Below are 144,179 nucleotides of genomic sequence, written 5' to 3'. Positions count from 1 at the left end.
GAGTCACCAGTTAACCTAACCTGCATGTCTTTGGACTGTGGGGGAAACCGGAGCACCCGGAGGAAACCCACGCGGACACGGGGAGAACATGCAAACTCCACACAGAAAGGCCCTCGCTGGTCCCGGGGCTCGAACCCAGGACCTTCTTGCTGTGAGGCGACAGCGCTAACCACTACACCACCGTGCCGCCGGCCTGGTTTTTTTTTTAGATATTACAGAAATAAACATATATCACAATGAACAAATTTCAGAGGGAACTAAATTTTATGAAATCAAAAGGCCGTCTAGCTTTAATTGCCCCTAGGTGTGAATGCCTGTGAAGATGGGTGTACGCGAGTCCTGGACTGTGTCCCAGGCTGCAGATCCACCACATCCCTGATACATAATAAAGCTGAGGGTGAATGGGTGATGAGTTTGAAATTCTTCAGTTCTAATGAATTAGACTAACAGATGTACATTATTATCCCATTTAATTCTAATAAAGATTTAATCAAAATGAAGTAATTCTTATTAACCGTGGCATCACACAATTCCTGTTACAACAGTCCTCCTCAATCTATTCAATCAAGAGTGTGTGTAAAGTCAACATACTAAATATATCCTGTCAGCTCCTCATGTTTAATCCTCTGAAAAGCATGCATGTTCGAGGTACTTGGCAGCTGCTGGGCTGCGGTGTTGACAGTTGGCCTGTATGAATGAATCCGGGGGGTCTGACACGACACGCCTGAGGCCTGCTTTTCTCCTTATATTAGCACTGATATAATTACTCGGCCAGGGCGCTGCTATTCTCATTAGGAGAAATGTGAAGATTTAGAGCTGACAGAGGAAGGCTTCCTGTCTGGATTTCTACAGACTCTCAGGAGCAGAGCAAACACTCCATACAGTATTAGTTACGAGTCGAGGGGTTCGTATGATTTCTATTAAAACGGTGTTATAGCAACAAAGAGCTGAAAAGAGAACAAATCCTTCATTCTATGACATGGCTCAGGTATATGAGGTCAGGACAAAGTTTGGAAGACAAAATATCAATAACCTGATACAGATTTATCACACTGGTCATATCCGAGTAAATATATCCTGTCTGAACATCGTGTCTACTGTATAACTGCCCGAGGTCACAATAATTACAATCGAGACCACATTCAAATATTAGCTGATAGCTGATAACTGAAAAAGGATTATTTGTAGCATTGGATTTTGTATAAATACCGGAGTTGATTACAGAAAATCACACGTACTGACTGGTCGAGAGACTCGGACTATTTCTCGATAATCATCTCAAGCGACTCGGCAAAATGGCGGCCAATTGCTTCGTCACCGTAAGTGAAGAAGAATTAGAAATTATGAAAGAAAATGCTGTTCCTAAAAGCACTAAAGTTGCTACGAAGTTTGGTCTAAAACTATTCAAAGGGAAAGTAGAATAGTGATTTATTTTATCCATTTCAAAACAAAGTATTTTATGTGAGTCGGCATAGATAAGTGATAAGTCTGTGCTGTGCTGTTATTACGCTTGCATGCTGCTTTTGAAGCTTGAAATAATTGAAATATTATTTTTTTGAAATAATCACCTGTGTATTTATACTAAAACAATTATCTGTCTCAGGCTCAGTGAATAATCACTGAGACGAAGTTGAAGTGAATAATTGTTAAATAACCAGTAAATACTGCAATTATTTAGATTAGATTAGATTCACTTTATTCATCCCACATCAGGGAAATTCACATGTTACAGTAGCAAGAAAATGTCATACAGATACACTACCGTTCAAAAGTTTGGGGCCACTTTGAAATTTCCTTATTTTTGAAAGAAAAGCACTGTTCTTTTCAATGAAGATCACTTTAAACTAATCAGAAATCCACTCTATACATTGCTAATGTGGTAAATGACTATTCTAGCTGCAAATGTCTGGTTTTTGGTGCAATATCTCCATAGGTGTATAGAGGCCCATTTCCAGCAACTCTCACTCCAGTGTTCTAATGGTACAATGTGTTTGCTCATTGCCTCAGAAGGCTAATGGATGATTAGAAAACCCTTGTACAATCATGTTAGCACAGCTGAAAACAGTTGAGCTCTTTAGAGAAGCTATAAAACTGACCTCCCTTTGAGCAGATTGAGTTTCTGGAGCATCACGTTTGTGGGGTCGATTAAATGCTCAAAATGGCCAGAAAAATGTCTTGACTATATTTTCTATTCATTTTACAACTTATGGTGAGAAATAAAAGTGTGACTTTTCATGGAAAACACAAAATTGTCTGGGTGACCCCAAACTTTTGAACGGTAGTGTAACAAATAAAACTGAAATAAAAATTAGACAAACGAAAGATTAAATACAGAGGGCTATTTGCATTATCTACCATGAAAAAGTATAGAAAAATTGCCTTATTGAGAGGCTCAGAAAAATTGCACATTACAGGTAGACTCTGTATATATACACACATATATACATAAATTATATATATATATATATATATATATATATATATATATATATATATATAAGTATGCATAAAAATAGTTCAAGGCCTATATTATTGCACATAATAATTGCATCGATGAGAGACGGCAGAGGTAGTAGTGGTGAAGTAGTGCAAATATAACGACAAACAGGTTATTGGTGCTACATTACAAGTTATGGGTGTTATACAGTCTGACAGCAGCAGGTAAGAATGACCTGCGGTACCTCTCCTTCTTACACCGTGGGTGTAGCAGTCTACTACTAAAAGAGCTGCTTAAAGCCCCCACAGCCTCATGTAGGGGGTGAGAGGGGTTATCCATGATTGAGGTCAGCTTGGCTAACATCCTCCTCTCACCCACCACCTCAGTGGAGTCCAGAGGACAGTCCAAGACTGAGCCAGCCCTTCTGACCAGTTTATTAAGTTTCTTCCTGTCCTTCTCTGAACTTCCACAGCCCCAGCAGACCACAGCGTAGAAAATCGCTGATGCTACCACAGAGTCATAAAAAGTCCTAAGCAGTGTCCTGCACACACCAAAAGACCTCAGTCTTCTCAACAGGTGGAGACGACTTTGGCCCTTCTTGTACAGGACATCTGTGTTGTTAGTCCAGTCCAGTTTGTTGTTGAGGTGAACACCCAGGTATTTGTACTCCTCCACGATCTCAATGTCCAAACCCTGGATGTTCACTGGTGCAATTTGAGGAACCACCTCCTTTGTCTTGCTGGCGTTGATGTGCAGGTGGTTCAGTTCGCACCAGGCGACAAAGTTGGTGATGACCTCTCTGTACTTCAGATCGTCCCCCTCTGACACACGTCCAACGATGGCTGTATCATCTGAGAACTTCTGGAGGTGGCAGCTGTCCGTGTTGTAGCTGAAGTCAGATGTGTAAAGTGTAAAGAGGAAAGGAGAGAGCACTGTACCCTGTGGAGCCCCTGTGCTGCAGACTACCACATCAGACACACAGTCGCGGAGCCTCACATACTGCGGCCTGTTAATGAGGTAGTCGATGATCCATGCAGCCAGGTGGCAGTCGACACCAGCTCCCTCCAGCTTCCCCCTAAGCAGTGATGGCTGGATTGTGTTGAAAGCACTGGAGAAGTCAAAGAACATGATTCTCACATTGCTCCCAGTGCCCCCCAGGTGCAAAAGTGACCGGTGTAGCAGGTAAATAACAGCGTCATCCACACCAATGCCCGGTCGATATGCGAACTGCAGGGGGTCCATCTCGCTGTTCACCAGGTGTCGGAGGTGGGAGAGAACAATCCTCTCCATGATCTTCATTAGGTGAGACGTTAAAGCTACTGGCCGAAAGTGGTTGAGCTCCCTGGGGTGCGCAGTCTTGGGAACTGGAACCACACATGATGTTTTCCACAGAAGTGGAACTTTCTCCAAACTGAGGCTCAGGTTGAAAATGTACAGAAGAATCCCACAGAGCTGATCTGCACAGTCCTTAAGCAGTCTGGAGTTGATACCATCAGGGCCAGCAGCTTTCCTCGTCTTGATCCTCCTCAGCTCCTTCAACACCTGATCAGCTGTTATGGAGAGGCGAGGGGTGTAGCCGAGGTGTGACTCCTGTAGAGTGAGGTCGGGGGTGGAGTGTGTGGATTGGTCTGGCAGGGAGCGGAGGGGGGTGATGTGGTGTGAGGAGGGAGCTGTTGGTGTCAGAGGTATTATGGGGGGGTGGAGTGATATCACAGACAGGTCAGGACTATGGTGAGTGGGGGAGGGTGGGGTGGCACAGTCAAATCTGTTGAAAAAGAGATTCAACTCATTTGCCCAGTCCTGGCCCCCAGATACAGGGCCCCTCCCACTGTCCTTTGTGTGGCCAGAGATGGTTTTCAGGCCTCTCCATATCTCTCAGGTGTTGCTTCCCTTGAGGCGCTCCTCCAGCTTCCTCCTGTAGCTGTCCTTGCCTCTCCTTATCCCCCTCTTCAGCTCCCTCTGCACTCTCCTCATCTCCTCCTTGTTGCCAGATTTAAAAACCCTCTTCTTCTCATTTAATAGGGCTTTTAGTTCAGAGGTCACCCAGGGTTTATTGTTGGGAAAACACGAAAAAAGTACAAAAACATACCAAAACACATAAACACGCTCGGAGATACTGCAACTAGCTGCCACTCTTGCGGCGCCATCTTGATATTTACTGCACCTTATAGTGGTTTTCTATTATTCGCTTTGCATTTTTGTATCTTAATGTATTTTTTTTTTTCGCGGTGCGGTTTCCATCAAATCCCGCGCTCTGATTGGCTGGCAAGCAGGTTTTACTACTCTGAGGAAGAATAAATAAAAGAAAACATTTCAGGAGAAAGCTAAAAACCTGTAACTTGCTAACGCCAAGCAAAAACATGGCTGAATCCTGAATGACTCAATATTGTATAAATAGGGGACTACATAGGCGGCAAAATGTAATTTTTTTCCTCCCATGGAAGTGCACTTGTATACTGAGGAGGAAGCCATTTGCATTACAGCCATGAATAAGGATTCAAAATGGCAGCTCGCCTCAGCTCGGTTTTCCCTTTTGGCCGTTCTCGTTTTCTGTTAGAATTGGGTAAAGAAAAAAATAAATATATTATTTACCAGCTTAAGGTCGGTCCGTATGGAGAAATACCGTGACCTCGGCCTTGAATACTGACCTCGGCCCAGAGGGCCTCAGTCAGTACTTTCAAGACCTTGGTCACGGTATTTCACGATACGGACCTCCCAGCTGGTAAATAACATATTTATTGCACTTTATAATGTCTCGTTACTATTTATTTCGTTTCTTTCTTTATTTTTTCTTTTTACTGCTGACTAAGAGGTTTGCAGAAAAAATTCCTATGCACCCGTACTGTCCATGCGTGTACAAATGGCAAATACATTTCTGGATCTGAATCTTATATTGTTAAAAAATTAATCTGACTGTTTATCATACATTTATACATAAATGTATAATAATACATTTGAGCTGATTTTTAAAAAAATTTCTCTCTGGCTTAGTGTGAAGGGGTAACAAGTTTGCTTGCTGTGCTGTAAACACCGTTAAACAGAACCTGTTGTCATTAAAAGCAGCTTTTTTTTTTGCTTATACACCACTATGTCAATGGGTCATCAGTTTCATCGATAGCAGGCTCCTGTTACGTGTTTATTTCAGCAGGAGCACACTGACACACTGCTCTTTGCTGGCACAGACTTGCTTTGGGGTCTGTCCAGTGTTATTTTCCGTTAGTCAAGGCTCTTCTGTTTCCTGTTTCCTCACAGCCACACGCCTCTGGAACCATGATGATTGGCCTTTCAGCTATCTATCTACAGATGTAGAGTTTCTGTTACTCTACCGCTCAGGGACAAACTAAAAATCTATGTTACAGACCGCACACAAAAATACATACTTCATACTATTAATACGGAAAAACCAGTATGTAGGGTCTCTGAATACTCAGTAGACATTTAACAGTAGTTGAACGGTACCCAGGTGATCTACAACGACAAGTAAAGGTACCACACTACACTATACTACGCTTTCCCATAATTCAGCTGGAACCTGTGAATAACTAAAGAAGAAGAATTCCCCATGTGGGAAAAAAGAAAGAAAGAAATGAAGATGTGATGTACAAATGTATCAGGAATTATTTAAACATTTCTGCTGTTGCATAAATATATCCATCCGTTATCTATAACCGCTTATCCTATGCAGGGTCATGGGGAAGCTGGAGCTTATCCTAGCTGACTATGGGCGAGAGGCACCCTGGACAAGTCGCCAGATCATCGCAGGGCTGACACATAGAGACAAACAACAATTCACACTCACATTCACGGTCAATTTAGAGTCACCAGTTAACCTAACCTGCATGTCTTTGGACTGTGGGGGAAACCGGAGCACCCGGAGGAAACCCACGCAGACACGGGGAGAACATGTAAACTCCGCACAGAAAGGCCCTCGCCGGCCGCTAAGCTCGAACCCAGAACCTTCTTGCTGTGAGGCAACAGTGCTAACCACTACACCACCGTGCCACCTGCATAAATATATATATTTTTAAATTTCATGGCATGCATGGGTATACGTAATCTGAACATCTGGGTCAGAGGACGGAGTACGTCCGAATTGTGTCCTTACTTCACACTCGCATACTCATCGAACGTACTCAAGTTAAGGTCGGGCAGAAGGCACTTAACCGTCGTTAGTCCATACTGAGAATTAGGATGCAGCCATAGTCTTTGAAGTGCTGTTCAAATGTATGTGTATGTCGTGAATTAGTTTGTAATATTCTATATACCAGGTTAGAACAATATTCACATTTATAATTAAACAGTTATTAGCAGGCAGCACGGTGGTGTAGTGGTTAGCGCTGTCGCCTCACAGCAAGAAGGTCCTGGGTTCGAGCCCCGGGGCCGGCGAGGGCCTTTCTGTGTGGAGTTTGCATGTTCTCCCCGTGTCCGTGTGGGTTTCCTCCGGGTGCTCCGGTTTCCCCCACAGTCCAAAGACATGCAGGTTAGGTTAACTGGTGACTCTAAATTGACCGTAGGTGTGAATGTGAGTGTGAATGGTTGTCTGTGTCTATGTGTCAGCCCTGTGATGACCTGGCGACTTGTCCAGGGTGTACCCTGCCTTTCGCCCGTAGTCAGCTGGGATAGGCTCCAGCTTGCCTGCGACCCTGTAGAAGGATAAAGCGGCTAGAGATAATGAGATGAGACTTATTAGCAAGCATACGGTATCTTTCTTATTACCTAATAATGTGAACCAACCAGAGGTGAGAATAAATATAGGGGGCTGAAAAAGTAAGTATACAGTAAGGATTATTCCAGTATTATACTAGTGGTGCTAGGTTTCATTTAATACTAACGTTTTGTGCGAACGGTTTGTTTTTCATTACTGTATACCTACTTTTGCAGCCCCCTGTATAGTGAATGGTTAAATAAAGTAGACAGTAGCCCTTTGTAGGAATCGTGCTTTGATGACAGTATGGATATGTGAAACGACAGACACATTTTTTTTATTTTTTGGCAAAATAATTGACATAGTCTCGTCAATACTAGCAATGTAGCTCCAAAAAATAAACAAAGAATTACAAATATTGGCACAGAAGCTGGAACAGTTAATATTTCTGTTTAAAATTAAATTATTTTAAGATTTATTTTAGGCCATTTTTTCCCTGATGTCATTTTCCTGTCAGATATCTTTAATTTCAGTTGAGCAGCTCACTGAGAACTTTTTGATTCGAAAATATTATTGAAAATATACCTTCCTTAAAATATAACCAGTGTTTAATGGGAATTACAGTACCAGTCAAAAGTTTGGATACACCTTCTAATTCAGTGTATTTTCATTATTTTTATTAATTAAAAGACTCTTAATTTCTTAAAGTAATCATGGATGTAATTTCTCATACTTGCTTCAGTGGTTCTTGACATAACATGGATTACTACAGTTGTGGAACAGGGCTATTTACTGTATTTTTATTATTTACTTTTTTTTTTTAAAGACATTTTTTGGGCTTTTTTCCCCTTTATTGGATAGGACAGTGTAGAGACAGGAAATGAGTGGGAGAGAGGGGGATCGGGAAATGACCTCAGGTCGGAATCGAACCCAGGTCCCCGGATTTATGGTATGGCGCCTTATCCACCTGAGCCACGACACCCCCATTATTTACTATTTGATCTCAAATGCATTACAAAAGCAAGGAACTCGCCCACTAATTAACTTTTGACGAGGCACCTGTTAATTGAAAAGCATTCCAGGTGACGACCTCATGAAGCTGGTTAAGATAATGCCAATAGTGTACAAAGTGTCGCTGGCTACTTTGAAGAATCTCATCTCATCTCATTATCTCTAGCCGCTTTATCCTGTTCTCCAGGGTCGCAGGCAAGCTGGAGCCTATCCCAGCTGACTACGGGCGAAAGGCGGGGTACACCCTGGACAAGTCGCCAGGTCATCACAGGGCTGACACATAGACACAGACAACCATTCACACTCACATTCACACCTACGGTCAATTTAGAGTCACCAGTTAACCTAACCTGCATGTCTTTGGACTGTGGGGGAAACCGGAGCACCCGGAGGAAACCCACGCGGACACGGGGAGAACATGCAAACTCCACACAGAAAGGCCCTCGCCGGCCACGGGGCTCGAACCCGGACCTTCTTGCTGTGAGGCGACAGCGCTAACCACTACACCACCGTGCCGCCCTTTGAAGAATCTAAAATATGAAACATATTTTGTTTTTTTAACACTTTTTTGTCTGCCACATAATTCCATATATAATCCATATGTTATTCCGTAGTTTTGATGTGTTCTGTATTGTTCTACAATGTAGAAATTAGTCAAAATACAGAAAAACCTATGAATGAGAAAGTGTCCAAACACTTGCCCGGTACTGTATTCCCAGCACTCAATTCCGAGGCATTTCCATACTAATCCAAAATCTCAAGGAAGATTAGCAGAGTCATGAGATCTATTCTGTAGCCCACAAATCACAAAGTTTTAAAAATAAAACAATGGTATGACTGCACACACATTTAACTGTGTGTAAGACTGGATTACTCGTAACCTTAAGCAAAAACCAACATTCCTAACACAAATAAGATTAATCAGTACCATGAGTCTTTATATCCTTTCATTATGTACCGCAGTAAAACCATATCATGAAACTGTAACCGTGTTCATCCTTTTGAATGAGAGTTTTAATACCTGAAAATGGGGATTATAACAACCGTCTATACACTGATCTGCACCACGAGTTGGCCTAGTGGTTAGCATGTCCGCCTCTCGATCGGGAAATCGCGAGTTCTACTCACAGTTGGGTCATACCAAAGACCATCATAAAAAATGGTACCTACTGCCGTCTGGCAAGGCATGTGAGTGGGGAGTCAAACGCTTGCGATTACCAGAGGGCTAGACCCCCCACTGTAACCCTAGCTATGTGAGAGGCCGAGGGCTACAGAGATCGGCGCCGCCCTATGTGCCACATGGCGTGGGAAGGACTTTGATACACTGATCAGGACAAGCTGCAACCATACTGCCAATGTGATACAAGTTTGTCCCAAACTGTCACTCATCATATCAAAATATACCTCGAAATCGCACCTGTCGTTCATTAACCTTATGCCAATTAACACACACAGACAGACGCCAACATACAGTAGGCCCGACTTCTGTTACTGTCAAAACCAGTCAGTCCCTGAAGCATGGAGACCCTTTAACCCCATAACACTGGCCTTGACAACATACACAATGAGGCGTCTCCTTGGGGAGAGCCAATCAGTGACAGCCAGAAGGGAAAAAAAAAAACACTCAGGAACATTAAATTAGATGAATATTACAGCATTGGACTTTTTTTTTTAAATCAGAGTGTTCATTATCCATGCTGAATAATAAATGCACTGGGTCTTTTGGCTAGACTGAAGTTTTCCTTGTTAGGAACGCTGTCCAGTGTTTACACAGCTTGGTATTGTGTCTAGTTTGTGAAGTTTACACAGTCTAGCTGTTCACGAGTTTAATTTTTAAAGTTTTAAATTTACTCACCTAATGTGGGAAGCAGCTTGTCAGTGAATCCTCCAAATGAGTTTCCTTTACTAATTAATCTGAAAAAACATTACAAGCAGAGTATAAAAACCTAAACAAGACACACTGTAATAACAATTTCAGTGAAAAACAACCGGTATGAAGCATCAGTGTAGACACTATAGCAAAGAAGGAAAAGAAAACAAATTCCCTGACAATAAAATTAGTTTTGGCAACCAGTTTTTCCTCACGGCTGGAACAACTACACTGCCATTAAATCCCTTCACTGTTGTGCTGAATTCAGTATTAAATGATTAATGAACTCGGCTCAACAGAAGATTCACAAAAAAGAGGTGCGACTGGTCTGTTATTCCAGATTCAACACAAACTGACTGATGGAGGTAAGAACCGCCTGCCCTTTAAAAGACACATCTTATTCCAAGATGATCAAGAATATTAAACACCATCACAGACATTTCCAAGTTTGCATGATGTGGGCTGACGGTTTTGTAAATGGTTTGTAAGAGCTGGCAGTGGAACATAACCACAGGCACGATAACCGTCAGGGAGTTCGACTAACTGTCCAAAATGTGGAAATTTTAATTCTTTCAAGTCTTTTCTCTGGCTTGGAAGTGCACATCAATCAAGACTGCATTTAAAATATTCAGTCTACCAAACCCCACCACCACCATCATCAAATGTCAAATGTTCCCACTCAAAAAGCTGGGAAATGTTAAGACCCTAAGCATCGGCATGGTAACCTCTTTCATATAACTAATAAATGCACATTAATATAAGGAAGCATAGTCCCTTGTGTGTATGTGTTTCAAAGAACTGAATTAATCACTTTTTGACTATCCATACCTCTCAGATGATGTGGTTGACCATAGGTTATTAACCTTCGGGGTAACGCAGATGGGGTTTGAAGAGATATTTTTTACCAACTATTAATGCACACTATATGACCAAAAGTATGTGTACACCTAACCATCCATTACCCATAATAGTTTATCCTGTGCAGGGTCGCAGGCAAGCTGGAGCCTATCCCAGCTGACTAAAGCCTAGGCCACAACCAGACGTATGATTTTTTGGCCATGCGATTTTTGGCGTTTCCCAAATCGCTGCGTTTTTTTTGTTTGTGGAGAAAGACGCACGTTGGCCGTAAGTTTGTCTTGCAACCTGAAAAAAATGTAAGCGCCCGTAGAGTTTGTTTGACATGACAAAGAACCTCTGCGGCCGGTCTGCGGCCAGTCTACGGCTCGAAAATCAGCACGTCACACGCGTGCGTTTCTTGCATTTTTTGCACGTAGACCGGCCGTAGGAGCACGTACGGCTGGTTGTGACCGAGGCTTATGGGCGAGAGGTGGGGTACACCCTGGACAAGTCGCCAGATCATCACAGGGTTGACACATACAACCATTCACATTCACGGTCATTTTAGAGCCATCAATTAGTCTAACCTGCATGTCTTTGGACTGTGGAGGAAACGCACGCAGACAACATGCAAACTCCACACAGAAAGGCCCCCGTCAGCTACTGGGCTCGAACCCAGAACCTTCTTGCTGTGAGGCGACAGTGCTAACCACTACACCACCACACCTAACCAACACGACCATATATACTTTTTGAAAATCCCATTCCAGATTTAGTCCCCCTTGGCCCTTACAATAACCTCCATTTTTCTAGGAAGGCTTTCCACTAGATTCTGGACTGTGACCATGTGGATTTGTACTCATTCAGCCACATGAGCATTAATGTGGTCAGGCACTAATGTTGGGCAAGGAATCTTGGGATTCAGATTCAATGTTCCAGTTCATCCCATGAGTGAGGGTGATGGTCAGGGCTCGAGTGTGCAGGCCCAAGTTCTTCCAATCCAATCTTGGTAAACCATGTCTTCATGGAGTTTCCTTTATGCAAAGGGGCATCGTCATGCTGGAAGAGGTTGGGACTAGGCCTCCTAATGCTACGGCATACAAAGACATTCTACACAATTGTATACATCTTTGTGCCAACAGTTTGGGGCAGGAACCATATTTGGCTGCGATGGTCAGGTCTCCACAAACTTTTACCTGTATAAGATATCTTATAGTTCTATGCATGTAAATTTGATTTATGTTTCAAAATAATTAAAACAGATCGAGAAGTACCATTTAAAATTTCATGAACCTTCCTTCAATTTGGAGCTCCCCTTCAGCCTACTGTATACCAGACTCCATCCAAAATGTTCAACACTGGAGGAAATATTCGCCTTTATTTGCAACACTCTCTCCAGTACACTCGTGTTAATCAAAGTGGCCTTTTACACCAGACAATGGCAGCACACAGTGTTTTTTTTTTTGTTTGTTTTATCCTCAAAAAACAGCAATGAGTTTTATTTAAGATCAAGTTCAATCTTTAAAAAAAAAAAGAAATCTAACAAAAACAATAAGGTTCCAGTGACTGTGGTGCTCGGAGCCCTAATTACAGTAGAAAGATATCTTACATTCTGTGGATTGTCACTTCTTACGATTTTTGAAATAACAGATTGCATTGAGCAATAGTGAGTCATGTCTTCCCTCCTGCATGCAGACACACTCACAGACAAACATGGTTTCCAGGTGAAAAATCTGAACTGGTAATTATCTAAGTAGAGGAGACAAGAACATGGGGTAGCGTTTTTATAACCCACAGGGTACTGACAAGTGTAATAACAGGGTGTATTCCTTCGCAAATATTTTTACTTCCTACACTCATCAAACCAATGTTCTCACCAGGACATGACTGACACCATCCATGCTAATCCACCGAGACATGAAGTCTCAACTCAATTAGAGGTGAGAGCAAACAGAAGGGATTTAAATAAGAGATGCTTCACAGTTCACTGGCAAAGAAATGAAAGGTACACCTTCAAATAGAAAGTATGCACTCACCATAATCATTCATTATAGTCTAAAACTTGTGAAGGTCCAGCTACAAAAAAAAAGTCCTTGCTTACAAACATATGAATGGTTACAAAAGTCATCTTTAAAGGTTTAATCATTAGTGATTAGTTCATGGCTATAAATCAGACACATCAGGTTGAAGTGGTCACGTTTTGCTTCGCACCAGACTCAAAACAGTTGAGACAAACTAATGGCTGAGAACACACCAGAGGTGGACAGTAACGGAGTACATTTACTTGAGTACTTAGAGATGAAAGTGGAGCAAAGAAAAAAATACTGAACTTTTAAAAGTCAAACTAAGATGGGGGGGGGCAACGTCCCCCGAAAAAAATTTAATAACATAACACGCAAAACCCTGCATTCTAGTGCATTTTTAGTACTTATTTTCCACTAAAACAAGTTATAACTTTTAAGCCTTTTTCTTTCATGTACATTAATGATTAACTTGTCAAAAATATCAAATTTAATTCCCCTAGTTAATGTGTAATTTTCAGGAGCGCATTTAGAAAACGCAGTGATTTTCCTGCTACACAGTTCATTACTTTGAAAAAAAATCAGACAGTTGAAAATAAACTCAGCAAAATCCCAAAACAGTCCTGTTAAAAAGTAAAGGTCTGTTAGAGTTTCTAAAGCTTTCAGGTTTCAATGTTGGGGACGTTGAGCCTCGTTTATCAATCTTTTAGTAGAGTTGTGCGTTTGCAGAAGCTAAAGTGAACTAAAAATTTCCAATTCATATTTATATGAGTTGAAGCCAATTGTTTACATTAGTTCGTATTGTCTGTAAACTTAAACACACCAATGAATACCAAATTTCTCATATAAATCAGGGGCGTAGCTAGGACTTTTCAGGTGTGTGTGTCTCAAACTGACTGGCAGCCTGAGTGCATTATGTAACAAAAAATAATTACCATTGCTAGTTTTAGGCAGCTTAGAAACTGGCTCTTCCATTATTGCTGTTTCTTCCACGTTTTCTTGATGTTGTGTTCTAGAAACGGCACTAAAACTTAGCTTCGAAGCCACAAAATGCAACTTTGATGGAAAAAAAAATATAGAATAAATTGCTTACCTCTCTTCACATCGAAAGGAGGAGGAAAGTTTTGCTTGTTTTGACATGGCGAATTAATAACACAAGAGAAAATACTCGTAATTTGCAACTAAAAAGACTGCAGCTACACTGGCAGCTTGAACATGCTTTCTAGTGCGATTGTGTTGTGCTTGCGCAGAATGGTGTTAGTCCTGCGCGCCTTAGCTTGTGCACCTGAAGGCGCGCCTTGGGCGTGCGCCTAACGAGCTCCGGCACGCGCGCCATTAACAAAAACACCTGTCAATCAATGAACTATGTTTGGGCTATTTAAGGACTGCGCCCATGCAAGGACAATGCGAAGTATTATGCCACGTCTAGGAACGCGAAAAATCTCATCTCATTATCTCTAGCCGCTTTATCCTTCTACAGGGTCGCAGGAGCCTATCCCAGCTGACTACGGGCGAAAGGCGGGGTACACCCTGGACAAGTCGCCAGGTTATCACAGGGCTGACACATAGACACAGACAACCATTCACACTCACATTCACGGTCAATTTAGAGTCACCAGTTAACCTAACCTGCATGTCTTTGGACTGTGGGGGAAACCGGAGCACCCGGAGGAAACCCACGCGGAGAACATGCAAACTCCACACAGAAAGGCCCTCGCCAGCCCCAAGGCTCGAACCCAGGACCTTCTTGCTGTGAGGCAACAGCGCTAACCACTACACCACCGTGCCGCCCACGTGAAAAATCCGAAAAATAAATTTCTCCATTTGGAAAACTGGAGATTTTCAAGAGTTTTGTCAAATATCTGGATTTCCGGGTAAATCCGGAAGATTTTCATCTATAAGTACTGTACTTAAGTACACTTTTTGAGTATCTGTACTTTGAGTATTATTTTCTTTGGCAACTTATGACTTTAACTTCACTACATTTAAAAAGACAAATATCGTACTTTTTACTCCAATACATTTCTATCAAGCTCCTTGTTACTATGAAGCAGCTTTGAAAGTGGATGTTTTTCTTTTCTTTTCTAAAACGTGATTGGTTTTTTCACAGGTGACACTGAGACGGCCGATCAGTAATCACTAGGGTCACGTCATGTCCATAGACTGGATAAAATCAAGATCAATTATTTCTCAGCAGCGTTATTTGAACACGATCAGTTGATGGCAGAATGGAAGGAGGCGGTTCTTCTGGGGAACACACACACTCATGGCCGTACCTAGAACCCATGTTTCAGTTTTCTGAAAAGGTTAAAGATTCGTTTCGTTTTAAATATTTGCTTTGTTTGCCGAAAACGAACCACATCACAGCCTACGAAAACTCGGCGTCCAACCTGCGGAAGCATATTGAGGTCTGTAAACTTTTTATTCCAAGAGAAAGCTTGCAATGAAGTTGTCTGTGCTTTTAGAGCTAGCGATAACGTTGCAGTCTGGTTAGTCAAATGACTTTCTATGGATTTGCCCGCCAAGTTGCCGTAGCCTTGTCCACGGCTAACGTTTACACATAGCTAGTTAACTTGGACACCGTTAGTTAGCATGTAAAAATAGAGTTACGCTAACAGGAATAACATTAACTTATCTGAAGTCCTTTCAGAAATACATTTTAGCATCATCTTGCCAAATAAACAGAATGTAGAAATCTTTCTTTTCTAGTAGCGTTAGCTACCCAATATGATTTTGAGTTTGAAAAGAGTTTGCTAGCATGTCAGGTGGAGCTTCACTGACTAGCTAGCTTAACATTAAACCACCATGATGCACAGCATGCGTTCATTTTGTGAATTCACATTTCTGTCTTTGGTAACGACATTAGGTTTTGTAAACGTTGTGGCAATAATACAACGATGCGTTGACAGAAAACGTACTTTTAATACTTAAGTATTTTTAAAAGCAAGTACTTCAGTACTTTAACTTAAGTAAAAATCTGACTGGAGAACTTTCACTTGTATTGGAGTAACATTTGACCAGTGGGATCTGTACTTTGACTTAAGTCATGGAGTCGGGTACTTTGTCCACCTCTGGAACACACACATACTTCCCTGTCCAATCATCTTTAACCAGTCTGTTTTAGTTATTGGCTTTATTTTTTTACTTTAATCCATGTTGTCGTTTCATTATTCAGACAAATGACGGCAAATGGGGGGAAAAAAACAAAAACTTGTGGGCGACGTGGTGGTTGTGTTACAGCTCCAGGGTATGTGGTTCAATCCCAAGCTTTCCATGTTCTCCCTGTGTCCGCGTTTGTTTTCTCCAGGTTCCCCAGTTGCCTCTAAACCTCCAAAAACATGCTGGTAGATGGGCTTTGAATTGGCCCTCAGTGTGAATGACTGGCACACTGTAAAAAATGATTTGTTGTTTTAACTTAAAAAAATTTAGTACCCGGGCTGCCTTAAAATTTTGAGTTCATTGAAATTCATATAGTAAGTTAACACAATGAGGCGAACAATTTAAACTTACTATATGAATTTCAATGAACTCAAAATTTTAAGGCAGTCAGGGTACTAACTAAGTTTTAAAAATAAATAAATAAAAATAAATAAATAAATAAATTTTACAGTGCATCCCATTCAGGATATGTTCCGCCTCATGTTCAGTGTTCCTTGGATAGGTTCCAGATCCACGACAACCCTGACCAGGATAAAACATTTACTGAAGATGAATGAATGAACAAATAAATGAATGAAAGCTGTGAAAACCCCCGTTCTGAGCTGTCTTCAGCTAAACAATTTATATATATATATATATATATATATATATATATATATATATATATATATATATGCATGTGATTGACAACAAGCTGTATGTAATGATCGTGTACAGAAACCGTGATAGTTTGGGTTTCGAAAGAAATTGGAATCGTGCCACTGTGACCAGTTTTTTCATACACTGCTAAGTTCTGCAACAGTATTTTTCAAGTGTACGGTTCAATCTGCTGAAATACTTTCCTGGATCTACATCCACGCCACGGTCCACCAGATGACGTTCTCTATTAGGTCCGACAAAACCATGACAAATTACTTGCCTGCAATCATAAGTTTCATTATAATGCCATTACTGCCACACTAATACAAATGAAGTCACTAAAGGTGCGAATGTGTGAAATGGAAACATTCCTGTTTGGGAGTCTGCTGTAGAACAGGCACACATCTCCCAACTCACTGCGCATTGACAATACACGACTATCCAGTAGGAATGTGGACAGGTTTTCCACATGGAGTAGCAATTTCCTCTAAGCCAATATGGAGGGGGAGAATGTAAAGAGGTGGGTAAGTCTACAATTATTCATGGAGGGCTGGTGAATATTGAGAATGACAGGCCCTGACTGATCACATTTTGCAGCCTGTTATACATCATACAGCCAAAAGTTGGTGGACACCTGGTCATCACAGAAATATGTGCTTGTTGAACACCCCATTTCAGATTCAGTCCTCCTTTGCTGTTATAATAACCTCCACTCTTCTGAGAAGGCTTTCCACTAGATTCTGGACCATGGTTGTAAGGATTTGCTCATTCAGCCACAATAGCATTAGTGATTTCAAGCACTCATGTTGGGCTAAAAGGCCTGGGGTGCAGTCGGCGTTCCAGTTCATCCCAGTGGGCTTGAGGTCAGGGCTCTGTGTGCAGGACACTTGAGCTCTTCCACTCCAACTTTGGCACACTGTCTTCATGGACCTTGCTTTGTGCATTGTCATGTTTTAACAGGTTTGCACCTCCATCCATTATCTGTAGCCGCTTATCCTGTTCTACAGGGTCGCAGGCAAGCTGGAGCCTATCCCAGCTGACTATGGGCGAGAGGCGGGGTACACCCTGGACAAGTCACCAGGTCATCACAGGGCTGACACAGAGACAAACAACCATTCACACCTACGGTCAATTTAGAGTCACCAGTTAACCTAACCTTCATGTCTTTGGACTGTGGGGGAAACCGGAGCACCCGGAGGAAACCCACGCAGACATGGGGAGAACATGCAAACTCCACACAGAAAGGCCCTTGTCGGCCACGGGGCTCGAACCCGGATCTTCTTGCTGTGAGGCGACAGCGCTAACCACTACACCACCGTGCCGCCCCTCTTAGTTCCAGCTACAGCATACAAAAACATCACATGTGTGCTTCCAACTGTGTGGCCAGAGTTTGGGAAAGAATCACACGAGTGCAATGGTCAGGTGTCCACAAACTACTGGCCAAATAGTGAAGTATGCTGATTTTAGCAAGAGACTGAACTCCTGTCTAAGATAAAATTAACTGCAGAGTGGACCGTGAGATGAGGATATACTAGACTATAAAATACAGGCCAGGAAATTCATCAGTCCATCAGGTCAATCAATGCACTGATGTACGCAATACAAGTGAGAGAACATGTCCTTCATTTAAAAAATATTTAACTTAATCAAAAACTCATTCCTTCACACGGTAAATAAACATTTTAAAAAGTAGAGGAGATGAATGCTAATGATGGAACCTGGAGTGCAATGACGATCATAGTGATTGATGTCAAAATACTGTCTTCTTCTGGGGCGTTGTGGATAAGGCGCCATACCATAAATCCGGGGACCTGGGTTCGATTCCGACCCGAGGTCATTTCCCGATCCCTCCCCATCTCTCTCCCGCTCATTTCCTGTCTCTACACTGTCCTATCCAATAAAGGTGGAAAAAGCCCCCCCAAAAAACTGTCTTCTTCTTCTTCTTTTGGCTGCTCCCATATGTTCGGGGTCACCACAGCGTATCTGTTCCGCATATCTGATTTGGCATAGGTTTTACACCGGATGCCCTTCCTGATGCAACCCTCCCCAATCTATCCAGGCTTGGGACCGGCACTAAGTATGCACTCGATGGATGTCAAAATATACAGGATTTATAAATCAAGTCAAAATCAGTCTATAAGAAAGAGGTTATTTTAGCATACACAGAGTACGTGTGCTTGACTGGCCTGCTGCCAGTCCAGATCTGTCTCCTATTGAGAATGTATGGCACATCATGAAGAGGAGAATCAGACAATGGCGACCACGGATTGTTGAGCAGCTGAGGTCTTGTATCAAGCAAGAATGGACAAAAATTCCAATTGCAGAACTGCAACAATTGGTATCCTCAGATCCCATACGATTAAAAAGTGTTATTAAAAGGAAAGTTGATGTAATACAAGAGTAATAATGCCTCTGTTCCAATTTTTTTTGAGCATGTTACAGACATTAAATTCTAATTTCACTTATATTTAGAATATACTATTAAGTTGGTCAGTAAAACTATTGAAAATCTTTTCTATTTAACTGACAAAAGGTACAAAAACGTTCACATAAATTAACAAATCAGATTTTTGCTTTTACTGCATTTTGGAAAATATCTAAACTTTTCTGAAAGTGGGGTTTGCACAAAGCTTTTGCTTTGGTCGTGAACAAACGGAAACAAAATTCACAGTAAGGTTATAATCTGTAACACAGTTCAACGAGCTTGCACATTCCCATGAAATTAACAGCCGTTTAAACTTCACTATATTTTCACAGAGGTTCAGGTTGGTCATGACTGTATTCTCACCAGCTATGATGTAGTCGCCTGATATAGCATACAAATATATAGCAGCCAGAGAGACCAAGGGTTGTGCACGTCAGGCTGCACTGATTTAGATTGCTCCCAGATGGCTTGGCTGTAAAGTTATATTCAGTATGCGGTTAATTAGCACTGCAGTGCAAAGGTGAAGCAGAACAGCAAGAAAAGAGTAAAATGACCTACAGAGCAAAACCCTGAACAGCTGGAAGTTATACTGAACAGTCAGCAGATTCCATACAACCATTTAAAAAAAAGGAAAAAAACAGGATAGGGCATGCTGTTATAGGAAAATAATCCACAATGGGGTGATGTGATACGGCCATCGTCAAGCATGGTTACTATTACCACCCAAACATGGATTGTTTTTCTTTTAACAGTATGTTTTATTCCACTTAGACCACAGACGTATACGACCAATTATTACAATTTTAATTGATTAATGGATGACATGTCATACTGGAGACTCCTTCCATAAATCTTAAATAATAACGTTATAATAAGCTTTATAACAGATTATATGGGCACGTCCATCATGCAAGTCTGGCAATCATTTTGGGGTTAAAAAAAAACACTGACTACATGACTAAATAACATGCATAATATTACACTCAGGCCTTTCAATGACATGAAACCTGTGACGGATAACGTCATCGGCGCCCAAATGAAGGTCAAGCGCCCAAAATATGCTACCAAAAGTAAAAAAAAAACCAAAATGTTGATTAAATAAACTTGGCTGCATAAAACCAACTGTCTTGACTTTCTTCTTTAAAAACACCGAAATTAGCAAGAATTAGCATGCATTTCTCGTAACTGACGCGAAATCCGCACCGTTGCCATGTTGTTCTGGGTTCATCGAACTAGCCGTAAGCCTCGCGCAGAGCATGAATTCTCCATCAACGGTGAGCAGCACGCCATGATTTCATGGAGGAGCGAGACTCGCGAACCAATGACCAGAGTGGGATTTCCACATTAGGCAAAACTTCTTTCTTCTTCTTTTATATTGTTTTATGGCGATTGGCAAACAGCTTTTAGGTGCATTACCGCCACCTTCCGGACTGGAGTGTGAACCAGAATGTTTTACACCATATTGCGCTAAATTCTCCTAATATTTCCTGTATCATTTAAAAACCTAAAAACAGCCCTATATCCCACATTATCTGACCTCAACGGCAATATCTCTCTGATAGTGTCATATGATTTAAATCAGGTAAAGGACTGAATAAAAGAGAGCTATTCAGGACACAACTGTGTGTATTTAAGATACAGCTTGCATCTTAAATACACACAGTTGTGTAGGTGTGGGTGGAATCAGTGACTTGGAGCTTGGTCTCTTGTTGAGGATAGTCTCCGACACTGGCCTTTCATTTACACCAGGATCTTTGACCTGACTACACACTGAAAAACCTTTTGTGTCGCAGGTCTGCTACAGGTTTGTCTCTTTGATGGCAACAGTGCAGAACTTGCTTTTTCATCCACAGGCTCCTTTCCTCCAGGCTCTCCTCAGGCCCCGACACATCTTCTAAATACTAACTGACTGTATTCTAATTATTTCTGTCACGTACATGTACATCAAGAGGGATTAATACTGTAGACATTTTGCAATAAAGGTAAAAATAACATTCATACATTTCTTTATTTATTCATAACTTTGTAGCTAAAAAAGCAGCAGCAGGTTTAAACACAGAGCGCTGGGAAAACAGAACTTTGTGCGTGCAGAAAAGCCCAAATTACCCTGTATCATGACGGAAAAAGCCCAAACTCAGAAATACAGGGTGTAGCCCAAATTATGTACTTGAAAGGCCTGACACTGGTTCATGCATCCTTTCTACAAACAAACAAGCACTTCTTCCAAAAGTATTTCAATGCAGAAAGTCCTCAAAAACATGTCCGCACAAACTCGGATGCACCCTGAGGGCAAATGTATGGAATGACGCAGCATATGCATTAGCCTTCAGGAAAGCTCATGTCAGTCAGTCAAGATAACAAAGGAATGCTATCCATAGCAGACTTACATGGTTTACAAAATACAGACGAGTCATGGAATACATCTCATCTCATCTCATCTCATTATCTCTAGCCACTTTATCCTGTTCTACAGGGTCGCAGGCAAGCTGGAGCCTATCCCAGCTGACTACGGGTGAAAGGCGGGGTACACCCTGGACAAGTCGCCAGGTCATCACAGGGCTGACACATAGACACAGACAACCATTCACACTCACATTCACACCTACGGTCAATTTAGAGTCACCAGTTAGCCTAACCTGCATGTCTTTGGACTGTGGGGGAAACCAGAGCACCCGGAGGAAACCCACGTGGACACGGGGAGAACATGCAAACTCCGCACAGAAAGGCCCTCGCCGGCGCCGGGGCTCGAACCCGGACGTTCTTGCTGTGAGGCGACAGCGCTAACCACTACACCACCATGCCGCCCCTCACGGAATACAGATTCAAGGAAAATAAAAAAATATAATACAAAGTATGGATCTTTTATTCATGGATATGATATTTTCCATAAAATATCAATAGTAAATTAATAAAGTAATCATATAAATGCAGGTTTTCGATTTCCGCCTTCTTTTCTGTGGCTACGGACTCTTTGTATAATTTATGGGCACTTCGGTCCGTGTTGCTTTTTACCGTCTCCTCCATCTTTTTAATGACGGAAGACTTTGGTCTTACGGACAGTGCCTGAGTTTCCCAAAAGCATCATAGCACAAATGGCCGAACGAGCATCACAATGAACACTCTCTCTCCTAGTTAAGCTGCGCTTTTCGTTAAGAAGCTTTTAGGAAACCCACCCATTTTTGTTTGCTTTATGCAATTTCCGTGTGCCTTCGGTTTATAGATGTAATGTAACACTGCGATGTTCTTAAAGTTTGGCGACGACGGGACGTCAACTTCTTTTCGAAAACGCTTGACTCTTTTCTTCCCGTTTGTTCCGATATGTACATAGTAATAATACTTTTTTAACTCTCCAGAGTTCCCTTTTAACTTATAGGTCCCTTCACAAGAAAAACTGAAAAATAGAACAAAAGCTAGAAATAGAAAGAAATAAAGACAAGAAGAATACAGATAGACGGAAAATTCATACAAAATAGACGATATATCCGAAATGTCATCATTGAAATTAATTTACCTGTGACCAAATCTTTACTTTCTATATCAGTCTTTGGGTGAAATACATAAACTTCACCCCCTTTCTGGCAAACATGGCATTTCAGAGTTGTGTTCTCTGTATATTATTAGATGTTCCACATCTCTTATCGAAAGACTCGTCTGATGATGAGTTAGTATTGGCTTGACTTTATCTGGCGCTTCTACCTCCATCATGCAGCTACCATCAGCAGATAACATCACCGTGGAGACAATCTTTGTGACATCCATGTTATTGTTCCATAGTCTGGTAGCAACATCCGTAAAATTAACCATCCGTGATACATCATCCGTATGAAATCCGTAACCAATCCGTACTATACGGAAACGTCCGTGACCAAGCCGTAAATTACTAGCATCAGTGATGCATCTGTATTAAAATCCGTAACCACTCCATATTCTGTATCCTTTATTATTATATTTCTGTAATCTGTAGTCCGTGACCTATCTGTATTTTGTCACCAACCACAGACTTACAGCACTGAACAGGAGTTACTCAGGCAATGTATCGGTATTTGTACTAAAGTTTACTGACCATCATCCTGATCACTGATCTCTGAGCAATTAACCCTGCAGAAACACCTGTTACTGTCAGTTTCAGTACATCAGTAGCTTTTAAAACACTTTTCAGTGTTTTCAGATTTTAGTGTAGATGTCTTTAGTTCTTTTTTGTGTCAGACCAAAAAACAGGAATTTTACTTATTCAATCCTGCTTTGTATTTCAGCTTCAGCGCTAATGTACCTGTTATTGTACAGATATAAACCCCTTCAGGGTGATTCAATATGGCTCTACTTCACGTCAGGGTCCTGCATCATCCTGTCAGGGTTTATCTCGCATTAATGACCGGCTTACTGTACATTATCCCTTACTTACCTCCTAATCATTCATCTGGTGCAGGTTTCTGGAAGGAGATTTATTTATGATTTATGTTAGGAGTCTCCAGTGGCATTGCTATGTAACAGTCAGGACATTTTCCTCCAAGGGAAACTCTTCAGCACAGAAGATTTGCTGTTTTCTTGGTGCTTTCACAGTAATGTGACAAGCTGCATGTTTTGTCTTAACGTTAAGAGAGAGAGAGAAGAGGCTGGTGAAGGAATGACGTGTTATAGCTGCTATAGCACAACTGATAACACAAACTAACTTGTCTCTCAGACATTCCACAAGTTATAAGGGTACTTCAAAAAGTTCTCGGCCTCACCCAGAAAACGCCACAGGAGAAAGACTGTTCTCGCATTATTTTCCAACATAGTCTCCTTTAACTTCAGTGCACTTGGTCCACCAACGTTCAAGCTTCACTATCCCTTCGTGGAACAAGATCACATCTTGAGCCTCCATATCCTCCTCAACAGCCATGGATGACTTCATCATCACTCTGAAAATGGCGACCACACGAGTGGGATTTCAGTTTGGGAAACGGACAAAAGTCAGATGGTGCCAGGTCAGGAGAGTAAGGTGCATGGGGCAACAGTTCAAAGCCACATTTGGCTGCTTCTGCCCCTGCCACCTGCCCTGTGTGGACGGATGCATTGTCCTGGAGCAACAGCACACAGCACGAAGCTTTCTTTCCTCTCCTTTTTTTTATTGCTTCTTTCATTTGAGCTTTTGTAGACAGTGATTTAAGGCTTTATACTATACAGTTATGTCCCAAAATGGTAACTCCCATGTTTCCAAGTGAGGCCAAGAACTTTTTGAAGTACCCTCGTATGTAATTATAAGTGGTTAAAAGTATGACGTGTCATTCTTTAATAAACTTCCAATTGTAATTGTTGGCAAATTATGCTTCAGGACAAACTGAACAGGATGCAAGTGGACTCCTTCCTGGTCACCTGGATCTCCAGCTACCTCACCGACAGGCTGCAGTACGTCAGGCTGAAGGACATCACGTCTGACACTGTGATTAGCAGCACCGGACCACCCCAGGGCACCGTGCTGGCCCCTATTCTCTTCACCCTGTACACCGCGGACTTCTGCTACAACTCGGAGCTGTGTCACATTCAGAAGTTCGCCGATGACACAGCCATTGTGGGGTGTATCAGGGACAACAGAGAGGAGGAGTATAGGAGCCTGGTGAGGGACTTTGCCATCTGGAGCTCAACATCTCGAAGACCAAGGAGCTGGTCATTGACTTTGGGAGGTCCAGACCAAGGTCACGACCAGTTCTGATCAAGGGAGTCGAGGTGGAGGCTGTGGATTCCTACAAGTACCTCGGGCTGTGGCTGGACAGCAAGCTGGACCGGACTTGCAACACCAACCACTTGTACAGGAAGGTATAGAGCAGGCTGTACTTCCTGAGGAGGCTGCGGTCCTTTAACATCTGCAGGAAACTCCTGTGGATGTTCTATCAGTCCGTGGTCGCCAGTGTCCTGTTTTACACCGTGGTGTGCTGGGGGGGCAGCACATCCAAGAAGGACACATCCAGGCCGGACAAACTGATCAGGCGGGCCGGCTCTGTGGTCGGCATGAAGATGGACTCTATGGTGACGGTGGCAGAGAAGAGAACTATGGACAAACTATTGAACATCATGGATGATGCCAGTCACCCTCTGCACACCGTCATCAGCAACCAGAGGAGCCTGTTCAGTGACAGAATGCTCCTTCCCAAGTGTAGGACGAACAGACTTAAAAACTCCTTTGTCCCTCACGCCATCAGACTGTACAACTCCTCTCTGGGGGGGAGGAGGGGTAACAGGAGGACAGAAGACGGGAAGGAGCAGTAGTCTAGCCTAGCCTGACAAAAAGCAATACTGGACAATGTGCAATACCTCTCCTGCTGGACTTTTTTTTCTCTCTTTTTCTTTCTTCTTTTCCCATATCTTACTCTGTTTTATACTTGTATATGTAAATGCTTAATTTAATTAAATTTATCTAGAAGTTTTCTCTATGTTCTATTCTCTGTTTATCCTGTAATGATGCTGCTGGAATTTTAATTTCCCTGAGGGAACCCGCCCAAAGGGATCAATAAAGTTCTGTCTAATCTAATCTAATCTAATCTAATCTAATCTAATCTAATCTAATCTAATCTAATCTAATCTAAATCACTGTGGTATAAGAAGAATAAAACACTTGCCTGTTAACGGAAATGAATCCACTTCAAGTCAGGCTGCATTACACCACCCAGTCATGGATTATCTTCCTATAACAACACAACACGTGCTTTATTTCTCAAATGACAAAAACATACAGACAACACAATATAATATAATTAATAATTACAAAACACCAGGAAACAGTAAAAGCTTGTAATGCTTTGTAACAGGGGTGCCAGATTTAAGTTACTGAAAAATCATTCTCTATATTATGTATTTTTAAAATCTATAATATGTGTTATATAATCAATAAATAAATAAACAAACAAACAAACACAAATATGAGTCTCAAACAATACAATTTTACTTCTTGCATCACATGATATTTGTATAATTCAGGGCTTTTCAAAGTGTGGGGCGCACCTCCCCTAGGGGGCGCCAGAGTTCTTCAGGGGGAGCGCAACATGAGGAAAAATAAACCAGAATAAGTTACTATTGCGGACATTTAGCGAACTTCAGCTAGCCTTTGCCAGGGACAAAATGGATCGATTTTTAGTACCTAAAGCTACAGTGAGTGAGGAGACAGAGTCTGGGCCAAGCGAAAAAAGAAGGAAGTATGACCACGATTATTTAAAGTTTGGATTTTCATGGACTGGATCTGAAGATGCTCCACTGCCACAGTGTGTTGTCTGCCAAGAGGTGCTAGCTAACGATGCTATGAGATGTTTAAAATGTGTAAAACAAGATGTTTTTAAAAAGCACAGATGTTTAAAATGTGTAAAAAAAGAGGTTTAAAAAAGCACAGACGTTTAAAATGTGTAAAAAAGAGGTTTTAAAAAGCACAGATGTTTAAAATGTGTAAAAAAAGAGGTTTAAAAAGCACAGATGTTTAAAATGTGTAAAAAAAGAGGTTTTAAAAAGCACAGATGTTTAAAATGTGTAAAAAAGTTTTTAAAAAGCACAGATGTTTAAAATGTGTAAAAAAGATGTTTTAAAAAGCACAGATGTTTTAAATGTGTAAAAAAGATGTTTTAATAAAGCTCATATGTTTTAAATGTGTAAAAAAAGATTTTTCAAAAAGCACAGATGTTTAAAATGTGTAAAAAAAAGAGGTTTAAAAAAGCACAGATGTTTAAAATGTGTAAAAAATATGTCTTAAAAAGCACAGATGTTTAAAATGTGTAAAAAAAGATGTTTTAAAAAACAGATGTTTAAAATGTGTAAAAAAGAGGTTTTAAAAAGCACAGATGTTTAAAATGTGTAAAAAAGATGTTTTAAAAAGGCACAGATGTTTAAAATGTGTAAAAAAGATGTTTTAAAAAGGCACAGATGTTTAAAATGTGTAAAAAAAAGATGTTTAAAAAAGCACAGATGTTTAAAATGTGTAAAAAAAAGATGTTTTAAAAAAGCACAGATGTTTAAAATGTGTAAAAAAAGAGGTTTTAAAAAGCACAGATGTTTAAAATGTGTAAAAAAGATGTTTTAAAAAGCACAGATGTTTAAAATGTGTAAAAAAAAAAGATGTTTTAATAAAGCTCATATGTTTTAAATGTGTAAAAAAAGATTTTTTCAAAAAGCACAGATGTTTAAAATGTGTAAAAGGAAAAAAATAAAAATGTGTTTATTTGCTCTCTGGGGGGGCTGACTCTCCCACACTTTGAAAACCCCTGGTATAATTCATTAGTAATAATAATAATTAAAGCCGCAAGTGGCCTCGACGGGCCCTCGCGCCAGCGGCCAAGGGGGGCGGGGACATGCGTCCCTGCGAAATACCTTCCACAGCTTCTTCGGCAAGAGACATTACTCCCACAATGGCGACAAACCACAGAAATGGACACATGGCAACAATAGGGTCTCGCACTGAACGGTGCACGGGGGGCGCTATAGAGGCCCTGAGGCCCGCCTGGGTCTGGGCTTCTGGTTCTCAGTAGCGGTGGCAGTGTAAGAAAAAGGAGCCAAAGTTCGTGCGTTGTCGACCATGGCAAGCGCCCCAATAAGGGTCTTGCAAAGAGTTTGCTTGCCAAGTTTGACAAATCATCTCATCTCATCTCATTATCTCTAGCCGCTTTATCCTTCTACAGGGTCACAGGCAAGCTGGAGCCTATCCCAGCTGACTACGGGCGAAAGGCGGGGTACACCCTGGACAAGTCGCCAGGTCATCACAGGGCTGACACATAGACACAGACAACCATTCACACTCACATTCACACCTACGGTCAATTTAGAGTCACCAGTTAACCTAACCTGCATGTCTTTGGACTGTGGGGGAAACCGGAGCACCCGGAGGAAACCCACGCGGACACGGGGAGAACATGCAAACTCCGCACAGAAAGGCCCTCGCCGGCCCCGGGGCTCGAACCCAGGACCTTCTTGCTGTGAGGCGACAGCGCTAACCACTACACCACCGTGCCGCCGTTTGACAAATCAGAAGCTGCAATATCATTTTAGCCATAACCAGCACCTCCAGGGGCGAAACTGCACAAAATTTGGCGTATATGTCAGGTGAGCTATGAAGAGTTTGTGTATGAAGTTTGATGACAATTGAGTAAATAGAAGATGAGATATAGATTTTTGAAGAATACATTTTTTGGTTTTTCCCATGTCAGTAGGTGGCGCTATGCTGTACATGAGCGATTATGAGTTGGAAAAATAAGTGTCCACAACAGCAACGTACTTTCACAAGGTAGTGGTGTGAAGGAAAAGCATAATGGAATTATTTACCAAAAACCCGTTATGGAGCAATAGCGTCGGCCAAAAACAGCGCCCCCCATGGACTAAAATTCCCAAAATGTGGTATACATGACATGGGAGGTGGGAAGAGGGTGGCCGTGAAGTTTGACCAAATTTGAGGAAAGATTGGATTTGTTGCCCAAAAATTGCGCCCCCAGTGGCGAAAGTGCACAAAATTTGGCGTATATGTCAGGTGAGCTATGAAGAGTTTGCGTATGAAGTTTGATGACAATTGAGTAAATAGAAGATGAGATATAGATTTTTGAAGAATAAATTTTTTGGTTTTTCCCATGTCAGTAGGTGGCGCTATGCTGTACATGAGCGATGATGAGTTGGAAAAATAAATGTCTACAACAGCAACGTACTATCACAAGGTAGTGGTGTGAAGGAAAAGCATTATGGAATTATTTACCAAAAACCCGTTTTGGAGCAATTGCGTCGGCCAAAAACAGCGCCCCCCATGGACAAAAATTTCCAAAACGTGGTATACATGACATGGGAGGTAGTAAGAGGGTGGCCGTGAAGTTTGACCAAATTGGAGGAAAGATTGGAATTTTTGCCCAAAAATAGCGCCCCCAGTGGCGAAATATCACAGAAATTGGGTAACATGTCAGAAGCCCAATGAGTGATTAGCGTGTGAAGTATGAGCAGTTTTGAGCAATCAGAAGAATTGTTATGAATTTTTAAGCATGTAAAATTTTGCATCGAAAATTGATTGACGTATAACTTCTGAACGGTTAATCCTACGTGAAACGTATTTAGTAACTTTTGTCAGCCATGACTGTAGATGATGTGTATCAATTTTGGTGACATTCCTATGAACGGTCTAGGAGGAGTTGCGCCGTCTTCGTGGCCATGCATTTCGCACAAAAGTGAAATTACCTCACTTCCTGTTGGGCGTGGCTAATGCATTGGCATTACATTTTTGTCCGGCTTAGTGAGATACATATGCATACCAAATGGCATGCCACTACTACAAACTACATGGCACCCAGGCACCGTAATGCGGGAGGCCAAAATCACAACGACTTAGGGGGCGCTATAGAGGCCCTGAGCTCCGGCCAAGTTTGGGCTTCTGGTTCTGAGTAGCGGTGGCAATTCTCGGAACTGGTGCCAAATTTCGTGCGTTTTCGCCCATGGCAAGCGCCCCGAAAATGGCCCAACAGCGGAGAAAAATAAAGAAGAAGAAGACGGAAGAAGAAGAAGACGGAAGAATAATAATAGTGAACTCTTACAAGAACAATAGGGCCTTCGCCCATAGGGCTCGGGCCCTAATAAAAAAAATACTACCACAGTTGGGGATTCCACCCAACATGGCAGCAGCTGTATAAGATTGTCGTTGAGGTGTACCTCACAAAAACAGCGCTAACTTCCAATTATCCAGCAGTTACAGATTTTCTTTAAAAAAAAAACACAAAAAAGCCGTAAATGTGTTTGTCCGTGCTAAAATAATTTATTTAAAAGTGTGTTTTAGGTGTTTCTGTTTAAAAACAACACAATTATGTCGAAAAAACGGGATCTGGAAACTTCACACAGATTAGCTCGCTAACTGTTAGCCAATTAGCTCTCGAGCTGTTTAACGGAAATTTCCAGTCAGGGCTGAGTCATGATTTACAGCATGACATGCACGCAATTAGGTAGTAAATTTATCAAGGTTTTATGGAAAATAACAAAAAGAAATATTAAATATACTTCCTATAAACGTCTTACTTTGAAATTCGTCCCGGTGTTAAATTCAAAACAGTTGAACATTTTTAGAGCGAGGGAGCGGAAGAGGAGGGAAAGTCCTGATTCTTACTCTCACCTGATTGGCTCGTTCAAATCCATAATTCCAAATATGATTGGTTTAGATGCTGTCAATCAATCAATCAAAACAGACCTCACAATTTTGTATTCAATTTACACATGCTTTATTATTTCAAATAATGATTTAATAAAATAATTATTTCAAAATGTACACTATTTATTTATAAATTAAATAAAGACTTAAATTAATTAAATTAACTCAAAGTAAATAAAGACTTAATTTGTTGTGTTTATTTTTAAGTCTACATTTACATCAAGTCAGTACAAAAACACTTTAGAGTCCAAACGTTCATTTTCCAGCACAATATTAAATGTTACAGGAAAAAAATGCTTGTATCTGAGCAGCATATTCCATAAGAGAGCACTTTTCAGATTAAACAAGAAACCATAATGAAGGCAACTGGGTTTTGGTGCAAAATTAAGAAGCGAGTGTGACCGTCAAAGTGTCCAGAAGAACTGGGGCTGGTTCTGGAAGATGCTCAGTAAAACCTACAGATCATTTCTTTATAAAACTGCACTCATTGTACCCGAGACTACTATTTTTAAATCAAAGGGTCGTCTCACACCAAATATTGACTTTGTTTCCTTTATTATGGCTTACTGCTTATAGTATATATTTTTTAATGTCAAAACATTTCATTTCTTTATTTTTAAGCCATTTTTTGTCTACAGCATTTCTTTACATGCGCCTAAGACTTTTTCACAGTCCTGTATATGTTCTTGAAGGTCCAGCATACAGAGACACATTAGTGTGGGCATGTGAAATTCTCATCTCATCTCATTATCTCTAGGCGCTTTATCCTTCTACAGGGTCGCAGGCAAGCTGGAGCCTATCCCAGCTGACTACGGGCGAAAGGCGGGGTACACCCTGGACAAGTCGCCAGGTCATCACAGGGCTGACACATAGACACAGACAACCATTCACACTCACATTCACACCTACGCTCAATTTAGAGTCACCAGTTAACCTAACCTGCATGTCTTTGGACTGTGAGGGAAACCGGAGCACCCGGAGGAAACCCACGCGGACACGGGGAGAACATGCAAACTCCGCACAGAAAGGCCCTCGCTGGCCACAGGGCTCAAACCCGGACCTTCTTGCTGTGAGGCGACAGTGCTAACCACTACACCACCATGCCGCCCCGGCATGTGAAATTGAAATATGAAAGTCCTGCCACCTCACTTCTGACCTCTAATCACATCACATCACATCACATCACATCACTGAGAGGTCTAATGCTTCTATGAAGAGTTAATAAATCATTCATTCATTTCATTGATTCATTTTCAGTAACATTCCACAGCTCTTTTTGGAAACGATGGGTATCAGAGAGGAAAACACCCTGGATGGTACCGCAGTCCATTGCAAAGATATCTAGATATCATCTGCACTACAATCATCAGAGTAGTGCTGCTGCAGTTGTGCTTTAAAAAAAAAAAAGTGTGAAAGCAATTCAGCAATTTTATGTGGCCTTTAATTACAGCATCTGAAAATGCAAAATTTTCTTATATTTAATTCCTGTTATTGTGTTCTTGCCCACTCTTAGCCCTTGTCTGAAAACCTTGACTTCCCACTACAGTGATTCGACATGCAAATCTAACATTTGTTCTCAAACCGGTTACCTCATAGCTGGCCGAGGACTTACAGGACTTGAAAAGGAGCAAAAATGGCACATTAGCACATAAATGCAACAAGGGGCAGTAAAGGAAAGCCCTACCTGCACCACAGGGACTGTGAGAGTTTGAAGGAGAACGATCACTTCATTATTCACTGGAGTGCCCCTCACTGGGCCTCCTGGACCTCTGAAGTAACAGAGAGACCAGCTGAGCCCTGTTTAATGATGTCAGGAGAAAGATGGAAAGGACATTTAAACAGTCACATACAAAATATACACTATTTTTGGCTTCGCTTCTTTGTAAATATTCAATAAACACACAAGACACCGATATTACCATAAGAAAGCTTTTTATTTTATTAGCTTCACTCTTGGACACCACCCAGGGTTAACATTTGGCACAGAGACATTTCGTCTAATTTCAAAAGAACACCCAATGGGCAGATCGTATTAAAACATTTCCAAATGTGCAATAAAACAGCCACACATCTCACACGTAAATAAAAAAAAAAAATCCCAAAGTGATAAGGATAACTACCCGACAAACATGACGAGGTTAAGTGAGATAGCACAACAACTAACCCCTCTTCACTGTTTGCCAGGCACGACAGATATCAAGGCCCCTTACACAGAAAAATCCAGACTCTTTCTAAAGGCACAACATATTCTGAGAGCACACTGAATAACACAATAGACGGGGGGGGAGAAACAATCAGATAGCAGCTTAAACATTACCAAATGTGGGTTTTACATGGCTTTTGATCTTGAGGTGCAAATCATAAGCTTTGCATATAATACTACTTTCAATCAACAAGCATAAAGGGATAGGATCTCCTACACAGAGGTTTAATGTGCTTAGGTCTCTTTGGCAGTCCAGATTGCCACGATTTCAAATAAATATACATTTATGAATAAATATTTTAAACTCTTTCTATGTGCATGTGTATACTGTGAGTGTGATTACAATAAAATGCTCGTATAAGACACTTTAGAATTTATCCGACATTTCTACACAGTGGATTTTCAGTATGTGATTACAGACAAAACACACAACAGCATGTGAAGAGACAATCATTACTAAACACACAAACGCACGGAGCGAGTGTACAGGACATTCATTTAGATTTTTTTTTTAAAATTCTACAGTATACGTACATGTTGGTCCTTCCAACTGCTCACTGTGCATTTGACAATTTCACATGAGTCTTCTTCGGTAAGCGCAAAGAGATAAAACATCAAATAAATACGATAGAAGTGATATGGAATGAAACATAAAAACAGGGTTATCCAGTAGAAAGTGCTATGCTATGCTTATATCGCATCGTGATGCTAATTTGCAGTCCTGGTCATGTTAAAGAGATCACGCTGTGTTTATGAGGTGCATCTACAGCCACGGCGCCTATAAGCTTGCACTATCTGTACATTATATCCAATTTTTATATACATGTTGTATGTGGACAGCATTGCATGTTGAGCTGCCTGGATTTGTGCCCCGTAGCAAATGAGAATGCGGTGACTCGAAGCACTGGTTCCTTTCGGTCTCTGAGCAGAGCTGAGGGACAATGAACTGCTCTTTTCAGCCACGAGTCATTCAGAAAGTGGAATTTGGACTCTTAACAGTGAGGTTTGGCTGGACTGAATACCCCTTATTCTCTCACTTTTGTTTAGCTTTTGGATGACTGGGCGGAGTTGAAGAATAAAGTTAAGCAGTTACGGCATGGCCAAATAACAATCGGACATTCTTTCCGTTTGAAATTTCAAAGTGTTTTTCGAAGGTTTTTCAAGTTTGGCTTGTAAATGAAAGACGGGATAGACCGACACACCCAACAGGCCCTGTTAATGTGGTCTACGTAGATATATTCTGTGCGAATATCTTGACAAGCATTTGGAGCGCACAAAAAAAAAAGAAGAAAAACACACACGCACACACACAAAAAAAAAAACGTGGAATGATTTTTCCATGTAAGAGGAACTGCCCTCCCTGTTTGTATAGGCACTGAGACCACAGGTGCTGCTAGTCAGCAAATTATTTCCTAAGGTCCGACCTGTAGAGTCGTAACTTTCCTTCACCTCAATGCTGACTTTTTAAAAATGTAAAGGTGGAATTTATATTCCTAAGAAATAAAGTCAGCATGAGGCTAGCGTATTAGCCAGCAGCATGATTTAACAGAGGCCTCGAAAGCAGCAGGTATATAAATAGCTAAAGAAAGAGCGACGGGAACTCTGAAACTACAGCTGTGTTGGTTTTCTGCTATGTGGCACACTGTTTGCCGGTGGTGTTGTTACTAGACTCCTCAGATAGACACATGGATTCCTCCTCTTCCCAGAAGGTTGTGTGGCAGATGATGGGAGAGAATGGGGCGGCTGCCTCCTGGACAACACGAGAGGCTGCATTTCCTGTTGCTGCTGAGAGAGGGCGTTCTCATCCTCTTCATCTTTGCCTCCGGGGGGGAAGTGGAACTGGGCCGAAGTGGGAGGCCATGTGGGTGCGGAGAGTCTGGAGAGGGTGCTGACATGCGGGTGCTGTGGTTCCTGAAGGACCGAAGGCGAGGCCAGGCTCTCCAGTGAGGAGATGCTCTGGTTCCAGGCCTGCTGCAGGTCTATGGGGATGATTTTAGTGGCCTCGCTGGACACACATGGAGGCAGAGAGTCCACATCTTCCTTCCAGGGCAGGTTTTTCTCTCCGCACGTGGGAGATGGGGGAGCGACAGATGGGCTCTGACACACCTCCAAGACAGATGAGTCTGTGGAGGAAAAAAAACGCAAAAGAAAACGATTCATTCGAGCCCAGACATTCGACATTTTTGTGCAGAACAGCGAAAAGTTTTCCTTTACTTTACATTCACTCGCGTAGCGACTGCTAGCGCTGTTGCTTGTGGACGATTTTTATAGGATTTGTTGCTTTGCATAATCGTAATACATAATCGGCTTAAAATCGTCTTATTTTTTGAATAAAGATAAGCTACAACACTAGATTGCTGTATATCACAGCGAAGATGAATGCGTAAATGCAACCGGTTTGAAGGTGTGCATTATTTTCCTAAATAATGTTATTAGTGAATAATGAAAGTAGTTCTGGCTGTAACATTAACGACAGGGTAACATGTCAAGTTCAAGTCAAGTCAAGTTTATTTCTATAGCGCTTTTATTAATAGACATTGTCACAAAGCAGCTTTACAGAATTTGAACGACTTAAAATATGAGCTAATTTTATCCCTAATCTATCCCCAATGAGCACGCCTGTGGCGACGGTGGCAAGGAAAAACTCCCTCAGACGACATGAGGAACATCAATCCGCTTGTTCTAATATGTTACTGTTTCCATAGTAACAGCTTTCACACAGGGACTTATGCAGCAGATGCGCTATAATCTGATAAGAATAATAAATAGATTTAAAGATTTGTTACTGTTGAACAAAATAAAACATACAGCCAAATTGATGTGGTGATGTATTTTGTTAGCAGACAATTTTTTAACATTTATGGAAGGAGTCTCGGTTGTAAGTGCTTTGTAAGAGTCGTGGTGCTTAGCAAAGTTTCTAAACACAAGAAAGTGTTCAGGACAGAGAGAGAGAGAGAGAGAGAGAGAGAGAGAGGCAGCTATAATGCCTACAGCGATGCTCTTATGGCTGAGGACTACAGTTGACTTGCTAACTTTAGGACTGCGATTGTCATGAACAGTTTTGCACTCAAGTTTCCATCAATAAAGAGTTTATAACATCAACGAAACTGACTTCATGTTAAAACCCTTAATGTTATAATCATGTTGTCTGTTGTCGCCCAAATGAGGATGGGTTCCCTTTTGAGTCTGGTTCCTCTCGAGATTTCTTCCTCATGTCGTCTGAGGGAGTTTTTCCTTGCCATCGTCGCCACAGGCCTGCTCATTGGGGATAGATTAGGGATAAAATTAGCTCATGTTTAAAGTCACTAAAATTCTGTAAAGCTGCTTTGCGACAATGTCTATAGTTAAAAGCGCTATAGAAATAAATTTGACTTGACTTGACTTACTGCAGTAGCTCACACGGCCGCACCACGAGAAACCTGATTCGTTCATGATTAGCTAAGTTGCTCTACATGAGAACAATTACAACAATTAGATCTTCCAAACAAAACAATTAGAATCAAAATCCATTGAAAATTCAAGGAGTAGCAGCAATTTTTGTGAATTGTGGACGGACAGCCGATGGACGCTGCGTGATGGCAAAAGCTCATCGCCCTACAACCAGTGAGCTAATAGTAAGAACAGGAACTTACTTGTCTAATGGATGTTCCGTAACATTAATCTAAATATAAACCAGTAAAAAGCATGATGTGTCATGCATTCATAAATGAAACGAAATCCTTGACAGATCGCTGTGGTATAAGCAAAATAACACACGCCAGACCGTGCTGTTATACGAAAAAAAAAAGCACTTCTGTGGGGTGGTGACATCACACTCCTTCTAGTGTGCACTAATTTCACATAATAGCACAGTCTGTTATTCCTTATGTATTTTGGGGTTTTCCTTCATTACCTGATTTGGGTCGCGCCTTTGGGGTTTCGAAACCTCTGTGAGCCACAAAGGTTATCCCGACATCCTCATCCTTCTCTGGCTCTGAATGCTCCGCCTTCTCATCCCCAGGCTCCAGTGGCATTACCACAGGATCTATACATACACATATATAAAGTTGCTACAGTTAGGGATATACACTACCATTTAAAAGTTTGGGGTCACTTTGAAATGTCCTTATTTTTGAAAGAAAAGCACTGTTCTTTTCAATGAAGATCACTTTAAACTAATCAGAAATCCACTCTATACATTGCTAATGTGGTAAATGACTATTCTAGTTGCAAATGTCTGGTTTTTGGTGCAATATCTCCATAGGTGTATAGAGGCCCATTTCCAGCAACTATCACTCCAGTGTTCTAATGGTACAATGTGTTTGCTCATTGCCTCAGAAGGCTAATGGATGATTAGAAAACCCTTGTACAATCATGTTAGCACAGCTGAAAACAGTTGAGCTCTTTAGGCTACATCCACACGACAACGGCAACGAGATGTTATTTAAAAATATATCGCGTCCAAATGGGCAATGATCAGTAAAATATCAGGTCCATATGGCAACGCAACGCTTGCTGAAAACGATGCAATACACATGCCACACCACTAGGGGCGCTGTAAGACGGTCCCTTCGGAGACACCAGAACAATAGAAGAAGTAAGGACGCATGCGCATAAACTATTATGCGCGAGACTTCATATTAGCCACAAAGTCAGGAAAATCTGTTCGTAAAATTACATTATAATGACCAAATACAATGAAAAGTATTTTTCCAGTCTCACCTGTGAAAGGTAATCCCATGTGATCTCGTTTGGACGGCAAACCTGTTGGTACAGTTAAACGCAGCTAATCTTTATTCTCCGCTTTGACCTATCCAATATGGCGGCGAGGATGACGTATGATTCTACGCGGAAGGCGGCGTCTTTAATGGTCCGGAATAAATTGAATGCTACATGTTGATGGATTAATTTGTTTCTCACCTGTGAAAGGTAATCCCATGTGATCTCGTTTGGACGGTAAACCTGTTGGTACAGTTAAATGCAGCACATGAGTCTTTATTCTCCGCTTTGACCTATCCAATATGGCGGCGAGGCTGACGTATGATTCTACGCGGAAGGCGGCGTCTTTAATGGTCCGGAATAAATTGAATGCTACACGTTGATGGATTAATTTGTTCTTCTACGCCCTTTTTGAGGAATGTATTGTAGGACTTAAAGCAACATCTGAAGAGGTGAGATCGCTCCTTTTTTTCCCTATTTTTGCTGGCGGGATTGACTCTGCCCTAAGGGCAGAGTCTCTCTCTCTCTCACTTTGCACCATTACACAATAAATATTCACAGTGAAAATATTTTGTAAGCGGGTTTCATGAACCAAGTTATAGGATTTGTTGACAACTCGCATCGAGTTCGTTACACTTCTACCCGGCGTGAAGCACTCAAAGTCATGTGGTTGTGACGTCATCGTAAACAAATCCGTTCTACTCATCCAGACGACTTCACAACGGCAACGTTGCCAGATCTTTCCACTCTGGGACCCGTTCTCAAAAAGATTGCGTTTTGGGCACCCAAAACGCCGGTGCCGTGTGAACGCCAGGCCTAAACGATAAGCAATTGTATCGGAGTCACCTGAATCCGTTGCCGTGTGGACAGGGCCTTAGAGAAGCTATAAAACTGACCTTCCTTTGAGCAGATTGAGTTTCTGGAGCATCACATTTGTGGGGTCGATTAAATGCTCAAAATGGCCAGAAAAATGTCTTGACTATATTTTCTATTCATTTTACAACTTATGGTGGGAAATAAAAGTGTGACTTTTCATGGAAAACACAAAATTGTCTGCATGACCCCAAACTTTTGAACGGTAGTGTAGGTCATATGAGAAAAATATCATATCAAGACAAATTTCCAGGCTACATGATGAAAATATAAAAACGTTTAGATTTGATAACAGCATGCCAGTAAAACAGTAGTGATTCTTGTATCTATAAAATAATATTATTTATCCAGGAAAAGGAAGGTAAATGACAAAAAAATGGTTTTATATATTATTATGACCCTGTGTTCACCTCCTCAAGGCTAGATAACGAATATCAAGCGGTTTCAGAAGCACTTTGCTTGATTTTGTCGAAAACATCCTGTTTCTCTGCAAAATTATACATTATCTCATCATACTGTTCAGCCCTACCCACACTAGGCCCACTTCCTTTATAATGTAGACGAAACTTAGGCGTTTCGGTGTTAGGTGTTTAATTACACCTTCATCCTTGTCCATAATCTTTCTCCAAACACGTGCTTGGTGAAAACAGCAATGATGATGAAACTCCCCCACTGCACATACTCTAGCGCACTTGTGACATCCTTGAAGATTTGAAACAAGAACATGTAGAGCACCTTTGTCTTGCCAGCTGACATTTCTCCTGGGCTTTTCGATGGTTTCTTGCTCCTTTGCATCTGAACCTTTGCGCTGTAACAGGATGAAAGGTTTTGAAGTGACAGATTATTAAAGCTATCAATTAATATTTTTTATAGAGTTTATACAGATATTATTTTTAAAAACCATTGAGTATAAATACACAGGAAATCGTGCACGCTCTGATCGAGAAATTCGGGCTATTTCTCGATAATCACCTCGAGCGAATGGCGGCCAATCACTTTGTCACCGTAAGTGAGGAAGAATTACAAATGATGAAAGAAAATGCTGTTCCTAAAAGCACTAAAGATGCTCTGAAGTTTTGTCTAATACTATTCAAAGGTAAGGTGGAATTGTGGTTTGTTTTATCTTTTTTAAAACAAAGTATTTTATGTGACTTGGCGGAGATAAGCCTGTGTCGCACCTTTATTACATTTGCATGCCAATTTTGAAGTTTGAAATAAATGATTTTTTTAAATACGATTTTTTATTTTCTGAAATAATCACCTGTATGCTTATACTAAAACAATTATCCGCCTGAGGCTCAGTGAATATCGGTGAATGAGTCTCGGTTATTATTCACCAATATTCACTTCACCTTCAGCGAATCTCATCTCATCTCATCTCATCTCATTATCTCTAGCCGCTTTATCCTGTTCTACAGGGTCGCAGGCAAGCTGGAGCCTATCCCAGCTGACTACGGGCGAAAGGCGGGGTACACCCTGGACAAGTCGCCAGGTCATCACAGGGCCAACACATAGACACAGACAACCATTCACACTCACATTCACACCTACGGTCAATTTAGAGTCACCAGTTAACCTAACCTGCATGTCTTTGGACTGTGGGGGAAACCGGAGCACCCGGAGGAAACCCACGCGGACACGGGGAGAACATGCAAACTCCACACAGAAAGGCCCTCGCCGGCCACAGGGATCGAACCCGGACCTTCTTGCTGTGAGGCGACAGCGCTAACCACTACACCACTGTGCCGCCCCCTTCAGCGAATAATTATTAATTATAAGCTGAAGGGAAAAATTAAAGTTCATTTTTTTCCCCAGACAGCTTTTCTGTTCATTTAAAAACAAAACGTGTTTCCTAGGAAACAGGTAAGAAGAAAAACCATGTTATGACTTGTTTCGTATTGTGCTTAATCCTTCTCTACTAATAGATGAGGAGGCTTTATTATTCATGTTCTGTGAGGTAAATGACACCAGCCTTGATGTAAGAGTAAAGATAGAACATTCCTTAATGCACTTGCTTTTTCCTCACTGATTCAACTACACAAATACATAATGGCCCTTATTCAACGTTGCCCAGAAACAAAGTAGAGATCTAAGCGCCAGAAATAACATGAATCCACTTATAAAAACAAGCAGTGATTTGAACACAGATGATGAAGCAGATTCAGCTGCATGAACGCAAGCTCCCATCCACTATTCCCTTGTTTAAATGTCATATGCATACATCACACCCCAATTGACCTTAAAATATATACAACCCCGATTCCAAAAAAGTTGGGACAAACTACAAATTGTAAATAAAAACGGAATGCAATGACGTGGAAGTTTCAAAATTCCATATTTTATTCAGAATAGAACATAGATGACATATCAAGTGTTTAAACTGAGAAAATGTATCATTTAAAGAGAAAAATTAGGTGATTTTAAATTTCATGACGACAACACATCTCAAAAAAGTTGGGACAAGGCCATGTTTACCACTGTGAGACATCCCCTTTTCTCTTTACAACAGTCTGTAAACGTCTGGGGACTGAGGAGACAAGTTGCTCAAGTTTAGGGATAGGAATGTTAACCTGTTCTTGTCTAATGTAGGATTCTAGTTGCTCAACTGTCTTAGGTCTTTTCTGTCGTATCTTCCGTTTTATGATGCGCCAAATGTTTTCTATGGGTGAAAGATCTGGACTGCAGGCTGGCCAGTTCAGTACCCGGACCCTTCTTCTACGCAGCCATGATGCTGTAATTGATGCAGTATGTGGTTTGGCATTGTCATGTTGGAAAATGCAAGGTCTTCCTTGAAAGAGACGTCGTCTGGATGGGAGCATATGTTGCTCTAGAACCTGGATATACCTTTCAGCATTGATGGTGTCTTTCCAGATGTGTAAGCTGCCCATGCCACACGCAGTAATGCAACCCCATACCATCAGAGATGCAGGCTTCTGAACTGAGCGCTGATAACAACTTGGGTCGTCCTTCTCCTCTTTAGTCCGAATGACACGGCGTCCCTGATTTCCATAAAGAACTTCAAATTTTGATTCGTCTGACCACAGAACAGTTTTCCACTTTGCCACAGTCCATTTTAAATGAGCCTTGGCCCAGAGAAGACGTCTGCGCTTCTGGATCGTGTTTAGATACGGCTTCTTCTTTGAACTATCGAGTTTTAACTGGCAACGGCGGATGGCACGGTGAATTGTGTTCACAGATAATGTTCTCTGGAAATATTCCTGAGCCCATTTTGTGATTTCCAATACAGAAGCATGCCTGTACGTGATGCAGTGCCGTCTAAGGGCCCGAAGATCACGGGCACCCAGTATGGTTTTCCGGCCTTGACCATTACGCACAGAGATTCTTCCAGATTCTCTGAATCTTTTGATGATATTATGCACTGTAGATGATGATATGTTCAAACTCTTTGCAATTTTACACTGTCGAACTCCTTTCTGATATTGCTCCACTATGTCGGCGCAGAATTAGTGGGATTGGTGATCCTCTTCCCATCTTTACTTCTGAGAGCCGCTGCCACTCCAAGATGCTCTTTTTATACCCAGTCATGTTAATGACCTATTGCCAATTGACCTAATGAGTTGCAATTTGGTCCTCCAGCTGTTCCTTTTTTGTACCTTTAACCTTTCCAGCCTCTTATTGCCCCTGTCCCAACTTTTTTGAGATGTGTTGCTGTCATGAAATTTCAAATGAGCCAATATTTGGCATGAAATTTCAAAATGTCTCACTTTCGACATTTGATATGTTGTCTATGTTCTATTGTGAATACAATATCAGTTTTTGAGATTTGTAAATTATTGCATTCCGTTTTTATTTACAATTTGTACTTTGTCCTAAATTTTTGGACTCGGGGTTGTATAATTTAAATCAAACACGGCCTAATTTGGGCAGGTGTTGTGGCAGTGAGTCAATAAAAGGAAAGCAAACATTTATCCAAGCTCTAAGTAAAGAATTAAATCATGAAAATAGAAAAATGAATGCATGCTGAAATTGAGGCGCTGGTTGCCGAGGGTGCTTCAGGCAAAACATTATTTTTGATATAGTCATGAATGTCATAAGAAAGGCACATGAAATCAAAACTCAATAAATATATAATAACTGAATCTAATAACTGACATCACAGGTTGATGTTGGCATTACTTGCACCATGAGAGTTTGTTTTTATTTATCTTCCGTTCAATACTGCCATGTTTACAAAGTTTTTATCTTCATTGATCACGATTCTTGTTTTTAGCACTATTAATGCACATTCACATGTACTAAGCATAAAAAAAAATCAAATTATATATAATGTTTTTTAATCGTTACATTTTTATCTGCATATTGTATAGTCGGCTTGTTCTTGGGATCTCCCCCCCCCAAATTCTGCAGTATACTGTATATATGTTATTTACCAGCTGGGAGGTCCGTATCGTGAAATACCGTGACCGAGGTTTTGAAAGTACTGAGCGAGGCCCTCTGGGCCGAGGTCAGTATTCAAGGCCGAGGTCACGGTATTTCACCATACGGACCGACCTTAAGCTGGTAAATAATATATTTATTTTTTTCTTTACCAAATTCTAACGGAAAACGAGAGCGCCCGAAAGAGAAAACTGAGCCGAGCCGCCATTTTGAATCCTCATTCACGGCTGTAATGCAAATGGCTTCCTCCTCGGTATACAAGTGCACTTCCATGGCAGGAAAAAAACTACATTTTGCTGCCTATGTAGTCCCCTATTTATACAAATAGGAGTCTTTCAGGATTCAGCCATGTTTTTGCTCGGCGTTAGCAACAGTTACAGGTTTTCAGCTTTCTCCTGAAATGTTTTCTTTTATTTCTTCTTCCTCAGGGTAGTAAAACTCGCGTTCGCTGTGAACACTGTCGTTATCGCTATCCATGCTGTCAAATTAATGCTATTCTCCTGAGAAATGCTGGCAAAAATGTATAAGATTTTTGATAATCTTATAAATAAATCTTATAAAAAAAGATAAATGTTGACAAAAAATTCTACTATGTTTGTTGTTGTTGCGAACAAGTGAGTCGCCAGAGGTCTGTAACCGGGGTCCGTACCGTAGGATACAGACCCGCTCACCAGCCAATCAGAGCGCAGGATTTGGGCCGCGAAAAAAACAATTTATGTTATTCTATCACTGGATATGAGCAATTGCGCGCTCTGATTGGCTACTCTACTACTAGGCTATCAGCTCATATACCGTGAGTAGAGTAAAACAAAATAGCGAACCGTGTTTCTGAACCTACCGAGGATGAAATAAAAACTCTACTCGAAAACAAAACCCCAAAAAATACACACAAAAAAAAGCAACAAAATAAGGAGTGAAAGTATTTGATGGTAAGAACATATATATTTTTTATTTTTCAAGAATTATTATTATTGCATTTTTCACAAATTGCTCCTGTCATTTCGCCGGCTTGTTTACATTCTAAGCGGAAATTATTTTGTCGGGAGTTTTGTGTAAAGTTTTTATTTATCAAATTTGCAAAAAATAAAAATGCGTTTTTTCAAAATCCAATGAACGTGGATATAATAAAACAGTTATTCCACTCAATCTTGTCGTACATGGCTTATAGACAACTTGGTGCTACGCACCTCATCAACTATCAGCTCATGTACGACTCGATTTTGTGGAATAACTTAATTGTACAGCGTGTCTTTTTCTTTTTGCATGTCTGATAACTTGCTGCTGTAACATAATTTCCCAGCTTGGGATCAATAAAGTAAATAAATCAATCTATCTATCTATGCACACAGATAGTTATGGAAGCATAATTAGCTTGTTTTTTTATTTTTAAAACGGAACTGTTTTCCAAATTTATGTGGCATGAGAATTTTATTAATCGCTATGTTTTAAAATAAAGCTTGATTTATAAATAGAGGTGAACAAAGTTCAAATCTTGAACCTTCATCGGGTGCAGCTTAGATGTGTTTCATAAAGATACACACAACTTGCTGAATAAGGGCCATGTATGGCAGATCATTATCAAACACACTAAATGTAATGCACAGGCTAACCTCTCTCTCTCTCTCTCTCTCTCTCTCTCTCTCACACACACCTTTTCCTCTTTAACACCATGTCGCCCTGTGCCAGGCGTGACTAAAGAGCTTCAGCCCTGTGCCTGTGCTTCTGACCCTGCACAGTAAGAGCAGAAGCAGATGGCTGAAGTGATGCTGAGCTCTTGCCTTTTTCTGGCTGCGGTCCTTCTTGTGTCGTTTGTACTGGGTGGATTTGAAGGACTCCAGGCGGCTGCGCATGTTTCTCTGGAACACCTCCCGGTCCTGCCTCTCCTGATCGCCTGCCGTCATGAAGTGTCGACTGTAGTGAGACTGATACTGCAGGACGACAGAGAGAAGGATTACAGTCGGTTCTAAGTCCAGAATTTGTATACAATCCAATATTGCATCCAACAGCATGACACAAGTTTTAGTTCAATGAGACATGAAAGACACCTGTTCTATACAGACCTTATGATTTTACTTCTTTGTATAATTAATAATTCTTCCTACGCCGTGTTGATTTCTCTATACTGTTAATATTTATATATTAGCCAAAATTAAAAGTGCCATATTTGACGATAGCTGACTTTTAGTTGCTTTTATCATACTCTTTAATCATAATACTCATTTCTGAAACTTTTGACCCTTGTGCTACTTGATGAGCGATGCCTCTGAATAAATTAGTGTAATTTATGGTTATGCATCATTTTACTGATTAAATATTTTTTAAAAAAGTACTTATCTTAAAAGTTATATTAGGTGACAGATAATTTCTTCATTTTGTCTCATCTCATCTCATTATCTCATTATACGGGCGAAAGGCGGGGTACACCCTGGACAAGTCGCCAGATCATCGCAGGGCTGACACATAGACACAGACAACCATTCACACTCACATTCACACCTACGGTCAATTTAGAGTCACCAGTTAACCTAACCTGCATGTCTTTGGACTGTGGGGGAAACCGGAGCACCCGGAGGAAACCCACACGGACAACATGCAAACTCCGCACAGAAAGGCCCTCGGCGGCTACGGGGCTCGAACCCGGACCTTCTTGCTGTGAGGCGACAGCGCCAACCACTACACCACCGTGCCGCCCCTTCTTCATTTTGTAAAAGTAAAAAAAAAAAAATCTGAGCCACTCTTTTTTGTGGCTAAATCTCAAGCTATTGGGCGTGTAATACACTACATACAGTATGTACTAAAATATCATTACGTCATAACCTTATACTGTAAGATTCAAGAAAGGCTTGCTGTATACTGAAGAAAGTTTCCTAATACAAAGAGGATTAGTGTGTGTGTGTGTGTGTGTGTGTGTACCCGTCTCCTGGGTTTGTACAGATTCCCAGCCAGTACATGATGTGTTTCTGTTTCTTCTTCAACCTTTGCACCAGGGTTTGTGTCAATCACCTGAAGATCCAGACACACCCCACTACCATTCTCTCTCCTGGAAACACAATGCACACACACACGCACACACACACATCAATATCAAGAACATTTTTGCTGTTTTTACTCAAAATATTATTATTACTCTCTCAATCCACACTGCTACGCACACATAAGCGTTTAGCTTGCACTCACAGGTAGTTGGTAACGTTGGTCACCTCTGGAAAGGACGTTCTGCTGGCCATAGAGGGGAGTGAGAGTCGAGCAGAGGTCAAAACGTTTCCACCCTGACACAGGAAGTGATACAATAATCAATCAAATATGTTGGTTATGAACATTTATTCTGTGTGTACAGGTTTGTAAAGTTTATAGTCCCTTATAGTTTACAGTCGTAGTCTCTTGCTGAACTGGACTGATCACGGAGATGGCAGGAATAATAATAATCACGAAAGATCACTCAGTCCTGGTATATGACTAGCTAATCACCCTGGACAGGACTAAAGCATTTTAAATCATTGTGCGTCTCTGTCTTCTCTCAACACACAAATTAACTGCGCTCAGAAACATGGAGATCACAGACAATAATATACAAGATCTAATAATACCACTACAAACTCATAAACAAGCTTTCCACGAGCAAGCAAGCACGAGAAATAAATAAATCTGAGGTTTGTTGCATGCAAGCATGAATAAAGTGCTTTTCCACAAAGACTGAAATGATTTCCTGAGCCATGTAGTCACCAGAAAGCCTATTATAAATATATATTTCTTTCTCTTGTCATCTGGGTGGTCAGGAAGAACTATAAAAGAAATGGCTTTCACCATCACGCCAACTGTGCTAATATTAGCGGCCGGGACAACTCCAGTCAGGAAGCTGAGCGCTATGAAACTCAAGGCTGCAGGAAATGACATTCCTCAACCTTATGAGCTGCATGACACTTTCTGTTGAAGGCTACTGAAACCTCATATCCACCTCGCACTTTCCTTAGCACAGCTTGCAGTGCGGTTCTCCATACGATATAGAGGGGCACCGTTTGTTTTTTGTGAATCTAGAAAAAAAAAAGAAACTAAGATAAATCACGTCAGATCTTTTTCACGTTTTAATGTGATACAGCAACCAAAAAACTGGGGTAAAAAAAGAAAAACAAATAAAAATGGGACATGTGACTATGCTTAGGATTGGCCAATCATTACATTACATTACAGGCATTTAGCAGACGCTCGCTTATCCAGAGCAACGTACAACATACCCAGAGCAACCTGGGGAGCAGTTGGGGGTTCGGTGCCTTGCTCAAGGGCACGTCAGCCATTTCTGCTGGTCCAGGGAATTGACCCGACAATGTTTTGATCCCAAAGCTGCTTCTCTGAACATTAAGCCATGGCTTCCCCGAAGCATGTCAAACTCAACCCTAGTCCCTCTAAAACAGGAAGGCTTAGCTCCATTTATCAAGGGGGCTGTCAAGAGACCTACAGCTACATTAAAGGAGCTGACAAGTACTGGTCATTCCTTGCACATGACAACAACCTCTCATCTTTTTTTAAGATTTTTTTTGGGGCTTTTTTCACCTTTATTGGATAGGACAGTGTAGAGACAGGACAGGAAATGAGCGGGAAGGGATCGGGAAATGACCTCGGGTCGGAATCGAACCCGGGTCCCCGGATTTATGGTATGGCGCCTTAGCCACGACGCCCCAACCTCTCATCTTCTTAACACGTCTGGGCTACAGGGTAGCATGAGCGAGAACATCCATGCCTGTCTGAATTTTGCCAAAACATACATACAATCACTGCATACCATGTAGCAAAATGAATTATGGTCTGATGAGACCGATGCAGACTTTTTTTAGTGACAGTTAGTGCAAAACAAGACAGATAATCCTGCTAAAAATGGGTAAACCATACCCATGATGAAGCATGGTGATGGCAGCATCATACAGCTGGGACTGGGGCTGTCTAGCCCAGGAAATAATGGGTAGTTCCAGATACCAAACTGTTTTGGCTGAAATCCTGCAGGCTTCTGTTAGCCAGCTGAGAATGAAGAAAACTTTCACCTTCCGGCTTGATAACGACCCAAAGCACAAATCCAAGTCAACAAAGGAATGGCTTCAGAAGAAGAAGAAGAAGAAGAAGCCCAATGTTTTGGAAGGGCCCAAGCCGAGCCCAGCTCTAAATCCTACTGAAAAACCTGTGGAATGACTAGAAAAGGGTTGTGCACAGGAGATCCCCTTGCAATTTGATCAGGGGATTTTTGCAAGAAAGAGTAGAATAAAATTGCCAAATCAAGCTGGCTGACTCTTAATTAAAAAGAGTGCTATATTACAAGCAAAGTATGTTTTAAGTAAGTATTATCTTCTTCTTTTTCTCCCTTGTCCAGCACTGTTGCCAGGTCAGGGTACATGTGGACCCTATTGATCCACGTCATACTAATTGGCGCATTGCTTTACGCCGGATGCCCTTCCTGCCACAACCCTTCCATTTCTGGGCTTGGAAAACAACCATTCACACCTATGGGCAATTTAGAGTGGCCAATTAGCCTAACTGCATGTCTTTGGACTGTAGGAGGAAACCCACACAGACACAGATGCTGTGTTCACACTTATACCGGTACGAAAGTGGTATAACTGTATCGATACAAAGTATACCGGTACAGTTTAGTGCATCTGTCCACACTAGCGAGAAATGTTTGCGGTTTTCTTTCACGGTAGTTGAAATGCGCGTGCGCGAAATGTTTCCGTGGTTACCGAGTAACTTCCTTCCGAGAATATATGGCATCCGTTATTTCAAGATCTCGAGAAAACAAAACAATTATTTCATGATCTCAGCTGGATCACTGTATCTCCGTCGGTAGAGACGAAGCCGGGCCAGTCTTCTGCGGAGGTGCCGCGGACTAATTTTGAAATTATCCCTTATTAAAAGACTTAATGCAATCTCTCCCTGTGTCAACCCCTGATCAGAATATTGCCTTATTAGGTGATCGATTATTCCAGACATTCTAACGACCAAAGTTGCGTCTTTACAGAATGAGAAATAGCCCCAAAGTCAGCATATCACAAGTCTCTTGGCGCACCTGAATGAACCATTTCTCAGCTGTTTACTCGAGATCACGGAATAATTGTTTTGTTTTCTCGAGATCTCGAATTAGTGGTGTTGTTTTCTCGAGATCCTGAATTAATTATGTCGTTATCTCGGGATAACAAGGTGAATAAAAAAAAGGATTATATGAAGGGCCTCTCTCGGCTTCCGTACGGATGAAACAACGTGTGTGTGCTTTTTGTTGTCAATGTACAGTCTGTATTTCTGGTGGTCATTTATTCAGTCGAATCGTATAAAACGCGCGAGGCAGTTGAGAAAGAAACAAACGAATCTCCGTTCTTCACTATTTTATTCAGCGAAGACATCGATTGAGGTGTGTGACTTTGCGCATGCGCATTATATTTGTATCGATACAGAACCGCTTCGTCTGTCCACACTACAGCGAAGCGCTACAGTACCGATACTGTACCGGTACGAAACCCATACATTTGTGGGTTTCGTACCAATACAGTTATACCGCTACCGTACCGGTATAGTTGCTAGTGTCGACAGGTGTTGCGGTACGAAAGTAGTTTCGTATCGGTACAAAATCCCTAGTGTGGACAGGGTAAGGGAGAACATGTAAACTCCACACAGAAAGGCCCTCACTGGACACTGGGCTCAAACCCAGAACCTTCTTGTTGTGATGCAACAGTGCAAACCACTACACCACTATGGCACCTGCTTTAAGTAAGTATTATCTAAGGAGTTTTCCCTATTTCGATTTGTTTTTCACTTGAATTTTTTTTCACTCTTAAAGGTGGAAAAAGATCGGACATGATTTATCTTGACGGCATTTCTTACATCATAAAAACCTGCTCATTTTAACAGGGCTGTATCGATATCCACTGTATTTGGTGTCTGACAGACACTTTGAAAGTTTTATTTAGTTATTAGTCTGACGTTACCAGAGGTGGACAGTAACAAAGTAGACTTACTTGAGTACTGTACTTAAGTACACTTTTTGAGTATCTGTACTTTGAGTATTTTTATTTTTTTTTGGAAACTTATGACTTTAACTTCACTTCAAATATCGTACGTTTTACTCCAATACATTTCTGTCAAGCTCCTCGTTACTAGTTACTCTGAAGCAGCTTTGAAAGTAGATGTTTTTTCTTTTCTTTTCTAAAACGTGATGGTTTTTTTCGCACATGACACTGAAACAGTAATCACTAGGGTCACGTCACAGCCACAGACTGTATAAAATCAAGTTTAATGATTTCTCAGCAGCATTATTTGAACACGATCAGTTGATGGTAGAATGGAAGAAGGCGGTTCTTCTGAAGAACGCACGCACTCATGGCCATACCTAGAACCCATGTTTCAGTTTGCTGAAAGGGTTAAAGATTCGTTTCGTTTTAAATGTTTGCTTTGTTTGCTGAAAACGAACCACATCACGGCCTACAAAAACTCACCGTCCAACCTGCGGAAGCATATTGAGGTCTGTAAACGTTTTATTCCAAGAGAAAGCTTGCAATGAAGTTGTCTGTGCTTTTAGAGCTAGCGATAACATTGCGATAGCTATGCAGTCTGGTTAGTCAAATGACTTTCTATGGATTTGCCCGCCAAGTTGCCGTAGCCTTGTCCACGGCTAACGTTAACACATAGCTAGTTAACTTGGACGCTAAGTTAGCACGTCAAAACAGAGTTACGCTAACATGAATAACAGTAACTTATCTGAAGTCCTTTCAGAAATAGGTTTTAGCATAATCTTGCCAAATAAACAGAATGTAGAAATCTTTCTTTTCTAGTAGCGTGAGCTACCAAATATGATTTCGAGTTTGAAAAGAGTTTGCTAGCATGTCAGGTGGAGCTTCACCGACTAGCTAGCTTAACGTTAAACCACCATGATGGCACAGCATGCGTTCATTTTGTGAATTCACATTTCTGACTTTGGTAACGGCATTAGGTTTGTAAGCGTTGCGGCGATAATACAACGATGCGTTGACAGAAAACGTACTTTTAATACTTAAGTATTTTTAAAAGCAAGTACTTCGGTACTTTAACTTGAGTAAAAATCTGACTGGAGAACTTTCACTTGTATCGGAGTCACATTTGACCAGTGAGATCTGTACTTTGACTTAAGTAATGAAGTTGGGTACTTTGTCCACCTCTGGATGTTACTAACAAATAAAATGAGTCTCACTGAACATCTGTCAATCTTCAGTAATGAGTCAAAAATTTCTATTTGTGATATCGTGCCACATATTAGGCCCCACCCTCAAAAGGTTCAAGGTGGAGTTAGACTAAAAGGCTAGACATGTCGAGAGGTTTAATGTATGATGATTTGAGCATGTATTTCGATAATAGATTTTAGGTGAACTACACTTCCATTACTTGTTTGCTCCATAACCTCATAGCTTCAGTGCAAAAGTAAATAAACTGACATCTGACAACAAACATGCCTTATTTGATTGATTACATTGGTGGTTATTGTGTCAGTTAGCCCTTTATTAATGCCCACAACATTTATCAGGACAAGAGGGTAGGAACAGAGAGAGAGAGAGAGAGAGAGAGCGAGAGAGAGAGAGAGAACCTCATTCAACTGTCAAATTAAATCCAAAAAGGAAACGCCAGCCTGCCAATTTTTTTCAATAAAACACAGACGGAGTAACTTATTGTTAAAGAGATCAAGTGTAATATCAGTATCAGGTGGAAGTGATTTTTTTGGGACCGGTCATGTGAATCAGAGCTTTGCTCTTCCCTGTAATGAGTCTCTTGAAGTAACTTATTCCCCTCAGAGGACTAATACCAAACCTGAATACCAGCACTGACACTGATATCACCCTCCTGAGGCCCCCTCGCACTCTCTCTCTCTCTCTCTCTTATGTCAGCATGCTTGATTGGTATCTCGCAGTGCCCCGGTTCAGGTAGCAAACACATGCAATGAGCCAGGGGTGGCAAAGACACTTTGGCGTCAGTATGGACAACAAAAGAGAGGATTATACTCTCATCTCCGGAGCCGGAGAGACAGAGCTCACAGAGCCTGGGAGATTTCAGAGTCTTCTTTTACTTCTCAGTGATACACTGTGATGTTCTGGCCTCTCGAGGGCTTAACATCTCTAGTCAGTTCCAATTAGACATGGAAAAATCAGTCTCTGGTTTATCCTCTTCAGAGCGAGGGAGACTTTTCATAATCTGAAATTTTTCTTTAGCATCAGACAGGCAGAGTGAGAGAGAGAGGGACACACACTCATCCGATCTGTAATAGGTCTGTACATATATGATTCCAGTGTTTCACAATTGGCGTTAAAAATAAACAAGGCTGGGGGCGTCGTGGCTCAGGTGGATAAGGCGCCATACCATAAATCCGGGGACCCGGGTTCGATTCCGACCTGAGGTCATTTCCCAATCCCTTCCCGTCTCTCTCTCCCACTCATTTCCTGTCCTGTCTCTACACTGTCCTATCCAATAAAGGTGCAAAAAGCCCAAAAAAATATCTTTAAAAAATAAATAAATAAATAAACAAGGCTGATAACAGCTCAGAGAACTGAGCAAAGAGATGGAGAGAAGGGACAACGGCAAAAAGTATGGTGATTTATTGGAGTGGAGCTCCACTTAGTGGTCATGAATCACAACGCAGCAAAATTTCTTTCTTTCTATCTAATATCAGAGGTGGACAAAGTACCCAACTTCATGACTTAAGTCAAAGTACAGATCCCACTGGTCAAATCTTACTCCGATACAAGTGAAAGTTCTCCAGTCAAATTTTTACTTACCGTAAGTTAAAGTACCGAAGTACTTCCTTTTAAAAATACTTAAGTATTAAAAGTATGTTTTCTGTCAACGCATCGTTGTATTATTGCCACAACGCTTACAAACCTAACACCGTTACCAAAGACAGAAATGTGAATTCACAAAATGAACGCATGCTGTGCCATCATGGTGGTTTAACGTTAATCTAGCTAGTCGGTGAAGCTCCACCTGACATGCTAGCAAACTCTTTTCAAACTCAAAATTATATTGGGTAGCTAACGCTACTAGAAAAGAAAGATTTCTACATTCTGTTTATTTGGCAAGATGATGCTAAAACCTATTTCTGAAAGGACTTCAGTGAAGTTAACGTTATTCATGCTAGCGTAACTCTGTTTTGACGTGCTAACTTAGCGTCCAAGTTAACTAGCTATGTGTTAACGTTAGCCGTGGACAAGGCTACGGCAACTTGGCGGGCAAATCCATAGAAAGTCATTTGACTAACCAGACTGCATAGCTATTGCAATGTTATCACTAGCACTTAAAGCACAGACAACTTCACTGCAAGCTTTCTCTTGGAATAAAACGTTTACAGACCTCAATATGCTTCCGCAGGTTGGACGGTGAGATTTTGTAGGCTGTGATGTGGTTCGTTTTCAGCAAACAAAGCAAACATTTAAAACGAAATGAATCTTTAACCCTTTCAGAAAACTGAAACATGGGTTCTAGGTATGGCCATGGGTGCGTGCGTTCTCCAGAAGAACCGCCTCCTTCCATTCTGCCATCAACCATCAACTGATCGTGTTCAAATAACGCTGCTGAGAAATAATTGAACTTGATATTATACAGTCTATGGACGTGACGTGACCCTAGTGATTACTGATTGGCTGTCTCAGTGTCACCTGCGAAAAAACCATCACGTTTTAGAAAAGAAAAAAACATCCACTTTCAAAGCTGCTTCAGAGTAACGAGTAACGAGGACCTTGATAGAAATGTAGTGGAGTAAAAAGTATGATATTTGTCTTTCAAATGTAGTGAAGTTAAAGTCATAAGTTTCCAAAGAAAATAATACTTAAGTAAAGTACAGATACTCAAAAAGTGTACTTAAGTACAGTACTCAAGTAAATGTACTTCGTTACTGTCCACCTCTGATATATTATATATTTATATATACATACATACACACACACACACAGGATATTGAGAGAGAGAGAGAGAGAGAGAGAGAGAGAGAGAGAGAGAGAGAGAGAGAGAATATTACATGGTTGCGTGAAAATATGAAAGTTATCTTCGGGTGGTGAACATATTCACGAGTGAGTGAAGTGAACGAGTAAAAATATTTTCAACTCGAAAAGATAAACTTCATATCTTTGTGCCACTGTGTAATCTTCTTTAGATTATATGGACACACCCACAAATAAAAAATACACAAGTTAATCAAAAGAATTTTTATTTTGAACCAGTTCGCCATTTTGACAACGCGCATCTATCTGGTCAGCGGAAAAACACTGGGACTGACACGATCAGAGTGAAATATCAGTGATTCTTATACATACAGGACACTTTCTCGATGGAATAAAAACACTTATTCTATTCCTTTCTAGCGGGTTTCATTCATTTGTTTTGATAGCATGCAATATTGTTAGCATATCGCTTATCCTACGCGAATTACGTCACTCTACCCAATGGAGAATGAGCGTTGAATATGCTTTATGACATTACATGGTGGTCAAGACAACATGATGCAAATATCCAATGAGGACGTTTTCTGCTGTGCATGCCCAGAAGCATTTCTTTATAGAGAAAAACAGAAAGACGCGTTGAACACCCAAAAGGCAACCAAAACTTCAGTAGATATTCTTCACGCACATTTACAAGAGACAAACATACCAACGTACATTGAAAAACTGGAAAAGAGACATACTGGAGACGTAAAACTTCCGTGCTAGCGAGTGACAATTTGTAAACAAACATGGCTGCCAGGTTTGCTTTGTTAAATACGGAACATTTTGAGAGAATTTTGAAAGAGAAAGACGTGTTGAACGTCCGAAAGGAATGTGTATGTATAATGTGTATTTTTCGTGATAGATCAGATTTATTTTTTTCGCAGTCCGGTTTCCATCAAATCGTGCGTTCTGATTGGCTCGCGAGCGGTCCGGAATCCTACGATCCGGACCCCGGATACGGACCTTTGGTGACTCGCTCGTTCACAACAACAACAAACATAGTAGCAATTTTTTGTCAACATTTATTTTTGCATTTCTCAGTATAAAAACATTAATTTTACAGCATGGATAGCGATAACGACAGTGTTCACAGCGAAAGCGAGTTTTACTACCCTGATGAAGACAAAATAAAAGAAAACATTTCAGGAGAAAGCCGAAAACGAGCTTGTAGCAGGTTTGTTCTAAATATGTGACCCCTCACTGGATCCAGGGACACATGTCGGCCGAAACGAATCCGAGATAATCACAAAAGAAGCATTTTTTTTTCGAAATTTGTGATTTTCGTTTTTTTCCATCATGTGCAAGTTGAGATCTTGAAGAATGCAATCAGTATTTCAGATAATAGATTGTTTTGTTGGAAAAGCATACATTTTTTGTTGCAAATTGTCTCGTTTTTGTCAGGACTGTAGCCTGCTGGGGGGTGTGGGTAAATTACCATATGGGCCATTCACATGATGATTTAAGTCTTTTTTTTTTTCGCGAATCAGCTGTATGATACGAGCTGAGCGCATGGCTACTTAACTGCATACAGGCATGTAATTTCACTATGGAATGAGTTACTAAAAAGAGTGCAGAGGAGCCCCGCGAAGCAAACAGACACACGGTATTTACATCGGAGATGACCATTTCTAGCAAAAAAAACCCGCAACCTCGTTTTCCAGATTGAATGGAATACTTGAATGATCGGATGATACACGGACCGTTCTAGGACTACTTTCCATCGGAGGCATTGGTGTGTGCAAGGCGCCATTTCTCTTTCTGATGGGGTAAGTTTATTAATCTAAGGCTGTGTGGTTATTTTTGCATGTAACGGAGAGTGTTGTGGTTTGGTTAAGCCTAGGTCACAACTGGACGTACGATTTTTTGGCCGTGTGATTTTTGGCGTTTCCCAAATCGCTGCGGTTTTTTTTGTTCATGGAGAAAGACGCGCGTTGGCTGTAAGTTTGTCTTGCAACCTGAAAAAAACGTAAGCGCCCGTAGAGTTTGTTTGACATGACAAAGAACCTCTGCGGCCGGTCTGCGGCTCGAAAATCAGCACATCACACGCGCGCTCTCGTGCGTTTCTTGCGTTTTTTGCGTGTAGACCGGCCATAGGCGCACATACGGCCGGTTGTGACCGAGGCTTTACATGAAACTAGTGTTGTGTTAGTTGTGTCATCATCGTGCTATCTTTCTTTCTTACGGTGTGAGTAATTTTTCAACCACAAAACGTTAAAGTATACTTTAGGACTTATTTTTGTACTTCATAATTGTTTTGGGCATACTTTGCATGGAAGGAAAATTGACGTGGTGATCTTTGTTTACATGAAAGTAGTATCGTGCTAGCTCGTAGGGGGTAGGGCTTTCCTTAATGTCATGCAAACGAGCAGCATTATGTGCCCGCCCTGCACCCAGAGTAGCTGAGATGGAAAACTTTGAGGGCGATTTTCTCCCTTTTCTGTTTTAAGAAGTATACACTTTCAAAAGGCCACACATTCTTCAAATATTGTCAGATCTCCACATGGAAGGCATCATTGGAAAGCTTAGAAACTGTACTTTCTGAATCTGTCAATAACTCAAAATGCCCCCGGGCCGACATGTATCCCTGGATTCTGTGATCTGCCACATATGGTTTCCCTTTCGGGCGCTCTCATTTTCTGTTAGAATTTGGTAAAGAAAAATAATAAATATATTATTTACCAGCTTAAGGTCGGTCTGTATCGTGAAATACCGTGACCTCAGCCCAGAGGCCTCGGTCAGTATTTTCAAGACCTCGGTCACGGTATTTCACAATACAGACCGACCTTAAGCTGGTAAATTATATATTATATATATTCCATTCAGCTGAATGGAATATATCTGATATACCACTCAACACCAGCCAATATTATTAAAATATGTCACTCGGCTCCGCAACGTATTTCGTATGAAAAATGCGAGTTTTTCAACACGAGAAGATAAACTTCATATCTTCAAGCCAACCTGTAAATTTCTTTTTATTATACAGACACACTCACAACCAAAAAGTACCCAAATTTATCAAAACAATTCATCGATTTCCTCACGACTGACACCGAGATGTGTGTCACGTTTTGGGTTCTCCATGTCCCAGATGTAGCTCGTATGAAAAATACGAGCGGCGTATTTCCCAATAAAACACTCGTGTCTGTATAATATATCAAAATGAAAATTTCTGTCAAAAACTGTCTGTAATTTCATGCTACAATAATTACACCCATACTATAAATAACATATCCGATTGATGACTAAAGCTGATAGGATATTTACCTGGTCAATAACACTGATTGCATCTCTGATGTTGATTTTCTGGTACGCCTCCCATAGCTCGCTTTTATGGTACACAGATTTGCGCATCAACAGTTTACTCAGATAGTTTTTGTCAAACTGTTCCCATCTGCAAAATAGTGCAAACAAGGTCAAATTCTGTTAGTATTTGTGTTATTCATCCAGCATTTAAAGCATCAGGATTTTTTTAGCATAAACTTTATTTAATATACAGCACTGTGCAAAAGTCCTAGGCACCCTATTTTTTTTTTCATACAAACTTTGTTGTTATCGATTTCTAGTTTATGACTTCTACATTATCGAGTCGGTACAAAAACATTTTTGAGTCCAAGCGTTCGTTTTCCAGCACAAAATTAAATGTTACAGAAAAGAAAAGTTTATAATGTTATATAAGCAGCATGTTATATAAGAGACCACTTTTCAGATTAAAAAAAGAAAGCATCACGAAGGCTATTAATTAATTAATTAATTTGCTGTAAAATTAAGAAGCGAGTGTGAAAGTCAAAAGTGTCCAGAAGAACTGTGGCTGGTTCTATAAGATGCTCAATAAAATCTACAGCTCATTTCTTTATAAAACTGCACTCGTTGTACCCGAGACTACTATATTTTTTTAAAGCAAAAGGTCGTCTCACACCTATATTGACTTTGTTTCATTTATTATGGCTTACTGCTTATAGTATTCTTAATGCTGAAACATTTCATTTCATTATTTTTTTCAGCCATTTTCAGTCAACAGCATTTCTTTACACGTGCCTAAGACTTTTGAACAGTATATTAAATGTATGTCTTCTTGTGCTGAAAAAAGGAACAGAAATCTCAAAACTTGAATATAACAGAAGTCTAAGTGACCCTGATGAGCCAAAAATGTAGAAGCAAAACTCACATTTTCGTAAAACACTGATGAATTCCTAAGTCTTGGGTATTACACATGAAAACTATAAATCCTTCAGAAAAATAATCAGCAACCAGAATGGTTTTAACTCTAGCAGGGTTCTCCACGAGGGGTTTTAGAGGTGCGGGCCGCCCCCCTTTCTGTGATTCCCGCCCCCGTTTAATTTTTGCCGCCCCTTTACAAAAGGAAGAGACGTCCCTTTGTTTTCTTTGTGACAGATAGCCTTTCTCTGTTGGAGTACCGACAACGCGACAACACCTGAGTGTGAAACTCATTTACCAGCAATTAGTTTAGTCAGTCTGACGATTATAGTCTAAGAAAAGCGTTTCACACTTCGGCGTTTTTGACACATTGTTCTTGCGCCGGGAGATAACACGCCTTTATAATAACGTGTGAATCGACACCAAGTTCGAGATAACTGATTGTTATTGTCGGCAGAGAAATAAAGGATAAAAACAAAAAGTTCAAAGTTGGTGCGGCAAGCGTGATATTGCCTATAAAACCGTGAGGATATAACCTGGCTGTCAGTGTTACTGTAGCTCTTGAAGTGCGTACACTCTGTCGAAATGTCTCTCGAGCGATTCGGTTTTACGCGTAAGTGTTCCACTGTCGACATCGAAAACATCGATCCAAAACGGCGCAAGATCTCTGGTCAGGCTACTACTAGCGACGCCACAAGCGAAGTTCCTAAGCTGAGTGACAACAAGAAGCATCGTAGATCCGGATGGTATCCACAGTGGAGTGAAAAGTACAAATGTACTTTTCACAGTGTAGCAGTGTAAATATAGCCATAGAGCAGTGTAAATATAGCCATGGAGCAGTGTAAATATAGTTAAAACTACATCTTTTCAATGTACTTTACTCTCTAAAAAAATATATTTTTTCCAGTGGTGCCTGCAATTACATTTCCATTTCAAACAATGTCAGCTTTTGTGGAGCAGTGTGAATATAGTTAATACAAAAACTTTTCTGTACTTTTCTGTTCTTTTTTTGTAGTTTGCTAAATAAAAAAATATTTTTTCCAGTTCCATTTCAATGTGTCTGAATATGATGTGTAAGTGTGTAATGTTTGATGTATGATGTGTTTTGTACCAGTCCAATTGATTCCTCTATTCTAAATGATTACTATTTGAGAGTATTTTATGCAAATAGCATATGTAAATTTATGCAAATTTGTTTCAAGGTCATCCGATTGACCCCCACCCCCCTATATTTTCAATCCGTGGAGAACCCTGTCTAGTGCTCCATGTTAACATTAGAGAATGTATTAGAACATTAGATAAAAGTACGTAAGAGCAGCTTCGGTAAAACGATCTCCCAGGTCTGTCTCATCATAAGACTTGTTAAGAAGTGTAACGGTTGTAGATTTGAAATGCGGATTACACGGTCAATTACTGTATTTTTCTACACTACCGTTCAAAAGTTTGGGGTCACTTTGAAATGTCCTTATTTTTGAAAGAAAAGCACTGTTCTTTTCAATGAAGATCACTTTAAACTAATCAGAAATCCACTCTATACATTGCTAATGTGGTAAATGACTATTCTAGCTGCAAATGTCTGGTTTTTGGTGCAATATCTCCATAGGTGTATAGAGGCCCATTTCCAGCAACTCTCACTCCAGTGTTCTAATGGTACAATGTGTTTGCTCATTGCCTCAGAAGGCTAATGGATGATTAGAAAACCCTTGTACAATCATGTTAGCACAGCTGAAAACAGTTGAGCTTTTTAGAGAAGCTATAAAACTGACCTCCCTTTGAGCAGATTGAGTTTCTGGAGCATCACATTTGTGGGGTCGATTAAATGCTCAAAATGGCCAGAAAAATGTCTTGACTATATTTTCTATTCATTTTACAACTTATGGTGGTAAATAAAAGTGTGACTTTTCATGGAAAACACAACATTGTCTGGGTGACCCCAAACTTTTGAACGGTAGTGTATATTTCTACCAAATGTGGCTCAAACATTACTAAATATATTACAAACTCATTCAAGACTATTCATAAGCCAGTTACAGTTCAATTACTATTTTATTTAAAAAGCACTGACTTGTCCCTCCAGTGATGATAACCATTCAGACCAGCAATGTCTTCCACTGCAGCCAGAATGTGGTCAAAGGCCTAAAAGAGAGATGAAGATTGACAGACAGAAAATGGCAGTAATTAGAGCGCGTGTCATAGCCTGCGCATCTGCCCCAACTGACATTTCATTGTTACTCCATATTGGTTTAAATCAAGCAAAGTCGTAGCCATTCATGGGCGTAAGTCCAAGAGAACACAATACGCCTTGTTCTCTGGGTCAGAAGGATTGAATTTTGTCTTCGCTGTGAGGTAATGAGAAACCAAAGTTGCAGGAACTGCAGGTTGAAAAGTTCGCGATTGGGAGAATGCATGTACACTGTAAAACATTTCAGCCTTGGTTAGTTGTGTCCGCTTACTTTTTCTCTTTAACTCAATGAGCTCTGAAAAGTGTTTTAATTTGAACTAATCTGTGCAAGTTTTCAAAGGTTAGACTTGAATAACTTGACTAATTGAGATTTTTTTCTGTCTCATTTCATACCCGTGGTCAACTATGGACCCTTTTCACGTGACGTCACGACAAACGCGGCCGCCATTTTGGACGTGTACTACCAGTAGTTTACCACAGCCAACATAGGCAAGGTTTATCATTTTATCAGATCCCAACGGAGAAGATGGATAGCGGCCATTAACAGATTGGCAGCCCTCGGCATACCAACGCTTGTGTAGTGACCACTTTGTTGGAGGTAAGACGAATAAAATTAGCCAGAAAAGGCATTACATTGCTGTTAACATTCTGTGGCGGCGAGTGTGTAACCAAATAGGCTAAAATAACCCATTGTAACCTCTTTGTTCTTCTGTAGTAGCTATTGTTGACTAGCTAATGTCAACAAGCAGCTGGTATGTTACTGTAGCAATGTTTACGTTCAGTCATTTGGATGACTGTTAAAACCTTTCAGTCTCAAGTTTTTCCTTTACTGGATTTACTAGTTTACTGTAATTATGATCCGGCAGCTATTTACACCGGATCCAGTATAAATAGCTGCCGGAACCAACGTCCGAGGTTCCAGAGCGCGCTCCGGCTTGCTCTCCCTCAAATTAAGCAGCGCGCGCCGGCTTGTTCCCGGAGTGCTCCGGCCGAGGTTCCCCTCAAATTAAGCAGCGCGCGCCGGCTTGCTCCCGGAGCACACTCCGGCCGAGGTTCCGGAGCACACTCCAGCCGAGGTTGCCCTCAAATTAAGCAGCGTGCTCCGGCTTGCTCCCGGAGCACACTCCGGCCGAGGTTCCGGAGCACACTCCGGCCGAGGTTGCCCTCAAATTAAGCAGCGCGCGCCGGCTTGCTCCCGGAGCACACTCCGGCCGAGGTTCCGGAGCACACTCCGGCCGAGGTTGCCCTCAAATTAAGCAGCGTGCTCCGGCTTGCTCCGGAGCAAGCTGGAGCGCACTCCGTAACCTCGGCCGGAGCACTCCTGGAGCAAGCCGGAGTGCACTCCGGAACCTCGGCCGGAGCACTCCTGGAGCAAGCCGGAGCGCGCTCCGGAACCTCGGATGTTGGCGTGTATGTGTATGGCGATGGGTTTTTAATGACATAGGTATACAGATCATGTGGGCTGAAGTCAGGTAAAGACGAGGGCTTCGTGTACTTCCGTACGTCAGTGAACAATCCTGGTGGAAGCAGGTAAACGTCGTTCTCTAAGCCTGCTAACCTCAATTTTTGCAAATACCTCTCCCTCTGCTCGCCCTGTAAATGCCCTACGTCGCTGGATAGTGAAGGTGTTTTCTGTATCTCGCTCCTTTTTCTTTTATGTTTTTCGTTTGTCGCCTTCCTCGCATTCAAACGGATTCGAGCCGAAGTCCACTTCATGTCCAAAATGGCGGTCGCGTTTACGAAGGTCACGTGACTGAAAAGGGTCTATACAGCAGTTGTGTGCGTAGCACGCACCATGTTATACGGTTCTGAATGTTGGGCACTCCGAAGAGATGACCAAAAACGGCTTGAGCGTAATGAAAGAGCCATGCTTTTATGGATGTGCAATGTCAGAAGAGGAACACGAATGAGCACGTCTTCTCTTCGGCGGATGCTGAACCTCCGTCGCCTTGACACTGTCCTCAGATGCAATCGTCTCCGCTGGTTTGGACACGTCCAACGCAGTAATTCTTGGATCAACAGATGTACTACCTTAGAAGATGAAGGAGCGAACAACCGTGGCAGACCTCGAAAAAGCTGGAAAGAATCATCCGTGCTGACTTGAAGCTATGGAATATCGCAGAGGAGGCAACTCAAGACCGTGCTGAATGGAGAGCTCTGCTGAAGACTGCTAGTCATACACACGTCTGACGTGTCAACTGACTCAAAACGGATAGCAAGAGTGAGAGCGAGTGAGTTTTCTGAGTTGAAACAAAGATAATCATTAAATTGAGTTAACTTGCATTTTCAAGGCAGCAGGTGAACTTGCATTTCCAAGTTAAACCAATTTGAAATGTTTTTCAGTGTATATGCTTTCGTTCTTCTCAACAGTTAGCTGTCATACGGTGTAGCAGAACTGGCTAATGGGTGAAAATAGGCAATTTTGAGCGTAATCTGGTGGAGAATAAGGGTGGCATGGCGGTGCAGTGGTTAGCACTGTCGCCTCACAGCAAGAAGGTTCTGGGTTCTAACTTCATGGTCGACTAGGGGCCTTTCTGTGTAGAGTTTGCATGTTTTACCCGTGCCTGTGTGGGTTTCCTTGTCTTTGTGTGGTGACCTGCCCAAGGCGTACCCCTCCCCCACCCCTCACCCAAAGTCAACTGGGATTGGTTCCAGCTTCCCCCGTGACCCTGACAGGTAAGCGGTATAGATAATGGATGGATGTGTAGAGGATAGAGGACAAGATAAAAATAATCAAATAGCTTCAGGACACATGCTAGCATCTTAGCTTTGACATTTGAAAATCTTTCTGGATCTAATAAAAATACTGATGGGCGCTATCTTTTTTGTCATGCAGTGATGCTCAATCTATGTTTAGCTGTGTTTTCAGCATGCTCAGCAGGTTTCTCTAAGCCTGCACACAGGAGGCTGTGTGACATTCAGAGTGTGGAGGACGGAGGGCCAGTGGAGTGCTGAAACTCCCCTCACCGTTTCCGACACAGACAGGCACCAGAGCGAGATGCGGCTTCCTTCTCACGCTATGCATGTGTTTGTGTGCATGGGTTTGGAGCTCGAGGCACAGCACACTGACCAAAACGAGCTCTTATGATTAATTCATTGGTCTGAGACAGTAAGATCAGTATCAGCACTATGCTGCGGTCAGGCACAAATTTCCACAGCAAAGTCAAAACTACTGGGATACAGAAATAAATAAATAAAGAAAGAAAGAACAGGAAAGGAAAAAAGGAGAAAGAAAGAAAGAAAGAAAGAAAGAAAGAAAGAAAGAAAGAAAGAAAGAAAGAAAGAAAGAACAAGAAAGAAAGAAAGAAAGAAAGAAAGAAAGAAAGAAAGAAAGAAAGAAAGAAAGAACAGGAAAGGAAAAAAGGAGAAAGAAAGAAAGAAAGAAAGAAAGAAAGAAAGAAAGAAAGAAAGAAAGAAAAGGGAAAAAGAAAGAAAGAAAAGGAAAAAAGAAAAAGAAAGAAAGAAAGAAAGAAAGAAAGAAAGAAAGAAAGAAAGAAAGAAAGAAAAGGAAAAAAGGAGAAATAAAGAAAGGACAAGAAAGAAAGAAAGAAAGAAAGAAAGAAAGAAAGAAAGAGGACAAGAAAGAAAGAAAGAAAGAAAGAAAGAGGACAAGAAAGAAAGAAAGAAAGAAAGAAAGAAAGAAAGAAAGAAAGAAAGAAAGAAAGAAAGAAAGAAAGAAAAGGAAAAAAGGAGAAAGAAAGAAAGAAAGAAAGAAAGAAAGAAAGAAAGAAAGAAAGAAAGAAAGAAAGAATAGGAAAGGAAAAAAGAAGGAAAAAAGAAAGAAAGGGAAAAAAGGAGGAAAGAAAGAAAGAAAGAAAGAAAGGACAAGAAAGAAAGAAAGAAAGAAAGAAAGAAAGAAAGAAAGAAAGACGGACAGACAAACAAACAGCAGTCTAACATGCAGTGACTCACACGCTCGTGAATCTCTTCATTAATGGTAGGTTTTCTGTTCGTGCTGCGAGGAACCTTGAGCCATTTCACCAGCGGTTTGATGGTCAGACCCTGTGTGATGGACGGGAAACAGCAACGAGAGAAACAGCAGTCAGACAATGAATCCTGCCATTTTCAGTCACGACAGAATCTGAAATATATACTGTACATGTTTTAGCTTCATGCGGTTTTTATTCAAACTTCCGTAATCCCTGCTCGTGCTCTGGTAGTTTCAGTGAAACAGAGTAAACAATTCTTAGTAAACAAGTAACACTCGACCTAGGAATTTTTTGGCTGTGTTACGTTAAACGCACAAGCGGTTCTTTGGAATGAAAGCAATACTTAGCAAACACAAACAGATAATTTTCGTCAACAATTTGTCAGTACATATAAGAAGTTGTACACATGAAATAAACTAACGATAGCACTAATTATATTACCGTCCTCCCACAGTCACAACACAGGAAGACGTGCAATGAACAGTTCAGGGTTACATCACGCGCAGCGCTGTATATTAAAGAAAAAAAAATGCACCAGATACCCAAAACCACCTTAACGAAAAATATAGTCCATATCCCGATGTATTCAACAAGAGTCCACAGTTCATAAATCCAGGAAACAGCAGGCCAATGTATTCCTGTGCACGTCGGGCAGCAACGGAAAAAATATAATCCACAATTCAGGAAAAAGTAAAAAAAAAAAAAGATAGCCAGCTAAGGTATACCCAGCCAAAAATATATAAACTCCACATCTGTTTGGGATGGAAAGTTCCCTCGCGTCCACTCGCTGTAGATGCGCGGATTCTTGTTCCGATAGTCCATTACGGACGAGTTTAATAAATTCTAACTTCCCAATTGCAAAAGACTATTAAGACTTTTAGATTGAGTAGAAGCTGTAGCGTTCAAGACTCACGCCACACATCCCAGTCTCACGCACTTGCTCATGTATGGACCGCGCCCCCCTCAGACCCCCTTTACGCGCCTATCTAAAAAAGGTAGGGTGCGCGGTGATAGGTGTAATGACGGCTGCGTCGTTTGTGCAATAAACCCCCACATCCATACCACTGTAATGATAATTTGTACAGTAGAATAAACATTAACAGGAACATAAGCACATATAAATACCTTTACCAACATACATAGTATTATATATACAGTGGTGCTTGAAAGTTTGTGGACCCTTTAGAATTTCCTATATTTCTGCATCAATATGACCCAAAACGTCATCAGATTTTCACACAAGTCCTAAAAGTAGATAAAGAGAACCCAGTTAAACAAATGAGACAAAAATATTATACTCGGTCATTTATTTACTGAGGAAAATGATCCAATATTACATATCTGTGAGTGGCAAAAGTATGTGAACCTCTAGGATTAGCAGTTAATTTGAAAGTAAAATTAGAGTCAGGTGTTTTCAATCAATGGGATGACAATCGGGTGTGAGTGGGCACCCTGTTTTATTTAAAGAACAGGGATCTAGCAAAAGTGTGATCTTCATAACACGTTTGTGGAAGTGTATCATGGCACGAACAAAGGAGATTTCTGAGGAGCTCAGAAAAAGCGTTGTTGATGCTCATCAGGCTGGAAAAGGTTACAAAACTATCTCTAAAGAGTTTGGACTCCACCAATCCACAGTCACACAGATTGTGTACAAATGGTGGAAATTCAAGACCATCGTTACCCTCCCCAGGAGTGGTCGACCAACAAAGATCACTCCAAGAGCAAGGCATGTAATAGTCGGCGAGGTCACAAAGGACCCCAGGGTAACTTTGAAGCAACTGAAGGCCTCTCCCACATTGGCCAATGTTAAATGTTCATGAGTCCACCATCAGGAGAACACTGAACAACAATGGTGTGCATGGCAGGGTTGGAAGGAGAAAGCCACTGCTCTCCAAAAAGAACATTGCTGCTCTTCTGCAGTTTGCTAAAGATCACGTGGACAAGCCAGAAGGCTATTGGAAAAATGCTTTGTGGACAGATGAGACCAAAATAGAACTTTTTGGCTTAAATGAAAAACGTTATATTTGGAGAAAGGAAAACACTGCATTCCAGCATAAGAACCTTATCCCATCTGTGAAACATGATGGTGGTAGTATCGTGGTTTGGGCCTGTTTTGCTGCATCTGGGCCGGCACGGCTTGCCATCATCGATGGAACAATGAATTCTGAATTATACCAGCGAATTCTAAAGGAAAATGTCAGGACATCTGTCCATGAACTGAATATCAAGAGAAGGTGGGTCATGCAGCAAGACAACGACCCTAAGCACACAAGTCGTTCTACCAAAGAATGGTTAAAGAAGAATAAAGTTAATGTTTTGGAATGGCCAAGTCAAAGTCCTGACCTTAATCCAATCGAAATGTTGTGGAAGGACCTGAAGCGAGCAGTTCATGTGAGCAAACCCACCAACATTCCAGAGTTGAAGCTGTTCTGTACGGAGGAACGGGCTAAAATTCCTCCAAGCCGGTGTGCAGCACTGATCAACTGGGGTCACACCAGATACTGACAGCAAAGGTTCACATACTTTTGCCCCTCCAGATATGTAAAATTGGATCATTTTCCTCAATAAATAAATGACCAAGTATAATATTTTTGTCTCATTTGTTTAACTGGGTTCTCTTGATCTACTTTTAGGACTTGTGTGAAAATCTGATCATGTTTTAGGTTATATTTATGCAGAAATATAGAAAATTCTAAAGGATTCACAAACTTTCAAGCACCACTGTAACTCTTAACTCTTTTTTTTTTCCCCACTTAGGCCCCTATTTCTCTGGTATCTTATCTAGTATCAACTTTTTTGCTTGAACAATTTACCACGAAACTGAAAATGTCAAATGACCGCACAATCTACACAATCAGCATCATGGTGGTATGATGAAGCTGTGAGATGAGTAACTCTTCCCACTCTCAAGCTGGTTATTTTCCTATAACAGCATGTCTTGAAGTGCTTTATTCCTTTTACACCACAGTCATTTGCCAGCAATTATATTTGTAATTTAATTTAAGAATGAACAACGCATTGTACCTACCTTTTATCCATTTATAATAACCATTTCATGTTGCATAACAACAAACAAAACTAGTTCATGTTATCGATCACAATATAGCAATTATATAAGCAGAGTTATTTTTTCTCTCTTTCATGCAGTGAAAAAGACAAAAAACAAAACTTGTCGAATAACCTAGAAACCAGAAAGTGCAAAGTGTCCTGAAGACTTTCCCGTGGTGGAAAACTTAACACCGACTGCTCCAAAGTACTGACACTCGAGACTCCTTTTATAAATAAACCTAATACAGAAAACCTCAGTCAATGATTTCTAAAATAACACGTTTATTATTAGCCTCAGATTATATCTCATTTCATCTCATTATCTGTAGCTGCTTTATCCTGTTCTACAGGGTCACAGGCAAGCTGGAGCCTATCCCAGCTGACTACGGGCGAAAGGCGGGGTACACCCTGGACAAGTCGCCAGGTCATCACAGGGCTCCTCAGATTATATGGCGCGTCCAATTTACAATTCCCTATGAATGAGCCGTTGCTATAGAAACGATAGCGCATTAGAACAAGCACATTGATATAAACCTGTGATGTGTCGTATTTCTGGCACTTCAGTCAAAACTGCTGTAATGTAAGGGATAATGTACAGCCAACTGGTTATTATTGCAAATTATTATATGGCACAAGCTACTTCCGGTAAAATCGTGCGCTCTGATTGGTTCCCTGGTGGGCAGTATTACCCCATCAGGCCCATGGGCGATTACGGACTTTCTTTCCAAGGTGCTGGCTTTCAATGTTGCAAAATACAAACAGAAACAAAAAGACAAAAAAAATTGGAAATCCATTTTGTTGTAAAGTGAACCAATGCAGATTATATTTTTATCTTTCTCAGAAATTTGTCATGTCTTACTCGAGTGGAGAAATAAATTCAGCTTTGAAACCGCTAGCCGTTTATTCTGCCTGAGTAACGTTACAAATATGACATGACTGAAAGCAGCGTCACGCCTTATTACAGTGACCGTCTATTTTAATCTTAGAAAGAAAGAAAAGCCATATAATAAACTCCTTATTAACCTCGTTTGCTCAGTCTTTACAGGAAAATATCAGACAGAGGTCTTTTTTGTACGGACTGTCAAGCCTTCAGTCCGATATTTTCCTGTAAAGACCTCACACTCAGTTAATAAGTCGTTAATAAATCCAGACAGGATGATGCAGGACCCAGATGCGAAGCAAAATCACCCTGAAGGGGTTTATTTCGTGATACTGTCTGGCTCAGTGTATATTATCCTACTTTTACACAACTAATTACTCGAGAAATCAATAATTGGACATAAAATATTGATTTAAAAATGATTTTACTGCTTCCACTAATAACGTGGTCCGTCGTATAGGTCTGTTATACATAACAACAGTCTACTATAAAGAAATAAACCGCCGAACGCCATAACTGACCAATCAAAATCGTGTATTCAAATGAAGCGTGTAATCAGAGCTGAAAATGAATCAGTGCTTTCTGATCAATCAGAATCGAGACTTGTGATCACGGTAGTTTGTAGTTCAATACGTGCTTGATATAAATACTGGGTTGATGATGGATGGATGGATGGAGCTGTTAATCTGATATAGAGAGCGTGCACGTGACGTCACGAGGTCATGTGATATTTGTTTATCTGCCATCTTGGACGGCATGGCCGCGCATAGAACTTAGACGAACCCGTTCTAATTATCAAGTGTGTGGGAGTAGATCTTTCGAGAATGGTTATATCTTGTTCAGCGTTTGGTTGTACCAATAGACAGGGCCAAAAGGAGGGCCTGTCATTTTATAGATTCCCCGCAGACGAGGAGAGACGCGCAAAATGGGTGTCCGCTGTGCGAAGAGAAAACTGGTACCCCAGTTCTACCAGCCGAATTTGTAGTGAACACTTCATATCAGGTAGGCGTAATCTTCTAATTCAATACTCCTAGTACATCTGTTAAGTTGATTTTCGGATTGAATGATAACTGCATAGTTAGTGATTTGTGATTTTTTTTTTCAGACAAAAACATACATATTTACAACCCTGTCATTATCTGGAACTGAGTTTAGATTTCGAACATTCTTACGATAAAACGTCCTGCATAGTCTCTTTATGATAAACGTCTTAATGCCACTTACCCGTGAGGTTATCAAGTAGACATTCTTCTCCGGAACCTTCCAGAGGTATAGTTGGGATACCCATCCCGCAACAAAATATTTATAAACTTCCAGGCTCTTGTAAGCTTTGAGAGCTTTGCCAGTGTAACACGATTCACGATTAACAAGAAAATTATAAATGTCTTGGTAGGCCAGATCGGGCAAATCGCCGGCACTGCAGCTCCGAATTTAACTGAACAAGGATTGCGGCAAGTTGTACGGACCTGCAATCCCCAACCTGGAACACTTTTCCACGTAACGCTGCCTCACGTCACCTTCAAGATGCTGAACAAACTTAGACAAGTTATCGCGCGATGTAGATGGGGTATTTTCCGAATTTTCTTGGGGATTACTCTCTGGATCCATTACGCTCGCGCAAGGTAAACAATCGTGAAGCCGTCTAATATGGCAGAGTAAACACGGACGGGTCACGTGACTGCACATCCTCTATAGCAGGGGTTTTTTTTTGGGCGAGTGATAACGAAGCTGTAGTTTGACAGGTGCTAAAAAAGCTGCATGCTTCTGACTAACACTCCGAGACTGCTATAAAACTAGAAGCTTGTCATTAGCAAGAAACAGGCTGATGTCAGTGTGCTTGGGTTTTTGTTTTGTTTTCTAAATGGTGACTCATTTAAAAAAAACTTGCTCATTTTTATAATGACTCATCAGGCAAAAGGCACAAACACACAAACAGCAAATTAGAGGGAAGAATAATATACTGGCATATCAATTTTTTCACATCTGATACAGCGCTGACCAGAAGCACCTCACAAAACACACACCTACGCATAAAACGCTGTAACAAATCCCCCATTCATCATAATTTGGATCATCATACCGGTGGCAATCACAACTAATCATTACTGCATGCTGGTGCTGCAAGGAAATTGATAACACACACACACAGCTGGACCAGAAAAAAACAACATATAAATGGGTTTACACTTAAGCCTAGGTCACAACCGGACGTACGATTTTTTTGGCCGTGCGATTTTTGGCGTTTCCCAAATCGCTGCGGGTTTTTTGTTCATGGAGAAAGACGCACGTTGGCCGTAAGTTTGTCTCGCAACTAGGGCTGTGCGATATCCCCTTAATTGGCATCGACGATGTTTACAGTGCAAACATCGTGATGGACGATCATATCGTGGGGGGGTTTAATACCACATTATTAAATTTATTATTATTATTATTATTATTATTAAAAGTATTAGATACTCATCCGAGGCTTTAGCACGTTAAGAAAAAAAAGCGCTAGGTGATGTGGAATATTTGGCCTTGATAACGGATATGTGGTCCAGCTGCAACATGATGCCCTATATGTCAGCTACCGTACATTATGTGTACCGAGAGTGGGCAATGCAGTCCCAATGCCTGCAGACGAGTTTCATGCCAGAGACACATTCAGCGGACAATTTAGAAGACGCATTGCGCGAGACACTTGCCGAATGGAAAATAGAGGAGAAAAAGATCGCCTGCATAACAACGGGGCGAATATTGTCACAGCCATCAGGCAATTGAAATGGCCGTGGTTAAGTTGTTTTGGGCACAGTTTGAACCTGGCCATAACCAACTCGCTTGCGCAACAGAGGGCCAGTACAGACCGAGCGTCTGGAGTTTGCCGAGCAGTCAACCCTGCGTTTGCGCACAGCTGGCTTCGGAGAAATGAGCTGCGCAAAGCGCAGGTGGAAATGAACCTCCCCGAGCACTCACTGATCACGGTAAGATATTAATCTGCTCTAACAATGAAAGACTAGTATTCAAACTATGAGAAGAAACTACACTTAAGCTATTACTCATTGTTTATTTACACCATATCAATTGAAGATGCGTTTCGGCCTTTAGTGCGCACTTGAACACGCTAATTTTTCCAATTTATTAGTGTTTGAATTATTGCACCAGCTTTTAAAATCATGATTTAATATTGTTTTTTTTTTTTTTTTAACTGTCTCTACATTTGTCAGAATCACCTTCATTCTTCCATTTGGTTTGACATTATGGCTTAGAGTGGACCATTTTGTGTCTGAAAGTAGGCCTATTTACCAGATTAAAGTTATTTGACTTCTGCCGAAATCTGCGCTTCACTGCCGTTTGATAAGGTGAAATATTTCCCGACTGTTAATAGTGGCTATTTGTTTGAACAACATGACAAATTTTACATTAAAAGTATAGTGTAGGCTAAAAAATGAAGTCAAAATGTATTATTAGTAGCATACTGTATTTGTGTAAACACATGTTATGTTCACTAGCACGTCCCTGCACCATAGCCTACGTGAACAAGCGGTAATAGGATATTACTTTATAATGATTTATATAATTATGTATTTATAATATGTTATATTTATATATTAAACAAAACTAACTAACTAAACTAACAAAAAACTAACTTTTTAGGTTAAATAGGCCCAGATGATACCGTATATGCATGATTATGACAGGAGGGGGCGTGATATCACGATGGTGGCTCTCCATCGTGATGGATGACCACCATCGTCGATGGACGATGGCATCGTCTATCGGCACAGCCCTACTCGCAACCTGAAAAAAACGTAAGTGCCCGCAGAGTTTGTTTGACATGACAAAGAACCTCTGCGGCCGGTCTGCGGCTCGAAAATCAGCACGTCACACGCGCGGCCTCCGTGCATTTCTTCCACGTAGACCGGCCGTAAGAGCACGTACGGCCGGTTGTGACCGAGGCTATACTGAATATAACACGATACCTGAAACATGACCGTGAAGAAAACCACAACGATGGTCGTTGCAACAAAGTAATCCTTCGCCTTCACGTGCTTCTCCTCTAGCAATACCACCAGGGCAAATGCTACTGCACCTCTCAGGCCACCGTACGACATCACCACCTGGTCAATCTTTTCCAGAGGAACCAATCGAAACTTGTTCAGAATCCAGGTCTGTCCGACTACACCTGGAAGCGTATGGCGAGGCAAATTACACTGATGTTAATGACAAAATGATAAACTGAACAGTTGCTGGTGTAGCAATGCTGGAGCGTGTAAAAGTAAAACTGTTCACAATTACTGGATACCCAGAACTCTAATATCATTTTCAGAGTTACTTTTCATTGTCTTGCTCTGACTGCTACATTAATTTGCATAATTTACGACATGCCTGTAATAATCACATTCAGATAATAACTCACCCATGGCTCTGAAGACAAAGATGAATATGAGCGTACACACGATTAAGCCAGTATCCCAGGCCCATTTGGTCTTGTCCACAGCTGAAATGCCAAGGAAAATGAAGATGATGGTCTCAGCAATACTGGCCAGAGTCTTCATGGTGTACTTGACAGCAGTGCGGGACTTCTGTGATATGTTGGCCTCCACATACTTGTTGCAGCCAATGCCGCAGAAGGTCATTCTGTGGTTAGAGGAAACGCATCAGTTCATGCTGAAATAAAAATAATAACATCAGCAAATGCCATTTAGATTGTGTTTTTTCTCTCTATTAAATTGGTTAAACCTCTGCAATACACAATAGACAAGTCTGCACAGTGAGAAATCCATTTTGCAATCTGAGAAATATTATTTACAGTATAACAAATATTCAGGTACAATCACCTTATCATCATTTTGCAGACGATTCGTTCACCTTAACCAGAGCAACTAAAAACTATTATACAGTAGGCTCCATAATTATTAGTTAAAAATAAAATTCTGAAAAGATTCTTTATCCTTAATTAGTTTTATCTTCAACTAAAAATATAAATCTAATTATATAAGAAAATATAGCAGCAAGCGGCGGGCGGCACGGTGGTGTAGTGGTTAGCGCTGTCGCCTCACAGCAAGAAGGTCCTGGGTTCGAGCCCCGGGGCCGGCGAGGGCCTTTCTGTGCGGAGTTTGCATGTTCTCCCCGTGTCCGCGTGGGTTTCCTCCGGGTGCTCTGGTTTCCCCCACAGTCCAAAGACATGCAGGTTAGGTTAACTGGTGACTCTAAATTGACCGTAGGTGTGAATGTGAGTGTGAATGGTTGTCTGTGTCTATGTGTCAGCCCTGTGATGACCTGGCGACTTGTCCAGGGTGTACCCCGCCTTTCGCCCGTAGTCAGCTGGGATAGGCTCCAGCTTGCCTGCGACCCTGTAGAACAGGATAAAGCGGCTAGAGATAATGAGATGAGATGAGCAGCAAGCGGCGATGAAGGACCCGAGCACTCCGGTATACAGTACCAAATCTGGCATGAATCCAACAAACTGCCTAGGAGGAGAACGTCAAAATGTAACGTGTCAAAACGCACAAAACCAAAACTAACTCACTTCCTGATGAGTATGGCTAATACAATGTACCTTACAATTTTGTTCGTCTTGGGGCGCCCCACACACCTACCAAATTTGACACGGATAGGTCAAACTGTATACTGGGCAAAAGTCTTAATGACATGTGGGGGCGCTATGGAGTCCCCTGGACACACCCGGGGCCAAGCCTCTATCCGTGAGTAGTGGTGGCTACACAGGACTGATGTGTGTACCAAATGTCATGAGTTTTCGCCCATGGGAACCACCTCAAAAATGGCCAAATCTTGAAGAAAAAGAATAAGAATAACAATAATAAGGATAATAAATAATAAGAATCCTTAGGAAAACAATAGGGCCTTGCACCGCGGTGCAGCGCCCTCCGGTGGACACTGGAGGCTGCGCACCTCTGGTACTCGGGCCCTAAATATATAAATAAATAAAATCACAAAAATATCACAATATAATTACACCTCTAGAAGGGTTTTTTTTTTTAAATAAAGAAAATATCACTGAAGTGTTCCCATTCCTATTTTACGTTTAAGTTAATCAGTGTGCCAATAATTGTGATGTGTTTTCTAACCAATTTGGTGGGGGAAAAAAATTCTTAGAATAAAATTACTATTAGTACATATGCGTGGGGCGGCACGGTGGTGTAGTGGTTAGCGCTGTCGCCTCACAGCAAGAAGGTCCGGGTTCGAGCCCCGGGGCCGGCGAGGGCCTTTCTGTGTGGAGTTTGCATGTTCTCTCCGTGTCCGCGTGGGTTTCCTCCGGGTGCTCCGGTTTCCCCCACAGTCCAAAGACATGCAGGTTAGGTTAACTGGTGACTCTAAATTGACCGTAGGTGTGAATGTGAGTGTGAATGGTTGTCTGTGTCTATGTGTCAGCCCTGTGATGACCTGGCGACTTGTCCAGGGTGTACCCCGCCTTTCACCCGTAGTCAGCTGGGATAGGCTCCAGCTTGCCTGCGACCCTGTAGAAGGATAAAGTGGCTAGAGATAATGAGATGAGATGAGTACATATGCGTGTCACAAAAACATTTTTGTCCATAATCCATCTTTACCAAGGTTGGCAATAAATCTGGAGCTGACTGCATTCTAGACAGATAACAGCCGCAGGGCCTCTTCAGCCACACAGAGTTAAATGCCGTTCTTATCGGTACAACACCAATCTCTTGTGGAGGGGGCAGGAACGTTCATATGAGAAGCCTGAAAAGGCCTGGGGGAAGTCATGAGAAGCAGCTTCGGGACCAAAAGGTGGCCGGTTCAATTCCCTGGACTGGCTGAAGTGCCCTTGAGCAAGACACCTAACCCCCCAACTGCTCCCCAGGCTGCTCTGGGTATGTTGTATGTCGCTCTGGATAAGAGCGTCTGCTAAATACCATTAATGTAATGCATCATGCTGTACTGAGTGACTGATAAAGAGGACTGAAATCGTGACAAAGTGATAACTGACTTCAAGAACACCACTCTGGCCATGCTGCTGATTGATGTGACTGAATATGAGGTGCTTACAATACAACACTTAACCTCACTCGATGCTGATGCTTCTGTTTGGATTCTTCATCGTGTATCAGCTGATGTAATGCTGTTTAGCACTTGTACGAAATGATCGTATATTTACATCAAGAACAGCTTTACAAATGCATCAATGAGCTCGTCATCCGTGTGCTGAGTCAGAGGTGAAGTGAGAATGAGATGGAGCTTGGCACAGAAGCGCAGATCTCACATGAGATTTCCATCTTAACACCCACTCTGGTGACACAGAGTATGTAAAGTTTCCATTCATTATTCGTCTGCCAAACTGCAGGACCAAGTAAGTGTATAAACTACCATAAGGGGGCACTCGCAACATTTTCTCAGTGAACTGGGTTTCTGAATTTTACTCTTACTGGTTCTTGACTTTTCAGACACCCTGTAGTCTGTTGGACAGAGTAATTAAAAAGAAAAAAAAACTGATCAAATAAGAGTTCACAAATATTTATAATCTTTATGTTGTTTGTGGAATCCTTTAATCAAGGATGACTCCTTAAGGTCCTCTTGGATATTTAGGATTAATTGGGTTCACAGTGTAATTCTTTCATCCATAATCTCATTATGTCAGACTGACAGAAAAAGTGTTTTATGGAGTTTAGGCCAGACTCAAGGATACGGCCTAATAGATACTGGACTGGACAGAGTCAAAATATAACTTTTACTTGACAGTGTAAAAGACTGATACCGTCTCATCTCATCTCATTATCTCTAGCCGCTTTATCCTGTTCTACAGGGTCGCAGGCAAGCTGGAGCCTATCCCAGCTGACTACGGGTGAAAGGCGGGGTACGCCCTGGACAAGTCGCCAGGTCATCGCAGGGCTGACACATAGACACAGACAACTATTCACACTCACATTCACACCTACGGTCAATTTAGAGTCACCAGTTAACCTAACCTGCATGTCTTTGGACTGTGGGGGAAACCGGAGCACCCGGAGGAAACCCACGCGGACACGGGGAGAACATGCAAACTCCGCACAGAAAGGCCCTCGCCGGCCACGGGGCTCGAACCCGGACCTTCTTGCTGTGAGGCGACAGCGCTAACCACTACACTACCGTGCCGCCGACTGATACCGTAAGTAAGTATCTAAAAACAATGTGATGCATTTCCCTTTGTTACTTGATTTCGTTATGTGTGTTTTATATATATATTCACTGGATGAGCAATTGCACGCTCTGATTGGCTACGCTATGACTAGGATATCAGCTCATATACTTTGGGTAGAGAAAAACAAAATGGCGGCGCGTCTTGCTGAACCAACTGAGGACGAAATAAAAGCTGCACTCGAAAACAAAAAATCAAAAAAAAAAAAAGCAACAGAATAAAAGTCTCTTTTTTATTTTTCAAGAATTATCATTATCGCATTTTTCACAAATTGCTCCTGTCATTTTGCCGGTTTGTTTACATTCTAAGCAGAAATGATTTTGTCGGACGTTTTGCATTAAAGTTTTTATTTATCGAATTTGCAAAAAATAAAAATTAAAAAATGCTCCGTTTCTCAAAATCCAGTGGATGTGGATAGAGTAAAACAATTATTCCACTCAATCTCGTCATACGTGGCTTATAACCAAGTTGGTGCTACGCGTCTCGTCGGCTATCGGCTCATATATGACTCGATTTCGAGGAATAATTGTTAAATATATAATTATATTAACCCCTTAGCTGCCACCCATAATTAATTGTAATGTGCTGGGCATATAGGACAAAAATAGGTCAAAATTGGAATATTTTGATAATCTTTCTCTAACTTGTTCAGAACTTTATATTTTTAATATTTGTATAGAAAAATCACAAAAAACACTGTTGTAGAATAAAAAGTAACTTTAGTAATCAAAAACATCCAAGACAACAGGTCTTGTCAATGAGAACCTGTCCATAAACATGAATTACTAGTACTTGAAAACACAACATACACTAAGAGTCCATGTATTCTAAGTAACTGGGTACCATTTTTACGATGGTCTTTGGTATGACCCGACCATGAATAGAGCTCGCGATCTCCCAATCGAGAAGCGGACATGCTAACCACTAGGCTAACTCGCGGCAACGTGCTACCGTGAAATAAAAGTAATGTGCCATGTAAGGTGCATAAAAGGAGGCGTTTATGACGAGTAACGTACAGTACAGTACGTCATAAGGCACAGCAGTAAAAGATTTCATGACGTACGTGACTCGTCCAAGGGCATTGAAGGGGTTAATCCTACACAGGCCTATCTTTGTCTCTGTAATATGCAGGTGCTCAAAACATTACTTGGTGCAGCAGGTAGAGTTGCCAAATCACAGCTTCAGAGTCCCTGTTTTGTTCAGTACTCCGATCCACTGCCTGTTTGGAGTTTTACATTTTCTTCTTTCGGCTGCTCCCGTTAAGGGCCGCCACAGCGGATTGTCACGCTCTGCATATTTGATTTGGCACAGGTTTTTACACCGAATGCCCTTCCTGACGCAACCCGCCCCAGTCTATCCAGGCTTGGGACTGGCACTAAGTATGCACTGGTATTTTTACTTTAAACTGTGGGAAGAAACCAGAGCACCCAGATGAAACCCACGCTGACATGGGAAGAACCACACAGAAAGGTCCCCATTGGCTATGAGGTTCGAACCCGGAACTTTCTTGCTGTGAGGCGACAGTGCTAACCACTGCAGCACCATGCCACTTGTTTGGAGTTTTGCATGCCCTTCCTGTATCCGTGGGTTCTCTAGTTTCCTCCCGCCTCCCAAAAACATGCCAATACCTGAACTGACTGTTCATAATTTGATGAATGAGAGGAGTGTATGTGGTGCCCGGTCATGAACTGCCATCCTGTCAAAGATGTATTCCTGCCCTGCACCTAGTACTCACAGGACAGGCTTCCTGACCAGGCCAAGCGATGACTGAAGAGGAATGATGAAAATATTACTCATAGCATGTGGTGACCATAATTATTGGGCTTACTGCAGTTTATCTGAATGTTGTATATTTCACACAGCACTTTACTTGTCTTTGTCTCCCCTTCATCCCTGACCTTGTCTTTTTCACTGTCTTTCCCCATTCATCTTCTTTCATCTGGCTCCCTCTATCTTTGTCCCTCTCTCTCTCTGTCTCTCTCTCTCTGGCATGAATCACTCTGCTCTTCCCATCATTCTTACTTTCTTGTTTAGTATAAGGTGAGTCATGACACATGCACACAAATGTTTTAGCTTATCATTTTTTCAGTTTGTTTTTTTGTGCGTGTGTGTGTGTGTGTGTGTGTGTGAGAGAGAGAGAGAGAGAGAGAGAGAGAGAGAGACAGAATATGTACTTACGAGAGAATAGCTGAGAGAGAGAAGAGTTCAGCTGTGAGGTAAGCCAGATACACCAGCAAGAAGACAAACAGCGGCTCAATGATGCGCACTCTCTTCGTAAAACGAGTGATAAAGGCCAGGATAACAGCAAAGATCAGTCCCACCAGAGTCCCACCGATGCTAACGATGAGGAAGGAGGCTGTAAAAGAGCATAACAACACACCTCAGATACAGCTGTGAGGAAATAAAAGCATTCTGCAAGCTTGAATTTTGTAAAGACCAATACGGAAACAGCATGACTCTCAGTTTTCATAACCAAGGGCTTTCTCTACCTTGAGCTATAGACCTTGAGTTCTCTTATTTTTCAGCATCATGCTTGGACCTTTTGTCATCTCAAGACAAAGGTAAATTATTCTGGTTGAAAAAGACAATTACAAGCTAGAATTTCCAAATAGACTTTATTATCACATACGGATCTGATGAGATATGGTGGAAAAACGTAGCTAAATAAAATACGGTATCCTTGTCAGAGTAGACTTAACAGTTATTCCACAAAATCGAGTCGTACATGAGCTGATAGCCGACGAGGCGCGTAGCACCGAGCTGGCTATAAGCCATGTATGACAAGATTGAGTGGAATAACTGTTTTATTCTATCCACATTCACTGGATTTTCAGAAACAGAGCATTTTTATTTTTAGCAAATTTGATAAATAAAAACTTTGTACAAAACGTCCGACAAAATCATTTCCGCTTAGACGGACTTTTTAAAAACCTATCGATGGCTGCGCAAATTGACTTTAGTGTTGTTTTTTTGCAGAAAGTGCCGTCTTGCTGTCATGCTGAGGTAGAGAATAGCTTTAGTCATTTAATTAATTCTGCCTTGGACATTTTAGTTCTGTAATTCTCAAGCTTCTTTGAGCTTTTGAACCATCTCATCTCATTATCTCTAGCCGCTTTATCCTGTTCTACAGGGTTGCAGGTAAGCTGGAGCCTATCCCAGCTGACTACGGGCGAAAGGCGGGGTACACCCTGGACAAGTCGCCAGGTCATCACAGGGCTGACACATAGACACAGACAACTATTCACACTCACATTCACACCTACGGTCAATTTAGAGTCACCAGTTAACCTAACCTGCATGTCTTTGGGAGAAACCAGAGCAAACCCACGCGGACACGGGGAGAACATGCAAACTCCACACAGAAAGGCCCTCGCCGGCCACGGGGCTCGAACCCGGACCTTCTTGCTGTGAGGCGACAGCGCTAACCACTACACCACCGTGCCGCCTGCTTTTGAACCAGTCTAAAAAAAAAAAAATTCAACAAACTGTAATGCTTAAAGATGAAGAATGTAAACGAACCGGCGGAATGACAGGAGCAATTTGTGAAAAATGCTATAATAATAATTATAATAATAATAATTTTTGAAAAATAGAAGACACGTTCTTACAATGAATTTTTTTCCCCCATATTTTGTTGCTTTTTTGTATTTTTATTTTCGAGTAGAGTTTTTACTTCGTCCTTGGTTGGTTCAGCGACACGCGCCGCCATTTTGTTTTTCTCTACTCACGGTATAAGAGCCGATAGCCTTGTAGTAGAGTAGCCAATCAGAGCGCATGATGGCTCATATCCAGTGAATGTGGATAGAATAAAATGGAATAGCTAGAGGAAAGATTCCATATTTAAAATTATAAAAGGTATGCAACTGAATAATTTATAAACCTGGGTTTCTCCTAGCCTGGGAAATCCCATGCTGCTTTGCACAATCGTTCCGATCTGAAAAGACAGCATGGAAACTATGGTCTAAAGGCTCGCCTGAGTTAGGGAGCCAATCAGAGAGTGGGGAGGGGTGGAAAGACGGTGACGCGTACTACTCGACAAACGGAAGCTTGTAGTTTATTTGGGACTGTTTACGGATCACATTTAACATGGCGGCAGAGGGTCCAGCTTCTCTCATATTTGTCTTGCACAAACGGCAGTAATCGTTCGGTGCCATTGTTTTCCTATTTTTGTTTTGCCTTCTCTTTCTCTTTCCTTCTCTTCTTCGCCTCTTCGTCGCTCTAACTACGTCACCGTGTACAACTGTAATGATTGGCCATGGGCTACGTATACGCCAAATGATAGACATTCGCAACGTCCAATAAACGGCCGTTGACAATCGTAAACCACACCTCCCCTACGAGAAATTCAATAGGCGGATTCCAGACCATATTTCACTTGTGATATGGTCTGGTGTTAACCAGACTAGGTTTCTCCTGTTTTATCAGGCTTTATCTTGTGTTACTTGTTACCCGTGTTATCCTGTGTTACTACAAAAAGTTATTCTTTATTTTTCCCTTTCAAAAAATATATTAATCTGTTACCAGTGTTACCAATTAATGCAGGTCTTAAATCCATGTCAAAATGGTCATGAACTTACATCGAAAACAACTCTGACGCTCAGACACAAAGATCACAAATATCAGCCATATTAAAACATGTTTGTCTGCATTAATGTAACAGTATACAGTATTAAAACACTTGGTTTATCTAAAATTACATTTAAATCGAACTATAGAGGAAACTCAACTCACCAACACCTTTAAAATAGTCTGCTGTTTGGACATTTCCTGGACCCACCTCTACAAAGGAGATATAAACCTTATACAACACCTACAAAACAGACAAAAAAAACATTAACGTAAGTTTTTTTTCAACGAAATAGGTCAGAAATGTGATTTTTAATGACAAAAAACTAATCGGACATGACCCGTGTTAAAGCAGTCTCGAATGATTTGCTTGACGTGGCAACAGAAGCTTGCAGACAGATGGCTCAATTACTGCAAGGATCTCAGAATGAGTTCAGTATCAGGTATTGGCTGATACTCAGAGCTGGAAAAAGTGCACAAATTGGGATCAGTGCATAGTGAATTATGATACAAGATTTTTAAAAATGTATTAATTTAATAAACAGAGCAAACCTTTGGAGACTAAAGTCAAATTTTAACAAGACCTTGTCAGTACAAAGCTGATGTTTCCCCATGGGTTGTAGACAGACCGGAGGCTTTAGAAGCCAAAACACTTACTATAATGGGGGCGTCGTGGCTCAGGTGGTTAAGGTGCCATACCATGAATGCGGGCGACCCGGGTTCGATTCCGGCCCGAGGTCATTTCCCGATCCCTTCCCGTCTCTCTCTCTCCCGCTCATTTCCTGTCTCTACACTGTCCTATCCAATAAAGGTGCAAAAAAAGCCCAAAAAAAATATCTTTAAAAAAACCACTTACTATAAGTAGTGGAAAGGTGGGATGAATGGATAGATGGATGGATGGATGGATGGCTTGGGTTGTGAATATATGAAAGGACGGACAGAGCCAGCAGCTTTGGGTAAGAAGAAAAACACATATCTGCCGTTCTCACTGCAAGTTTTCTGCAGCCTAAGGTGTGCTTGTCTTCTTAGAAAATCTACATTCCTAGCCGATCTCCAAAAGTAAAGCTGCAGTAACAACCAACGATTTTCCTTCCAGGCCAGATGACTCACCGCCAAGAAAGACCACATGCTGGAGATAAAGCCTCAACCTGAGGCTCAGTGGACCTGCACATGAACCCATTAAAGGCTCAATTCCACCACAAACTGATTTAAATCCAGCATTATACTAATGCCAGCCAGGATGAAGTTGGTCTAATCCCACACTTGGCTCTGCCACTTTTGTTGCCGTGATATTAAACCACTCCTTATATCTCATATTCACAAGAGCTTGTGTACTGTGTTTGCTACAGTCAGAGGTGGACAAAGTACACAACTTCATGACTTAAGTCAAAGTACAGATCCCACTGGTCAAATGTTACTCCGATACAAGTGAAAGTTCTCCAGTCAAATTTTTACTTAAGATAAAAGTACTGAAGTACTTGCTTTTAAAATTTTTTATTAAGTATTAAAAGTACATTTTTTGTCAACGCATCGTTGTATTATTGCCACGACGCTTACAAAACCTAACGCCGTTACCAAAGACAGAAATGTGAATTCACAAAATGAACGCATGCTGTGCCATCATGGTGGTTTAACGTTAAGCTAGCTAGTCAGTGAAGCTCCACCGGACATGCTAGCAAACTCTTTTCAAACTCAAAATCATATTGGGTAGCTAACGCTACTAGAAAAGAAAGATTTCTACATTCTGTTTATTTGGCAAGATTATGCTAAAACGTATTTCTGAAAGGACTTCAGATAAGTTAACGTTATTCATGTTAGCGTAACTCCACTTTTACATGCTAACTAACAGTGTCCACGTTAACTAGCTATGTGTTAACGTTAGCCGTGGGCAAAGCTATGGCAACTTGGCGGGCAAATCAACAGAAAGTCGTTTGACTAACCAGACTGCAACGTTATCGCTAGCTCTAAAAGCACAGACAACTTCACTGCAAGCTTTCTCTTGGAATAAAACGTTTACAGACCTCAATATGCTTCCGCAGGTTGGACGGTGAGTTTTCGTAGGCTGTGATGTGGTTCGTTTTCGGCAAACAAAGCAAACATTTAAAACGAAACGAATCTTTAACCCTTTCAGAAAACTGAAACATGGGTTCTAGGTACGGCCATGGGTGCGTGCGTTCTCCAGAAGAACCGCCTCCTTCCATTCTGCCATCAACTGATCGTGTTCAAATAACGCTGCTGAGAAATCACTGATCTTGATTTTATACAGTCTATGGACGTGACGTGACCCTAGTGATTACTGTCTCAGTGTCACCTGAGAAAAAAACCATCACGTTTTAGAAAAGAAAAGAAAAAACATCCACTTTCAAAGCTGCTTCATAGTAACGAGGAGCTTGACAGAAATGTCTTAGAGTGAAACGTACATTTGCCTTTCAAATGTAATGAAGTTAAAGTCATAAGTTTCCAAAAAAAAATACTTAAGTAAAATACAGATACTCAAAAAAAGTGTACTTAAGTACAGTACTCAAGTAAATGTACTTCGTTACTGTCCACTTCTGGTTACAGTGCTATCTTCCGTCCCTCCAGTACGTAAGCTTTTCACTCGTACTCGAGAACAACAAGTGTATTGTTTAAACACTAATTAGTGCAAGAGACAAAAAAAAGCTTCGACTCATTCTGTATCTCATCTCATCTCATTATCTCTAGCCGCTTTATCCTTCTCCAGGGTCGCAGGCAAGCTGGAGCCTATCCCAGCTGACTACGGGCGAAAGGCGGGGTACACCCTGGACAAGTCGCCAGGTCATCACAGGGCTGACACATAGACACAGACAACCATTCACACTCACATTCACACCTACGGTCAATTTAGAGTCACCAGTTAACCTAACCTGCATGTCTTTGGACTGTGGGGGAAACCGGAGCACCCGGAGGGAACCCACGCGGACACGGGGAGAACATGCAAACTCCACACAGAAAGGCCCTCGCCGGCCCCGGGCTCGAACCCAGGACCTTCTTGCTGTGAGGCGACGGCGCTAACCACTACACCACCGTGCCGCCCTCATTCTGTATCATTTCAGGAATTAAGGTTTTCCAAACAATAGCGCTAAACTGCATAGCGTGAGCCCTTGCAGTCAAACAGCTAAATTAAATCAATCCTAATTACGACAGTCATGCAAATTCCATAGTCATGCTTGATATAAGGAACCGAATCAAATACGCCCGGGGACCATTCTCTCAGCAACTTTAATTTGGCTGCATTTTAATGCAGTAATAATCCTCCAAGAATAATGCTCCATCACACAGCCGATAATATGGAGGTTCTTATTCCCGAAAGCTATGTGGGAATCTACTAAGGAGGTCAAAGTTCGCTGACTGCAACTGCATTAACTTTAGTAATCTCATGCGTGATACAGTGGACTTCGCAACAAACACTGTTCGTGTGAACGTTAATAGAGAGAGCTCCCATGCAGCGTTGACATTTCTGAGCTGGCATTTAAACATATAATGAAAGATTTTGGACATTTTAAGCAAAGCTGATTAGACTGGGTTATTTATATAATTATTTTAAGGTTTGGGGGCGGCACGGTGGTGTAGTGGTTAGCGCTGTTGCCTCACAGCAAGAAGGTCCAGGTTCGAGCCCCGTGGCTGGCGAGGGCCTTTCTGCGTGGAGTTTGCATGTTCTCCCCGTGTCCGCGTGGGTTTCCTCCGGGTGCTCCGGTTTCCCCCACAGTCCAAAGACATGCAGGTTAGGTTAACTGGTGACTCTAAATTGACCGTAGGTGTGAATGTGAGTGTGAATGGTTGTCTGTGTCTATGTGTCAGCCCTGTGATGACCTGGCGACTTGTCCAGGGTGTACCCCGCCTTTCGCCCGTAGTCAGCTGGGATAGGCTCCAGCTTGCCTGCGACCCTGTAGAACAGGATAAAGCAGCTAGAGACAATGAGATGAGATTTTAAGGTTTTAAGGAGGAGTGAGAACCGGAACGACCCTCTGAAAACGGTTCACGATGACTGATGTCATCACTCGGTCTACTGACAAATGAAAAGATGGACCATTCTGCACACCGGTGGATGTTCCAATGCGCTAAAGACACATATGCCCCTTTTCCACCAAAGCAGTTCCAGGGCTGGTTCGGGGCCAGTGCTTAGTTTGGAACCGGGTTTTCTGTTTCCACTGACAAAGAACTGGCTCTGGGGCCAGAAAAACCGGTTCCAGGCTAGCACCAACTCTCTGCTGGGCCAGAGGAAAGAACCACTTATGTCAGCGGGGGGGCGGAGTTGTTATGACCAACAACAATAACAAGACCGCGAAAGATTGCCATTTTTAAGCGACGAGAAGCAGCAGCTGTACAAACGCGAAGTCATCCATTATTATTATTGTTGTTGTTGCTGCTGCTTCTTCCGTGTTTTTGCTTCGATATTCGCGCCAAGGTTTATGCAAACGTAGCGACGTAACTGACGTATACAGCGACGTAACTGACGTATACAGCGACGTAATGACGTGGCTTCCCTTAGCACCGCGAGCTATGGAAAAGCAAACTGGTTCTCAGCTGGCTCGCAAGTTGAACGAGTTGTGAACCAGCACCAGCACTGGCCCCGAACCAGCCCTGGAACTGATTTGGTGGAAAAGGGGTAACAGACATTATAGGATAAAAGACCCAGGGACCCAAGTCTGTACTCATAATATTTCATATCGGATTTCAGCCAGGAATACCAGCGACGTTTCTTAGCCATGAGGTAGAGCAGTGTAAGCAGACTAAGGTGAAATATGCAGGGAACGATCAGGAATGTCCAACGTGACAAAAGGTTACCTGGTGTAGCCCTGCAGAAAGTGTTGATTTCAGTGAGTGAGATTTCAGGCTAGTTCAGCTGACAGCTTTGTACTGAACCCGTCGTCAGATATAAGCCAGGAACATGCGCTGCCAGAGTCGTACCTTTAATGACTCATACCTCCTGAGGATCTTATATATTAAAAGTGTCTGCTCTTGGTATTTAAAGTAATTAAAGTAATTTAATCCATATCAAAGCTCAGTGGTTCAATCACAAGACTCCGTACTGTGTTTTGCATTAGCACAACACATTTACATGCATATTAAATGCATTTAAGTCTACGTTAAAGCCAGTAGAGTAACGTGATTCACTGTGCTGAGACTGGTAGCAGGACAAACTGGCTGTATAAAAGTACCCATAGCTATAATATGGTTTATTTGATGAATTCAGTATTCACAGATCTCACTGAATCAACACTCTGTGAAATAAACCTGGTTTGGTTTTACTGTTATTGGCCCACTCTCAGCCTCGGGTTTGAGTATCGAATGCACAACCTGCTCCCAACAGCCTTATAACCAGAGGTAACTTCAAGAGGAGTTACTGTGAAGGTACTACTATATTAGTTTTCTGAAACACAATGTAAATTTGCTACATCATTGGTGTAAAGAACAAAAATAGAGTCATATTAAAGGAGAACTGAAGGCAAATTTTTTTATCATCAAAATTCTATTTATCTCATTTTATTAAATATCGGAATGCATTTTTGATCGCTATTTTGTCACTAGGGCTGTGCCGATAGACGATGCCATCGTCCATCGACGATGGTGGTCATCCATCACGATGGAGAGCCACCATCGTGATACCACGCCCCCTCCTATCATAATCATGCATATACGGTATCATCTGGGCCTATTTAACCTAAAAAGTTAGTTTTTTGTTAGTTTAGTTAGTTAGTTTTGTTTAATATATAAATATAACATATTATAAATACATAATTATATAAATCATTATAAAGTAATATCCTATTACCGCTTGTTCACGTAGGCTATGGTGCAGGGACGTGCTAGTGAACATAACGTGGTTACACAAATACAGTATGCTACTAATAATAAATTTTGACTTCATTTTTTAGCCTACACTATACTTTTAATGTAAAATTTGTCATGTTGTTCAAACAAATAGCCACTATTAACAGTCGGGAAATATTGCACCTTATCAAACGGCAGTGAAGCGCAGACTTCGGCAGAAGTCAAATAACTTTAATCTGGTAAATAGGCCTACTTTCAGACTCAAAATGGTCCACTCTAAGCCATAATGTCAAACCAAATGGAAGAATGAAGGTGATTCTTACAAATGTAAAGACAGTAAAAAAAAAACAATATTAAATCATGATTTTAAAAGCTGGTGCAATAATTCAAACACTAATAAATTGGAAAAATTAGCGCGTTCAAGTGCGCACTAAAGGCCGAAACGCATCTTCAATTGATATGGTGTAAATAAACAATGAGTAATAGCTTAAGTGTAGTTTCTTCTCATAGTTTGAATACTAGTCTTTCATTGTTAGAGCAGATTAATATCTGACCGTGATCAGTGAGTGCTCGGGGAGGTTCATTTCCACCTGCGCTTTGCGCAGCTCATTTCTCCGAAGCCAGCTGTGCGCAAACGCAGTGTTGACTGCTCGGCAAACTCCAAACGCTCGGTCTGTACTGGCCCTCTGTTGCGCAAGCGAGTTGGTTATGGCCAGGTTCAAACTGTGCCCAAAACAACTTAACCACGGCCATTTCAATTGCCTGATGGCTGTGACAATATTCGCCCCGTTGTCTGTTGTTATACAGGCGATCTTTTTCTCCTCTATTTTCCATTCGGCAAGTGTCTCGCGCAATGCGTCTTCTAAATTGTCCGCTGAATGTGTCTCTGGCATGAAACTCGTCTGCAGGCATTTGGACTGCATTGCCCACTCTCGGTCCACATAATGTACGGTAGCTGACATATAGGGCATCATGTTGCAGCTGGACCACATATCCGTGATCAAGGCCAAATATTCCACATCACCTAGCGCTTTTTTTTTCTTAACGTGCCAAAGCCTCGGATGAGTATCTAATACTTTTAATAATAATAATAATAATAATAATAATAATAATGTGGTATTAAAATCCCCCCCACACACGATATGATCGTCCATCACGATGTTTGCACTGTAAACATCGTCGATGCCAATTAAGGGGACATCGCACAGCCCTATTTGTCACTGCTACAGCAAGTTATGAGTGTTTGAAATATGCTCTGTAATATATCAGTCCATATGTCAAAGCACCGGCCGTAAACGAGATTCGTCGAGACCTGTGCGAGACATCGTAGGACGGAAGTAAAACGTACAGCGGAAATCAAAATGACCGACATCTGCCAACAGTTGTCAAAAGACACGCGCGGCCTCTTTCGAATGCTGATGTAATCGAGCCGGAAGTTTTGTTCGTTTTGATGGCAATCAGGAAAGTTTGAAGAAAGCAGGCAGTAGTCGTCATTTAAACTCATCTCATCTCATCTCGTTATCTCTAGCCGCTTTATCCTGTTCTACAGGGTCGCAGGTAAGCTGGAGCCTATCCCAGCTGACTACGGGCGAGAGGCGGGGTACACCCTGGACAAGTCGCCAGGTCATCACAGGGCTGACACATAGACACAGACAAACATTCACACTCACATTCACACCTACGGTCAATTTAGAGTCACCAGTTAACCTAACCTGCATGTCTTTGGACTGTGGGGGAAACCGGAGCACCCGGAGGAAACCCACGCGGACACGGGGAGAACATGCAAACTCCGCACAGAAAGGCCCTCGCCGGCCACGGGGCTCGAACCCGGACCTTCTTGCTGTGAGGCGACAGCGCTAACCACTACACCACCGTGCCGCCCTCATTTAAACTCGTTTTTGTGCAATATTTCGTTTGGAAAACAGTGCATTTGGTGGAATAAATGTGACACAAGATGCCGAGGACACCTGGCTGACACTTCACGTTTCGAAGTCTCGCACAAGTCTCGTGAAGATCGCGCGGATAAGCGACGCCTACCGTGGACCAAACGAACTAAATTCAACATGGCTAAAAACTGAATAGGCCGATAATAATAATAATAAAGTTCAATTTATATAGCGCATTTTTCAAAACCCAAGGTCGCTTTACAATTATGGGGGGAAAAGTCCACCAAATAGAGGCCAAGATGTCATTCCAATGGTGTAGCAGCCACAGTCCCACCAAAAGGTGCACGAAAACAAGTCCCACACCGCCAGGACAGCCGCCACGCCGCCGCCGGGCAACATCACTCAGAACACCATGCCATCCATGCACGGATGCACAAAGCAAGCACAGACGCACTGCCACACAGAGCGCTGGTATGTCCCAAACCGCCTGCATAACCGCCGCGACGGCACCGAGCAACATCGCTCAGAACATCATGCCAAACACTAAAGCACTGCTGCACAGAGCGCTGGACAACCATGATGTTAAAATGATCAACGAGCTCACTGCAGTCCATAGCTAGGAGAACAGGCATCACCCACAGTGAACCAAGGCCTGGAGGGAACCGACGCCCAAAACTGGGTCCGGAGCTACACCACAACCGGCGGACAAAAACACTCAAACAAAAACAAACATCAAACTACACAAACACACACAAATAAATAAAAGAAAGAAAGAAAGAAAGAAAGAAAGAAAGAAAGAAAGAAAGAAAGAGAAAAAAAAAGCTCCAGTGAGAAGCGGCAGCCAGAATGCGCATGATGTACTCTTAACCGGAAACAGAAATAATGTAACGTAAATAATAGGCTGGTAGCTGTAACTTGTATATTTCACTCTCGTGGCACATCTCGTGGAACTACATAATTTTTACGCAGAATGATTGATAACAATATTTAGAACGTAGAATAAAAAGTTCTCCATTCAAAACCACACACACTGATAGTTATAGCACCTTGAAATGTTCAAAATTAGCGCGATGAAGAGTAATCTAGGTCAGCTTTCCAGCCAATGAGCGAGCGCCTAAGTAGGCCGTGATGTAGTATAAACAAAGATGGCTGCGCCCACGGAGGGCAGCGTGGAGAGAGAAAATCGCCAAAAAAACCCTTTGGCAGCAAAGTATAAATGTCTTATCTACCTCCCGTCAGTTGGAAATGAAGACTCTGAACCGTTTTCGAAAAAGAGGTGGGATACATTCCGTAAATGTTGTTCTGACTGGAAGGAAACTGACGGGATTGAGCGGACAATTGTCAAGAACACTGAACCACTACAACATCTGGAATGTGAAGATCTACCGAGCGGTACAGGCTTTCATCCTACTTGTTATCGACGGTTTGTCGACAAGAAGCGAATAGCTGCCGCTAGAAAGAGGCAGACAGCCAAAGCTGAGTCGGCTCAACAGAGGATTTCCTCTCCAAAACTATTACGATCTAGAACAGAAGGTTTTGGCCAACAACAACTACAGCACACCAAAAGGAGGAAAACAGAAACAACGCTTGGATCGTCTGGTACAGAAAAAAGCCGCATATTACCACCTGTCTGCATAATATGTAAGAAAATTGACAGATTTATCACAGCCAAGGGTAAAAGAACAAGAGCTAAACCTGTAAAAGCTGAGACAGTTGATGGAGGTAAGTAAAAAGATAGTTGTTAAAGGGGTACAAAATATAATATATACGGTTGCTGATGTGACAAAGTAACGTTTTCTTAAGTATTCTATCAAATTTATGTACTAGAAAACAACGAAATATCTTGGTAATTGTAAACATAATACTTTATACGCTAAACCGCACAAGAGTCGCCATTTTTAAAAGACCGTGACGTCAGCGCTACCCACTGCACTAGCGGAACTCTCCGAAATAGAGGAGATAAGCGTGTAATCATGGCGTCGGGCGCATCAAGTGAAAGCGACAGCTCTGTCGAATCATACGAAGAGATCCCGCGCAAGACACACTGCAAGCAGGCTATGGCTTAGAAGGGTACCAGTTTGAACCTAGGAGAGGTACTCTCGACTCCGGTGATGAAATAAGAGAAGAAAGCTCGGATGACGGCGAGGATGAGACTGATGCTGACCATGGGCATGGCGAGCGTGGGGCAGAGCATCTGCGTGCAGGTGACACGGCGTGGTGCTCGTGCGGAAAATGTAACGTGGAGTTGCTCACGAGTCCAGCAGAATTTATTTGCTGCAATGAGATAGGCGCCACCCGTGGACTTGCGAAATCGTCGCAAGAGGCAGAAACAGGTATTTCACACGTGCTATTCCCAACCTCAATGAGCCAACACAACTGGGCACATACATACGTCATGAGTGTTACGCAGAGAAAATGAACGTGCATTCTGATTGGATAAAATTAATATCATGGCGGGCTGTTCAAACTGCGGAAATAGTTTGCTCGAGCTACTTTACTTTCAAAACACTATAACTTTCCAACCTTAGAACAAAAAACTTTTGTAAGTCTTGAATAAGGTTCGTTAATGTGTGTTTTATTGTTATATTTACTCTATATATTGCCCTCTGTTCCCCTTTAAAATAAATCCTATAAAAAGTCTTAAAATCTTAATGGCTGGCCCAACCAATCTATTAAATACATGTAGGCCTAATGAGGGATGTAAACCCCCACGTTTGTTCCAAATTAAATAGGTTTTATCAAAATTGAATTTTTTCATGAATAAAGAATTCATAGGCTAAAATGATATGATTTGACCACATGGCTATTTCTTTTGTTGTGATTTTTGTTGGCATTTGATGAAACTTAGGCCGAGTTTACATTAGACCGTATCTGTCTTGTTTTCTTTGCGGATGCACTGTCCGTTTACATTAAACCGCCTGGAAACGCCGGGAAACGGGAATCCGCCAGGGTCCACGTATTCAATCTAGATCGTGTCAGCTCCGGTGCTGTGTAAACATTGAGAATACGCGGATACGCTGTGCTGAGCTCTAGCTGGCGTCGTCATTGGACAACGTCACTGTGACATCCACCTTCCTGATTCTCTGGCGTTGGTCATGTGACGCGACTGCTGAAAAATGGCGCGGACTTCCGCCTTGTATCACCTTTCATTAAAGAGTATAAAAGTATGAAAATACTGATGCAAATACTGCCCATTGTGTAGTTATGATTGTCTTTAGGCTTGCCATCCTTCCACTTGCAAGTGGTAAGTGATATGCGCTGGGATCTCACACACAGCGGCTCAGTCCCGAATCACAGCTTGTGCGCTTCACTCGCGTGCTCTGTGAGCTGCGCAAGGCCGGAGTGCGCACCCTTCAGAGGGCACTCGCTGTTCAGGGTGGAGTGATTTGGAGCGCAGGATGCCTGCGGAGCCGAGCGTATCCGTGTATTGGTGTTGCTGTGTGCACACTAATCGTTTAAAAAACGTTAATCTGATGATCCGCTGATACGGTCTAATGTAAACATGGGCTTAGGCATATTGTTTTATTTACTTTTCTAGGTTTGTTGCGAAATGCTGCCTAGGCAAAAAAAGATGAAAGCGTGCTTGTACATATTCGTGAAAAAGACTGTATAGCAATTGAGGTCTGCTACCACAGACCATGCTATGCTGACTACACCATGTTTCTTACAAGAAAACAACCTGCTGGGTAGGTTTATCTTTCAGAGATGATATTATTGATGGATACAGTTTGAGGTAGTTGCTGGGTAATATGCATTTTTATGCAGGGGTCTCATAGAATGAGTTATAGCACTATTCATCATAACCAAGATGCCGTCACTTACATCCCCACTAGAAATTATTGATTCAGCATGTGACAAAAGTGCCCAAATGTCCTCCAAATAATGAGGCCACTCTGAGAAAAAAGTGTAAAAGAATGAGAAATATCGAAGGAAATATTATTACCTATTCATTATTTCTGACAATCATAGAATTTTTATTCACTTATGTGCAGGTATCTCGTGGAGAACTTTTATCACATAGTTGGATACATATTTGAGACCAGAAAAACCATTTCAGAAAGTAGTTCCAAGATAGTTTCCACGAAAGTCATTTTCTAGGCATTCTACGTGTTACAGCTATTGGCCTGTAAGTATAATATTTAATTGCAATTAGTTGCCAATACGAGTCACGATATAAGGTTACTAAACCTGAAAACATCATTGAATAACACGTTAATTAAGAAATAAAAGCAAGTTTAAAAATGACTTCGGTTCTCCTTTAAGGCTGCTTTTGTCATTACATAACGATATCAGTAGCATTATAACTGAGGATTAGAATATAATCAAGCCAAAGCAAGCAGCAGGAAGCAATGACGGTTAACAATGACTGAGAACTGGGAGCGTTTATATACAAATCAGGTCCATAAATATTTAGACGTTGACAAAGTTATTGTTTTTTTAGTCGTCTATCACAGTATATTAGAGCTGAAATTAAATAATGGGGTGAACAGTGTCGGAATTACACCATTCACCCCATTATTTCACCCCCCTCCACACATATATCCTTTTTTAAAGGGACACAAAGTTATTGGACAGTTGGTTGCTCAGCTGTTTTATAGCCAGATGTGTGTTATTCCCTTATTATTTCACTTACAAGTAAGCAGATAAAAGGTCTAGAGTTGATTTCAAGTATGGCGTTTGGATTTGGAATCTGTTTCTGTTAACAATCAATCAATCTGAAGTCCAAAGAGCCTTCGCTGCCATCGAAGCTAGCTTCAGGGGTGAAAAAAAAACCCTTCAGAACAGAACACTTTCTCAGCGGATCTGTGTCAAAGTCAACGATCAAGAAACACCTTCACCAAAGTAAATACGGAAGATTTATCATAAGATTGGAAACCACTGGTGAGCCTTAAAATATCTTTGAAGCATACCACCTCATGCTATGGCATGGGCATGGACGGCTGCCAGTGGAACTCATTCCCTTTTATTTATTGATGTGAGTGCTGACAAAAACAGCAGGACGAATTCTCAAGTGTACAGGGCTATATTATCTGCTCAGATTCAGCCGAATGCTTCAAAATATACCGTAGTATTGGCTACTTCTTCATACTGCAGATGGATAATGACCCGACAAATACTTCAAAAGCAGCCCAAGATGTTTTTAAGGCAAAGAAGTGGAATTTTCTGCACTGGTCATGTCAATTGAGCTGCGCGTCAGACGCTGAAGGCAAACACCCCAAAAACAGGCAAGAACTGAAGACAGCTACAATAAAGGCATGGCAGAGTATCACCAGAGAAGAAGCCCAGTGTCTGGGGATGTCTATGGGTTCCAGGATTTGCAACCAAGTATTAAAAAGGACAATTTAATTACCTCGCCCGCTACGGAGTAAGCAGGGCGAGGTATTGTTTTCGGTCAGGTTTCTTTGTTTTTATTGTTAGCAACATTACGGGAAAACAGCTGGACCAATCTTCATGTAACTTTCAGGATAGATGGGCACTGGTCTTAAATAGAATCTCCAACATTTCGAGGGTCATCTGGTCAAGGTCAAAGTCACAGTGACCAAAAAGGTAAAAATAAATAAAAAAAAAAGCTCTGAGCTCAGACTGCAGGAGCGCTGCCTTGGAAAGACTCCTCCCACAAACACGCTGATTGCATCACTACCTGCCAGGTATACAAACTGACACCAAAATCCTAGTATATAAGGCTGTTGTTCTACCAACGCTTCTGTATGGCTCGGAGTCCTGGACTACTTATCGACGGCACATGAAGGCCTTTGAGAAATACCATCAACCCTGCCTCCGCCGTATCCTGGGTGTCAACTGGAAGGATCGACGAACAAATGTCAGTATCTTGGAAGAGTCCAAATGCACCAGTAGTGAAGCCATGGTGTTGCAAAATCAACTTCGTTGGTTGGGACGTCTCTTATGAATGAACGACTCTCGCCTTCCCAAGCAGCTTTTATTCGGCCAACTTGGCTTTCCAGCAAGATCGAAGGGAGGACAAAGGAAGCGTTTTAAGGATAACTTGAAAGCATCTCTAAAGTCCTGTGGTATTAGTGTTAACAACTGGGAGGATGCTGCTATTAGCAGATCCAGTTGGCGAAAGGCCGTCCATGAGGGTGTGTCCCACTTTGAGCTAGAAAGGCGAACCAAGGTCCTGGAGAAACATTTGCTGCGCAAGGAAAGGGAAAAGGCACCTTTACCGCACACTGCCGCTAATAATGCTACGTTTGCGGAAGGCTGTGCGCCTCCCGCATTGGATTGTTTAGTCACCTGCGGGTGCATAAAATCTAAACATTTTTTGGTGGACAATCTTACTCGCTATCGAGTGATCCCTGATGACTGACTGTCATGGGATGGTTTCTTGGTTCATTTACATATGCAGAGGAAGGGGGGGTTGGCCACGCCCATTTTTAAACCCCATTGATAAAAACTTCCCCGCTCTGGTGATTTATTATTATTATTATTATTATTACCTCGTCCGCTACAGACTAGACTAAAGAAATTGCTTTCAGACATGTTTGTGCTTATTACAGACACAAAGTGCGTTCCACTGAGCTCTAGCGCCAGGCCATTTCCGGGAAATAAGAGTTTGAGTCATGGCGACAGTGTGTGTATGTCAGCCTTGGTTCGAAGGTTTCAGTTTCAAAAACTGTAAAAGGTAAGAGTCGAATAATATAAAGTACAGACACTTGGTATATTTTACTAAAGCCTAGGTCACAACCGGACGTACGATTTTTTGGCCGTGCGATTTTTGGCGTTTCCCAAATCGCTGCATTTTTTTTTGTTCGTGGAGAAAGACGCACGTTGGCCGTAAGTTTGTCTTGCAACCTGAAAAAAACGTAAGCGCCCGTAGAGTTTGTTTGACATGACAAAGAACCTCTGCGGCCGGTCTGCGGCCAGTCTACGGCTCGAAAATCAGCACATCACATGCGCGCCCTCCATGCGTTTCTTGCGTTTTTTTGCACGTAGACCGGCCGTAGGAGCACGTACGGCCGGTTGTGACTGAGGCTTAATGTGATTTTTAAATTGCTCATTTTTGGATTACGCTTCATTTTTGTGCCTACTGCCTCATAGAGTACATATATCTGCTATATTTACTGTATGGACATGGGATCAGAAAACTATTTTATTTATAAGCAGTAGCCACGGCGGCACGGTGGTGTAGTGGTTAGCGCTGTCGCCTCACAGCAAGAAGGTCCTGGGTTCGAGCCCCATGGCCGGCGAGGGCCTTTCTGTGTGGAGTTTGCATGTTCTCCCCGTGTCCGCGTGGGTTTCCTCCGGGTGCTCCGGTTTCCCCCACAGTCCAAAGACATGCAGGTTAGGTTAACTGTCCAACTTGTCCAGGGTGTACCCCGCCTTTCGCCCGTAGTCAGCTGGGATAGGCTCCAGCTTGCCTGCGACCCTGTAGAAGGATAAAGTGGCTAGAGATGATGAGATGAGATGAGCAGTAGCCACATGGACCCATAGAGGACCCATTTGTTTTTCATGATATCTTCTTTCATATTCATCATAAGTGCTACCGGGTGAGATCTGTTTTGCCTGGCAACACTTGTTTAATTTATAATTATGCTTATGTCAGTTTGTTCAATTACTGTTGGGTGCGATCACCTGTAAAAAGTGCTAGAATTCCTACACTGTTCATGTGATTTGAATATAATTATACTCAAATTAAGGCTGAACTTCATTTCAACTCTGATTTTCTGTGGCAGACAGCTGAACTCGCAATAACGTGCTATCAATGTCCAGATATTTATGGACCTGACTGTGTTTTATACAATTTCATGACATTTATGTTTTTTATCTACTAATGCAGAGATTCTCAAACTGTGGTACGCGGGCTCCATTCTAGTGGTACGCCAAAGAATCACTTAATTAAATATAAATTTTAAAAAAAAGTGAAATACTATCCATAATATCCGAATGGATGAAAATATCTTATCAGCTGATGACAAGAAAATGAAAGGAGATACAAATTAAGTTAATAACTTAAAAAAGTTTGCAAGTGCTTCTGGGTAGCCATACGTAGCGTATGTACGCATTCCCGCCGGTTCCGCTGACAGACGGTTATCCGCCATTGGTAGACTAGGCTGTGATGGGAAAAGGTGGAGGTAGCTTTGCTAATTATGACGAGTATGTCATAATTACTATCGTGGCTTAAATCCGCGAATGGGAGTGTGGATCAGGAAAGAGGGAGAACTGAAGAGAACGTGTGTGAGCCAAGCGCGGATGCTAAAGACAGTGGCAAAACCAGCCCCAGAACTGCTAGCAAACGGCAGAAACCAGTGAGGAGGAAGTATGACAAAAAATACATAAAGCTGGGATTCATTTGGAGTGGGACAGAGGAGCTGCCCAGGCCGCAGTGTGTTGTATGCGGGGACGTTCTGAGCAATGAGTCCATGAAACCATCGCATCTCAAATGGCATCTTACAACCAAACACACAGCACTAAAGGACAAACCAATGGATTTTTTTTACGAAAACGTGATGAACTGAAGCAGTCCAAGTCCACCATTTTGTCCTATGGTACACCCGTAGCCAAAGCACAGGAAACTTCATATCGTGCCAGCCTCCTGATCGCCAGAGCCGGTAAGCAGCACACAATCGGGGAACTGCTATGTTTACCATTAGCCAAAGAGATGACACGTATCATGTGTGGAGAGAAAGCTGCCAGAGAGTTAAACTTTTATGTGCAATTAATTGTATTTGATTCATTATTTAAGTACAGTGTTTTATTTTCCTATATTTAAACACAGTGTTACTGTTCAAAGTACTGTGCGTAATGTTACAGTGGCCAACAATATTAAATATACTTGTTAAATAAAACCTCCGCCTTGTTTTTAATGAATACTTAGGCCTACTACGCTACTGCATTTTAATGTTGGTCATTATGGTGGTACTTGGACAGCCAAGTATTTTCTGAGGTGGTACTTGGTGAAAAAAGTTTGAGAACCACTGTACTAATGCATATGTGATTGTATAAGGCACTGCTAGAATTTTATAGTTTAACATACATCAGACATCAAACCAGGAGATTTCTGGGCAGGATAAAGATAGTATGGGTCAAGGAAAAACCTTCGTAATGATAATTTCTGACTGTGAGTATAATCTGAGCGCTCGTAAAAGGTAATGGTTTGATTTAAAATTGAATAAACTTCCGGCCTCAAATAACTCCGTCATTATTATAAGGTGATAGCAGATAGATTATAGTGAATGAAAAAGTCAGGCCAAGGTCAGTGACTCAGCTGTTACAGAGCTGATTTCTTTTCTCAGGTTCGCTTTTCTTCAGCATGTCTATCTGTCTGTGGGAGTTCACTGAACTTATTTGTACTTATTGCAGATGTTAGTTACTCTATCCCCACAGTGAGCGAGCAGTTGCAGAGTGAGTGTCCTCATAGCAAGCACACTTACTGATCTGAAAAGTGCATTGGATCACTTGTACTAGTCCTGGATTATGGATGGACAGATAGACAGGGTGGATACCGGGCCTAAACAATGGTTAAGTATAAGATTGAATATGATGCGTTTTCTGACTCGATCCACTGATTGGCTGAATAATATACAAGATTGAACAGGTAATAAGTTCTAAACATGTACATATACAAATAGGAGTCACGTTATAGAGCAGTCTTCTCAACCACTCTAATGGGCCGCGATTTTTTTTTCCCCCCAAGTTGAAGTTCATTTTTACTCATAGTAAGGTACAATTGCTGGGTTGCACTCAACATCACATCCGCCTCATTAAGCTACGGTCACTCTACAGCTTGCGATGCTTTGCGATGGGTTATCAATGAAAATGAGGCATTTTGGTGGCGATATACACGAGCTAAAACTTGTGGTCACACAGCACACGAACACTTGACTGTCACACCATCATGCACTTGAGTCTGGCGCAGCTCGAGCAGCCGCACACGCTCGCGGAGTGCATTGTGCGTGCGCTTGGGATCCGGACGTTATGGGAAACACCTGATACTGATTTGAGCGCGACCAGCACGCGAAGATACGGATACTTTTCACGTAGGCTTTGCGAAGTATCATCATTATCACGCTTGTTTCTAGCCATGTTTATAACACTGTTTAACCCATTGACGCCTGAAACGCCTGCAAAAAAACGTCTGCAAATGCCTAAGCCAGTTTTTAGAAAAGGTCCCCATCTAGTGTCGGCCGGGGAAGTTGGGTTTTGGATAAAACAGGCAGGGTGTAGTCTACGCTCTATCACATATGCCTACCTAACCTAACGTAGGCTAATAGTCACATCGCATTATAGGGCTTTACCCGAGTGCAAAATGAAAAAGTTGCAACAAACTAAATTAAGGTTTGGACAGCCAACAGAAGAGCAGGGAAAGAGAAGGAGGGAAGGTGAGAAAATATGTGACCCCTCACCGAATCCAGGGACACATGTCGGCCGAAACGAATCCGAGATAATCGCAAAAGAAGCATTTTTTTCGAAATTTGTTATTTTTGTTTTTTTCCATCATGTGCAAGTTGAGATCTTGAAGAATGCAATCAGTATTTCAGATAATAGATTGTTTTGTTGGAAAAGCATACATTTTTTGTTGCAAATTGTCTCGTTTTTGTCAGGACTGTAGCCTGCTGGGGGGTGTGGGTAAATTACCATATGGGCCATTCACATGATGATTTAAGTCATTTGGGGTTTTTTTCGCGAATCAGCTGTATGATACGAGCTGAGCTCGTGGCTACTTAAGCTGCATAGAGGCATGTAATTTCACTATGGAATGAGCAAGCTAAACAGAGCGCAGAGGAGCTGAAACACCGCGAAGCAAACAGACGCACGGTATTTACATCGGAGATGACCATTTCTAGCAAAAAAAACGCAACCTCGTTTTCCAGATTTGAATGGAATACTTGAATGATCGGATGATACACGGACGGTTCTAGGACTACTTTCCATCGGAGGCATTGATGTGTGCAAGGCGCCGTTTCTCTTTCTGATGGGGTGAGTTTATTAATCTAAGGCTGTGTGGTTATTTTTGCATGTAACGGAGAGTGTTGTGGTTTGGTTAAGCCTGGGTCACAACCGGACGTACGATTTTTTGGCCGTGTGATTTTTGGCGTTTCCCAAATCGCTGCGTTTTTTTTTTTGTTCACGGAGAAAGACGCGCGTTGGCCGTAAGTTTGTCTTGCAACTTGTAAAAACCGTAAGCGCCCGTAGAGTTTGTTTTACATGACAACGAACCTCTGCGGCCGGTCTACGGCTCGAAAATCAGCACGTCACATGCGCGCTCTCGTGCGTTTCATGCGCGCCTTCCGTGCGTTTCTTGCATTTTTTGCATGTAGACCGGCCGTAGGAGCACATACGGCCGGTTGTGACCGAGGCTTTACATGAAACTAGCATTGTGTTAGTTGTGTCATCATCGTGCTATCCTTCTTTCTTACGGTGTGAGTAATTTTTCAACCACAAAACGTTAAAGTATACTTTAGGACTTATTTTTGTACTTCATAATTGTGTTGGGCATACTTTGCATGGAAGGAAAATTTACGTGGTGATCTTTGTTTACATGAAAGTAGCATCGTGCTAGCTCGTAGGGGGTAGGGCTTTCCTTAATGTCATGCAGATGAGCACCATTATGTGCCCACCCTGCACCCAGAGTAGCTGAGATGGAAAACTTTGAGGGCGATTTTCTCCCTTTTCTGTTTTAAGAGGTATGCACTTTCAAAAGGCCACACATTCTTCAAATATTGTCAGATCTCCACATGGAAGGCATCATTGGAAAGCTTAGAAACTGTACTTTCTGAATCTGTCAATAACTCAAAATGCTCCTGGGCGGACATGTGTCCCTGGATTCCGTTATCTGACACATATTGTCAGTGCAGTGGCAGACCGTTCAGCGGTGTCATGCCAACTTTCCAAGGGGAAACGTTTCATTGTCATTGCCTATTACATTTTAGTTAGCATTTCGAGAAACATTCAAAACTACGTTGTCACAGGCAGCCCTGTGCAGGGCTGAGTAAACGGGCTTGTTCGAGTAACTCTCTCTCTCTCTCTCTTTCTCTCATAACTCTCTCTCTCACTCACTCACACACACACAGACACACACACATACACACACATAATACACTCTCACACACTCTCTCTAATACATAGTCTTCACACAGAACTAATAGCTCTACATTCTAATGTAATTTAAGATAATGAAATGTAAATAATGCCAATACTTCAGGTAGCTGAGCAATACACTCAGTTCAGTTTTGACTTTTATGTCAGACAAAACTCCACAGTTATGATGGCACAGTTTTAGAATTGTTGAAGTAAATGTGTTATGAGCCAAACTTACATTACAGGCAATGGTGAGAACACTCTGTTTCAGAGAATGCATGCAAATGGATCTCAATTCAAGACAGCCAGATAGACTGATGCCTTTACATTACTGCTCAGAATGTCTCTACACATACAGACACCCACAAATAACACACAAACTCTCTCAAGCTCTCTCTCACGCACACACTCACTCACACTATTATTATAAGGTGTAATACTAAAGCTTACAATTCAGCAGTTCACACCCTTTCTGTCATGTGTATGCTGCAATGTAAATAATGCCAATACTTTAGGTAACTGGTACTTTAGGTATGTATACTCAGTTCAAGAGTTCACTACTTTTCTACTTTTATGTCAGATAAAACACCACAGTTATGGTGCCACAGTTTTAGAATTGTTAAAATAAATGTGTCCTCCACCAAATCTATCCTTATTTATTTATTTATTTATTTATTTATTTAAGTTGTGCCGGGGGGCTTCGGTGCTGTCAGCCATGTTTGACCTCAGTATTTGAAAAATCCTGGCTACGGCCCTGCTCGAGCGAAGTACACTATATGGCCAAAAGTTTGTGGACACCTGACCATCATTCTCCAGGGATGAGAGTGGGTGGTCACCAAAAAAGCAGAAAACAAGATGGCGCCCAAAGCCGGGGATCTGGGAGGGATATCCCCCCAGGAAAATTTTGAAAAATAAGGCCTTACAAACCACTTTTCCTGCAATCTGAGCTGTAGTAGATAAAAAAAATCTGTTGTCTTTTTTATATATTTACATGAAAATATGTTTCAAATCAATATGAGTATTGTTTGAATTCAAAATAAAATCACATTCTACATTCAAGGGTATGGTTATAATTTATGATCAACAAAAATGACAAACTAAATTCACATTAAACGTAAGTTTTATTAATTATCAAAATGTTCATATATTAAATAAAATTTCTTAGGGAGAAAAGGTCAGTCACCCTACTGTATGTCCTCATTAGTTGCATATGATTTCAAAGTCTTTTGAAATATTTAAGTTTTCAAAACTGTCAGCATTAATTCAGATTTACTGACCATCATATACATGTTCAATGTATTAAATCAAACGAATGCTAAGTTTATGGGATAATGTCTATGCACACTTTATACAATTATTTATAGTTCACAGTCACTTCTCATTTTCATTTAATCATTTCGACGACTTCTTCAGCTTTTTGGCCAAAGACAAAAGCTTGTCAGTCCTCTCTGTTTTTTATACCAGCATCGATTTCACGTACCTTCGCTTCGTCTCGCTTGTCAATTGTATTCGGCATTTTGAGTAAAAAAGCCGATACGAAAGAGAAACGTATTTTTGAAGCGCAGCGACGATGAACACGTGCAAGTTTCAATAAAATAAAACGATGCGGGTACTTTTGTAAGAACTGTTATGATTGGCTTTTGTTCTCTCTCACACTCTTGTAACAACTGTTATGATTGGCTATCATGCTCTCGCCAGCGATGTTTTGGCCAATTACATTGTAGATAACACGTATTCTACCGCGAGACTTAGCGAGACTAAAGATGGCGAAAATGTAAACATGTAACATCGTCGTATGCTTGAGTATCACGAAGGAAGATACCCCAACCCCCCTCAATGAAAAAAACATCTCAACTGATTTGGCATAATATCGATTTTTGCTCAGAAAAAGCGGAAATCCGCCGAAAAGCGGAAAACTCTCAACCCTGATTCTCATATGTGCTTTTTGAACATCCCATTCCAGAGAGTGCTTGTGGGGATTTGTGTTCATTCAGCCACAAGAGCATTAGTGAGGTCAGACACTTGCCCCTTTTCCACCAAAGCAGTTCCAGGGCTGGTTCGGGGCCAGTGCTTAGTTTGGAACCGGGTTTTCTGTTTCCACTGACAAAGAACTGGCTTTGGGGTCAGAAAAACCGGTTCCAGGCTAGCACCAACTCTCTGCTGGGCCAGAGGAAAGAACCGCTTACGTCAGCGGGGAGGCGGAGTTGTTAAGACCAACAACAATAACAAGACTGCGGAAGATCGCCATTTTTAAGCGACAAGAAGCAGCAGCTGTACAAACGCGAAGTCTTCCATTATTATTATTATTGCTGTTGTTGCTGCTGCTGCTTCTTCCGTGTTGTTTTTGCTTTGATATTCGCGCCAAGGTTTATGCAAACGTAGCGACGTAACTGACATATACAGCGACGTAATGATGTATACAGCGACGTAACTGACGTATACAGCAACGTAATGACGTGGCTTCCCTTAGCACCATGAGCTATGGAAAAGCAAACTGGTTCTCAGCTGGCTCGCAAGTTGAACGAGTTGTGAACCAGCACCAGCACTGGCCCCGAACCAGCCCTGGAACTGATTTGGTGGAAAAGGGGTAACCGATGTCAGACGAGGGGTCCTGGGATGCACTCAGTGTTCAGTGGGGTTGTGGTCAGAGCTCTGTGCAGGACAATCAAGTTTTTCCACACCAACATTAGCAAGCCATGTGTTCACGGACCTCACTTTGTACATAAGAGCACTGTCGAGCTGGAACATGTTTGGCCTTTTTGGTTCCAGTGAAGGGAAATTGTAATGCTACAATATACAAAGACATCCTATACAATTGTGTGCTTCCAGCTTTGTGGCAACAGGTTGGAGAAGAACGACATATTGGCGTTATGGTCAGGTGACCACAAACATTTAGCCGTATTTTGTATCTGAGCTGTAGGTGAGAACCTGAAATGTCCACATCAAACTTCACGCAGTAGAGGCTGGTGATAGTAAGTGGTGTTACTTTACAACAGAATCTGGAACAGACAAAACACACTAATGTACACTGTTTTGTAGAAGGCTCTACTACTCACCACAGTGACCGCATCGTTGACAAGCGACTCTCCAAAGACGATGATGAAGAGCATCTCGTTAACATGGACCTCCTCGAACACAGCGAGCACTGCGACAGGATCCACAGCTGAGATCAGAGCTCCGAACAGCAGGAACTCCATCAGGCCTGCCTCCACTTTATCATCTACACACACAAGCACATGGATACAATCCCAGTCCCAGCTACTCCCTTTCTTCATCACTGTGCGATATGACATTTACAAACGCACTGACTAATTCAGTATAACCTTTACACTCCTGTCCCGTTTTATAACAACTCACCGATGACCCCTGCCTGCTTCACTCCATAGAGACAGAACCCTGTACAGAAGGCGTTCCACAGAGTCCCCACCACCGCATACATCAAAATGGCACCCAGGTTGTCGAAAAACAGGCGGGCAGGCATAAAATACCCAGCATCCCCCACTATGGTGGGGAGCAGGAAAAGGAAGAAGAGGCCTGGGTCCAGCTGGTAGAGCTGCTTCTTGCTGGCAATGAGCACCACACCACCCAGGACCAGACCCAACAGAATCAGCATGCAGCTTTCCGGGACCACCGTAGTAAAGCGCTGTGAGAAGTGGAACACTGAAAGAGATACAGGAAGTGAAATGAGCTTTTATACCTCACCATGGAGCCCTGAATGCGTAAATATAAGACAGTACAGGAGTTATAATTCAGATAGAGTTACAAATTGCACAAAAATGGTCGGAACATGTTCTGTACCAGGGGTTCTCAACCTTTTCTGCTTTAAGGCCCACCTATTCATCCTTGTAATGAGTCGGGGCCCATTAAAAAAAGATTTCCAATTATTTTGGCTCATGTATTCTATTAGAATCTAATAATTTATCGTAAAGTGTATGAATGGGATGCGACATCACTCCCTGTTACAGATGGGAGCCCAGGAATTAAATAAATGCAATAAAAACAAAGGTGTTTTTAATTGTAGGTATTGTATGGATGTAAAACTGTACGGATGTGCCAGAAGCCAACATAAAACCATGCATGCAGGTCATTCTCAGTCAAAAAGGATTAATGATCCAAAAGTGGAGTCTGGTCCATTAACACAAGAACTTATTGCCATGTTTGTTTCCAGCAAACAAGCAAGTTATTAAAACCAAGAAGTACACTCAAAAGAAGTGGATACAGAAACCACTCAATGGGATTAGATCCTTACACGCTAACAAAGAAGGATTTTTCCTATGAAAGAAAGATTTACTCGCTAAATTTGACATTAGTAGAATAAATTTTGATCCCGTTGTAGCCGGAACTAAATACAAAGACAATAGTTATGCATACTATTAATTAACTTAATGTGAAAATAATCAACAGATTTTTTTTTTGTTTAAAGATTGTGTATAATTTTAGCCTTTTGTATTTGTAATTATTTGTATCTGTACATGCACGACCCCACCAGCTCTGCTGATCAACTTATCACCTTTAAATAAAGTCATTCATTCATTCATTCATTCATTCTGAGCTGGAAAATTATCCATCCGTTGAGTTCCTCAACATCTCAAACTACATGGTGCTGCAGACATCGTTCTACATGGACAAACAGATGAAAACCTGGAAGAGCATGGAGGAGAACAACTTTTAATATGTGGCTGGGTTAAAGATCTGAGGATCAGGACACTACAAAATACATCCCGTATCATTTTTGCCCGGGTAAGGAGGAATTTCTGGGCTTTGTACGCGTCATTGCAATGGTTGCTAGGATGCTAGAAGTTTTAGTATCGGGTGTAAACAAACCACAGCTGTTCGATTCTCAATCCTCCCTGCTCTTCTCTTCCAGCAGGCATCACAGATCCATAGAATTTACCCACAAATGTATTTATTTATTCTGCCCACTGCTCATGTGCTCTGTGTGTGTGCACATGCACACGGGGGTTAAATGCAAAGGAGGAATGTGACAATAATAAAGACTTGTTCTTCTTAATTTACCCACATGTATCTATTCTAGGCAGCACGGTGGTGTAGTGGTTAGCGCTGTCGCCTCACAGCAAGAAGGTCTGGGTTCGAGCCCCGTGGCCGGCGAGGGCCTTTCTGTGTGGAGTTTGCATGTTGTCCGCGTGGGTTTCCTCCGGGTGCTCCGGTTTCCCCCAAAGACATACAGGTTAGGTTAACTGGTGACTCTAAATTGACCGTGAGTGTGAATGGTTGTCTGTGTCTATGTGTCGGCCCTGTGATGACTTGGCGACTTGTCCAGGGTGTACCCCGCCTTTCGCCCGTAGTCAGCTGGGATAGGCTACAGCTTGCCTGCGACCCTGTAGAACAGGATAAAGCGGCTAGAGATAATGAGATGAGATGTATTTATTCTACTTGAAAGGTGTGCGTCAAACCAGCTACCGGATTTGGGCCACGACAACATCCTGAACTATTTAGTATTTGGCTTCAAACTTGAAAAAATTTCATGGCCCACTAGATGGTGCTTCGTGGCCCATCGAGAAAGACCGTTCTATATAAAAAGAGATGCCATATTTGTATGAAATATGATAACTCTTAACATCTGTTACTACTTAATTACTGTTAATTTTGTTTGACATTAAGCTGCATTGCTGTATTTCAACAAAAGAGGGGAAAAAAGTCACTTTTGTAATCCAGATAAAGTGGCAAAGCTGCTTCTTGATTTCTTTCCGTTAGAAAAACTGCTTCAATAAAACAGAAATTCATTTTTAAAACTGAGTAAACATCTCTTCCTGAGCTGACTTGGCTTAATAAGGTTAAGGAACTCATAATGTAAATTTATCCATGTACAAAAATAAATTGTTTAATATGATTTTAGAAGCACCCAGGAAACAGGTACAGGTCATTTGAACCTGTGCACTAACAAAGTAACAGGAGGGGATTCATGGTGACGTTGATTAAAATACACAACCAGTGAGCTGGCAATGATACTTGAAGTACATGCGGTGCTGCACGTAGTTGGAACTAAAAACTGAAAGAGGTGACTGTGGTCATAAGCACTTAACTGATGAATACTACTATTCTGCAACATGTAAGAAATTAAACACTCAAAGGCACGCTGTTACAGGAAAACCAGAATGTCAAGGACGTAGTAGCTCATCTGGCCTGCCATCAAAACAACCGTGATGACCAAAACATCAAACAGAACTGAAATGTGACAATACCAACCTCCATGACAAACTGTTTACAACATCTCATCTCATTATCTCTAGCCGCTTTATCCTTCTACAGGGTCGCAGGCAAGCTGGAGCCTATCCCAGCTGACTACGGGTGAAAGGCGGGGTACACCCTGGACAAGTCGCCAGGTCATCACAGGGCTGACACATAGACACAGACAACCATTCACACTCACATTCACACCTACGCTCAATTTAGAGTCACCAGTTAACCTAACCTGCATGTCTTTGGACTGTGGGGGAAACCGGAGCACCCGGAGGAAACCCACGCAGACACGGGGAGAACATCCGCACAGAAAGGCCCTTGCCGGCCACGGGGCTCGAACCCAGACCTTCTTGCTGTGAGGCGACAGCGCTAACCACTACACCACCGTGCCGCCCCTGTTTACAACAAAGGACTAAATTTTGTTCCCCAAGGGAAGATCGACCCAAAACATCAATCAGAACTGAATTCGCATAATAAATGAGAGAAGAGATACAATTCTAGTCAGAAGAAAATTTGTTAAGTTGAACTAATTTGTTCGCCAAAAATTGACAATACAATGACCAAGTTTTGTGCAGAAGGTTGAGTTTTTTCAAATAAAACAAACAATCAGAACTGAAATCTATTAAAAATACAGAGAGGAGATACGATTTAACTGAAAATAAACAAAGATGTAAACAACAGGAAAATCAACAAACAAACGACCAAGTTTTGTTCCCCGAGGGAAGCTCGACCCAAAACATCGATCAAAACTGAAATCGGGTGAGAACTATGAGAGGAGATACAATTCTAATAAGTAGTCCCAAAATTCGTTACGCTGACCTAATTAGCAGTTCGTTAGCAAATAATTTGACAATACAACGACCAAGTGTTGTGCAGAAGGTCTAGGGCCCAATCCCAATTCTAATTTCTACCCCTACCCCTCCCCCTTCCCCTCCCCCTTCCCCTTGGCCCTTCCCCTTGAAACTGAGCTACAAGGGATAGGGCTTGAAATTCAACCCTTACGTATTGGGATAGCCCTTCAACGATCGCATACGTCATCGCGTACCTCCGTCAGCGTTTACGTTAGCAAAACGCGACCAAATGCGTCATTGGCTGCGACCAGCCGCTACAGTCAGAGCCAGAAATCTCTGCTGGCAGGGTGTGATTTGTTAACTAACACCACTGAATGGGATATCTTTGGCGCTTCGTGCACCACATCCGACAGAATGAGGTGTCAGAACACTCATGTAAACAATAAAAGCGAGAATAACAGAACAAAACGTACGCAGTCAAGCAACCGAAAACAATACTCACTCCCAAAGCTTTTTAGCAGCAGCTTGGATTTCAGAAATCGCTGCTCATTCTCAGCTCGAAAGCGAATCAAGCGGCGTGTTTCCTCTGGATAACAACTTAAAACACGTAAATAATGGAGAAAATACATTTATGACAATCTTTCGCCGCGGGAACCGCCATCTTTCTGAAATCCGCATGAAATCTCGCTGAAATCCGCATGGCATTGTGGGAAATCACTCAAACCCCTTCATTCGGAGTCAGCTCCAGGAAAATCTCCGTTTGGAGGGGTACAGAAGCCCTACCCCTTCCCCTACCCCTCCGCGTTAACTGGGATTGGGATACCCCTACCCCTTCATGTGAACGCGCAAAATGGAGGGGAAGGGCCAAGGGGTTGGTCCAAGGGGTGAAATGGGATTCGGCCTAGTTCTTTCAAACAAAACAATCAGAACCGAAATCCATTGAGAACTGAGAGAGGAGACACGATTTAACTGAAAATAAACAAAGTTGTAAACAAATTGTTTACAAGAGGAAAATCAAACAAACAAGTTTTGTTCCTCAAGGGAAGATCGACCCAAAACATTGATCAGAACTGGAATCGGATAAGAAATAAGACAGGAGATAAAATTCTACTGAGAGACCTGGAAAATTTGTTAATTTGGCCTAATTAGTAACTCATTAGGAAAAACTTGACAAAACAACCACCAAGTTTTGTGCAGAATGACGAGTTCTTTCAAACAAAACAATCGGAATGGAAATCCGTAGAGAACTGACGGAGGAGATACGATTTCACTGAATTGTGGACGACGGACGCCACGCCATGGCAACAGCTCATCAGCCTTATTACCAGATTGTGGTAATCATGGCACATCCCAAAAAGTTTTATCCATCTTATACAGACCTGTTTACCCCAAATTTGCCCTGTCAGTAGTCTTGCAGTATCTTGTCAGTAGTTTTGGTAAGCTGTCAGTAGGAATTTTACTGGGGTCCAATCTATGTATTGTATCGAAGACAAAAAGTAGAAAGCAGCCTATTAGATAATAGTACTCATTCAAGTTGAAAGTAAGTGATAGATTACATGAACAAAATTTTAAAAATTAAAATCTAGCACTGGTCTTATTTTTTCTGTCAAGTTAAGCACCTGTGAGAACCAAAAAGCAAACCCATGTAAGATTCTAGATCTGCTCCATAATCCTCATATTACCAAGCCTAGACTCTAAGGCCAAGTTTACATTAGACCGTATCTGTCTCGTTTTCTTCGCGGATGCACTGTCCGTTTACATTAAACCGCCTGGAAACGCCAGGAAACGGGAATCCGCCAGGGTCCACGTATTCAATCCAGATCGTGTCTGGTCCGGTGCTGTGTAAACATTGAGAATACGCGGATACGCTGTGCTGAGCTCTAGCTGGCGTCGTCATTGGACAACGTCACTGTGACATCCACCTTCCTGATTTGCTGGCGTTGGTCATGTGACGCGACTGCTGAAAAACGGCGCGGACTTCCGCCTTGTATCACCTTTCATTAAAGAGTATAAAAGTATGAAAATACTGCAAATACTGATGCAAATACTGCCCATTGTGTAGTTATGATTGTCTTTAGGCTTGCCATCCTTCCACTTGCAAGTGGTAAGTGATATGCACTGAGATCACACACACAGCGGCTCAGTCCCAAATCACTGCTCGTGCGCTATACTTGCGCGCTCTGTGAGCTGCGCAGGGCCGGAGTGCGCACCCTCCAGAGGGCACTCGCTGTTCAGGGCGGAGTGATTTGGAGCGCAGGATGCCTGCGGAGCTGAGCGTATCCGTGTATTGGCGTTGCTATGTGCACGCGAATCGTGTATTGGCGTTGCTGTGTGCACACTAATCGTTTTAAAAACGTTAATCTGATGATCCGCTGATACGGTCTAATGTAAACCCCACCTAAGGTCTACTTGTTGACTCCTCATACATTTCATTATTTCAGTATCTCTGAAATAACCAGAAGACTAGCATTAATACTTATTTAGGATGCTACAATAAGAAAAAATATTTCAGAGACCATACTATGCTCTAATAGGCTACTTAATACTTGATTGGCAGCTATACTGATCTCACACTCTTTACTAACAAATCACAAGTCATTGATACCTGGCAACTTAACAAAACAAGAAAAAAAATGTCAACATCAAAAAAGTTTAATTTCAAGTTAACAAAGTTTGACATTGGTTAATAACTGAACATGCATTTATGGCAACTCAATTATGGCATTCAATGTCAGGATATGCTAAACATTTAACAAAGTCAATAAAACATTTTAAAATTTAACTTTAAAGGAACAAATTATTTTCACAAACACATGACGGACAAAAAATGATCTGTAGCTTCTGAATAAGAGTTCATTCAAAACATGTTGAATTGTTCCAATATTGTCATGCTATCTATGAAACATTTGGCAACATTTCGGCCATAAATCGTAGTTTTTGGACAAGAATTCGTAGTCCGTATTTTGTTTTGAAAAATCGTAGGAACTACGGACAAATCGTAGGAGTAAACAGGTCTGCTTATACCACAGCAGTTTGCCGATGATTACAAATGTTTTCTTCATTAGACAACACCACATCATAATTTTTATCCATTTATAGTTACATTTAATGTTGTGGAATACACCCATACACCTGCTGTTCTGTGCAGTTCTCTAATCAGCCGATCCCTTGACAGCATAAAATCATGTAGATACAAATCAAGAGCTTCAGTTAATGTTCACTTCACACATCAGAATGGGAAAAATTATAATCTCAAAGTGTGACTTTCTTTCACTGTGGTATGGGTGTTGGTTTCAGCCAGATGGACTGGTTTGAGTATTTCAGAAACTGCTGATCTCCTGGGGTTTTCACACACAAACAACAGTCTCTAGAGTTTACACAGAATGGTGCGAAAAACAAAAAACATTGAGTGGGCGACAGTTCTGTGGGTGGAAACAAGGGCCATCCTTAAAAAAAAATCCGTTTCCTGTCCACCGGGTGAGCAAAAAAATTTTCAGTCGGGAGGGAGGGATTTTTTTTTTTACTATATGGATGGATAAGAAATCGCAATGCTGTGTTTGCTTTTTCTTTCAGTACTTTTTTATTACAAAAGCAGACACATTTAATAAAATATGACAGTTTAATCAACTGAAACTTGTACAAAAACTTTAAGTTAGCATTTTAAATGCTGACTGCAACATTTGCAAAACTTTTACAAAGGTACTTAGAATGTCCGACACACGGACTTTTTGTAGTTCTAAATCGAGCGTTAGGCCTAGTTCGGATTAAATTACACTATTAAAATGATCACTGAATGATTTGTTTTTCTGAATCTTTACTATTTTGTTGTTCGCTAGAATACCATTTTACGATTTCACACTTAAGCAAATGTTTGAAAACTCCGGATCTCCTTCCTTCATGGTGGCTGCCATTTTTTTGTGCCGCACGGCGCATGCGCAGAGCTGATTCAGTTCAGAGTGCGCGCGCACTCGGCGGAGGCAGTAGTGTGTCGGAGGGAACAGAAGCAGAGATGACGCTTATTTTGTCTCTGGTAAACCAGTCTTCTCTCGTTCAATTACGTGCTGGCATCAAAAGACACCGTTGGTTGTAAATGAAACCAAACTGAGTGGTTGGAGTGTATTTTCATACACAAATGGATAAATGTTCGCTGAGTGTTTAATTGTGTAGCCCCACTGCAGACCGTTGTCGTTGTTAATTCATAGCATGCTCAGCTGCGTGAATGTGTCATGCACCGAAAATAAGAGATTTACAAGCCAGGGACGCCTCATGATGCAATACGCAAGAAAAGAAAGAAGATTTACTGCCATTTTACTTTGTATTTGAGTAAAGTGAATAAATAAATGGTCTGTGGAAAATACATTTAATCCTGGGAACTGCGTGCACAGGAGTTTATTTTGTGTTTACTCCCCCGGCTGGCTAGTATGAGCCTTAGTGGAAAGCCCTGGGAATGCGTAAATGTAAAATTCGATTTTAGATTTACGAACCCGAAAAAAATGTCGAAAAACCGGCGTTAAAAAAAAAATTTCAACCGCACAAACTGCACTCACCTGGCCGGTGGACTGGAAACAGAACATTTTTTAATAATGGCCAAATGTCTGATTGAGAAGAGAGGTCAGAGGGAAATGGCCAGGCCTGACTTTCCCAAAAGCATCGTAGCACAAAGATCATTGTTAAATGGTAGAGCAAGCAGCGCGATGAATGCTCTCTCTCCTAGTTAAAGGAGATACGCAGAACCTTTATTTTTAAATAAATTTCTGAGTGGATAGTACCCTTACCACTCTTGTACCCTTGACTCTTGTATGCTGCATAGATGGGAATAAAAAATATATATTTTTGAGAGTTAAAATCGACGCAAAGTTGGCATTCGAGCTGCCCCGCTGAGCCAGCCAGCCCTGACCGCGTGACGTCACAGCGGTAACCGGTTTTAAGGCCGAGGCCTTTTACAGCTACAGACCAAAGTCATGTAAATAAAAATTTATGGTGAAAGTAAGAAATACTGTTACCGATTTGCTCAACTAAGACTGATTTGACTTCATTGATTGTGGGTTGACTCTCATTAAAACAGGATGGGTGTTATAACTTATGCAACATACATGTACATGCATGCATTTTCACTGATAAAACTTAAAAGGCTCATTAAATAATCAGATGAACTGAGACAATCACATTCTGAAGCAAATTAAATAATCTTATACCGGTAACTTAAACACACAATACAAGTTACATGTATTAATCTAAATGCCGGTAAACAACGAGTGTTGCTGTTTTTGTTGTTTTGTAACCAAATGAGAGTCGCTTCTTACCCGTCTGTGTTCTCGCTTCTTGAAGGCCGACCTTGTGGCCGATTGTTTTGAAACAATCTGACTTTCAGTTGTTCGTTCAGTTCTCCGTTCATTCGCTTCTTCCACGTAAGGGCGAGATATTGCTGCTGAGGCAAGCATATCCAGCGGAGAAATCTGACGGCTGCTCCACTCATTCTCCATTTTCTCCATACTGAGTACTCCGCCATAACTGCTCAGTTCAGGCAATTACTAAAACCTGGGACGGGATGTCACCAGTTTTATCAACAACCGCCCGAGCGATAATGTGTCCCGTCTTGTCCTGGGTTTTAGCAACAACCCTCAGCTCACACTCCAGGAGAACTGGTGCAACTGAACTTACGTCCCTTTTCTTGTAGTTTTCTTTTCCTTTAATTGTTGGTACTGCACCCTCTTTCAATACGTGCTTAGAGCCAACGCTCCTCAACAGATCAGAGGTCTCGTACGAGTCTTCAGTAAAGTGTGCAGAGCAGAGGAGAGACCACTTCGTAGGCGCCCGATGTGCTTGTGAATTTCTCGCAAAACGCATCCAAATCTTTGCAGTTTGAACATTCTTGGGCCATGAATGCAACGTAAATCCACCTTCTGTCGTGTTGCTGCACCAACCAGCAACACATCTACGTGGCATGGCGATAAATTAGCTCAAAATGGAGGATCGGAGTTGCAGTCAGCTCTGTGTTTTAGTATAGCGGAAATGGCGATGAGACCGATAGCCTTCCTGCTGTGATGTCACAGATGTCAAAAAGTCATTCAGACTGCTACCTATATAAATCATTTTAAATAAAAATTACTATATTAGATTTATTGTTAACGCTTAAAACCATTTCTGTGCCATTCTTGAGGTCTCAAGGCATTTATAAATGAAAAGTGAGGCCATGGTTCTGCGTATCTCCTTTAAGATGTTCTTAGCGTTAAGAGGCTTTTGGGAAACCCACCTCCAGATTGGTTCGAGCTGCCAGGATGGATATAGCAACTCATAGCAACTCTTTACAACCATAGTGAGCAGAAAAGCATCTCAGCATGCAACAGCAGAAGAACACACTGGGTTCCACTCCTGCAGCCAAGAACAAGTTCCTATTACAGTGGCCGGTGAGTATACTGTATATCCAAGCACAAGATTTATAGAATAACCTTATGGATTTAAAGGTGCTATAACAAAACCAGTGTCTCTTAAGTGTATGTGGCGTAAAGTAAGCGAGTACACACAAAATCTGTTTGCTGAATGAACATCTAAGCTATATTGATGCCAAGCTTTTAAATGAAACTGTCACACACACACACATGATACACATTAAAACAAGAGGAACCCGTGTGTGTGTGTGTGTGTGTGTGTGTGTGTGTGTGTGTGTGTGTGTGTGTGTGTGTGTGTGTGTTTCCTCGAGGCTTCGCTTCAAATGAAATATTTTGGGAAATGGAGTAATTTGCACGAAAGACAAGTCCAAAGTACAACTAACTGCCAACTAATGTAATTTAAAGCATCCTAAGGTCGTTCAAATTTCACAGAGTGAAACCAATCTATCGTGGAAACTCTCTACATGGATAGTGTAACAAATAATCACGTGACATGATGACGTGAATACAGGTTGTCTCCTTCATAAAGTCGAAATGAATACAGAGAGAGAGAGAGAGACAGGATGAAAAACTAATGTGCTGAGAGGAGCAGGAGGGTAATGGTCGTGTCTAATGGCAGTAATTATTCATGTTTTTCATGGACAGAGGGATTAGAGCACACAAACACGCCTCCACCAGGGACACATCAATCAGCCCTGTATCATGAGTCATATATCAGCGCACAGAACAACACTCTCACACACACTCTCTCTTTCTCATACACACATACAACATACTATCCTTTCATTCCCATCCTTTAACCTACACACACAAACACAATCCTGAAACAATATACGTGCGGATTTAAAGGCAAATGTTTCCAGTTTGGTTGATGCTTTCAAGCCATGGAGAGAAAAAGAGAAAGGTAATTTCTATCCATCACGCTGAGCCCCAACTACACTTTCACAAACAGACTAAGGCTTTTAGATTGCAATTGTTCTGGAGCAGACGGGCCATTAAAGCTCAGCGCCTGCTTCCGCCAATCAGATAAGAGCTATAGTGCTGTAATAAAGGTTATAATTAAATGCTCTATTAAGTAAATCGTGTCCCTTTATCATCACACAAGAACAGGGCATGCAGCTAAGACATATTATTATTTATTCTATCCACATTCACTGGATGAGCAATCACACGCTCTGACTCTGACTCTACTACTCGGCTATCAGCTCATATACCATGAATAGAGGAAAAACAAAATGGTGGCACACATCAAGTCAGATATACCACTTTATCAAGTATTTAAAAGAAACAGAAATGGCTAAATAAAATAATATAGTCCTATCCCCCTACCATAGCAATCACGTGCTCTGATTGGCTACTCTACTACCGTACTAGGCTATCAGCTCATATACCATGAGTAGAGAAAAACAAAATGACGGCGTGTGTTGCTGAACCATCCGAAGACGAAATAAAAACTCTACTCGCAAACAAAACCCCCCAAAATAAAAAAAAATAAGCAACAAAATTAAAAAAAAAGTATTCGATGGTATGAACGTATCTTTTTTTATTTTTCAAGAATTATTATTATTATCACATTTTTCACAAATTGCTCCTGTCATTTCGCCGGTTTGTTTACATCCTAAGCAGAAATTATTTTGTCGGACGTTTTGTATAAAGTTTTTATTTATCAAATTTGCAAAAAATAAAAATGCTCCGTTTCTCAAAATCCAGTGAATTTGGACAGAATAAAACAGTTATTCCACTCAATAGAGTCGTACATGAGCTTATAGCAAACTCGGCAGCTATCAGCTCATATACGACTCGATTTCGTGGAATAAGTGTAAAATATATCACATATAAAGCATTCCAGTACAAATAGGTTTGGGTTTGTTGTTTATTTTCTAATAGATGTGAATGCATAGAAATTAACACCACATGTTCTTTTACACATTAGCCAAATGATTTAAAGCAAATGCATTAATTCCTACAACAAACCAAACAATCCAAGCCACAGAAATGGTTGTAAGATGTAGCTTTCGGACATATTATAGGTTGTGGAACACTTCTTAGACGCGACCCATTATCCATCTTAAAAAGTGTGTATCATTAACGGCTCTGAATCAACAAACTTTTTTTTTTTTCCCTGTTTCTGTACCAAGCCTCCAGGCCTTAAAATCAGATTACCATTCAGATTCCCTCAGGAGATGCTGTTGCTCAGCACAGGTACGTCGTCAGTCTCATGAGGCAGCAGGTGCAGTAAATATTGACCTTGGTTTTGGTTTGTAATGAGTTGAGCATCTTTTGGCACTTTACAGAATTACAGAACAACATGGCAGAAATTCAAGAAAACAGGACAGATGTGACAAGAAGTGAAAGGACAGAAGATACAGGGAAATAAAGCAAGTGCCAAAAGGTAACATACAGTATGAATCAGTTGGGATTGACAGCGTCCTTCACTTTATGATGTGAACAGCCGCTGTAATTATCTTTTTGAATAAACATTTACTTTAAGGATAAGGACAAGAGGACACGATGGGAGTCACCGCCGTGAACAACAGCTGCTGCTGTGGGTGATGTCCTATATGATAAGGGTGAAGTAATAATTATTTTACTTGCACAGATGACGAGTTGGGAATTTTGATTTGCTTTTTTGTTGTTGTTGTTGTTGTTGTTGTTGTTGACTGAGTGAAAGTGGGGCTAAGACCTGATGCAAAGCTGAGCTGTGATTGCAGGGTTCTCCACTTTTGAAAAATAAAAGGTGGTGGCGGGGGTTTGGGGGCCGCCTAGGTCCCCAACGGGGTCCAGGGGCAGAGCCCTGGTGGGGGGCCCTGACGGACTTTGGGCTTTTTTGACAGTGAAACTGGCCAATAAATGGATAGGAAATGCTCAATCATTGTTCAAATCTCATCTCATCTCATTATCTCTAGCTGCTTTATCCTTCTACAGGGTCGCAGGCAAGCTGGAGCCTATCCCAGCTGACTACGGGTGAAAGGCGGGGTACACCCTGGACAAGTCACCAGGTCATCACAGGGCTGACACATAGACACAGACAACCATTCACACTCACATTCACACCTACGGTCAATTTAGAGTCACCAGTTAACCTAACCTGCATGTCTTTGGACTGTGGGGGAAACCGGAGCACCCGGAGGAAACCCACGCGGACACGGGGAGAACATGCAAACTCCGCACAGAAAGGCCCTCGCCGGCCACAGGGCTCGAACCCGGACCTTCTTGCTGTGAGGCGACAGCGCTAACCACTACACCACCGTGCCGCCCATTGTTCAAATCATTTAACAAAAAATTAATACATTCGTACTGTACATATATCATCTTTATTGTCAATGTGAGACTCATTTGACATTTCCGTTGAGACTGATGCGCCTGTTGCGCATCCCTGAATTAATTATATATTTTTTTCTGTGTGTGAAAAATAAATGAACTTCCATGCATAAACAAAATACTCAGTTACAATAAATGCATACACTACCGTTCAAAAGTTTGGGGTCACCCAGACAATTTTGTGTTTTCCATGAAAAGTCACACTTTTATTTCCCACCATAAGTTGTAAAATGAATAGAAAATATAGTCAAGACATTTTTCTGGCCATTTGGAGCATTTAATCGACCCCACAAATGTGATGCTCCAGAAACTCAATCTGCTCAAAGGAAGGTCAGTTTTATAGCTTCTCTAAAGAGCTCAACTGTTTTCAGCTGTGCTAACATGATTGTACAAGGGTTTTCTAATCATCCATTAGCCTTCTGAGGCAATGAGCAAACACATTGTACCATTAGAACACTGGAGTGAGAGTTGCTGGAAATGGGCCTCTATACACCTATGGAGATATTGCACCAAAAACCAGACATTTGCAGCTAGAATAGTCATTTAGCACATTAGCAATGTATAGAGTGGATTTCTGATTAGTTTAAAGTGATCTTCATTGAAAAGAACAGTGCTTTTCTTTCAAAAATAAGGACATTTCAAAGTGACCCCAAACTTTTGAACGGTAGTGTACATTTTTTACAACACACATAATTAATGTTAATCGGGTGAAACCACTCCAATCCATGCACGAGCTGGTGCGCGTGCCCGAGACTGGCACTACAAAGCCACCGCGGCCTTCGTAGTTTGGGTCCTTGGACCCAGGAACCCGGAAGTCCTGCAGTAAACAATCACAGTGAAGCAACAGGAAAATGCAGCCTGCACAATCACAGATACGTAAAATAAAAGACCTGAACTTAACGTATGTGTGCGCGCTGTTATATGATTACTGTAACTGTGTATGGTCAGAAAAGACGATAGATAAGCGTAGCCTTTGCACAATAACGCTACAAGTAGCCTGCGTGTGCACCGCAAAGTTATTTAGCTGCTGGCTAGCTACAGCTTGTAGCTTCCAGCGTTACTATGTGTCAGTAGTGTAACGCAGGGATAGACGTCAATCTGCAGAGCTCTGTGTCACAATCTGTATGCAGCCGGCCGGATGTTTTTCTATTGCAATCACGTGGCCACTTCAGGTAGCCCCGTATGCATTCGTTTAACGGTCTTCTGCGTGTTAAATAGTTACAAAATTATAATAAAGCGAATACTTTACGATTTATTTGGTGTATACTGATGAAGTTACGTTTTGGGGTTTTTTGGCCAAGGGAAGGGTGGCGGGCCAGAATTATAACGTGGTGGTGCGCCACTTTAAAAGCGCCCGTGGAGAACACTGGACTGTATGAGTTCCTGCAAACTTCCTCAGCAGAAATCTGTACTCCTGGACTACTTCATAAAACACAGAGTCAAAGGTGTCTGGATTTGATTTTGGGTTCTGTTCTTAAAACCACACACTTACACGCATGCCAGAAGAATACACAGAGCTTCAAATGTAATAATCAACATCAAATATAGCAAAATCGCAATAGTAGAGGAAAGACAGACACTATAGTTATAACAGTGGCATAAGTGTCCACATTATCAAAAAAAAAAAAGTCAAAGTCCTTCCCGTGCCAGGACCTGGTCTTCCTAGGCAGGCTCCTGTCCCAGTACTAACCAGGCCCTGAAGGCGCATTGGGCGGCACTGATCGCTTCTTCTATAGTCCTCAGCCTCTCACCTATACCGCTAAGGTTACAGTGGGGGGCTAGTCCTCTGGTAACCACGTGAGTTTGACTCCTCTCTCACATCTGTAGTGCAGTGTGCCTTGCCAGATAGCAGTAGGTACAGTTTTAATGATGGTCTTTGGTATGACCCGACCATAAGTAGAACTCATGATCTCCTGCTCGAAAGGCAGACATGTTAACCACCAGGCCAGCTCGCAGTGTCCACATGTTATAGCCATGTTCAAACAACAGCAATGTGACACATCTCAGTACTTGGGTTTCATGACCCATAATCCACACCTATAGTAGAGCTGAACCAATTCCATTTAACAGTATGGACAGATACATTCTCAATGTGAAATCCAAATCTGGCTAATCCTCCAAGTCTCACGTTCCAGCATGACAATGCCCCTGTGCACAAAGCCAGCTCCATGAAGAAATGGTTTGGAAGAACAAAAGTGTCCTGCACAGGGCCCTGACTCCAATCCCATTGGGATGAACCGGAACACCGATTTCACTCCAGACCTCCTCACCCAACATCAGTGCCTGACCTCACCAATGCGCTTGTGGCTGAATGAGCACAAATTCCCACAGCCACGCCCTAAAATCTAGTGTAAAGCCTTCACAGAAGAGTGGAGCTTATTACTGTATAACAGCAAAGGATGACTAAATCTGGAATGGGATCTTCAATAAGCACATGGGTGTGATGGTCAGTTGTCCACAATACTGCTAGCTATATAGTGTAGGTATATTAAGTCTCTATCCTGTTTCTCCATTGGAGAAAAAGCCATTCATCTTTTGATGTTTTCCATCCACCCGTTCCTGTTGCGTGCTTGTCTGGCTACTCCGTTCATGAATTCCAACCAAGATGTTCTCTTTCCTTCTCGATAGTATGTCTCCATGTCTCTTTTGGTTTTCCTCGCTTGCGTTTATCTAAGAGCAATTGAAGGGCTCTTGTTGTTTGTTGGTTCTGTCGTTATCTCTTAGTACAGTATGTGGCCGATCAATTTAGGAGCTTCCTTTTGACTTTCACTCATAAACATCATCCAAGAGTTGTCATCAGGAACTAGAGAAGGCAAGTTACCGTTCCCGGAGAGAGGAGGGATACTTAAAATAGCATTGGATTCAGTAATCGTAGGAGTTTTTACGGAAGTAGGTGATTGGCCTATTGTCCAACCTTCAGTCTGGAGGACCAGGGATGCAGTTTAATGTCGTATTCAGGACGAAGGTATATTAAGTGTTTTATATTAAAAAAATTAATTAATTAATTAATTAATTAATTAATTAATTAATAAAAAGGGCGGCACGGTGGTGTAGTGGTTAGCACTACTGCCTCACAGCAAGAAGGTCTAGGTTCGAGCCCCGTGTCTGGCGAGGGCTTTTCTGTGCGGAGTTTGCATGTTCTCCCCGTGTCCGCGTGGGTTTCCTCCGGGTGCTCCGGTTTCCCCCACAGTCCAAAGACATGCAGGTTAGGTTAACTGGTGATTCTAAATTGACCGTAGGTGTGAATGTGAGTATGAATGGTTGTCTGTGTCTATGTGTCAGCCCTGTGATGACCTGGCGACTTGTCCAGGGTGTACCCCGCCTTTCGCCCGTAGTCAGCTGGGATAGGCTCCAGCTTGCCTGCGACCCTGTAGAACAGGATAAAGCGGCTAGAGATAATGAGATGAGAAATAAATAAAAACCATGGGGGACTCAAACTGTGCCTATAACAGTTTGTACATTCAGCTCTGGAGAGAAATATGCTTTAGGTATTACAATTCCGTGGCCTCGTTTTCCAAATGCAAGATAAATATTCACAGTGAATTTTGATGGCGTTGCCTGTGGAAATGGAGTCTGGAGAGACAGAGAGAGCGAGAAAGAGAGAGAGGGGGGGTCTGAAATAGAAATTGTTGGCTTGTGGAAACAGAGTGGGCTGTACGCCCAACACTCCCACGCAAGCAACACGGCTCAACAGCAACACAATGGCAAATTGGGAATGGAGTTCAGGTAAAAAGCTGTGAGGCAGGTGATGAGTGAGTGAGTGAGTGAGTGAGTGAGTGAGTGAGTGAGTGAGTGAGTGAGTGAGTGAGTGAGTGAGTGAGTGAGTGAGTGAGTGAGACCACATGGAGCAATGGTGTTTATTTTTACTCACTTTACACCAGTAAATAAAAAATACAGACGGTGTCCATCATCGTGCACCTGCAGCAATTCGCCAGTGGCTTTTTCCACTGCCAGTATCCTTCTGTTCCTTTATGTCGCATCATGAGAAGATTAAAGCAGCCATGTCTGACCTGATCTGCCACCGAGTACCTGCTTTTCTGAGCATTTATGTGCGGTGTGTACAAAGGAGATGACAAAGTGATCAATCACACCGTTTCATGTGCACGAGAAACCTCTGCTGTTTTGGAATGAATGAGTGACTGTGAACCAGTAAAGGACGTACAGGACAACGATCCAGGAACATCAGCGTCCAGCGCAACTTGGTCATTTTATTTCAGTGCTTATTTTTAGCTTTAAAACACCTACCACACCTGGTCATTAACTGCAGAGCTAAAGCAGATGTGTTTGAGCAGGAAATGCACCAAACTGGGCTTCTATTTCTGTAATTGTTCTAGTTGCTCATGCTCAGTCTCCTCTCTGTTAAAAACATCGTATGTACTCAGTTGCCAATGTAACCAGCAGCACATCTCCAGTCCTATACATTCCATACTCGTTGATGAACTGCAGCTCATTCACCAATTACTGATGAGGTTTAACAGATGTGTTAATGCAGGAAAGGCTCCGCCCCCTGGACTGTTGACTACTTTGATTAAGAAATTTAGGGCTTTCTTTTTTTTTTTCAGCATTACATTACAGGCATTTAGCAGATGCTCTTATCCAGAGCGACGTACAACATACCCAGAGCAGCCTGGGGAGCAGTTGGGGGTTAGGTGCCTTGCTCAAGGGCACTTCAGCCATTCCTGCTGGTCCAAGGAATCGAACTGGTGACCTTTTGATCCCAAAGCTGCTTCTCTAACCATTAGGCCATGGCTTCCCACTTTCTATTAGTTTTTGGCTAATTTGTGCTGGACAGAATTATCCTGGGTAGTGATCTCAATCCAAGTGAAATACCGGTCAAAATTAGCCACTCTTTCCATACGATGCCACCGCCATCCGTGGCTGGGGGTCCAAGAGAACAGAACTGGTCGTGTTCTCTGGGTGCATATTGCCTCTCTTCTACAGTGGTGCTTGAAAGTTTGTGAACCCTTTAGAATTTTCTATATTCCTGCATAAATATGACCTAAAACATCTTCAGATTTTCACACAAGTCCTAAAAGTAGATAAAGAGAACCTAGTTAAACAAATGAGACAAAAATATTATACTTGGTCATTTATTTATTGAGGAAAATGATCCAATATTACATATCTGTGAGTGGTAAAAGTATATGAACCTCTAGGATTAGCAGTTAATTTGAAGGTGAAATTAGAGTCAGGTGTTTTCAGTCAATGGGATGACAATCAGGTGTGAGTGGGCACCCTGTTTTATTTAAAGAACAGGGATCTATCAAAGTCTGATCTTTACAACACATGGAAGTGTATCATGGCACGAGCAAAGGAGATTTCTGAGGACCTCAGAAAAAGCGTTGTTGATGCTCATCAGGCTGGAAAAGGTTATAAAACTATCTCTAAAGAGTTTGGACTCCACCAATCCACAATCAGACAGACTGTGTACAAATGGAGGAAATTCAAGACCATTGTTACCCTCCCCGGGAATGGTCGACCAACAAATATCACTCCAAGAGCAAGGCATGTAATAGTCAGCGAGGTCACAAAGGACCCCAGGGTAACTTCGAAGCAACTGAAGGCCTCTCTCGCATTGGCTAATGTTAATGTTCATGAGTCCACCATCAGGAGAACACTGAACAACAATGGTGTGCATGGCACGATTGCAAGGAGAAAGCCACTGCTCTCCAAAAAGAACATTGCTGCTCGTCTACAGTTTGCTAAAGATCATGTGGACAAGCCAGAAGGCTATTGGAAAAATGTTTTGTGGATGGATGAGACCAAAATAGAACTTTTTGGTTTAAATGAGAAGCGTTATGTTTGGAGAAAGGAAAACACTGCATTCCAGCATAAGGACCTTATCCCACCTGTGAAACATGGTGGTGGTAGTATCATGGTTTGGGCCTGTTTTGCTGCATCTGGGCCAGGACGGCTTGCCATCATCGATGGAACAATGAATTCTGAATTATACCAGCGAATTCTAAAGGAAAATGTCAGGACATCTGTCCATGAACTGAATCTCAAGAGAAGGTGGGTCATGCAGCAAGACAACGACCCTAAGCACACAAGTCGTTCTACCAAAGAATGGTTAAAGAAGAATAAAGTGAATGTTTTGGAATGGCCAAGTCAAAGTCCTGACCTTAATCCAATGGAAATGTTGTGGAAGGACCTGAAGCGAGCAGTTCATGTGAGGAAACCCACCAACATCCCAGAGTTGAAGCTGTTCTGTACGGAGGAACGGGTTAAAATTCCTCCAAGCCGGTGTGCAGCACTGATCAACAGTTACCAGAAATGTTTAGTTGCAGTCATTGCTGCACAGGGGGATCACACCAGATACTGACAGCAAAGGTTCACATACTTTTGCCACTCACATATATGCAATATTGGATCATTTTCCTCAATAAATAAATGACCAAGTATAATATTTTTGTCTCATTTGTTTAACTGGGTTCTCCTTATCTACTTTTAGGACTTGTGTGAAAATCTGATGATGTTTTAGGTCATATTTATGCAGAAATATGGAAAATTCTAAAGGGTTCACAAACTTTCAAGCACCACTGTATTAATCACAGAGACACAAGTCAGTAATAGGTATCTGTGAGGTCATGTATGCGGAAGAGGGTGAATAGCAGTTTCCTCCGAGTGTGTTACGCTGCTCCGTGACACAGAATGAAAGCAGTTTTGAAAAACACGCAGGCGACTCACTTTATGTGTCTTAGAGGTAACACGTTACCCTTCCGGGTTGGTAGCTGTGGCATGACAGGGGAGAGCTGGCAGGTGGGTGGGAATTGGCCAAGACGAAAAATTAGGTACAAAAATAAAAAAAAAAAGTTTTTTAAAAGTCATAAAAGTTTAGCCAATCTGCCTCTTTGTGCCTGGGTAAAACTACATCTAGTTAGAATTTTTTTTTCTTCATCTTATATACACTCATTTAATATAGTTTCCATGTGATAATGATAGTCAAACAAATAAGAATTAATAAAGTGACTGGACTAGAGTTGACAGAATCATAATCCACACCTAGTACAGTACTGTAAAATATTTTTCTTCATCTAATTAACATCTCATCTCATCTCATTATCTCTAGCCGCTTTATCCTGTTCTACAGGGTCGCAGGCAAGCTGGAGCCTATCCCAGCTGACTACGGGCTAAAGGCGGGGTACACCCTGGACAAGTCGCCAGGTCATCACAGGGCTGACACATAGACACAGACAACCATTCACACTCACACCTACGGTCAATTTAGAGTCACCAGTTAACCTAACCTGCATGTCTTTGGACTGTGGGGGAAACCGGAGCACCCGGAGGAAACCCACGCGGACACGGGGAGAACATGCAAACTCCACACAGAAAGGCCCTCGCCGGCCACGGGGCTCAAACCCAGGACCTTCTTGCTGTGAGGTGACAGCGCTAACCACTACACCACCGTGCCGCCCTCTAATTAACATGCTTTTTTAATATTTACATTGAAAAGCCAAGACAATGTTATTGTGTTTGTGTAATAAAAAGTCTTATGTGATTATAAATGGAAAAATAGATCAAAGTTTATCTGATCTCGGCAAGCTTCATTAATAAAACACACAACCATAACTGGACAATAAATGAGAACACAATAAAGCTAATCTTTTTCTATTCCCTATGACCGGCTAGTGGCCTAGTGGTAGCGTGTCTGCCTCTCGATCAGGAGATTGTGAGTTCTATTCACAGTCAGGTCATAACAAAGACCATCATAAAAATGGTACCTACTACCATCTGGCAAGGCACGCTGCAATACAGATGTGAGTGGGGAGTTAAACTCTCGTGGTTACCAGAGGACTAGCCCCCCACTGTAACCCTAGCTATGTAATAGGCGAGAAGCCGACGGCTGCGGAAACGGAGATTGGTGCTGCCACATGGCGCGGGAAGGACTTTAACTTTTTTTTCTATTTCATTAAACCATTTTATCCACCAATTAAATTGTATTTGAGTTTATAATCATGGACGCTGTCTAAATATTTAATTAGTCTATATTGCATTAATTAGGTTTGAACATTAGTAGATTTTCTAGCTTACTGGTTCATTCGGATAGTTCCTCTGTAGTTACAGGTTTGCCATCTGCCAGGGTAAGTCCTACTCAGTCCCACTGGAATTTTTTTTTTTTTACAATCCAACCCCTGTATACACGTCTACAAGTAGACTCTTTTTCCCTATAAAATGTCTCTGCTGACTGAGCATGACTGACTGCCATAAAAACAGAAGTGCTGTTTGTTTTGTGTACTCATTTCTGTGCCAAGGAGTAAGATTCGCTCGATCCAGCTCCTGTTATGTCCACCGTGTGTGCAAGCATCCAGGAAAGTAGTTACACACCGGTGGACCAAAAGTTGCAGACTTAAGGTTTTCTCGATGTATTGCGTAATTCTACACTAACAGACATAAATTATTATTAGAAAATGTCAAATACGCCCAAGCAGTCAGGTTATTATTAGGTATACCTGTTATATCAGTGCACTTAAAGCATATACGCAGAGTCATGGCCTCACTTTCGTTTATAAATGCCTTGAGACCTCAAGAATGGCACAGAAATAGTTTTAAGCGTTAACAATAAATCTAATGTCGTAATTTTTACGATTAAAGTGATTTATATAGGTAGCGGTCTGAGTGAATGACTTTGACGTCCGTAACGTCACAGCAGGAAGGCTATCGGTCTCATCGCCATTTCCGCTATACTAAAACACAGAGCTGACTGCAACTCCGATCCTCCATTTTGAGCTAATTTATCACCATGCCACGTAGATGTGTTGCTGGCTGGTGCAGCAACACAACAGAAGGTGGATTTACATTGAATTCATGGCCCAAGAATGTTCAAACTGCAAAGATTTGGACGTGTTTTGCGAGAAGTTCACGGGCACATTGGACGCCTATGAAGTGGTCTCTCCTCTGCTCTGCACATTTTACTGAAGACTCGTACGAGACCTCTGATCTGAGGAGCATTGACTATAAGCCCATATTGAAAGAGGGGGCAGAACCAACAATTAAAGGAAAAGAAAACAAGAAAAGGAAAGTATTTATTTTATTTAAAAAGGAAAGTTCAGTTGCACCAATCCTCCCGGAGTGAGCTGAGGGTTGTTGCTAAAACCCGGGATGGAATGGGGCGTGGCATATCGCTCGGGCAGTGACCTCCCCGCAGTTGTTGCTAAAACCGGTGACATCTCGTTCCGTCCCGGGTTTTAGTAATTGCCTGAACCGAGCAGTAACGGCGGAGTACTCAGTAAGAACAAAATAGAGAATGAGTGGCCCAGCCATCTGATTTCTAAACTGGATATTGCTGTCATCTCGCCCTTACGTGGAAGAAGCGAATGAACTGAACGCACAACTGAAAGTCAGATTGTTTCAAAACAAAACAATCGGCCACAAGGTCGGCCTTCAAGAAGCGAGAACACAGACGGGTAAACTCCGACTCTCATTTGGATTAAAAAAAAAAACACGTTGTTTATTTGCATTTAGATTAATACATGTAACATGTATTGTGTGTTTAAGTTACCGGTACAGTATAAGATTATTTAATTTGCTTCAGAATGTGATTGTCTCAGTTCATCTGATTATTTAATGAGCCTTTTACGTTTTATCAGTGAAAATGCATGCATGTACATGTATGTTGCATAAGTTATAACACCTATCCTGTTTTAATGAGAGTCAACCCACAATCAATGAAGTCAAATCAGTCTTAGTTGAGCAAGTCGGTAACGGTATTTCTTACTTTCACCGTAAATTTTTATTTACATGACTTTGGTCTGTAGCTGTAAAAGGCCTCGGCCTTAAAACCGGTTACCGCTGTGACGTCACGCGGTCAGGGCTGGCTGGCTCAGTGGGGCAGCTCGAATGCCAACTTTGCGGTCGATTTTAACTCTCAAAAATATATATTTTTTATTCCCATCTATGCAGCATACAAGAGTCAAGGACGGAGATACTGTCCACTCAGAAATGTATTTAAAAATAAAGGTTCTGCGTATCTGCTTTAAGGACACTGATTGTTCCCTCTATCCTGATCGTGAGCATACGGGGCTCACCAGGTGCATTTCTAGCTATATGTGGGACAAAAAATCTGACTGCAGCTGTAAGAGTGCAGGATTTAAATATCTCACCTCATCTCATTATCTCTAGCCGCTTTATCCTGTTCTACAGGGTCGCAGGCAAGCTGGAGCCTATCCCAGCTGACTACGGGCGAAAGGCGGGGTACACCCTGGACAAGTCGCCAGGTCATCACAGGGCTGACACATAGACACAGACAACCATTCACACTCACATTCACACCTACGGTCAATTTAGAGTCACCAGTTAACCTAACCTGCATGTCTTTGGACTGTGGGGGAAACCGGAGCACCCGGAGGAAACCCACGTGGACACGGGGAGAACATGCAAACTCCACACAGAAAGGCCCTCGCCGGCCACGGGGCTCGAACCCGGACCTTCTTGCTGTGAGGCGACAGCGCTAACCACTATACCACCGTGCCGCCCGGATTTAAATATATGTACGCATATAAGGTATGACTGGCGCAAAGTAGAATGCTGCTTATGGCACCCAAAAATTTTAGACACAGCCATACGGACCATCAGAAGACCATCACTGGACAGATATTTGGGTGGTGGTTTATTCTCACCGCAACAGTAATAACACAGACACGATCGCATGGATGGCACTGTTACGAAGCAGACCCAATGGAAACAGGGATCCGGTTATGTGAATTTGTGACACAGATGAAGGGTTAGAGCACAATTAACACAAATTCATGCATGAAAAAGGGCTACACAGGGTTGAACCCCTCAACAACACACCCAAGTAATATCTGGTCAGTGGTGCCGATATGGTGGCCCCTTTTCAGTGATGGGCACAGGCTGACAAATCGATGAGCTACACTCAGAAACTGGATACACTCTCAGAAAAAAAAAAGGGTACTGAGCTGTACCTTTTCTTGTCGCTGGGATGGTACCTACAGGGTATCTGCATATTTTTCAAGTACAAATGACTTTTAAGACCTTTTCAAGACCTCTAAATGGAAAAATTAAGACTGTACCATGGCAAAGAAAATGATAAATACGACAACTTAAAACTGTTTTCTGCAATAGTTTTTTTTTACTAACTTTAAGAAGAATGCACACAATTGGTGAACAACAGGGTGCGTCAATGGCAATTGTTAGACATGCAAACAGCTGAAGCAAAGTCGTGTGTTTTGGGCCTGCAGAACTACTGTAGCAGCAAGGAGAAGACTGGAGTTTACTGGAGAAAACACCATGAATCATTTCAAAAACGAAAACAATAAACGGCAAGTAGAACCAGCTGAACGACCTTAGCCGGCATTATTTCAATCCCCAAAGATTATCTTTGATGATGTGTGATTTTGTGTCCGACAGCAAAATCAGTCTGAGTGTCGTACAGTATACAGCTGGCTGAGGAAGTTCTCGAGCATCTTCTGCATTATAGCAGGTAACAGCATAAACCTGTTTATGCACTCATACAATCATCAGCGCGTTACATTAAACACAGAAAAACAACTGTCACCTTTCATAACCATCATCAATATTAATCAATGTGTTGTAATAACTGCAAACTAATTATCATCAGTGCAATTGTTATATCAATGTTCATTATTCAAAAATAATCATTAATTATTATCTATAATCCATGAATAATTGTTTGTATTACTACTACTACTAATAATAATAATAATAACTACTTTTTTAATAATAATTTAAAAAAATTAACTCAATTTTATAACATTTAAATAATCACTACTTATTAGCTATGTTAATTAATAATTAATAGAGTAGCAATTATTATAATTCAGTAGTATTAATTACTACTTAATAAGCAGTGATTATCAAAATGTAATTTAATAATAAGTAGTAATTATTATCAACTACTAAATTATACTAAGAAATAATAAGTAGTGATTATTAAACTGCTATAAAATTGAGTTATAAGATTAGTTAAAATTATTATTAAAAAAGTAGTAATTATTATTATTAGTAGTAGTAGTAGTGATACAAACAATTATTAATGGATTATAGATAATTTGTTTTTAATAGTGAACATTGATATAACAGTTGAACTGATAATAATAACATTAACAACAAGTATTACTAGTAGTATTACTGTTAATTATTATTAGTAGTACACAGTTACGGTATTTTATATCAATGTTCACTATTTTAAAAAAATTAATCTATAATCCATGAGTATTTATTTGTATTCTACCAATTACTACTTTTTAATAATTATTTGTAATAATTTTTAATAACTTAATTTTATAACATTTAATAATCCCTAGTAGGGTTGGGCGGTATCCAAATTTTGATACCTTTAAACTGTCTCTGTGTTTTCCCGGGGTATACGGTATTACCGAGAAAAAAATAATATTTTGTTTCGGCCTACTGTGTAACGTGCGCCTATGCCTCAAATGTACTATTTAAAAGCAGCATAGCGAATTGTGTGCATTGTGGTATGGATTAAGCAGCAAAGCAAATTTTGTGCATTGATGAATGGATTAAGAGATATTTCAAAGCATCACGCAACTCTTCCTTCATCTTGAAAATAGCATTCAACTGTCGTTTACACGTCTGCGTTGAAACGCCATTTGCAGCACTATTTCACCTACTCCATCAAAAAAAAGTACACGATGAGCAGGATCATACCCTTTCAAGCATGGGAAATAAAAAAAAGAAAAAGAATCAACCAACACCCAAGTCCGTTTAGACTGCGCGATAAACCATATTCTTCAGCGCAAATGAGGCGAACCTAATTCAAATGCGTGATAGCTGCACAAGGCAAAATCATATGGGCCCACGTCATGCCATGGCGGGGAAATTAATAATCAAATGGCCTTACCTTGCTTAAAACGTTGTCTTGATCACATAACTCCTTACAATTATTCCACTTAAATCCATACGGTTTAACACACCCAACAAAGATAGCAAGCGCATTGCTAATTCCCACCAGAAACCTAACAGTTTACGCTACGATGTTTTCTTCCGTTTCTTCAGTAGATGACATTTCAAACGTTTATTACCCACATCCCAAATGTCATACGTTATATTATTTTACCTTGTTGTTACTCATGTAACCTACTCAAAACACAACTCATTGGAGAGATCTCGTGGAAGTGGAGTACCCCAGGCTATGGTGTGCCTTAGGGGACATATTAGATTTTTTTCGATTTTGCGCGGTCATTTACATTATTGCTGGCTCTTCCTTTTCGTTTGGTTTGAAACCAAAATACTGCCACACTGCCGATGTTGTATTTTTTTTTGCCACTAACTCGTTATCTTGACTTGCCATCTTTCAACCGCGGTCTCAGTCTCTCTTTTTTTTTTTTTTTAGATAGGACAGTATAGAGAGACAGGAAATGAGCGGGGGAGAGAGAGACGGGATCGGGAAATAACCTCGGGTCGGAATCTTACCCGGGTCCCCGGATTTATGGTGCGGTGCCTTAGCCATCTGAGCCATGACACCCCCGGTCTCAGTCTCTTGCGAAGCTTTCTGTCAGACTCCAAAATGTCACGCAGGGTTGCCATGGTAACGACATAAACAACCCTGCACGCGATGAAAACTTCTTTAGGAAATTGATAGAATTAGTGAAAATACGATCACACAGTTATTCGGGATGATCTTCAATTTATTATTTTATATTATGACCTCATGTACTCCATATTTATTTAGATATTATATATATTTTTAAAATGACGGTAATGAGACCGATACCGTTGGTACTTTTGGATACCTCGGGATACCTTCTTACCGTAATACCGCCCAACCCTAATCCCTAGTACTTATTAATCACAAATTCATAAGTAGTAATGATTAATAATCAATAATAATTACGATTACTACTAATTATTATTAGTGGTTGTTAATATTCTTATTATTATATTAAAAACACTGTTGTAGACGATAGGTAATAAAACTAAAAAACTTTTTGTACAAATTATTTATATTGTACTATATTTAGAATTATTGTATTTTCTGGAGTTCTTTTTAACTGAGTTTTGAAATAAAGGTTGTTTATATATTTATATTAAACTTTGTACAATAAACAATGTTAATTATGTAAAAAAAATGATGCTAATCATTATTAGTAGTAGTATTTCTTATAAGTCCCATTTTCCACCTGACTCTTGTGCGCATGCGCAACGGTCTCAAAAGTAGCCGGTCACCGGCGGCAAATCGCCGTCTGTGGCTTGTTATGCCGCCGGCTATTGTCAGTCGAGTCACAAAATTTAATATTAAATATTTCTGACAGCAAAAAAAAGTTGTGAACGTAAATTATATCCACTATGTCATGTATGTCCGTTGCCGCGTCAACTGTGTTTACATCCTCGACACGAGTGCAGCCATTACTGCCGCCTGTGTTGCCAGATTGTGTTTATGTCCTCGACACGAGTGCAGCCATTACTGCCGCCTGTGTTGCCAGATTGTGTTTATATCCTCGATACGAGTGCAGCCATTACTGCCGCCTGTGTTGCCAGATTGTGTTTACATCCTCGACACGAGTGCAGCCATTACTGCCACCTGTGTTGCCAGATTGTGTTTACATCTTCGACACGAGTGCAGCCATTACTGCCACCTGTGTTGCCAGATTGTGTTTACATCCTCGACACGAGTGCAGCCATTACTGCCACCTGTGTTGCCAGATTGTGTTTACATCTTCGACACGAGTGCAGCCATTACTGCCGCCTGTGTTGCCAGATTGTGTTTACATCTTCGACACGAGTGCAGCCATTACTGCCGCCTGTGTTGCCAGATTGTGTTTACATCTTCGACACGAGTGCAGCCATTACTGCCGCCTGTGTTGCCAGATTGTGTTTACATCCTCGACACGAGTGCAGCCATTACTGCCGCCTGTGTTGCCAGATTGTGTTTACATCCTCGACACGAGTGCAGCCATTACTGCCACCTGTGTTGCCAGATTGTGTTTACATCCTCGACACGAGTGTAGCCATTACTGCCACCTGTGTTGCCAGATTGTGTTTACATCCACGACACGAGTGCAGCCATTACTGCCACCTGTGTTGCCAGATTGTGTTTCCATCCTCGACACGAGTGCAGCCATTACTGCCACCTGTGTTGCCAGATTGTGTTTACATCCTCGACACGAGTGCAGCCAGTACTGCCACCTGTGTTGCCAGATTGTGTTTACATCCTCGACACGAGTGCAGCCATTACTGCCACCTGTGTTGCCAGATTGCGCGTTTTCCCGCCCAATTTGGGCGGTTTTAAGTGCATTTCGGCGGGTTTTGAACATATTTTGGGCTGTAAAACGTCAGCAGTACCTGGCAACATATTTTTTTACTTAATACAAGAAATTAATGGATGCCAACGTTTTTGCCAAAATGGTATTTTATTTTCCATTGTTTAGGCAGCTTCAGCATCATACTGTGAGATTCTGTTCAAATTGTTTTTTTTTCTTCTATGAAGCCTGAGCCATTTATTTTATTAGTTTATAATTATTGTTTAATTTAGTCTTCAGGAGAGACTGCCTGCACACAGCACTAGTATTAATAGTTTTTTTTTTTCTTACATGAAAGCTGAGGCATTTATATTATATTTTAAGGTAACTTCATGTTGTGCTGTGAGGTTCTATGCACTTTAACTTTTGAACCAACAGGTGCATTTGGATAAGTAAAGCCTATTTTTCTGCATTTTTGTAGTCCTGGTAATCTTTTATATTGGTAAAGTTGTTTATAGGACCATTTCTCAGTGTCTGTTTTTTTAATCAATAGTTTTTCAGTAATAACTTAATATTTAACATATCACTCAATTTTAAACAACCCCCGCGCCTCCCCCATGGCTTGCCCCCATAGTCTCCAAAATTTCTGTGGGAAACACTGGCGTGCGAAACAACGCTAATCAAGCTTAAGCTAGACGACCCGCCTCAAATACCCGTCCCGGGTAAATGTTATCCCAATTTTAGATGGCCTGTTCCAAACCATCCCGCCCCATGAAAAATTCGTACTTGCATATCTCTCTCTATATCTATCTATCTATCTATCTATCTATCTATCTATCTATCTATCTATCTATCTATCTATCTATCTATCTATCCCTGCACGCTTTGCGTGCATTATGTCTGCCGCTGGCAGACATTTTACCATTTTGCACCCTGCTGTAAATTATTTGTACCCTGCTATTCTCCCAAACTTTGAAGCCCCTGCATGCGCGAACCCCCCTGCGTTTCACTCCGGAGCGCTTGACCTCTAACACACACGCGCGCGCGCGCCTCATGTCCGTGAAAAGCCAGTTTCCCAGTCCACCGTGTCCCCAGCGCTGCGTTATCGTCTTTAAACACATTTGTGCGATCCAGCGCTTTTTATCGCAAACGACTCTTCTCCTTATTTTGGGGGTATCTGTCATCCCCCAACCACTTGTCGTTAAACAGACATCTTCCCATAATTATCAATGCTTTCTAGCGCCCACGTAAGCTACCTGCGCATCTCTCACTCTTCACAACCACCACACCACACTTCCTCCAGTAGCCTCCTAACATTAGTTCTTGATCTACAGAATGCATAGAAGACGCACAGAACCAATGCCGCCCCCAAAAGGTACGCTGGTCACTTTTAAAATTACAGTTAAAAAAAAATACCCAAACCGGATGTATACATTTCTCTCGTTCGGTCCAATATTAAATTTAATACCTCCCTTTCGAAAAGTCCAGTCATTCCAAACAATTTAAGACGTTTTTAGGCCTTGAAAACCGAAAGTTAAGACTTTTTAAGGACCCGCGGGAACCCTGACCTACATGGATCATGTATCCCACAAAGGTGGAGATGGTAGATAATTACTTTAAATGTTTCAGGGTAAAAGATACCTACTAAAGATGTGCGGGATGGTACAGATAAGCACCATTTGTTCCAAGAGTGTATGTGGCAGTGGTTAGGACTCTGGTCTTCTGATTGGAAGGCTGTGAGTTTAAATCCCAGCACCACCAATCTGCCTCTGTCTGTTAGGCCTGCCTCATCTGTTCAGTGTCTCTGGAGAGAACTGTCTGCCAAATGATTAAAAATAAATGTAAAATCTTCTTTGCCCCTTTCCACTTCCAGAACCTTAAGATCTTTTCTAATCAGCAGCTTTTAACCATTCAGCCCTCTCACAGATCAGGTCAGGTCAGGAGACCTGCTCGTGGTATCCTGTAACCCAGTACTACCTGCTGCAGGGTCGGACAGTCGGGGACTAAACCGTCTCCCCTACTGACTCCTTGGAGTATGGTGAAAAAGGTGGCTGGACACCCTGATGGAATTAAATACAAGCTCCATCTAAAGGGTGTCGGGTCTGGAGAGTTAAAGACGGCCATCCAGGAACTTCTTCGAGGAGATTGCGGCGTGTCACCCCTTTGACTATTTTAGCTTTTAGTTTGTCAGTGAAGCGCCGACGGCCCTTTAAAGTGCATATCACGGGTAAATTCAGGAGCAAGATCAATGTAATTCTCCTATTTTATATTAAACTTTGGTCAAATATCTGTCACATCTTGCATTCTGTGCAATTTTTTTACCTTGCGCAATACCAGAAAAATTCAGTTGAAATCAAGCCATTTGAGGCGAATTGGTCCGCCTCTGAAAAAACTCGGCATTTGGATTTCCCGGGAAACATTGATTTTCGTGACGTCGCGTGCGGGACGCCTCCCTCTGGATCCTACGTCAGCGCTGGTTTGTTTATGAGAAAACGACCTGGTGGTTTTCTGCAAATTTCTTCAACGTTATCACATAATTATTAAAATGGTTAACAGATGTATCGTAGGAGGGTGTAGCAACACCAATCATGATGGGATTAGTACTCATCGTTTTCCAAAAGACCGGACAATGAGAGAGAAATGGGAGCGCTTGGTCTACACAGGCTGTGCACTGAAACCGTGCAAGCTCTCGCAGCCTGCTGGCGCTTCCGCAGATAACGTCACAATTCTGGCTCCAGACTCCCTTGGGATTCTTCCAGACACGTTTTGTTATTTTATTTTTTTCTGCTGTAGACAGATGGCCTTGTGCAAAATTACCCTTCTGGATGAGTGTGTAAAGGGACATACTTTCATATAAAAAAAAAAAACACGAAATTGGTCCAGGATATGCACTTTAAGGGCTAAGGCATGCTGAACCCGAACCTGCTCTCAGAGGACGTTCAAAGCTCTTTCTGTTGCTGCTCCAAGATTATGGAACAGTTTGCCATTGTTTATAAAGACATCCCCTACGACAGAGCGATGGATTTTAAATCAATTTTTTGAAAAAAAGGCAGTTGAGTCCTTGAAAGGTCTCCATCATCCGGTTATCTGTTTGTTATTTCTGTTTTCCCTCTCGCTCTCTTGATTTATTTAATCTATATGATTCCTCATTGTGTTGTTTCTATTTGCCTATTCTTATCCAGATTTGATTTTACTCTGCAGCACTTCGGTTGACATGTGCTGTCTTTAAATGTTCTAGAGAAATAAGGCTGACTTGACCTGATTTATTAATCAGGATATGTATGTATATGAAAGTGCGCTGAACTTGTGCTCTTGTCCTCACCTGTGGTAATGTCAAAGCCCCCAACACCGTTACCCACAAAGTCTGCAGAAACACCTGCGGAAGGTTACGAGTTCAAATCCCAGTCGATTTGGCCCTTGAGTATGGCCCTTGACCCTTATCTGTTCAGCTCAGATGGAACTTACTTTGGATAAAATAAGAATGTACGGTACCACAGTTTAATCTGCTGCTCTTATATACATGCATGCACACATACATACCGTACGTACACACACAAGCTTGTGGAAACGTCAGCTCATGGAGATCAGAAAGTCGAGTTCAAGTGTAAGTCACTTTGAATGAAACTGTGTGTGAAATGAATAAGTATAAATGTAAAGTCTGATCTGATAAACAGGTGTGTAAGTGTAGGTGAATCGCTGTGTTCCTGAATCATACAGTTTGGTGAATTATTTGATCAAACACATCTAATTCATCATTAGGGTAATTCATCATGTCCAGGGTCTGTATGTATGTCTCTTTATTAGATCAGATTTTACATTTATTCATTTGACAGAAAGTTTCATTCAAAGTGACTGAGAACGGAACTTAACCTTCTGATCAGTAGTTTCCGATCTCCATGAGCAAACATTTCTACAAACTTGCGTATGTGTGAATGCATGTAAGTGTGCATACATGCGCGTGTATATATATACATGCATGTACGCATACCGTATGTGTGCATACGTGCATGCATGTGTGTGTATATATACACATGCATGTATGTGTGTGTGCATACATGTGTGCGTGTGTGTACATACGTATATACATGTGTATGTGTGTGTATACATGTGTGCATGTGTGTCCGTGTGTACATACATGTGTGCATGTGTGTGTACATGTATGCGTGTGTGTACATGTATGTGTGTATATATACACGTGTCCGTGTGTACATACATGTGTGCATGTGTATACATATGTGCATGTGTGTGTGTATATATACACGTGTCCGTGTGTACATACGTGTGCATGTGTGTGTGTATACATGTGTGCGTGTATACATGTGTGCGTGCGTGTGTGTGTGTGTGTGTGCATGTGTGTGTGTATATATACACGTGTCTGTGTGTACATACATGTGTGCATGTGTACATATGTGCATGTGTGTGTGTGTGTGCATGTGTGTACATGTGTGCATGTGTGTGTGTATATATACAACCCCGATTCCAAAAAAGTTGGGACAAAGTACAAATTGTAAATAAAAACGGAATGCAATGATGTGGAAGTTTCAAAATTCCATATTTTATTCAGAATAGAACATAGATGACATATCAAATGTTTAAACTGAGAAAATGTATCATTTAAAGAGAAAAATTAGGTGATTTTAAATTTCATGACAACAACACATCTCAAAAAAGTTGGGACAAGGCCATGTTTCCCACTGTGAGACATCCCCTTTTCTCTTTACAACAGTCTGTAAACATCTGGGGACTGAGGAGACAAGTTGCTCAAGTTTAGGGATAGGAATGTTAACCCATTCTTGTCTAATGTAGGATTCTAGTTGCTCAACTGTCTTAGGTCTTTTTTGTCGTATCTTCCGTTTTATGATGCGCCAAATGTTTTCTATGGGTGAAAGATCTGGACTGCAGGCTGGCCAGTTCAGTACCCGGACCCTTCTTCTACGCAGCCATGATGCTGTAATTGATGCAGTATGTGGTTTGGCATTGTCATGTTGGAAAATGCAAGGTCTTCCTTGAAAGAGACGTCGTCTGGATGGGAGCATATGTTGCTCTAGAACCTGGATATACCTTTCAGCATCGATGGTGTCTTTCCAGATGTGTAAGCTGCCCATGCCACACGCACTAATGCAACCCCATACCATCAGAGATGCAGGCTTCTGAACTGAGCGCTGATAACAACTTGGGTCGTCCTTCTCCTCTTTAGTCCGAATGACACGGCGTCCCTGATTTCCATAAAGAACTTCACATTTTGATTCGTCTGACCACAGAACAGTTTTCCACTTTGCCACAGTCCATTTTAAATGAGCCTTGGCCCAGAGAAGACGTCTGCGCTTCTGGATCATGTTTAGATACGGCTTCTTCTTTGAACTATAGAGTTTTAGCTGGCAACGGCGGATGGCACGGTGAATTGTGTTCACAGATAATGTTCTCTGGAAATATTCCTGAGCCCATTTTGTGATTTCCAATACAGAAGCATGCCTGTATGTGATGCAGTGCCGTCTAAGGGCCCGAAGATCACGGGCACCCAGTATGGTTTTCCGGCCTTGACCCTTACGCACAGAGATTCTTCCAGATTCTCTGAATCTTTTGATGATATTATGCACTGTAGATGATGATATGTTCAAACTCTTTGCAATTTTACACTGTCGAACTCCTTTCTGATATTGCTCCACTATTTGTCGGCGCAGAATTAGGGGGATTGGTGATCCTCTTCCCATCTTTACTTCTGAGAGCCGCTGCCACTCCAAGATGCTCTTTTTATACCCAGTCATGTTAATGACCTATTGCCAATTGACCTAATGAGTTGCAATTTGGTCCTCCAGCTCTTCCTTTTTTGTACCTTTAACTTTTCCAGCCTCTTATTGCCCCGTCCCAACTTTTTTGAGATGTGTTGCTGTCATGAAATTTCAGATGAGCCAATATTTGGCATGAAATTTCAAAATGTCTCACTTTCGACATTTGATATGTTGTCTATGTTCTATTGTGAATACAATATCAGTTTTTGAGATTTGTAAATTATTGCATTCCGTTTTTATTTACAATTTGTACTTTGTCCCAACTTTTTTGGAATCGGGGATGTACACGTGTCCGTGTGTACATACATGTGTGCATGTGTGTGTATACGTGTGCATGTGTGTGTGTGTGTGTGTACACGTGTGCATGTGTATATATATACATATATATATGTATGTGTGTGTGTGTGTGTGTATACACATGTCCGTGCGTACATACATGTGTGCCTGTGTGTGTATATGTGTGTGTATATACATGTGTGCATGTGTGTATATACATGTGTGTGTACATACATGTGGGCATGTGTGTGCGTGTGTGTGTATACATGTGTGTGTGTGTGTGTACATGTGCACGTGTGTGTATATACACGTGTCCGTGTGTACATACATGTGTGCGTGTGTACATACGTGTGCATCTGTGTGTGTGTATACATGTGTATGTGTGTATATACATGCGTGCATCTGTGTATGTGTATATACACGTGTGCGTGTGTGTGTATATACATACGTGTGTGTATATACATGTGTGCATGTGTGTGTGTATATACATGCGTGCATGTGTGTGTATACGTGTGTGTGTGTGTGTGTGTACATGCGCGCCTGTGTGTGTGTGTGTGTGTGTGTGTGTAAGAGCAGCAGATTGATCTGTTCCACTCCGGTCCTCACCGGAGCTAAAGAGAAACCCGGCTCTGATCCACAGCTTTTACGCACAAATTCTCATCTCACACAACTTTTCCAGAGCCCTGACGATCCCCAGCAGCGCAAATAACCTTCCGGGTTTCTCATTAAAGCACACAAACTCATTAACCCACTCAACTCTCACAACTTTCACCTCCCACTGATCCAACGCGCCATTTTCACTCACATATTTTGGCGACGCTGGCCAGCAGGAGCCAGGTGGCGATGATGTAGGGGGTTTGAACGTAGCTCCATTCCCACTGCACGACCCTGTAGCCCGCCCCGCGGGGGTGAGACGCGTCGCCGGGGACCGGAGTCGGGGTCGGCTGCTCTGCGGAGCGGCCCAAAGCCAGCCCGGGACGCCAGGACTCCTCATGACCGGATCGGGTCGGGGTCGGAGTGTCGGAGGGGGATCGGGTCGCTCCATCCGCGGAGCGCCGGTCCGTCACCGCAGCGCTCAGCAGCAGCAGCAGCGCCAACAAGCAGCGCATCTTCTCTCTCCAGCTCTGCTCTCAGCGCTCAGGCTGCTCCATCGCGCCTTTATACCGCCCCTGTACCGGTTTACAACATCACCGACACCTCACTGACCGCCGGCAACTCGCCAAGGTACATCTCGCCTGCGCATGCGCACACATCAAAAAGCCCACACTAAACCGGGATTGTGCGCGTGACAAACCTCACGGTGTCCTGTTCACTCGGTACCGAGCACACCGGGCTGATGAAGACCCTGTCCCTGCAACTAGTGAACATCTTTACTGCTTACATTTCATTGTGTTGAATTTTCTCTCAGGGTCTAAATCCACACTTTAAATTAATCAATACTGAACATTTATAAATAATCAGCTCAGTGGAAATTTCCTGACACCATAATCTAATACCTGAAAAATTCAGCCTGAGACTTTAAGGAACCTTTTTTTTCCAATCCTCTTTAGATTATGTGGTTAAATTGCGACCCCTTGCGGACAAACCGAGAAATGTCTCCAATGCAGAATGAGTTGTCGGGGAGAGCGGGGTAAAATGCCTCTAGAGGTAAACTCATCTCATTATCTGTAGCCGCTTTATCCTGTCCTACAGGGTCGCAGACAAGCTGGAACCTATCCCATCTGACTACGGGCGAAAGGCGGGGTACACCCTGGACAAGTCGCCAGGTCATCACAGGGCTGACACATAGACACAGACAACCATTCACACTCACATTCACACCTACGGTCAATTTAGAGTCACCAGTTAACCTAACCTGCATGTCTTTGGACTGTGGGGGAAACCGGAGCACCCGGAGGAAACCCACGCGGACACGGGGAGAACATGCAAACTCCGCACAGAAAGGCCCTCGCCGGACACGGGGCTCGAACCCGGACCTTCTTGCTGTGAGGCGACAGCGCTAACCACTACACCACCGTGCCGCCTGTGGGTGGTAAAAAGAGCAACTGGACTTGCTTAAAGATTCTTGAAGACGTTTCACCTCTCATCCGAAAGGCTTCTTCAGTTCTGTCTGACTAATAGGGAGTATCAGGTATTTATCCTTTCATGGATGAAAAGCAATCCTAAGGTGTCACTGATACCCTGTCCACACTAGGGATTTTGTACCGATACGATACTACTTTCATACCGCAACACCTGTCCACACTAGCAACTATACCGGTACTGTAGCAGTATAACTGTATCGGTACAAAACCCACAAATGTATGGGTTTCGTACCAGTACAGTATCGGTACTGTAGCGCTTCGCTGTAGTGTGGACAGATGAAGCGGTTCTGTATTGATACAAATATAATGCGCATGCGCAAAGTCACACACCTCAATCGATGTCTTCGCTGAATAAAATAGTGAAGAACGGAGATTCGTTTTCTTTGTTTCTTTCTCAACTGCCTCGCGCGTTTTATACGATTCGACTGAATAAATGACCACCAGAAATACAGACTGTACATTGACAACAAAAAGCACACACACGTTGTTTCATCCGCCATATTCTCGGAAGGAAGTTACTCGGTAACCACGGAAACATTTCGCGCACGTGCATTTCAACTACCTTGAAAGAAAACCGCAAACATTTCTCGCTAGTGTGGACAGATGCACTAAACTGTACCGGTATACTTTGTATCGATACAGTTATACCACTATCGTACCGGTATATATGTGAACACAGCATGAGTCATCCTGTTGGTGTGGGTCACTGGGGGCTGGGTGTGAATAGCCTAGAGAGTCGTTGGGGTGATCAGTGGTTGTTGGTTCTCTTATACCCCTTTTCCACCAAATCAGTTCCAGGGCTGGTTTGGGGCTGGTGCTGGTTCACAACTCGTTCAACTTGCGAACCAGCTGAGAACCAGTTTGCTTTTCCATAGCTCGCGGGGCTAAGCGGAGCCACGTCATTAGGTCGCTGCATACGTCATTACGTCGCTGTATACGTCAGTTACGTCGCTGTATATGGAAGTTACGTCGCTACGTTTGCATAAACTTTGGCGCGAATATCAAAGCAAAAACAACATGGAAGAAGCAGCAGCGGCAGCAACAACAACAACAATAATAATAAATTACTTCGCGTTTGTACAGCTGCTGCTTCTCGTTGCTTAAAAATGGCGATCTTTCACGGTCTTGTTATTGTTGTTGGTCTTAACAACTCCGCCCCCCCGCTGACGTAAGCAGTTCTTTCCTCTGGCCCAGCAGAGAGTTGGTGCTAGCCTGGAACCGGTTTTTCTGGCCCCAGAGCCAGTTCTTTGTCAGTGGAAACAGAAAACCCGGTTCCAAACTAAGCACTGGCCCCGAACCAGCCCTGGAACTGCTTTGGTGGAAAAGGGGCATCTGTCCTCCTGTAAGTCACTGAAAACAGCTGGGTTTTGGTGTGCATTGAGTTGTCTGGGAAGTGTGCCAAGGACTGCATTGTAGGTGGCTGATAAATGATGTCTTAGACCACCACCTCTGTTCAGTGATGGCCGTTCCAGGTTGACAAAAATGGCTTCTTTAACTCTTCGCTCATACCAATGATCCTCTCTGGCTAAAATGCATGCGTTGCAATCCTGAAATGAGTGTCCTTTGTTGTTAAGATGAAGATAGACAGCAGAATCTTGGCCAGAGTCTAGAGGTAAGTTTACGTCCATCTGTATCCAGGCAACTGTATGCAATTTTTTTTTTTTGTCACGTGACCATGTAGTCAAGTTATTTCTATCAGGCTGTGGTGAGACAAGCACATGGGAAAAGTCCACATGAAATGGCCTCTTAACTGTGATTTGATTCAGTGTGTTCCTGCAGTGGGCAGCACGGTGGTGTAGTGGTTAGCACTGTACATGCCTTCATAGCAAGAAGGTTCTGGGTTCGAGCCCAGCTGCCGGCGAGGGCCTTTCTGTGTGGAGTTTGCATATTCTCCCCGTGTCTGCGTGGGTTTCCTCCGGGTGCTCTGACAGTCCAAAGACATGCAGGTTAGGTTAATTGGTGGCTCTAAATTGACCGTAGGTGTGAATGTGAGTGTGAATGGTTGTTTGTCTCTGTGTCAGCCCTGTGATGATCTGGCGACTTGTCCAGGGTGTCACAAGTCCCTGCCTCTTGGGGCTGTCAGCTGGGATAGGCTACAGCTTGCCTGCGACCCTGTAGAACAGGATAAGCAGCTACAGATAATGGATGGATGTTGCTGCAGTGGGCGGCGCAGTGGTGTAGTGGTTAGCGCTGTCGCCTCACAGCAAGAAGGTCCTGGGTTCGAGGCCGGCGAGGGCCTTTCTGTGTGGAGTTTGCATGTTCTTCCCGCATCTGCGTGGGTTTCCTCCAGGTGCTCCAGTTTCCCTGACAGTCCAAAGCCATGCAGGTTAGGATAATTGGTGGCTCTAAATTGACCATGAGTGTGAATGGTTGTTTGTCTCTCTGTGTCAGCCCTATGATGACCTGGCGACTTGTCCAGGGTGTACCCCACCTCTCGCCCATAGTCAGCTGGGATAGGCTCCAGCTTGCCTGCAATCCTGTAGAACAGGATAAGCAGCTACAGATAATGGATGGATGGATGTTGCTGCAGTTCCTTGGAAAACAGGAAGTCAGTGAGGTTGCACTGAAGTGCTTGACTGGCTTATCCCGGGACCAGAGTACACAAATTCAGCCTGATTTTGATACAATTTTGTCATGGCTGAACATTTCCACCATTGGGAATGACGAACAGGCCTTGTAGTATGACACAATCGAAGAACAGTGATGTGGTATGTCTTTCCCAATGGAAAGGCTAGCGTGTCAGAATTTTTTGTATGATCTCACCTAGTTTGATAACTCCTATTACGTGTTCCTTGATGTTCCTTCTGTAGCTGTGATTGACAACTTCTTGACCCTCTTCTCCAACGTCATCAATCAAGATCAAAGTCTTTCCCGTGCCAGGACCTGGCCTTCCTAGACAGTCTGCTGTCCCAGTACTAATCAGGCCCTTGAGGTGCATTGGGCAGCGCTGATCTCCACTTCTATAGCCCTCAGCTTCTCTCTTATTATGTAGCTAAGGTTACAGTGGGGGGCTGGTCCTTTGGTAACCACGAGAGTTTGACTCCCTTCTTGCATCTGTATTGCGGCGTGCCTTGCCAGAAGGCAGCAGGTACTATTTTGATAATGGTCTTTGGTATGACCCGACAGCAAGTAAAACTCGCAATCTCCCAGTCAAGAGTCGGATGCACTAACCACTAGGCCAGCTCGCGGCCCCCGATGACATGCAAGGATGTGAACAATGATTGGTCGGAGTCAATCAAAGAGTGTTGCCAGTCTCCTGACTAAGACATGGCAAGAATTTATGGCATTATGATTGCCTTATCTGGCATGGTGAGCATTGTGAAAGACAAAAATATCATGTAGGCATTAAATAACAGACACTAGCATGTAAAATATGCCACACCCCCACTGAATTTAAACAAATTTTACATCAGTAGAGTGAGATAGCAAAATATGGATCTGGAGATGGTGGAGAAACACCAGTGGTGGTTGTCCAGCGCTCTGTGCAGCGGTGCTTCTGCGGTCGCTTTGTTGATCCATGGTGCGGTGTTCCGAGCAATGTTGCACTATACAAGTTAACTTAATACAAAGATGGAATCGCTGTCTCACTCAATCTGGGGAAACAGCTTTTACTGCCCCCCCAAGTCTGTACAGTTTAGTTTCTCCATATTATTGACTCTCAGCATATCTTCATGTACGTTTTCATGATTTCTGTGGTTCCACTGAATCAGTCAAGGAACTAGTGGAGGTAGGCTAGATGACACACCTAAACTAGTGAATGAAACAGGCTAAAATTATGTACACTCTTAATTGAAACATGGCTGGTTTCAATGCGACTCCCAGGACCATTTCCAACTAGCAGAAAAAGCGATATTTATGGTATTAACCTGTAACGAATGTAGGAGATCTTTAAAAAAAAGTCTAAAAGTTATTTAATGCCTACATGATATTTTTGTCTTTCACAATGCTCACCATGCCAGATAAGGCAATTATAATGCCATAAATTCTTCAAGCCACATGGCGCATAGGGCGGCACCGATCTCCATTTCTGTAGCCCTCAGCAATTCACATAGCTAGGGTTACAGTGGGGGGCTAGTCCTCTGGTAACCGCAAGAGTTTGACTCCCACTCGCATCTGTATTACAGCATGCCTTGCCAGATGGCAGTGGGTACCATTTTTATGATGGTCTTTGGTATGACCCAACCGTGAGTAGAACTCGCGATCTCCCGATTGAGAGCCAGACACGCTAA

General features: G+C 41.9%; 1 protein-coding gene across 1 annotated transcript; it reads right to left on the bottom strand.

The window, feature by feature from the left end:
• Positions 1-33,855: 33,855 nt before the first annotated feature.
• On the bottom strand, positions 33,856-108,992 carry slc9a5 (solute carrier family 9 member A5). The gene is made up of 16 exons (XM_060912076.1): positions 108,904-108,992; positions 103,275-103,577; positions 102,974-103,137; positions 80,368-80,446; positions 77,815-77,992; positions 71,908-72,128; positions 71,471-71,673; positions 63,567-63,656; positions 59,538-59,608; positions 56,582-56,708; positions 45,519-45,610; positions 45,255-45,381; positions 44,120-44,269; positions 38,679-38,751; positions 36,265-36,396; positions 33,856-34,495 (listed from the first exon to the last, which is right to left on the bottom strand). The coding sequence occupies exons 1-16, from the start codon at positions 108,962-108,964 to the stop codon at positions 33,981-33,983; spliced, it is 2,586 nt and encodes an 861-aa protein (XP_060768059.1). The 5' UTR covers positions 108,965-108,992; the 3' UTR covers positions 33,856-33,980.
• Between the last annotated feature and the right edge of the window lie 35,187 nt (positions 108,993-144,179).

The sequence above is a fragment of the Neoarius graeffei genome, chromosome 27, assembly GCF_027579695.1.
Source record: "Neoarius graeffei isolate fNeoGra1 chromosome 27, fNeoGra1.pri, whole genome shotgun sequence".
Classification (NCBI taxonomy): Eukaryota; Metazoa; Chordata; class Actinopteri; order Siluriformes; family Ariidae; genus Neoarius; species Neoarius graeffei.
This window is presented reverse-complemented; position numbering and strand designations above follow the sequence as displayed.

Excerpts from the sequence above, each read along its gene's own strand:
- slc9a5 (XM_060912076.1), bottom strand. The coding sequence starts at position 108,964 with ATGGGCAGTATTTGCATCAGTATTTGCAGTATTTTCATACTTTTATAC. Across the intron at positions 103,578-108,903 it reads TTTATACTCTTTAATGAAAG|TGTTCCACTTCTCACAGCGC; the intron begins GTGATACAAGGC and ends TATCTCTTTCAG. Across the intron at positions 59,609-63,566 it reads ATGAAGAGATTCACGAGCGT|GCCTTTGACCACATTCTGGC; the intron begins GTGAGTCACTGC and ends TCTCTCTTTTAG.